Source organism: Neolamprologus brichardi, chromosome 17 (assembly GCF_056152115.1).
Source record: "Neolamprologus brichardi isolate AB-2024 chromosome 17, ASM5615211v1, whole genome shotgun sequence".
NCBI classification, from domain to species: Eukaryota; Metazoa; Chordata; class Actinopteri; order Cichliformes; family Cichlidae; genus Neolamprologus; species Neolamprologus brichardi.
In genome coordinates, this window is record NC_142120.1 from 31,336,940 (window position 1) to 31,452,945 (window position 116,006).

Consider the following 116,006-nt stretch of genomic DNA (forward strand, 5'->3'; position numbering starts at 1 on the left):
TTTGGACACGGAGCGAAACAGCTCGTCGGGTTTGGGTAACGGAGCTCCGCCGGCATCTCGCTTGGTTCCCGGTAGAGAGGACCGAGCGCTCCCCTCGGCTTCGGTCCCCGCTTTCTTCTTTCGGCTTCCCTCCTGGTCGTCCGAATCGCTGTCGTTGCTGCTGTCGCTCAAATCGTCGTAGCTCGAGAAGAACCCCAAAGAGCCCGTCTTCTTTTCTTCTGTCATTTTTCTGAGGCTACAAATATTCTATTAAGGAACGAGATATTGCTGTAAAACCCACGCGAAAATGAAGCTAGATCCGCTGACCCTAACTTCTTCAAGATCTACTCCATTTTGAATGAGCCTCCAAAACAGTTGTAAAGCGAGTAGATGGTGTCGTAAAGCCTGTCGTGAAGCCATTTCCTAGCAGGCTGGTGGTAATTTGCAATTCGACCAAAAGAAAATAATCTTTCCGTCAAAGTCTTTCAGTATTTGGAGTTTATTTTAATGTTAAAATTGTTTCTGTATAATATACTCAGCCACAGTTATTATGTAATTAAATACAATTAATGGGCTGTTGTTTAAGCTCCATTTTCCTCTTTTTGACAGAGAATTTCTGCCATCTGCTGGAGACATTTGACAACTGCAGCCTCCGTACCGCTTAAAAAAGGGAGGTCTCCAGCTGAGGTGTAGTGCCAGAAGGTGAACGTGTTCCAAATAGTGAATGTCGATGTTTCTGTTTGGTTTTATTTATTATTATTTATTCATTTAATATAAAAAGGAACAGGATATTCAAAGGGATATATACACAAAATTACCTGTTTTGCAAGTATCTTTCTGACTCTGCGTTATTATACCTAGTGCATTTTAGGCCACTTAAGATATCTTTATAAAATATGCAATGCTTGTGTCAATGTCTTGCATTTTCTGTCATCTCATCTTGCTTGAAAAAGACACTTGTTTTTACCTGCATATATAAAAGATATGCAAAAGTCAATTTGTCAAAACTGCAGATTCTAACCCCAGTGTTCTTTATTGAAATGTGTTTGACAGATTATAGGCCAACAACTCATTCACAATGGTTTAAATACAACCAATTTTACATACAATATTCAACTATAACTGAGCAAAAGTGATTAAATAGACTGAATTCAAGAACACGTAAGTCCATCTATCTGACCATCTTCATCAGTTCTTACAGTACATATCGTGCACCTGAATGTGTCCTCTTGCTCTCTCTATTATTCTTTCCTATGCGATAGTTGCCCTGTGTCTCTCTATTTCATTTCCACCTTTCTCCTTCACTTATTCTCTGGGGAATATGAAATTCTGCCGCTTTTCACAGAGTAAACGTCCGTGTCATAGATATATCTGACAGCTCAGGTGGAGCACACGGTCCATCCAAAGGAGGGTAGCTTTATTACCAAGCATTCAAAAAAAAACCAAAACCCTGAAATCTGTGTTACAGCTGACCTGCACCGTTTGCAGTAGAACATGAAACATTATTTACCGTCAGGTCCTGACCCATCTGTGCATTGTTAAGTTATGCAGTAAACGTGTCATGTGCTTAAATGTGCACATCCAAGTTTCCCCCCCACTACATGCCTTCTAATGCTAGATATCTATTAAAATAACTATATATCCTGCAAGATTGATCATAGCATTCTGACTTTTACTAGTCAATATATAGCTGTCAGATAGATCAGATTTATGCCTTAAAAAAAAAAAAAAAATATATATATATATATATATATATATATATATATGTGTGTGTGTGTGTGTGTGTGTGTGTGTGTGTGTATGTGTGTAAAAAATAACATATGTAAAAAAAAAAAATAACAAGCTCACAACATCGAACCAAACCTCCTGACCCACACTTCAACCACCTAAAAGGTTAAGACCTTCTTGGCCTTTCTTCTGATGTGTTAAGAGCATTTGCAGGCTCTAAAGTCAGATAGACTTATAGGGGCCAGGCATGACCCCGCTTTGTACAGGTCAAACACCTGCCACACTGCATAAAATAGACAAGGAAACATAAATCTAGCAGATATATTGAGCCAAACCTCCACCAAGGTGGCTCAATCACTGGGAACAGTATTGTATAGAGTAGGTAATGGATAATAGCTATTGATTAGTAAATAACTGGACACTAATAACTTGAGCTTTTTAACCCTTAACCTTATTAATTTCAATTCAATTGAATTTAACATCAAATAAAAACAACAGTCAGCCCAATGAATATCATACTTTAAGGCAAACACCTTAAAATAATACAGAGAAAACTGCTCGGTGACAGTGGGAAGGAAAAAACCCTTTTATCAGGAAGAAACCTCCAGCAGAACCAGGCTCAGCAAGAAGCAAACATCTGCCAGGACCAGCTCAACATGAACATTTTGGGTCAACTTGAAAAAAAGGCAGATGTGAAATGAGGTGAAGACATTTTTGTGTGTGTATATATATTAATATTTCTCATACATTCTTATATATGTTTATATATGTCTATACTGTGTATTTTGTTGTACAGTTATCTTATTTTCAACTTTAATTTATATATTTTATCTTATTCTTTCCCAGTTAAATTACCCTTCATTCTAATTTGTGTTGTACAGTTATCTCATTCTTAACTTAATTTTTTATATTTTATTTTATTTTATTCCTTCCTGGTTAAATTTACCCCTTTTTTATTTTCATATTTATTTATTTATTTCCTATCTTATTCATAGCCTTTTTTTTTTTTAAGGTCACGAGCAGTTGTCCAAGCATTTCACTGCATATCGTACTGTGTATGACTGTGTATGTGACAAATAAAATTTGATTTGATTTGATTTGATTTGATTTTATGAAAGTTTGACCTTATTTGAACTCAGAGAAGGGGTCAGAGGTCAAAAGTAGCATTACAATTCCCATATACTAACCCCTATCCCTAGATTGTAAAAATAAATATTGGCGCAAGGAAACACAGCTTTATATAGCATTACTATCACTTTGACCTTCAGATTAATCCACTGACCTTGAAGTAGAGGTCAGAGGTCAAATGTACATCTTTATATAGTACTTTCAATATGTCGCCAATACACACCGTGCTTGTAAGAGTCATATATTCCTCCAGTTATAAGGCTTTTTGTCCATTTTTGACCAATACATGACATTAATCTTGAAGACATCAGAACTCTTTGTTTTCTGTCACAAAGATGTTTGGGAAATGTGAGAGAGCTTGGCAGCCGAGGACATTGTGTAAAGTTTGAACCTGAGTCCTTTTAGATTGACCTGAAATCTCGGATTTCTCACACAGTCTTCTTTAAAAATCCCAAACAGGTCCGTGAGGCTGTGGATGATATTTGTGGACTCACACTTCCACAAACTGCCTTTTCCTTTCAAGTCTCTCTGCTCTGAGGCGCTGTAAGAAATCAATACATGATCAATACATGATTAAAAAGCGTTTCTCTTTCTTCAAAACAGAGAAAAGAAAAGAGATCATCCAGCTGTTTCCAGATGAATGTATTTTGTTTCCCCGAGTCTAAACAAGACAGGATGTGAGACATTAAGAATTTGACTTTTTTAAAAACAAGTCATTAATTTTTTCATTGTCAGTTTTTTTCCCGAGTGAACGCTTACTGGTTTCCTCTTACATGTTTACAGTTTTTTTCACAGTAACCCCAGTACTGCTCTCCTATGACGTCATTCTTTGGTCTCCCATGAAAACTGAATGCTCTTTGGGTTTTCTTGGCTTTCAAAAAGGATGCAGGTATTCTGAAAGAGAGATGATGAATAATCCAGCAGGATGGATACCCTCCTATGGCTTTTGTAACTTACTCTTCTGCGTCTTCTTTTTGTTTTTGCACAGGGTGCCTGACTGTGCTGTGAGGAATTCCGCATGGAGGCGAGAAGCCACACCTCTCCAAGGCACTGTTTAATCTAGCCATTCATAATATCTCACATGTCTTTACTGCATCCAAAGACTCTTCTATGCCAAGGTGGTTTCCTCAGACAGCACCTGGCAGATGTCCTCTCTTGCTCCTTTTTTCAGCTAGCTAATTTGAGCTAGCTAATACTTTTCCCCTTTCATGAATCCACATTAGCTGACCACACAACAGATAGCTCTTACGCAGAAGGACTCTGAATTGTTGCATCAGCTGCATGTGTTTTGGTCTACTCGAATGCACGCCTAATAATTGCGAGCATACTTTGGATCTTAGTTGTAGAAATCCTGTTCTCATTTTGGATAATTAAGCCACAATCACCTTGTTGATGTTACCAAACAACACCTGGAGGAAGAAAAAAATAAGTAGTTTGGTGATCTGCCCATAAAAGCCAGATGCTTCCTTTTATCTGAAGAGCTTCATTTGTAGTTGGTCGTGGAGCATTATAAAGGAATTCTCTTGAATATTTTCATCGTCATCCTTGAGCTCTGCTTTTGAAATGGTCTTATATGGGGCGATCGTGGCTCAAGAGTTGGGAGTTCGCCATGTAATCGTAAAGTTGCCGGTTCGAGCTCCGGCTCCAACAGTCTCGGTCGTTGTGTCCTTGGGCAAGACACTTCACCCGTTGCCTACTGGTGGTGGTCAGAGGGCCCGGTGGCGCCAGTGTCCGGCAGCCTCGCCTCTGTCAGTGCGCCCCAGGGTGGCTGTGGCTACAATGTAGCTTGCCATCACCAGTGTGTGAATGTGTGGGTGGATGACTGGATATGTAAAGCGCTTTGGGGTCCTTAGGGACTAGTAAAGCGCTATACAAATACAGGCCATTTTTATATCAAACTTGAAGATTTTAATCAGACTGTCAGTGCAGCTAAACACATTGGTGACCTGTGAGCTCTGTTCGTGTACCGGGATGAAGGAGTGACCTTAAAAAGGTCAATGGACAGAGCAGACACGCCAGGATGACTGCCTGTTACAGCACACATGGTACCTGTGTGAGTGTGTGTGTAGAAGTTACCAGAGAGCCAGCGAGTAGTTCTTTTCATGCACTTTTCCATAATCTATGAGACTAAAGTTTGTAATGTCCTGAAGGTGAACGTTAGATGCGATATTACCATTTTCATAAGTTTTCTGGTTTTTCATACTGATGAAGATTCAAGATTCGACGCGTTTATTGTCATGTGTACAAAGAAAAGCATTTCTCTGTACAATGAGATTCTTTCTCTGCTGTCCACACACAGATGCCGGTTAATATGTACAACTAGATAAAATACAAATAGCATGAATAAATAAATGGAGACAAAAGTATTAAACAGATTTATGTGCAAAAGAGCTTAATATGCTGGTTTGATACGAGAGATGACCTGATGTGCAAAAATGATTATTACTGTTAAAATAGGTCAGCTGTTCAAGAGTCTGATGGGGAAGGAGGATTTGTTGAGTCGAGATGAAGACAATTGATACAGCACTAATGTAAGCAATTAATAAACAATTAAGTAACAGAAAGTTCTTGTTTTTTTTTTTTTTTTGATCAACTTTAGAAATGTGTGATTTTTTTTACTGTGGGTTCCCAGGAAAAACAAAAGGTTTCCATGATAATAGGACCGTCTGTGGAAGTGTTTGTGTAATTTTACACACTGATTTCTTCCAATTTCAGCATTTTTAAAATGTGAAAAATGAGACATACTGTTGAAGCTACACTTCTTTTATTAAAACATCTCAGGGATTAAATGTGTAGTTAAACTTCTTTACACTGACAGAAAGGAGAATTTCATTTATGATCAAAGTGCTCTGTCCATGGCTCACAGTGAAAAGTGAGTTTAACATCCCGGATGTTTTATTTTTGTATCACATAAAAGCATCACTTCTCACTCATGTTATGGAAGCAGCTAGATTGCTAGACTCCTGTCATTTTTTTGTACACAACAGTGCTGGGATTATTTTTCATCACAGTCTGAATAGCAAAGCTGAGGTTTGGATCCTGTAATGTGTTTTCTATTGAAAACAGATTCTACAGTAATAATAAAAACTAGTGATTGACATGTTCCAAGAAATGCCACACAGCAGTTGAAATACAAACGAAATAATCACAGCATTTTAATTCAAACTCTGCCTTTCTTCTATAGAGCAAGACAACATAAAGGAAAAGCACAAATCTGACAAAGTGGGACATGTAGAAATGAAATATTCATGCTCACCTTATCTTTGAGCATAACTAGATATATCTATCATCATCTCCTGCTCTTATCTTCTTAATCTGGCTTTCCACTTGAATCCAGCCGTGATACAATTAACTGCAAGGAAGCTGACGTGGAAATAACATGTGGGGTCATGACAGGTCTTTTTTTCCTTTCTCATTTTTTCCTGGGAGAAGAAAAAGAAGTGCATTTGTTTTAGTTGGAAGTCTAGATCAAACATTCTTGTTAAAACATGTTTTTTCTAAATTTATAAACTCTGATTGTGCTCGCGCTGGAAGAGTTTGCATGCACAGACTACCTCTTGAACATCCTGAGTGTATTCTCTGCTCTCCTCACTCTGTGCTTTTATCCCTTTTCTTTATCATACCAAGCAAAAAACAATGACTCACACCTTCCATCATTATGTATTTTTTCTGGTTACATCTTTGCACAGTCGGTGGAGATTTCAAACTTGAGAGGTGGCATTCTCCGACTCATTTCATAAACTCAAAGCTCTGTTATCAGCGGGGTCCGTAGGGGCCCGTAAATGGGGTCCGGAACAGGATCCAACTAAAGGCGAAGAGAGTGGAGGAAAGTGAGGGAATAAAAGAGAAAGGAAGGGAGAAAATCGTAGGGAGAAGGTGTGGGAGATCTGGGTCAAAAGGACAGTTTGCAGGCGAGTGAGGGTGGGCGCTGGGGTCGATCATCCCCATCACATGTTCTACAGTGTCCTGCAGCGTGGATGGCTGTGGGCTAAACACTCACAGCACACTCGACCTCATGCCCTTCCTGATGGTTTGATTTTCACCGCTCTCCCGCCTCTAAAACCCTAAAACCTCCAGAACATGCCCACACACACAGACACACACCTACACACAGAGGGATGCGCGGACCTACAGACTTTCTCTACTGTACTCTGAGGTGTTTTCACAAGCACAAGTTTACGAGGGACAATTAGTGAGTTCTGTTTTTTTCCACTGCTTTACAGCTTAGGTTAGATGTCAGAATGATAAATGTTACCTATGAGGTAACCGCACTGTCAGCTTTTGATTACAGGGCTTCATTGTTTCTGTGTTTAGCTGCTTCAAATCATGAAGCAAAATGTAGATCTCAACATTTCAGCTGCATTCTTGTTATAAGAGAAATGTTCCCCAAACTTGTTTTATTCGTGTGTGTGTGTTTTTAAGCTGTGCCTCTTGTCAGTGCAATTCATTCCAGTTTTACATTTACAGAGGATCAGCATGTAAGCTGCAGTGCATCACATTTGCATACTTTGGCTTTTGGCAATTAGTTGTCCAGTTGTGTGGCCTCAATTTTTTTATTTAATTAATTAATTTTTTTACAGAACACATGACCCTGCAGTGAATCGTTTCCTTTTCCAGATGTTAAGTTAAGATATTTTGCTAAAAAACTAAGCTGAATGATAGCCTGGGATTTTTCACTGACATATATTAGCACGTCAACAATTACTGGTCAAAATCTAGTTTTTCTGCTCGTAACAGCCAGGAAAGGCCTAGGGTGGAACAAAAATAAACACTCAAGAGTTTTTATTTTTGTTTTTGGGGATGATTTTGTGGAGGAGATTCAAAGCTGTCTGCAAAACACATTGACCACTGCATTAAGAGCCCCCACCCCCCCCCACCCCCTCTGCCTAACCCTGTCTGTATGTTCTGCACATGTCACAGAAGAATGCTTTGAGCTGACGCCAGCAACATTTACTCTTCAAATGCTTAATTCGAATGGCTCCGTTCAGCGCCGTCTGCCAGTCTTGTCTGCAACAAAAAAGAGGAGAGGACAGGGTATCAAAAATACTCAGCTAGCGCATAAACACTGCAGCAGTCTCCCCTGCGAGAGGCATTATGTAGAGCTAAATCAAACCATGTGTCATCTCAGGGCACTTTACATACTAAAACGGAGAGAGAGAAAAGCAACAATACTCTCACCTTGAGAGCTTGGTGACACTGAAAAGACTTGACAGGAAAAAGACACAACAAACCTCAGACAGGCTTTGACTTTTGTGTAGGTTTCCCTCAGCTGGGTGGAATTAGGAGGAAAGAGAACAGTCGAGCAGTGAGAAACAGTTAAATAATGAACACTGGACGTGTCGTTGGGACCAATAACATGTCTCAAACACCTCATAGTATCATGCTATCCCAACAAGGCACTTTGCTCTCTGACTGCTGGCCTGCTTGTGGTTCTGAAAGTTTCTATAAGGAGAATTGGAGAGCCGTCAGCTTTCAGGCGGTTAAACTAGTTCCCAGTTCAGGCCTTCTCTCTACTTTTAAGATTTGCCCACAGACTTTCCTTTTTGATAAATCTTATAGTTAGGCCTCTAATAGATGTTCCTGAATGATCCAGACACGGGCTGATGTCAGCTCAGTCTGCTCCCACCATGTGTTGAGCACGTTCCCTTCGTTCAGTTCTTTCTGCATTTATATGCGACAACTGCACATCACTAACTCGTGTCTTCTCTTCCGTATAGTTCGTGTTAGTCTTTGTCTCCCTGTGCTCTCATTTTTCTTCTTTTTCCTCTAATCCCATAAATGGTCTTGGCAGATGGCTGCTCCTCTCTGAGCCTGGTTCTATCTGGAGTGTCTTCCTGTTAAAAGGAAAGTTTTCCCTTCCACCATCAGCTCATTGACCAACGTTATTGATGCACTGATTTGTTTGAGGTTTCTCTGTAATTTTGTAAGTTTTTTTTATCATTTCTTGTGAATTGGTGCTATACACTGGGACTGAATGAAATGGTATCGATCAGAACATGTGGCTCCACTGCCAAAGAAACAGACTATGCAAAGTTGATGACACACAACTGTAATGTGTGCTTAGTGCATCACAGGACAGAAATGAATCACCTGAGGTAGACACAATTACAAGCTTTATCCAAAGTTAAAGTTTTAAACCTGTCCTTAAAAAAAGAAAGCTGGTGTCAGCCCACCAAACCCAAACCAGGAGCTGCTTCCACAGCAGAAGAGCCTGATAGTCAACGACTTGCTGTACACTGAGAAGGATTTTACAGAGAGCTACTGAAGAGAAGCCAAAATGGGAGATGCATAATTTGCTTCAATTTTGTATTATTTTGGAGGCTTTTCAAAAGAGCTTCTCAGAATTATAGCATTAAGAGCTAAAGGTAAAGCAAAGAGTTTAACTCCTAATAAATACCTTCTGGAAGTTGCTGGATAACTTTGGTACATGTGGAAACAAACTGGAATCCATAAACCATCCCAGCTTGGCTCCAATGAGCCAAGTGACACGATCCAGTCTATGTGATTCATGAAAATGTGTTTGTCTTTGACAGCAAACCCATCTAAGAGTAAACACATAACACAAAGAAAAGTTTTATGTTCTGCTGCTGAAAATGTCTACAGTGCTTACAGTCAAAATCCATTTTGATGGTCAATAAAGAACTTTTCAGCTGAAGAAATTAAATATATTTACAGTGTAATAGTAATTATTACATTTGCATGCTTATGCATTTCTTTGCTGTTCTTCAGTAGTTTGGACCATATTATAATGTGCATGCAGTACATATTATAAATTAAATAAAAACATATATAATATGTACATAAAAAAAGTAAATTAATGTAAATGTAAATTAAAATTTAAAATTTTTAAGGGTTAGTGTTAGCATTTCCCAGCTATTCAGTATTAAGTTATATTTAAGTTAAAAGTTTGCTGTTGTCATTGTTAAAGCCTCTCTTCTCAGTACAAGACTTTTTAGCTTCTACATTTTGAAATATGAGGCATCAACTTTAATAAAGACTAGAAAACACGTCAAGTTTAACATAACATACGTCAGGCTAGTTACTTTTTCTTTTTGCTTTGTGTCTTTAGTCACTTTATTTTTTCTTTTTGACACGCAAACTGATTTTCTCAACATTCTTTATGTGTAGATATTTATAAGTCCTTGCTTTAATAAGGTAACGGCACATTTTAAAAATAATGGTAAATGGCTTGTATTTGAAGAGTGCTTTTTCTAGTCCCTAAGGACCCCAAAGCGCTTTATCCACCCATTCACACACAGGTGATGGCAAGCTACATTGTAGCCACAGCTGCCCTGGGGCGCACTGACAGAGGCGAGGCTGCCGGACACTGGCGCCACCGGGCCCTCTGACCACCACCAGTAGGCAACGGGTGAAGTGTCTTGCCCAAGGACACAATGACCGAGACTGTCCAAGCTGGGGCTTGAACCGGCAACCTTCTGATTACAAGGCAAACTCCTAACTCTTGAGCCACGATTGCCTCTCCCCCGCACGATCTTGTCTTGCTGTTACAACAACTTGTAGAATCCTTTTTAAAACTACATTTATGACTCTGCTCGGATTAGCTGGTTGTTGTAATTGTGTTTTAAACACATTTTAGTGAAAGAGAAGCTAAAGATTCTCTAGTGGACAAACTGTGCCACATCAGCACTCATAACATGGTTGAAGGGTGTTTTCCCACCTTTTCTTTCCTTTTGTTGTTTTCATTTATTGTATTTCATAAATATCAACACATATAAATCAGTAAATAGCTAATAATAGCCAATACATCTGATATGAGCTGGGCTCGAGGTTGTACCTTATCTTATGAACTTGGCTGCCGCAAATATTAATCTTACCTAATTTCAAATCATACCATGAGCATCTTACTTGTCAGTAGTTCAAAGAATTCCACAGTTTCAATGATCTGTATGCTGGCACACAATCGCAGGATGGCACCTGCCACAGTTCAGCTTATTTCTGCTAAATGTTCTCAATGAAAGCTAACATATAGCAAAGATATTTATAGCAAAGCTCTTGGAAACCTCACCCAGGGGGAGAGGCTGATGGTGCCCAACCTTATACATGTAGGAAAGAAATGACCTGTTGATGATATTTGCCATCTTTGGACTTGGAAACTCTGAGAACTGCTGGGTCATAGCTGGAAGACCCAGCCCTCATCACCAGCGATGAGCCTGCACATGACAGTCAGGTCAGTTTAAAACAATAGTTTAAGTTCTGCTCTCTCTGCAAGTTTGATGTCTATGAAGAAACTGATAAACCGGGCTGGTTCCCTGAACCGTCAATTGGACAGTATCAATCTTGTTATCTAACAGTCTGCAAGAAAGCAAATCAATATCAAAATATGGTTTTGTTAACCAACAGATCTTGTGCTCTTGTGATGGTCAGGCACTGACCTGGCTTTCTGCACTGTGTTTTGCGTGTGATGTCCTGCTGTAGGTCTCCTGTGTGATGGGGCATGTAAGAAAGGGATCGGAGCAAATTTCACACCTTCAGGGCAGCTTGGTGGGGGGTTGGCTACAGCTTGATGAACAGGGTACACCTGGCTGAGAGCTGAGGAACCCCCGGCCTCTCTGGTACAGACAGAGTTTACAGATCAAAGCGGTAATCCCCACTTCATCCAGTCACACGCTCCTCCTCCTCTTCTTGCACCTTCTCCCCCTTTAAGTCCTCGTAAGCTTTTCAACTCTCCCATGCAGAGTTCGACTGTCTGCAAAGTGAGCTCTATTTAACACTCCTCATCCTCACTCCTAAGCTTGAGCAACCTGTTTGCTGCTGATGCCCAAGTCAAACCCTAAAGCCCTAGCTGTGGGATTTTCTGACTCATTAGCTCTGCTCAGTCAAGTGGAGGAGCATACGGATTCCTTCCAACCAAGTTCATCAACCCAACCTGTTGCTCTGACTGCGAGGCGATAAGAGAAAGGGGCTCTGGCCATCGGACCCTGCCGCGACTTTGTTTAGCGTGAAATGAGATGAGGAGGAGGGGGACAAGGAGGGCCAGGAGGGTAGACGATGCAAGTGCTAATCAAGTCATGTAGATCATCCTTGATGCAGTTGGGTATGGGTTGTAGGGCAGCACCAGACCCTAATTCAGTGCAGCGTATTTAACACAGTTCAGCAGTGTAGTTACCAGAGTGTTAACGCCTGTCAGTTACATGGCTGCTCGTTTTGGCAGCAGGTGTCTGTATGACCCTGGGTCTCCTGTGGAGATGCTGTCCTGTTGACCTGAACTGTTTGAGGGAATATGATAAATATGACCGAAAGATCGTTTTTACCATTAGCTTCATTTTTTAAGATGCATTGTTCCAAAGTGATAAAGACTTTGTTAAAACAAGTTTTAAGTTGTACCCAGTTTTTGTAGTGCACACTCATGTAAATAAGCATGTGAGTTTCTCTCTGACGGTTGCCTGGCAGATTGATAAGATAAGATAAGAAAGTTAAAGTTAAAGTTAAGAGCAGTAAAAATTAAGAAAAACACAATAGAATAGGATAAGATAAAATAGAATAAAATGCTTTGTCATGATAGGAAAAATTGCACTTGGTACTATTGCACATCAGAGAGACAGGGCAAAAGTTACAATTTTGTATGTGTGTGTGTCTGTCTGCACGTGTGTGGTCATCTGCAGAGACCATGTTGTGGAGTCTGACAGCAGATGGGAGGAAAGCCCTGCGAAATCTCTCCGTCCCACATCATGGGTGCTGCAGCCTGTCACTGAAGGAGCTGCCAGGTGCTGTCAGAGTCTCCTGCATGAGGAGGAAGATGTTGTCCAACAGGGAGGACAGCTTAGTCCCCTCACTGGGTCCAGAGGGCATCCTAGAACAGAGCTGGCCCTGCAGGATCAGCTTGCTCTGTTTCTTCCTGTCCCCAATTCAATTGAATTGAATTGAATTTTATTTATATAGCGACAAATCACAACAACTGTCGCCTCAAGGCGCTTTATATTGTAAGGTAGATCCTACAATAATACATACAGAGAAACAACAACAACAATCATATGCCCCCTATGAGCAAGCACTTTGGTGACAGTGGGAAGGAAAAACTCCCTTTTAACAGGAAGAAACCTCTGGCAGAACCAGGCTCAGGGAGGGACGGCCATCTGCTGCAACCGGTTGGGCTGAGAGAAAGAAGACAGAATGAAGGACATGTAGTGGAAGAGAGCCAGAGATTAATAACAAGTGTCTTGTTATTATTATTGTCTCCCGAATCCAAACTGGAAGCTGGTTCCACAGAAGAGGGGCCTGATAACTGAAGGCTCTGCCTCCCATTCTACTTTTAAATACTCTACTCCCCAGCAGAGATGCTACCACCCCAGCAGACCACACCATACAGGATTGGTTAAGGCCACCACAGAGCCATAGAAGGTCTTCAGGAGTGGGCCCTTCACTCCAAAAGATCTGAGTCTCCACAAAAGGTACAGCCTGCCCTTTTCTGTAGAGGGCTTCTGAGTCCAGTCCAGGTTATTGTTCTGATGACCTCCAAGGCACCAGCCTCAATATCCATGCCTTGGATGTTTAGTGGTTGCAGTGGAGGATGTTTGTGCCTGCAGAAGTCTACCACCTTGGTTTTAGTGTTGATCTGGAGGTAGTTCAGCTGGCACCAGTCCACAAAGTCTTGGGTCAGTTCTCTGTACTCCTTGTCGTCCCCATCAGTGATGAGGCCGACTATTGCAGAGTCATCAGAGAACTTCTGCAGGAAGCACTGGGTGGAGTTTTGGGAGAAGTCTGCAGTGTAGATGGTGAACAGGAACGGATCCAGAACCATTGACTGTGGGGCCCCCATACTACAGACGACCCTGTCCGACACACAGCCCTGAGTTCTCACATACTGCGGTTGGTCAGTAAGGTAGTCCAGTATCCATGGGGTGAGATGATGGTCCACTCCTGAGTTCTCCAGTTTGTCCTTCAGGAATGTGGGCAGAATGGTGTTGAAGGCACTGGAGAAATCAAAGAACATCATTCTCACACACAGTGCTCCCAGCGGTCTCCAGGTGAGAGAGGGAACGATGTAGGAGGTGAATGACAGTATCATCCACTCCAGTGCCACACTGGTAGGCAAACTGAAGTGGGTCCAGTGATGAGCTCATCAGGGGCTGAAGCTGAGCCAGGACGAGCTGCTCCAGGGTCTTTGGACCTCAGCCTCAGGTTGAAGATGTGCTCTCTCACGCTATACAATTGATCTGCACAGAACTTGACAACCCTTGAGCTGATGCCTTCCTGGCCCTGATGCTCCTCAGTTCCCTCCTAACCTGGATGGTTGAGAGAGACAGGCTGGAGCAGTGTGTTGGTTGTGCAGGATGCAGTGGTTGGGGGTGGGGAGTAGCGAGCAGGGTGTGTGGAGGAGGTGTGAAATGACTGAGGTGTCAGAGGTGGAACAGCAGCAGTGGGGATGGGTTAGTCTATGCTGAAGACTGCCTCCTGGATGAATCAAACCTGTTAAAGAAATGATTCACTTCATTTGCCCCCATAAATACAGGGGAATGGGTAAAAGGGTGAATACAGCACATAGTAGAACGTGTTTTGAGCACACAAACTGATTAAAAAGTGCTTTATAAGTACAGTCCATTTACAGTTCAGGTTCATGGTGAGTCTGGACCCTGTCCCAGCTGTCATATGGTGTGTGAATGACCACGCAGACCTGATGGCATTTTCGGGCTTTGCATCCTTTATTAAGACTTTCACGGTTGCTGTTCACGACACACAGAGCTGCAGCTCTCCCGCTGCCAGCCCAACATACGAACAACAACAATCACAGGACCCAGTGCAATACTTAAGTTGGCAGGACATGATTGCAGATGCTGTGCAGGTGCATCACCACCACAGGGTGAGAGACCTGGACCTTCTTCCTGTGAGACAACAATGCTAAGTCCTTAAAATGTTTCCCCTTTAGAACGATAAAAACAGCATCAGCATAGTGTTCAACTTTTAACAAATTTATTTTTAAAAACTTCTTCATACAGTGGACTACACTTTACATATTTTAGTTTTTGTGGAATCCATTGCAACTGCTGACTCTTTCCTCGACAAGGAATGAAGCTGGAAACTGTTCAGTCCCACCTCTCAAGTCTAAAGGTAGTAAATATTTGAAACTCATGAGATAGCTTTTTAGTGAAACATTGACGGAGTGCTAAATCTTTGATGCTCTGCTTCTCTATTAAAAATGTTCTAACTTTGAACGAGTAAAGTCAGAATTTTGACTTTTTTTATGCCCCTAATCCCCTTCTGTACATTATGGTCCATGGCATATAAGTGCAAACCAACTCAGCAGTGAGTGTTTAGTTTTAAATTCCAGGCAGCCAGACCCATATTAGTTCACTGTGTCTCTCTAAACAAAGGCAACAAAATACCAAAGCAAATCTTTTTAACAATGCATTTTAAACCCAAAACAGTCCCAAATTAGTCTTTCAGAAATATACAGAGTCCCTCTGTTGGACATTTGCAGGAAGAACACGAGCAGCCTGTCAGAGACTCTGCTCTCATGAAGAACAGACATTGATCAGCACTCACGTTACTGCACAAAACAAATCCTTAAAGCTTCCGTACAGCGGGGTGCTGTTATTCAAAAACGAAGCTTGAGCAGCTGAGCGCTCCTTCTTACTCTACAAAATAGTCCTGAAAAGTGCTCCGAGGTGCTGAAAAGATCAGTTACTTTTCCCCTAGTGGGCACACTTAACAGTTTCCTGCCTTTTTTTAACCACTCCTTGGCCTTGGCTGTAATGCCGTTCACAAATCTTTGCCTTATATGTCCGGGCACTCATGCCATTTTAGGATGAGGAAACAACAAAACAACAGGCATGCACAGATATAGCAAAGCGAAAGGGGCAGATCAAGTGTCCATGGCTTATTTTAGAGCAAGCAGAGTACCTGAAAATAATAACAGGGTTATTTAATCTTTAACACCTTCAGCAGCATTCAACACGGAGAGGAAATTGATGCAAAACAAAAAATATTGCAACTTTTAGTTGCATTTGCATCAGAACTATTTTTAAAGACAGTGTTGTTTTGTATAAGTGCGTTCTGCCTTCATTTCCTGTGTTCTCCAGATAAGAGGGCAGCAGGCCCTCAATAAAACAGAGAGGGCACAGATGATAGTGAGGCAGCCACAGGCTGTTCAATTAGGGGAAATGGTTCACAGATCTTAACGTATCTCGCTGTCTTGGTCAACAAAAGAGCTTTTTAAAATCTTCCCTTTTTTAAAAAAGTTTCTCACTGACTTCATGTTATTGTATCCTCAAAACCAGTGTACAATCTAATTTTTCCAAATACCAAAGGTTTGTCTGTAAAAACGTATTTACTGACTCCCTGATTGTGTTTGTGTGCATACTCGTCACATCTAAACGTTTCAGATCATCAGTATTAGTAATATGAGACAAAGATAACCCGAGTAAATCCTAAATGCAGTTTTTAAAATCATGATTTCATTCATTCAGGGAAAAAAGCGATCCAAACCTACCTGGATAAAAGCGGTTTTGGGAAAACCTTCATAGTGTCTCTTAATAGATCAGATTACATAATGTGCCCATATTTGACACAACCACTGGCTTGGCTGGTTAGTGTTTGGGTTTCCATGCTGTCCAGTGTCCAACAGAGCTAGTCAGTTCAAAACAGTCTGGAAGTTATGACGCGGTTGACCTCGGGTCTTCTTCTGTCTAGACTGCTTGGATAAAACAATCATTTGTTGTTAGGTTTGCAGCAGGATGTGTTCCCAGAAAAATGTTGTTTTAATCATAAATCCTTCTGGAAGACAAAGAAGTAGAACAGATGTACCAAAATAGATGTAGAGGTGTCCTACTGAGCCAAAAGAACAGAGCAGGGATCAACTACAGGAATATCCCAACCATGTGTCGGGATGCCAGTCAAGTGGAATGAGTCATATATTCACATTTTTTGTCAGAGCTTTTAAATTGTATTAAATCATCTGGGTATGATGGTTATTTACAAGCTCTAATTAAGCCTCAAAGGCTTTCCAGAAAAGTCTCAGAAACAAGCATTTGGGAACATTTCAGAACATCATTCCAGTCAATTCAGATAGCTGCAAACAATTTTTTAGCATTATGTGATTTGCTTTCCCTGCCTGCGGCATGCGGCCCCACATCCACATTATCCTCCCAATCATATAAAGGCTGAAAAAAAGAGTCCTGAATATATGTTGCATGCTTATTTCAAGACTCATTGATTTGCTGTAACAGTGGAAAACATTTTAGCTGTGTGCTATTGTGTTATTGAGCATGTGGTGTGCCAGTGAAATGTCATGCATGGGAGCAGGCCAGCGGATGTGAGACTGACTTAAACAATAGTGCTGGTGTTTATAATGACGTCATTTCACAATTTAACAATGGAGCTTAATGACGCTTTTGTAATAGCTTTTGGAAACAAACTGAGGTGATTTTCAACAAAGCAGACAATGTGTTGGCACGATCAGTTTATTGATTGGTTGGTCCTTTCAGGGGATTTATTGCTCTTCATATGTTTGGTCACGTTTGTCTTTCACAAATGGATTAATATCAAGGGTTCTCTAAAGTTCTTAAAAATCTTCACATCAATCCAGAGCTATTTATCTGAGAAGATGAATTTGAACCATTTATCTCGTTCGTCCATCAGCAAAAGCACAGACCTCATTCTAGATCAGGTAAACCCCTGGTGTCTCTGATTAATGGCCACTCAAAAAGTATTTGATTTGAGTCTTTGTAGCCAGTTAACACTGTAGGAAATTCTTATTCTCACATCCTGTTAAATCCAAGAAGTGACCTAAGACTTTGATGTCTTTGTAATGCTGTGTCTGGCAGCCTGGACAGCATGCACATATGAGGTAATGATCACGAAGTCGTATGCTGCGAGGCAGCCACACCAAACCTGGCTGTAACCCTGATAGAAAACACATGAGGTAGCGCTGATTGTCCGTCTGTGTCTGGAGCCTGGCTTTTTAACCTGCACACTGGCTGACAGGTGGCATAGCTTTGCCTCAGTGGACACTGAGCCCACAGGGTAGGAAGTACGAGCTATTTTTTGCACTGGTGACAGACACCGTTGACACCGGGCAGCTGATGGATGGAGAAATGTCTGAGCTATAGGACTGGACATATAAGGAACCTTGTCATCCAACCTGCGCTGTTGGGATGTAGTGGAAATTTACTGAGAGATATTTGTGTTTTATCACATTTTAGGAGTTGTGTGTTAGCGTATGCTTACTATTTTTGCCTCAGCTTTACTGCTCTAATGACGTCCTTTTAGCTACATTGCACACTTTTGATGCTTCACATAAAAACTGGTGTTTCTTCACTTTGGTGAAAAGGCAAAACCCCTCAATGACCAAACAATGTAAGCTAGCAAGCTTTATAGCAAAATAATTTAGCAAACACCAAGTGCTTGGAACTGTAACTCCTTAAATGACTACTTGAGGCAGGCACCGAAATTTAATCGGTTCTTAAAGATGTTAAAATGCTGACTATTACTGAAGAAAGGGCTTGGGGTGTGACTACTTTCTGGAAAAATTGGATGGTGCCTAGGCTTCCCTGAGCCAGTCCAAGTCTCTGAGCTAGCCCTCTCTTCCCTATTAGTGTCTTTGCAAATGACTGAAGCCATAATGCACTCATCTTGATGAACGACATGGCTTGTTTTCTGGCTATTTGTACTGTCCTGCATTAACTATGTAGAGCACCTACATAGTTAATACGCCTCATGCTGACATTCCATCTTTTATATACAGTCTATGGTTATGGTTTCCCTTCTTTTATTTCATCCAGTTATGGCAGAATATACACTATTGTGAAAAGTATTTGCTCGTCTGCTTCACACATATGAACCTGAGTTCCCATTCTTAATTCATAGGGTTTAATATGTCCATCCGCCCTTTGCAGCTATAATAGTTTCATCTTGGACTGCTTTCCACAAGGTTTAGGAGTGTGTTTATGGGAACATTTGACCATTCTTCCAGCAGCACATTTGTGAGGCCAGACACTAATGTTGTACTAGAAGGCGTGGTTCTAAGTCTCTAATCTAATTCATTCCAAAGGTGTTCTTTTTTTTTTTTTTTTTTTTTTTTTTGCCTGTCCCATTTGGTTCTTTAGCCGTCAGAATTGTTGTCTGAAGACCAACAAGGATACCCAATGGATTTATTTTGCCAAATGGATCATCATGGCATTGCCGTATTGGTCCATTTGATCGACCTTTGTTTTTATTATTTATTTTATTTTATTTTCAGTTGTTACAGACGGGACAGACATGAGTGAGGGATAGGAAAGGGAGAAAGAAAGAGGAAGGAAAAGAAAAACAGAAGGGGAGAGGGACAGTGAGAAAGGGGGGAAAAAAAATATCTCCGGGATCACCTGTTGAGAGAAAAAGAATAGAAAACAAGCAAAAAAAACAAAAAAAACAAAACAAAGCAACATACTAAACACAACACCATCGCATTAATCTAGCTAAGTGTAAACAGCAGTAAATACTAAATATTGAATGTTGTTGTGCAGCACGCAGGACAGACAGCGCACAATGTGCTTTGAAGTAGCAGCCAAGAAAGGTGTGATTTAAGTCTACAAACAGTGAACACCTGTGTGCACACCTGTGTGGGTCGGCGCGCTTGTATTCAAATGGTTTCCCCATGTAATGGTCTGCAAGAGGATGTAGAGAGCCATAGCCCTGTCCCTCAGGGCATGAAGCAGGCATGGAGGAGATCCAGGCCCCAGACATCCAGAGGTCCCAGAGTGCAAGAGCCCAAGGAGGACCACCGGAGGGGCATCCGTGCCACCTTCATGGGAAGGGCTGAGGATACCCAGACGAGGGGTCACCCAGTAGCCACCGGGCAGAAACTAGAGGGGGCTGCACCGGCGTGCCCGCCGGCTCCGCCGGCAGCCAGCTGTGCCAGAGTGAACCGAGCCGCAGGCACAGAGGCCAGAGGCCCGAGGGCCCTCCGCGCCCCAGAAGAGGCCTGACTGAGCAGCAGGCGCCAGGCCCCGCCAAGTAGCCACCGGGAGTGAGCTGGCACATGACCTGAGCGCCCAGCCCCGGACTCCAAAGGTGTTCTAACGGTCTGAGGTCAGGACTCTGTGAAGCCAGTGTTGATAACAGTCAAGTTCTTTCACACCAAGCTTGCTCATCCACGTCTTTATGGCTTTGTGCACTGGTGCACAGTCATGTTAAAACAGGAAGGAACCCCAAACTCTTTCCACAAAGTTAGGAGCGTGAAATTGTCCAAAATGCTGAAACATACCAAGACTGGACAAGTGAAAAGGAACTCTTACGAGTTCCTTTTCACTGGAGCTAAGATGACAAGCCCAACTCCTGAAAAAAAACAACCTCACCTCTACCAAATTTTACTCTTGGCACAATGCAGGCAGACATGTACCATTCTCCTGGCAACCACCAATCCCAGACTTGTCCATCAGATTGCCAGACAGAGAAGTGTGATTCATCACTTCAGAAAACACGTCTCCACTGAGCACTGTTGTGGCACGTTTTACACTACTGCATATGACGCTTGTAATGGTGGTGATGCAGCTTGACTTGGATGCAGCTGCTCAGCCACAGAAACCCATTCCACGAAGCTCTCCGCACACTGTTCTTGAGCTAATCTGAAGGCCACATGAAGTTTGCAGGTCTGTAGCGACTGCTGAGAAAGTTGGTGACCTCTGTGCACTATGCACCTCTGTGAATTCACATGGCTTACTACTTTATGGTTGCTTTGCTGTCATTCCCAGTCACTTCCACCTTGTTTTAATATCAGTAACAGCTCACTGTGGGATATTTGGTAGCAAGGAAATTTCATTCATCAAGTTCCTGAGAGCAACCCATTCTTTCACTAATCTTTGTAGTAGCAGTCTGCATGTCTAGGTGCTTGATTTTATACACCTGTGGCCATGGACGTGATTGCAACACCTGAATTCAATAATTTGGATGACTGAGTGCCATTATAGTGTCTATCTGTTCTAAAAACAAAATAACAGATTGAATGTGAACATTTTCATATTCACAACAGCACTTCCACAGTATGATATTTAATCTACCTTGCCCTACTTTTGGCTCCAGTGTTGATTCCGGTCTGCTCCTTGTTCATGTCTACTTCTTCTTCTTCTCCTCCCTGGGGATGTTATTGTGGAAACCAGGGACCACAGTGGGTCTTCTTCTCCTGCAGCAGTAAATGTATGTTGTAACCCCCCCCCCCCCCCCCCCCCCCCACACACACACACACACACATCCCGTCACTGTAACTGGGAACAATTTTCTGTGCAGTTGTTTCTAATCTTTAGCAGAACACATTGTTTTTGTGTGCTTACTCTCCCACGAAATAAACAGTGTGTCTGTTTTTAATTGTTTTTCACTTGAATATTTGAGTGAGTGCGCTTGGGCCTCACAGAGGATCTGCATATCTGCAGTTTCCGGCACAGGTGAGGAGCAAAAACTGAGGATATGAGCTAAAGTTCTCCTCGGGCTGGTCCTCAGTTACAGAAACAGATACATTAATCACCAAGACACTCGTGTAAAAGCAATAAAGCCTGTCACTGCTTAGTTTTGTTTTGTATCTACTTTCTCTGAGTGATCTGTCATTGAAACCTGAGCCAGATAGTATTTATTTAAATCCATTTAGGGGACCAGATGTTGACTGTATTTCCACAGAAAAATGTTTTTGCTTAAAAACTTGTACACACATTGTGAATGGATAATTTAAAGTCAAAGAAAATTTACGAAGTCATAGAGGAAGCACTCAAAAAGCCAGGGAGGCCTCAGTTTTCTAAAGCCTGTTCATTTTTATACAACCACTCTGGCCAAATCTAGTTTTGTGGCAAGTGTTATGACTCACAAAACACCTTCTGCTAATAACCATAGGGCTGCAATAACATGAAAGGTAAAACAGGCCCGTGGTCGTAGCATCCATCCATTCGCTTCCGAATGGGTCGTGGGAGCCTATCCCAGCTGTCATAGGGCGAGAGGCGGGGTACACCCTGGACAGGTCGCCAGTCTGTCGCAGGGCCAACACACAGAGACAGACAACCATTCACACTCACATTCACACCTAGTGGCAATTTGGATTATCCAATTAACCTATCCCCACAAGCTGCATGTCTTTGGACGGTGGGAGGAAGCCGGAGTACCGGAGGGAACCCACGCAAACACGGGGAGAACATGCAAACTCCACACAGAAAGACCCCGGCCTGATGGTGGAATTGAACTCAGGACCTTCTTGCTGTGCGGCAACAGTGCTAACCACCATGCCACCGTGCTGCTTTTATTTCATACAACCACTCTGGCCAAATCTAGTTTTGTGGCAAGTGTTATGACTCACAAAGCACCTTCTGCTAAAAACCATAGGGCTGGGTTAACATGAAAGGTAAAACATGCCCGTGGTCGTAGCAGACATGTGAAATATTTCAGTACCTCTTAAAGTGCAGGAGAGGCAGCATCGAACTGGTGTGAAGTCTCTTCTGGGTTGGACACTTCCGCCTGTGAGACAGGAGGATGTACTGCTTGACCTGGCTGGTAATACCACCAAGGTCACCTGCTGTCCCCTGTTTTCACTCTAACACAGTTGTGTCAAACCTAAGGCCCCGGGGCCAGAACCAGCCCGTCAAAGACTTGAATCCGGCTAGATGTAAAAAGATGTTTTTCTGTAAGTTTACATATTTATCATGTGATTTCACTGGCCCGTCCACTTGAGTGTAAAATGAGTTTAACATCCCTGCTACAGTACATGCGGCATCTCCGCTGGTAGGTATTCTGTCTGTCTCTTCAAGTATCTCAGTAAAATTTATTTCCATGTCTGTAAAGTGGACTTCAAATACTTCACAATACTCTAAAGCTGCTGAGCTGAGTGAGCTTTCCCAGAATCATTAAACATGTTTTATTTTTTCTCTCTCTTAGCCAAAGCAGTACATGTGGTGTGTTTTAAAAAAAAGAAAACAAAAATGAACTTTTAACAGTGAGATGAGAAGATGCACGCTGCACTCTTATCTGTTCAGTAAATTGGAAGCTCCAGCAGCAAAAAGCCAGCAGACTTTGTTTAGACTGGAAAAACCCATATAGCGCTTCGCAAAAGCGCCATCCTAACGAGCTAGAAAGTTAATATTTGGTATGACCACCTTTATTCTTCAACACAGCCTGGTCTCTCTTAGGCATGCGTTCTTATAATTAGTTTGAGGAGTCTTCAGGAATAGTTCTCCAGGCTTCTTGAAGGACATTCAAAGCTCTTCTTTTGATGCTGGCTGCCTCTTTTGTTCCTATCTTTGTCAAGATGATCCCACATAGCTTATAATATTTTTATGTTTTTGATTTTTCTATCCAGGTATGCTTTTACTGCACTGGCAGTGTGTTTGATCATCATCATGCTGAAAAATGAAGCTGTTGAAATGAAGCTCGGATGCTTTCCAGAGGGTATTGCATGGTGGACCAAAATCACAGTGCTATGTTCATAATTCAGTCAGTTTAAACAGGATCCCCAACACCATTGGCAAAAATGCAAAGCCAAAATCCCAGTTTTAACCAAAGATCTCAAATGTGGATTAATCTGGTTGTTAAGACCAATTGCCAGTGATTTTCAGTCCAGTTCATCCTTCATTGAGAAGAGCATTTTAACAGCCAGCTGTTATGATGAGGTTTTAGTGGATCCGCCTGAGGGCCAGATGCATCACTCAGGTCCTGTGTCAGGCCTGTGGATTTTTTTCCTCTCTCTTAAAGACATTGCTTTCAAAAATTGTTCATCTGCTGTAGTTTTATGCTATAGTTTTGTTTAGGCCTGCCACTTCTACTTTTACTTTCCACGTATTCAGTTTCCCCAAGTTTTTTAAGGAGACATTGCACACATGCAGAGATATGACAGGTTTTCGGCTTCAAATATACTTTGGTAATCACCATGCTGGTGTAAAAATACTATTTTATGCCTGTCAAACTGTGCTTTCTTTGGGATTTTTAATGGACTCAACAAATTAAATGGAAACAAATCATGTGCTTTTAGTAAAAAAAGTGCCAAAAGAAAGAAAAAAGTGTGTTAACATGTGTTCTTTGCTTAGTTGTCTGTCATGTGTAGATACAACACAGTCCATCTCCTGATTTAAATGCTTTTTATGCTTCAGTGATTCATAGGTCAGTGTTAATTAGCTCAAAAATTGAACAGAAAAAAAACACAATTTCTCTGAAAATAGTCTGGTACAGTGTCCAAAAAACTGGAAATGAGACATTGTCCAAAGAAAAATCCTGGAGAACTATCACTCACTTTAAAAATGAAAGAAATTCTGGCTCATTGGATGCAAAATATAAAGTAATGAAGCGTGACTCAAGACGCAAGACTGAATCTCTTAGTGCGTAATCCTGCTGGGCTGCTTCTTTATGCGTAGTTTGGATGCTCACAGCAACTTCATACTTTACTTAATCTTTTCATCTAAATCTTGGCGTTAAAGCAAATAGAGGTATTTCCCTAAACGTCAAACACATGAATTATGATGATAGATGAAATGCCAAACAGGATTTGGACACATAACACATGACAGTACTGATGAACCATTAGGCTGAGCAAGATTTCTCTGACTTTCTGAGCCACGATTGTTCAATACATCATCCTTGCATAAAGATTATTATCAACACTGGCTTCACTTCACACAGAAAATCTATATGATCAGGACTAAATTACTGGCAGCCTAATAGTATCACTGGAGATAAGCGTGAACATGCCTCTCAAAGCCGTCCTTTCAGCCCTCTTGAGAATTTAAATGGGATTTTACATGAGGAACTTTGCAGTAAGCAAGTATAAAGCCACTCTCTGTTCCACAGCCAGCTCCTTGGAGAATTCACGCCAGACAGAGGATCAGCTCCAGAGATGAAAGTGAGGTCAAGGTGTCTTTTTTTTCTTGCCCCCCCTCTAAATCAGACTTTGTCTCAGGCGGCTCCTCTCCTCTTCCCAAACTGAGAGCACACAGAGCTCTGGAAACTGAGCAATAAAGGTGATGAAATTCAATTTTAAAAATTCAATTTTATTTATGTAGCGCCAAATCACAACAATAGCCGTCAAAAGGGAGAAAAACTGTGACTCTGGACAGAGTCAGATCAGGTTGTCTAAGACATTTAAGTACACACAGTATATTATATTTGTTGAGATTGATCTTCAAGTGGAGTAACATTGTCATCAACATATCTGTCTTTATTTTGCACTGCTCTGTGTTTGTGTGGATATGAAATGGTGTTTACACATGGGGCAGCTCATTGACTGGCTAAGGCCGTCCCTCCAGTAATACATGGAGATGGTAGGATGCAAAGGTGTGGTTCTGCACAGCAGTTAGAAGGAGCCCAGTCAGAATCAAATGGGGAAAGAATGGAACCAAACACAGACAGCTTCTTGAAAACCTGGGCTTCGAGGTTTACCTTTCAAATCTAATATAGTTTGTAGGTCTCTTTTGGTCTGATCATCTTTAAATGGAGCAGGGAAAACCCAGATTTAAACCCCGCAGATCATCAGATGGAAGCACAAAGACACTTTGCATTCAATCTGAAAAAGATTGAGAGGATCTGCCACATATAATAAATAAATAAATGGAATAAACTGCCAAGATCCAGTTGCAGAAAGCCCTTCAAGACTTCCAAGAAGACACGAGCTGTAACGTAGTGTAAATCCAAGCTTAAGGACCCATCCAGTGGGCCCTTTAGATTTTCTCCAGACATCACATTCATTTAATTTGGAGCATATGCATTTCTCCTTTCTCCTCTTCAGCGAGAATGATGGGGAAACCATCACACTTCCTTTGGCTGACACTGGTCAGCAGGTGATTTGAGAGCCGCAGAGGAAAGCGGCTAAACGCTAAAGTGCATCAGGTATTTAGCTTACATGTTTCTTCCTTCCTGTTCTCAGACATTTTTTTTCCTTACCAATAAAAGCATAATTCAAGTATAGACACCGCAGCGGTTTCCTAAGAGCTGTTAATTGACAATGTTAGGAAAACCATAAATTATTTCACATCTGTCTGAAACTCGAGTAATTTATGACGTTGCAATATATGGTTATGGTTGCATGTAAATGCCTGGGGTTTTTAAAAGCTGACAAACACGCTTGTTTTTTGTGGGCTTGGTTGACTTCTGCTCAGCGTCTGCAACACTAATTGCACACAGGCAAACCCATGATGCTGGCACACAATCAGAAATGAGAAACGGCCACTTTCTGGTGTTTTCTTTACATTGAATGCACGAATAAAGTATGTGCACCCTCCATAAGTGATTAAAGGCCTCGTGAGTGTTTTGTAAATTAAAAATGATGCCTTCACATAGAGTTCAGATGAACCATCAAGTCGCCAGGCATTGTTTCAAGAGTTTGCACCTTAAAATCTGCCTGTAGTCCCTACATGAGCTTACCACTAAATTAAAAGCTGCACATGACGCTGCACCTCCCTGCGCAGTATGTGTGTATATGTGTGTGTGTGTGTGTTCCTTCTTTACCCCACTCGACCCCAACCCAACTTTCACTTTCCCTGCACACTCTTACACTTCCTCCCTGCCCAAACACCCCCTTCACCCTGGACTCCCCTGGCCCCTTTCTCACTGCTTTCCCGTGATCTCTTAAGCACTACAAACCACCTCACTGAATACAATCTCTCTCTCTCTCTCTCTCACACACACACACACACACACACACACACACACACACACACACACACACACACACACACACACACACACACACACACACTCTCGTACACGGAACATTGTTTCCACTATCAACTGCTCTGTATTTCACCATCTGTTACGCACTCCCCCAGCTGTTGCCCACACTCTCCTTGCTCGGCAAAATAACAGCTCTACGAGCCGATGACACGCACACAGGACAGAAATTACACAGGGCCGTGTCTGCTAATTAGAGACAGAAGCCAGTTTAGCATCTCGTCAGTCTGCAGGTAGAGTCTGCTGTCAGACTGGTCGCCCTCCTCCCAGTTAAATTCACGGCAAACTGATGAGCCCTTTACCTAATGAGGCACACTTAACCAACCGTGTGTGGATCGTTATGTTAAGAAGAATGTGCTTACAGTGGCCTCTCAAAAGCACATCTTTATTGAGCCTAATGGCTGCTTACGTTTTTGCTCTACGCTCTACCAAACCACCATGGTTGACTCTGGGCTTAGAATCTCGTGAGGCCGAAGGTTTTTCACGCTCCTCACGTTTACAAGCTGGTGTGTTACTATAAAATGTTCAAACCTTAAAGACAATACGCTCTCAGAGCAGCAGAGTATGTGATTTGGATCCTGGCCTTCCAAGGGGAAGTTCTGGAAATGAAATCATTGACGAGACATGAGCACGCAGGTAGGGATAGTCCATGCAGCTTCTGGGAGCGGGGCCAGCAACAGTGCTGCGTCCAAAAGACTCCAAACCCCATGCTGCCAGCATATTCAAAATGTCTTTTTTTAAATAAAACATGGAAAGCTGCACTTTTTTAACAAGTTCATTTGAATTGACACGTGCAATCTGTGCATTAATACTTGATCATCGTCTGTAACCACACACTGCTGTGATGACAATCCAGCCTGGCCTTTTGTGCGCTTTCAAGAAAGTGAAAAGTGTTTGAGAGCACTGGTCTAAACACTAACTGGTCATTTCCTTGGATAAGTTATTAAACTGTAGGAGGGGAACACTTGTTTTGAGGGTGGGGGCAGGGGGACTCCATGTACACTCGTCTACATCTGCCCGTTCCTCAGGAGAAAGACAAGCGAGTGTGAATCTGACTCATTCGGGCCTAACACTTTGGTGCTCAGCACACAGTGGATTGATTACTGCACATCTGCACATGTAAAGGGGGAAAAAATAGATGAAAATCATCTTTAAAAGTGTGCTGCAAAGCGCTCTGCATGCAAGTGAAGATATTTTATGGTAAATAATTCTGGTATTATAATAAAAGATCTTAAAGGACCGCTGACACTCACAGCAAGGCGGGCTCTAAATCTGTGATTTTATCAAGGTTTTATTAACAACCCGTGACAGAGTTTGAACCTTTTCCTGTCAGTCAACAAGCTCAAGCAGCTCTGTGCTACAACATTATCATGAAGTTTATTTCTTCAACCCGTTGATTCATAACCTTCTCGGAAAAGCAGCACCTCTGAACCTTTCTCTGGAAGTTGAGAGGAAGTGAAACATCTGGATAGAGCATCGCTACCCGAAGATGCTGAGTAATAGCAATGCCAGAGAGAGACTCCATCCCGTGTGGGCTTCCTCCTCCTCACACTGTCTTTGATGAAGAAGGGGGACAGCGAGTAGACTCACTGCTGCAGGCACACATCCGCAGCACAAAGGGCCTCAGACACCTTGTTTACAGAAATCACAAAATCCTTATGAAAGTCGTCGTTTGGAGTTTTCATGCCACTTTGACCTCTCTTACCTTGCTCTGTGTTTGGGCATTCTAACTGCTCACTGTCACTGCTGTTTTACTGTCTTCAGGTTAAAAAACCCTGTGTTCTCCACCTGGAATTAGAGGCAGGAAAAGCTCAGTGTCTCCCAGGCCCCTAAACTGCAAACCATATGGACTCAATCCCGGTCCAGGCTGATCTGAGGATGCAGACATCTAGAGGAGGATGCCATGGCATGTGGCGGGGAGGGGGTCGTGACAGAGCTCTTCTTGTTCAAGGCTATTGGGTTAGTCTGAGTGGGAAATGGTGGAAGTGAGTTGGAACTCGTTGGTTTGGAAAAATCGATGGTTGAGATGAGGAAACGGTGTCATTTTCAAGGAGAACTCTGCGCAGCGTTAGGACAGGGAAACCGCAAAACAAAGGAGCATTTTTGGTGCCGGAGCAAATGTGTCATTATAAACACTGCTGGAGTTTATACACCTAATAAATCTGTGCTTGTGTAAATCTCGGGAGAAGGAGCAGACGCAAAATCAAAAGCCCTCAGACTATATGGCATGCTCCCTAAGCTCATAAACCACATTCACATCTAACAGTCTAACTCTCTCGCTGAATCATAGCGTTTTGTTTTGTTTTATGAGAGTTTATTATTCACTACATCAAAATTCTTTTTTTTCATCATTTGTTTAATCCTGTGCTGCAGTCACGAGGCAGTCAAGTCTTTATATATACAGCACACTGAGCACGCTACAGCATATTTTCACTTTTCCAGCCAATGCCCAATTTCAGTTTAATGGTCAATGTATAAAAGATAAAGGTTACTTACTTAAATTAAACTAGTGGATTTAACATACTGCATGCTATTTGTTTTAGTAGTATTGTGATCATTATTTCATTGATACTGGCTTTCTACTTTGATTGTTGGATGTGTGATGTATGTTCAGAAACAGGCGACCATAATAATCCCATTTTCTGCGATGATTTCCTTATGAATGTGCATCAAGTGCACTTACAACTAACTCAAGCTCACTTATTCTGCCATGTAAAGTGTTAGTGATACTATTAGAGCCGCTTCAAAATTAAGCTCTTTTTAAAACTCATGTCATATATGCCAAGTAAAGTAATTGCATAACATTTTGAACTGATGCCATCTGATGTTTTCTGTTTTACGTCATTATTTTTTGTGTTGGTTTGCGTATGTCTAGGATTTACAATTTTTACGTGCATTTTATAACGTTTTATAACTAAACATATTGAAAACGTGCAGGGTAGTGCAGCACTCAAACTCCACTCAAAGAGTGACCGAAGGGCTCAAGCCAAAACTCCGTCCGTGATGTCACGAGTCAGTAACCGGTGAAATCCAACACCACCAGCTGGTAGGATGGGGTTGTGATGGGCTGAGTACGGGTTCCCCTCGCATCAGTGCAAGTCAAGGCACATAGCAGAAGCCACCGCCTGGAGGCAAAGACGCATGGAACTGAATCTGCTGTGTTGGAGACCAAGAAGAAGTCGAGTGCTAATTCTGTGAATCCCTGAGAGCAGTCAAGTTTACACTGGTGCATACCGACTCGCTGCACTGCAAGTCCTTCTCTCCCCCCTATCCAACTGTTGCGCGTCTCCACTTTGGATAGAAATAGCTTGATCACTGCGCGCCGCAGAGCGCAAAGGATCTGAGGCTTTGGTTTTGAAAGAGTTTGGAGAGACTTCTCCTCAGGACTGCAGCAGCTACGATGAGGAAACTCTGAGGTGGCAGTTATCTCCGTCCGCTTTATGCTTCCTTTGGCTCTTACCAAAGGTTAGCCCATGTGCAGGTATCCCCTTGAGTGTGATTCTGTTTTCACCCAGATCTCTGCTGCCTGGACAAATGCATACAAATGCATTTAGGAGCTCAACGGACAAGGAGTGGACACGTTTCCGCGGCAGCAACGTAAGTGGTCATTTGGTTAAGTACTCTGCAGATGTCAGACTATCTATGCGCTGAAGCTGTTTCCGGAACAGGTTTTCGCTTGATATGGCAACTGGGAGACTTATTTCTGTTCAGGTTCTTTGGCGTGTTTCCCTGACAGGGCGCCAGTTGACCAAACAAGTTTCAGCAGCTGAGCTGCACGATTGTGACACCAAAACGTGGCACAAACTATTCAGAATTTTAGAAAGTTTAAGCACGAGACGACTGAGCCCTGCTGTAGTTTTTCTCTTTTTAGGATGTCTTCAGCTCGATCCGTTCGACCTGTTTGTTCTGCATATTAGCTTCACTCTAGCTGTGCACGGACTGCTGCTGTTAAGCTTTACCATCCCCATCTGATACCTGTACTTTTCCACACACACATGCATTTTAGCTTTGGAAGTTGGCTTTGATCCCACCATGTGAACATGCAGTCTAGGATCTGCTACAATATCATCTTTTTATTTGGCACCCACTCACACAGCTCCAGTAAGCTGAAGAATAAAGGTAAACCATGGAGAAAGGGGATGAATGAGGCTGTCTTGTAAGTAATAATGCTTATTCTGCAAGTGATAAATTAGAAGAAGCACCGAAGCAAATGTCAAGGACCCAAGAGCAGCAAATGTGTCCATCTCTGTAAACATGTTCAGGCTTTAGATGAACACCCTTAAACCCTAAACATTCCTCATGGGAGTGTGCATTATTGACATCTAGCATGCAGGTCTTGTTGTCCTGCTACATTCAGCTGGGGTCTGTGGAACATCAGAAATGTGCACTCCTTGAAAGAAAGAGTACTTCACAGGAAAAGCATTATCTTCTATCAGAAGTGAGTCCAAGTTGCCTGTACTCTATTATGAATGTCTTCCAGATATGATCTAAAAACAAAATCTGAGACCACAAGACATTCTGTTATTCTCTGCTGATAGCGGTTGCTTGATGTAAAACAAAGTAGAGTTGAAACCCCATAAGAGATCCTTTTTTTGTCCTTGATAGTGAATATGAGAGCCTTATGGGGAAAACTGAGGTGACTGGGGATAAATGTGGCCTCCCTTGAATTCACAGACAGAGTTAGTGTGTATGCATCAGTGGTTAACTGGCTCCTGAGCTCCAGACAATCACCCACTGTTGCAGGCATTGCTGCTCTATTGCTGCCAGTGCTAGAGCTATAACACTGCAGAAACACAACCACTCACATACACTCTGGCTGAGAGTGCATGCTGACTCCTCAGCACAGGTTGGTACCTCCAGATGGTTGATAATGTGAGCACATGTTTGCTATTGTCAGGTCAATGAGGCAGAAGGACAAAAAAGCAGAGAATATAAAGGGTTTTTCTGCCAGCACATTATTTGTCTTTTTACGGACGTTTATGGACATTTTTGCAAATGGTACAAATGTCAGTCCATTGTTAAGAAATACAGAAAAACATCAGCAAGAATTCATACAGGAAGTGAAGTGCTTTCATTTGAAAACGTTAATTGTTCTGTAGTTTTACCCAGTTATTATGTTTTTCAGTGTACCACATGTCTACTGTGCATCTGAGTGCATGAGGGATACTTCCCTTGTCATTTGCATTCAAAGTTTTACTGTCACTACATAAAGTACAAACTGTGTAGCTCCCTATGACGCTACCCTAACATTTCATTATTATAATCGCTTTAATATGGCCAACAGCTTTTCTTTGCCATGTATTCTGGGTAAAATCGCACAAACACTTTGTGATGTGTTACATTATAGGGCAATGCTTCTACAGAAAAGCCTTCCTGTATAAGTTGTAGTGGACTGCATGACAGGATAAGTATTTATGCAAGAAGATGTCAAACTTTGCTTTCAATATAACTGGATAACAACAATACCAAAGTTCCCACCATCTAATGGTATTTAGCAGCTACTTGTGTTTATCTGCAATGGAGCTAAGCAGACTCTAATCTGTGGTGCTCAAATCTGAGATAATTTATGAACCCTTATAGACACTGTAACAATTTAACAGCCTGTGATGGACGGGCAACCTGTGCAGGGTGTATGCTGTCTCTCATCCAGTGTCAGCTTAGATGTGCTCCGGTCCCAAACCAAGCACAAGAAGTTAGGAAAATGGACAGATTGACAGGAAAGTCTTTACAAAAACAATGTCCTGGCTCATCTGGGTAATCGGCAGAGCTCACTATAAATGCCTTTAATAAGGCTTCCACGTCCCACAGCTCAGGTTACCCTTTTTGAATTATTCTGTGCTACAATCACAGCCTCTCCACCTTCGTGCTGCAGTGTACTCACCTTCCCTGAATCACCGGCTGCAGGGATTTTGGCCTGTCGGTGTGAGTGAGTGTATTTAACCCTCCTAACATCTGAAGGTTTCTCTGCAACAGGGAGAGGGCAAATAAATAAAAGCCAGTGGAAGTTTACTCACGGGCCTTTGTCTGCTCACTGTTTTGTGAACTCAGTCAATCTTTACACTGGTCTGCCGTGACCTCTTGACTCCGAGTACCATTGGAGTGAGCTGACGAATGTTAGCCATGCTCATTAGAGGAGAGACATGGCACGCTCCTTATAGAAGAGTCAACTTAGATTCATGATGGCTTGGAATCATTGGTGGCTTGGAACAGTTAGGAAATCATTATCATTTCTAGCCTTTGCAAACGCTCCACTATTAGACAGTTCAATCCTGGAAACCTGCTGATTTGTTAATCATTTTTGCTGATGGCTATTTGGAGAGAGGACAACAGGCCTGCTTAGTTATACCATAGTGAAGTTATTACGATAAGGGTACAGGTACTGAAGCTGTAACCCAGCCAGCGGGAACACTCTTTGGCAGTAGATCAGTGACTTCATGGTGTCCAGGAATGTTTTTGTTGAGATTGAGAAGCAAAACATGCAGGAACAGAACACCTGATTTGCAAGAAAGTGATGCACTCATTTGGAAACATTTTGACTGGTTTATACTGTAACATGCTGGGTGATGCTGGGTCTTAACAGCTCCTCGGGGCACTGCGTCATTTTATGTGTTATATCTGCTATGACATCCATGGCATTTTTAGACTGGCCTCAGCTAAGTCACACAACAGTAGAGGTTAGGTAAACGCTCCAAGGTCATGCTCTATAAACCTCAATCTTCTGAATAATGACTCCTCCAAGGAGTGCCAAAAGAGCTTCAGCAAACTTCAGGGGTTATGAAAAGTGGGATGGGTGGGTCAGGGTTAGTCTCATCAGGTTTGTTTAGATTGTCCTATTCAGAGCACCTTTTAAGTCAAACACAGCAGCTTTTGGATTTTTCACACCAACGCGGCTCAACAGCAGTTTTAGTGCTTCCAGTTTCTTGGAGAACCTCTAGAAGTTTCATTTCAGAGCTGTGTGTGTAGATTAACAGCTTTGCATGCTTCGCTGTTACTTACTGATTTGGTAAATTAGACATGTAAACAATGAACCGTGAAAGCCGCTGCTCACCTCCTGACCGACATTAATGATGAATGTTTAAAAAAAAAAGGAAAAAAAAAAGATTCCAGTTCCTTATGAGACTATAAACAGAAGTGTAATAGGTTTGCTTCTATTTGCCAAGCGTAATTGAGCTTTTTGCCTCTCCATTTGACTCTCAGCCTTCTCCCCAGTTGAATGAACCATTGTTAGGGATCCAAGCTAATTTTGAAGGGGAGAAAGGAAAGATCTGGTACTGCTGGAATGATTCATTGCAGAGTGGAGCTTTAAGTTGTGATTATTTATAGTCTTGACATGACACCCACTCCCCACATAGTGGTATTTCCCTTCGTCAACAGAGCACTGTTTGGGGAGCTTTGTCTTGCTTTCAGGGGTCTTTTCCATTAACTGCTAGGACGGGGAAACGTGCCGTAGCGGTATTGTCACATATAAGGGAATTCACCTCTGATGAAAGATTGGATGTAGTCTGTTTTTCTTATTAGTCTGATCTATCCCTTCCATTCTGTTTGCATGTCACAATAAAGGTTAAAGCACCAAACCAAGGTTCAGCAAGTGGGGAAATGGTCACCGGTTGTTTCTAAAAATGTGATGAAGCGATAGCCTGAACGTGCTCAGTGACAGAGCCTTAGAGATGCTTTAAATAGCCATGAACAAGAGACTGTGGGACAGACAGCAGGACAAAAGAAATGTCTGAATCAGCGTCACATGGATCCACACACTCTAAAAAGGAACGTTAAGTGATTTATTAGGTTTTTTCCCCTCTATCTTTGGTCTACTTTTAAAAGCTGCCAATGTCTAAACAGAACCAGCTACTCGTTGCCCTTATAAATGTCACTGTAATCCTCTCACAGTAGATGAATGACTGTATTCATATGTTTCCCCCCCCAACTTGTTTTTTGTAACTTTTTCCGACTTTGGGAATACTTCTGCGTTACCAGCTGTGGAATGTCGCACCACATTCTCGATGAGGAACAGGTGACACACTCATTCACGGTGTCTCTACTTAAAGGCAGCCCTTTCCTTTTCCGTTCTTCCCTTGTTGTCTTTTTAATCTTCCCCCTCTTTTCTGCTTTCGATTATATTTTATTACTCAGTTCTGCAGGGCAGATATGGCTTCCCGTCTGGCGGTTGGTGTGGGGGGGCTCTCTGTCAGAAAGTGACTCACACTGGGTTAATCTCATGCTCACAGGCCACCAAAAACACTTGTTTGTAAGGCGCCTGTCATGCTGTTTGAGGCTGTCAGTCCCTGCAGGATTAAGGTGTGACAGCAACCTTTGACTGATGGCGCCCTGCATATTAAAATAGCAGGACTACTGTCTCTTGTACTTTGTACAGCCACCACACTGTGTCAGTGTCAGAGAAAAATATGACACCAGTTGCCAGAACAAGTTGTATAAGCAGCTGTTACTGTTTTCGGGGCTGCTGATGTGATTTGGTTTGAATGTCCAGCTTTACTGTAGATCAGTGAAACTGTGAGGAGCAGGGCCAATGCAGGCGGGACGACCAGGTGAAAGATGTTGAATGAATATGACTTCATGAGGGGATAAATAAGCAAACGGTGATATTGTGCTGGAGCTTTATTAAAGTTGGATTCTTGTTTTTATCAATGACCGAAGGAGGGTCTTCCAGAAAACCTTGATGATGTCCTGTGAAGTATTTTGTTTGCGTTGCCTTTAAATCAAACCTTCACTAAAACTGGAGTTACTGCTTCTTCTTTTCTCTGTCTTCTTTTTGAGCTGCTTCTTCTTATACTTTTTATACTTTTTGTTCAGCTTTACTGGTGACAGTGTTAGCAAATGTTACCTTACCTTAGATTGTTAGACTTTATAACACTTGTTCGACTGCCTGATCTGTAGTTCTGGACATTTCTAGACACATCAATGTATATGCACCCTATCTGCATTTTAGTGGACAATATTACTGGACAGTCTATAGTTAACGTGAACAAATTTACCTAATTTGCACGACATTTTTGCACAATTTTGGGTAGGAAGGTTTTACAGTGATGCTGAGGACCGGCTGTTCTGTGTGGCTTGTTGTGTCCTTCCTCTGTAGCTGTCTGGTGGGGAGTGCCACCTAGAGGTGGGGGTCAGTGAGGGTCAAGAGTGGAGTTATGTGACTTGTGCAGCAGAGGGACAACATGCAGTATGATTAATATATAACTTACTGTTTCATAAGCCTGTTATAGAATGGAACATATTTTAGTATTGATAGCTTTTCAGGATATTTAAGGTTTTTGGTAAAGGAGATCCAACTTGAAACCCAACTTGAAAAAGATGAAAAGGGAGGAGCAACTCCTGTGTGAATGTTGGCTGGGGGATTTGCCTCTTTATGGTCCTTGCTTTGCCATAAAAAGCATTAAATTGTTATTAACCATGTGCCTTGGAGATCAAATCCATCATTGTCTGGAAACGATAAAACACGATACTCAAATATTCTTTTCATTGCTTTTCACTACGTCTTCAGGCATAAAAATGTCAAAGTGGAACGGCTTTTGAAACTGAGCAGTCACATTGTCTTTTAAAGGGCTCCAGCTTTTGTTTTTACTTGTTTCGACTAATGATATCTACTCAGTATCAGCTACCGCAGGAGAGGATGAATATTTTTTTCTTGTGAATGAATCATTTATCTGATGAATCTCTTGATTGTTTAGTGTAAACGAAAGGATTCATGTAAAAGCAGACCTTATCAGCTAATTACTTGACAAGGACTCATTTTATTCTCCTTATCTGGCTGTCTGTTACCTCTCCAGTAGCGCTTTTGCTGTCTCGTTGCTCTCTCCTTCTTCTCTTCTTTCTCAAAAACTAACACTATTTTCAGAACCAAAATGATTATAATGTAACTTTAGCTCTCATTTTTTGATGTGATGATTAGATCATAAGCATGTTATTTATTATTTACATAGCATTAATTATTATTTAAACTCACCAAGCAGTATCAGATTATGTAAAGTGTTTCTTAAACTGTGGCAGCTCACATACTGGGGTGGTTTGGAAGCTGAGCATTGACTATATTGCTTCAGTAAAGTCCTGCTTTGGGTACTTTTATCATAAATTTAAAGACTATTGCAACATAATAGTATTCAGTTTAATTCGCTTTTAGTTATATAGTACCATACAACAACAACACTCACCTTAAGGTGCTTCATTTTGTAAGGTAATAATACAGAGAAAACCCCAGAAATTAGGTGACCCGCTATGAGCAAACACTTGGTGACAGCGGGAAGGAAAAAATCCCTTTTAACAGGAAGAACCCTCTGACAGAACCAGGCTCATGGAGGGGTGTCGATCTGCAGTGACCGGTTGGGGGTGAATGGATGAAGACGAGGCAGAAGACTCATTGTGGAAGAGAGTCAGAGATTAATAATAACTAGCGATTAAATGCAAAGTGCTGTTTAACACAGAGAGGTGAATTAAGAAGAAACACTCTGTATGATGGTAAGTCCCCAGTAGCCTCGGCCTATTGCAGCATATCTAAGGGAGAGTTCAGGGTCACCTGATCACCTTAACTATAAGCTTTCACAGCCATGCTAATTACAAATGGCCATGCTCCGCTGTTAGCATCAGTTAGTGTATCTTTATTAAATAAAGATGTGACTGTATGTTTAAAAAGTGTCAGAGAGACAAACCCAACAACTAGTCATGAAACTGATCTTTGTTTTGTCCGTCTAGGTGGAACTTTCTCCTGCTCCTGTCAGTATGCTCAGCAGCACTCTCTGGAGAAGATTACGTAGCTCAAGGTAAGCAACAGAACACTTCTGCATAACTAAAAGTCAGCATTTTTTTTTTATATGAAAGCATTTTATTAGATGCCCCCCCCCCACCCCCTTTTTGTCACTAGGACATGTGACTCACTGACATTTGTCATATAGACAGTATAAAAGCTCCTGTCTGTATCCCACTCAAATCAATAACAGAAAAGTGATGCTATATAACTCTTGCAGGGGCCCTATTGAAGCCGATCAGGTGTGAGCCAGGTTATTCACATTAAGTGAGTGGGGTGTCTGCTATTTATTGCATTCATGGCTTGTCAGTGACTCTGTTTTAACATTAGCCTCATGTTACCTGACATAAAAACCTCCTGACTGACATTTCAAATAAATTCCATGTTATATGGTGTGGAGATTTTAATTCTTGGGAGAAACACTGACATCATATTGGTACTTGGTGATGGCAGGTAGCCGGGTATATTTGGTCCTAAAACTAAAACGTCTGACTGATACATATCAAGACAGCATGTTACATATTGCATTGTGAGTTTAAAGTCATTAAGTACAAAACAAAACAAAACAAAACACAACAACTCGAATGTAAACTTTTATTTCAATGTAGGCCAGACACAGAATCGGCAGTGATTAGCACTCGCTAAGCAATTGACATTGCTGGATTCCCCCATTCAGTGCAGCAGCCCCAGTTCCTGATCAACTAGCTGGATAAAGAGTTGTTGAATCTTTTTATGGCTTGCACAGTAATAGTCAAAGAAGAAGTCCAGCAGCAGCTGCAGAAATGGGACCAAAATGCTAAAGAACAGAGGCAAGACAGAATGACAGAAACAGGAAACAAATGCAGAATATATAAACTGACACACAGCTGTTAAGAAAAAAGATTTTTCTTCCTATAGCCTTGAGGCGACAGTTGTGATGAATTAGTGCTATATAAATAAAATCAATTTGAATTGAACTGTTACTCAGAAAAATTATCGTCAATAAATGAGCCATATACAAACCGATATATACATATGCAAACTTTGGCGTCATTCTTCTCCTGTTAACATATTTTTAAATGAAAAGAAACACGGTTACTATCAGAACACATAGACTAGGATTACATGCTTTTTTAAGTAGCGTATCTTTACATTTACACTGTAAGCATATCTTTCCTGGAAACGTCAGGAGCTAAGATGAAATAAAACCACTGGAAGTGGCTTAAATGCAGATCAAACTACTCATTCTTGTAATGCTTCCAGTAATTACATCAGCTGATGCCACAAACTCTTTAGGGATCCTAAAGAACTCGTTAACTGGGATCCTTCAGAACGGTTCCTACAGAACTCCTCTAATGTTTACGATGCCTTGTTCATAATACAGCTCAACCACATCACACCCTATTTCTGCTTTTATGTTGGAGCACATACAGTACATATAGGAACAGCGAGTGCACACAGGAATTCCTCTTTAGCTGCTCTTCTGATCACTTTTAACCTTCTTCCTTAACATGCCCGCTCTTGCTCTCAGGGCCACGGCATGCATTTAAAAGCAGCATAAATAACTGCTGTACCTTTTGTTTCCTCCCTCTCTGTTTTTTCCCCTCCTGCTACATTTCTGACTATCAGTGCTCGCATCTCTGTGGTCCATCAATCAAAATACTAAATACACCCATAATGTAAAGTACATGGCAGAAATGCACATACAATGGGAGGAGGAAATCTTAGCTTGGCATGTTTTGGCAGCTGTGCCTCACCTGGTCAGCTGTTGGGGGTGAAGTGATATCCATCTTTATTTTTAAACAGAGCAACAATGATGAGAAGAATTGAAGGTGAGAAGAGCTGAAGTTAAAAGGTGATCATAGATAGAGTTGTTATTTTTGCTGGGCTCTGCTCTATCAGTGGATCTACATTGATTTGGGATCTTTTAACTATAATCTCATCTCTCACCCTGAGTCTGACTTTCTTGAAAGAGTAAAGTCTTGTTTAATTAGGCACCGAAGCAATAATATAAAAATATATCATATCCTGCGGTCTGTTCCACTATCTCAGTATTGTCTTATCTAAGGCTGACCTCATGATAAGTCCTCACATAGACTATTTATGTGCCTTGTCTACTGCCTCTTGCAGTGTCCCTCCCCTTATTCCATCATGCAACGCCATGTCCCCACGTATCACCCGTGATACGTGATGGCCCGCTCCAAGTAGAATCAATCCATCATAATGAGGGGAGGAGGAATGAACAGACAGTGCAAGAGCACCTTGTCTTAACGTATGAGACAGATTAATTGGGATCTCGTCTGACGTTACCTCAGGCAGTGAATGTGGAGGACATCACAATGAGCGCTCGGATCGTCTGCAGACAGATACTCCTCCTATCAGAGCTGCATGACTAAAAATGCTGTGAAAGCACATTGTCTTTATCTCTACAGTCTTCTTTTCTTTACCTCTGCTCTGGCACCCAAACAGTATGACAGGAATGGGTTTCATCTGCTTCTTAACAGGTCTTAGAATGAGGTAAATACAAGCTGAGATAAACGACAGCACATGTCATATGAAACAAAATTAAAAATTAAGTGCACCCTGTGATTCAGGAGCTCAGTCTCTCATATCAGTGTGAAAGAACCTTGTTTACAATGTTGCTTCAGTTCCTTATTTATTCTCTTTTATGGTCCCATCATAACATTGATTTTTTTTCTTTTTCAGCCATTCTGTAGTAGATTTGTTGCTCTGCCTTGCATCATTATTCTGTTGCACGACATAGTGTGAGGCAATATTGGGTTGTTAGGCAGTTGGCCTGCATTCGGATCTAGAGTTCATGGTTGACTAAAAGAATAAGACAAGAACTTCATGGAAATCGAGGTTCCTGAACGTTCTTGTTTAGTTTTGGTAAATTAACTGTGTGTTAAGGCCAAACGATTGGTCCAGAAGTCTTGCGTTTTGTTCAGATGAAACTTTGGTTTTTAACCGGAAGACATTTTCTCCTTGAAACCATTCCAAGCGAGCCATATTTCTTCAGTCTTTTTCTAATTGTATTGTCATCAACTTTAAAATTTAACACACTAACCGAGGTCTATATAGTTTCTCTGTGCATTACACAGACTGACCTCTAGGAGTATTTATCCACTCCTGGGAAGATGGATTCCACACATTTGTTTGAAAATTACCTCAAGACCCTTCCCAGAATGATGTGCAGCAACAATTACTGATATATATATTTTAAACGTTTGGCTTTTTGCCTCTATTGGATAATAAACACAGATGAACTCAGGAAGAGAGAGAGGGGAAGACATGCGGCAAAGGGCCAAGGTCCGACTCAAACCTGCTGCTTTCTGGCCATGCAGCATGTGGATGCTCACGCACTTAGCTAAACTGGTGCACTGACTGTTGCTCATTTAAGATCTTTTCTGATGTCGTTCCTCTTTGGCAATGTGTTAACACACCTGAATGCTAAAGACCTACAAAGTGCCAAAACATCTGCTTTTCACAGAGGTGCTCACACTTGTTGCTGTTCAGATCATCAACTGCATCTGATTAGCGGCGCCTGGCTGCTATTAACCCTCTCAGTTCCTATGGAAACAGTGTACTTACTTCAGCATGCTGGCTTAGTTTTTGTTACATGAATAATAACGTGGTGTAATATATCATGTTTTATTGCTTTTCCAATACCTGCTAAGAACTGTCAAATTTTTATTATATCTTAAACCTTAGTGTTGAAAGAGGGTGCACTTTTTTTAAAACCTGACTACAACATTATGTTCAAACATTAAAAAAATATTATTTCCCTGCATCTACATATTCACACCTCTAGAGGTCAAATGCTCAGTTCAGGATTTTTGTATTTTTCTAACTCTTCACCAAAGTCTTTTTGATAGCAAGAATATAGAGCATGGAGTTATTAAGGGTATACACAATGTTCTGAAGGATGCACTTTATGTCTGTGTCTCCAGGCGTGTACTGATCCCACTTTTTCTCTCAGGAAATTGATTCTGATGCCTTTTCTATATGCCGAGTAGCAGCAAGCACAGACCCCACTCTTCAGTTCTCTTTTTCAGACTAAAAAAAAGCTTATAACACCTTAAGAAGACAATCCTATAATATGTGGACACTGGTTTAGTTTGTTTTTTGTTTCCACTCACAGTAATACTACATTAACTGGCCCGTCTATCAAGCTGGTATTCCCAAATACAGTGGAGTCGTTTCTTCAGTGGAACGTAGTTTGTCAAACTGCTGCTGAGATCTAAACACTGAACAAACGCTTCTGTGTGACTGCTGTCTTTGTCTGCCAGTGCACTAACAGATACCTCCATGCTTTCTCTTGCATGTACACAAATAAGTGAGGCCATCATTTGTAATTCAGTTGATATCTAAAGTTGAAATCTGTGTGCAGCATCCTTTAATCACAATCATGTACTGACATGTATGATCGCCAGTTTGCTGTTTTCTTGAATGCAAAGCTCGACAGAATGTGCTCTGTATGCAAGTTCAAAAAGGAGGAGGAGTTTCCTGTATTCTTTTAAATGTTTTTTTTAAAGTTTCCTGTATTCTGCTTACATGCTTATCTTGCCCCTGCTTCTCATCTGGGCTACAGCTGCATTTCTGTTGCTTGAAAAACATGGATTGGATCATTGGCATCATGCTGACATTGTTACATGGCCTTAATAGCTCACTAACTTTTCTTAGTCATTTAACTTCAAAAAGAAAATAACTCTTTTCCGGTCCCAGTTTGGGTTCAGTACAGGCAGTATCTCTAGTTAGGGCTGGATCAAATGACCCCAAAAGCATCTGTTAGTTCCGCTGCTGCAGGCTCTGGATGCTGGGACACTTCCAATGATGTGATAAGCACTTCTTCTCCAGTCCCTTCTTTTCACTCCTGATGCGTTTGTATGCCACTGCTGCAGTCATTAACTTGTCTCTCTTGTGTTTTAGCCTGATTATTTGGTCAAAAAAAATAACAGTTTTGTAATTATTTCATATTTAATGCCATCGAATTAAAATCTCTTGTCCATGAGCAACATGTTTAGGCATCTATAGAAGATTTTCATCATTTCATTTTTATTTGTGAATCTGTAAATGCGAATGCAAATATTTTTCTCAGTATTATTAAAAGAGAGAATTATCAAGGTTTGCATTCTTAAATAGTTTTGAAAGGAATAATATAAAAAAAAAGGCTGGCTGATATAGGACTTTTGGTATAGGACGATTTTTCGATATACTGGCCAATAGCATTTTTTTCCCTTTTTGTACTGACACACAAAGCATAAAAACGTTTTATTAACATTTGTTAAGTTAATTTTTATTCGTGCACACTCTGCCCAACTCTGCTCAGATCAGCTACCAACAGGGACGTTGCAGAGTGCCCCCTGGTGGTCAGATTACACAAAATCAGCACTGATAACGCGGTTAAAGACTCATCATCCCGTTTTTTCTTTACTTTTAGCCCGGCATCCAATTTAAGGGTTATGCCACAGCTGCCCTATATTAAAAGTTTTGGTAATTCCTTTATGTTTTTATGTAATGGTTTGTCTACTGCAAGCTTGAAAATATGTTTTTAATACTAAAATATAATTGTTGTTATCTATGAACTTCCAAATTTACAGTTTTACAAAAAAACAGAAAAAAGTACTAAAGCAAAGTGTTACTTTTTGAAACATTTTTGTGATTTGTACATTTTCATAAAATTGCAATTCATTCTCAGCATATTAATCTTATAAGTATTTCTGTCTCTGTCCTTTAGGAGTGGATATCCTTTATCGATTGGGGCTTACAACTCAAAGCCACACAGACGATACCTACGAAAGGACAAGCTCACAGCCTCCCACTTATGCAAATGTTCCCGCACCTTTCGATGGCCCCTTTTCTGGATATGGGGTGTTGCTCGACTCAAACTCCCTCTATGAGGCGCCAGTGCCCACTCTATTCCCTTCAGAATTTGGCGAAGAGTTCTCCGTTATAGTTAGCCTAAGCTCCTGGCGAGCAAACAATGCATTTCTTTTTAGTATCAAGGACGGGAGGGACCGGTTGCGTTTTGGCATTCAGTTGCTGCCACGCAGAGTGGTGGTTTATACTGCAGAGAAAGCCTCCATCTACTTCAACTACAACTGGCAGGATGGGCGCCTGCACCCTTTTGCTGTTGGGGTTCGTGCACGTTCAGTGTCCTTCTATGCGAATTGTGGAGGGGTGCAGCAGTGGGAGCAAACCCTGGGGAGATCTCAAACACTGGGGGAATCTGGGGGTGTCTTCACTCTGGGAAGGATGAACTCCAAGGCGGCACCATTTAGTGGTCAAGTCTGCCAACTGGATATCTATCCCTCAGCCCAAGCTGCCGCGCACTACTGCAAATATCTTAAAAAACAGTGCCGGCTGGCCGACACTTACCGATTACATTTCCCACATTCTGATTTGGATATTGTGGTGAATGACCCCCCTTCTAGCCATTTGACAAAGTCTCTTCTTGGAGTAGCAGCTACTCAAAATACACCCGTCGGATCTACAGCAGCCATTAAACTATCCCCAGATCGTTTGGTCATGCAGCATTCAACTCTGAGCCCACCAATACGACCTCATCTGGGGGACCAAGAAAACATTTCCACATTGAAACCATTATCCCACTCTGCCACATCATCACTCCAGCTTTATAGCCCCACCGTAACTACGCCAAGTAGTCAAGCAGCTCTGGGTTTTGCCTATAGCACAACAACCACCACTACCAAAAATGTGTTGGCTAAAGACACCACGCCCCAGGAGGACTCTGAAAACAGCACAGAAGAAGAGAGAAATTCCAGAAAACAGCCAAGTCCGGATGCCACTACAGGTGTTGTTTCCCTGGTCAGACAGAGCCAACTAAAGGAAGAACTCAGGAACAACTCCATCACAAGCTCTAGGGACTCTGGCTCCACAAGCCAAAATTTCCCAGAGACTCATCTGAGAGCCAACAGCACTACTTTGTACAGGGAGAATCAGGTGGACACCTCAGAGCAGCATGATTTGGATGGCAGCTATGATGACGTAGACATGGGAGAGTATGATTATGGATACGAGGAGCCAGAGTTCTTCTATGACTACCAAGATGGTTTACATGGCCCCAAAGGAGAGCCTGGTCCTCCGGTAAGTGACTGAATTTATGAATCACAAACAGAGAATTAGTGCTTATAGAGAGCACTGATGTGCAAACCAGTGCGTTGCTATGTATATTTTAGAGTAAAATTCCGAGTGAGCCACAATGTGGCTTGATTACACTCAGGAGACATGCAAAATGTTTTGGCTGTGAAATGTAGTGATTTAAAGGTGATGGCATGTCCAAGCAGTGTGCTTTTCCCCCCCTGTATCTACAAGTTGTTAAGTACTGCTAGGTATTTTTGCTCTTATGTCAGAGGATAAATCTTTGGAGGACTGGAGCTATACCCCGGGATTTAAAAAAAAGAAAAGAAAAAAAAAAGCACTTGATCCAGGCCATGATGTAAGCTAGTGGCTCTGGACACACTTGTAGTTCATGAGTGTGGCTTATCTTTCCATGTGTGAGATGTGTTAGGCATTCTTGGTGCTCGGTATAAACATGTGAGTGTATAATGATACAGAATGCCTGGATTCATCTTTCCGTACTTGCAGCGCCTGCAGACCTGTAGGGAGAGACACATCTTATCCAGCGTTGTTGTTTCAATTTATCTACATGTCCCAGAGCCTAATTGAGCTATACTGCGATATTTTGTCAAAATCACACTCCCATGCTGCTATACTTCATTCTCAATGATGTTTTGAGGGAAACATATTTTGTCCATATCATCTTCTCGCTCTCCTACCCTTGTTTCCTTTCAGGAGACCAAACATTAACCAAATGTTATGACTCTCGTACCCAAGAGAATGGATGAGAATCTTCTAACATGGTTAACATTGTCCCATGACTTGAGATGTGCTTCCAGTGTCCTGTCATGGAGAGAAACTAAAATTGCCTTAAAACAGAATTAAAGATGAACTTTAGTTCTATGGGAAAATCATTTTTGGAGGCATAATCGAGCATTGTGAACATGACACAGTTTAAGCCACAGGGCTTTTTCCAGCGGATCGTATTTTGGCAAAAATGTTTAATTAGCCACAATGTTTGTCCTTCGGTGCTGTTATCTTTGACAGTTTGTGTGTCTTGGCTACTCTGACCGCTTAGATGCAGGCATGTTTTGAATGCTGGGTCAGCTGAAGGTCAGTGGCTAGCTCTTTGTTTGAACTTGAAGACAAGCTGGCCTGTTTCCTCAAGGGAAGTGTTTCACAGTTTTTCAGCCACATAACTGGACGAGTACAGGTGGCCTCCTGCACTCTATTTAATTTGTGCTTTAGCATTTTTGCACTTTTTTTCATTAAGAAAATTCATAACAAGCAAAGAAGCAGCAGAAGAAAGCGTGTCTTACTTTCCCCTTTGTCTATAATATGATGTATATGATTTCTTTTACTCACAGTGACAAAAAAACCCAATTTAAAATGACTCACTGCTTCAATATTGGCCCAATTTAATGACACAACATTATGAGTAGGTTGACCCCACTGCAAAAGTCATGCCCAAGCTCTGACGACTGATGGGAGCTTATCATTTTTAGCGTTCTCTGAAGTTTCAGAAGGAAACCAAGTTTTTCACTGACAATAAAAGCACTTTGAGAATATTAGGAGTTTCCAGTTATTTCAGTTTGAGTTGTGCAAGTTTGGACTTCTCTGCTGTAGGGCTGCCACAAACGATTATTTTGATAGTCGACTAGTCACCGATTATTTTTGCGATTAGTCGACTAATCAGATCATGCGTCCATTGGACGTAAAACGTACGGCTTATTGCACCAGCAGCATCTGCTCTTATATAACTATCATTAGCTTACAGCTTTAAGTGTTTAAGGTATGTGCTAACTAAAAATAAAGACAAGATGATAGTTTATTAAATTTTAATGAAATTTGCAGATTGTTTCGGTGAAGTTTAATAAACTCCTTGCTATCTAAAATATAACGGGACACTGGAGTATATTCTCGAGCATCTCACACTTCTGATAATCAGTTGTCTGCTTGAGGTTTATTCAGCTGTGTAAAAACTACAACTTTAATCTCAGCCAAACCGATTTACTCAGGAACAAATGAAATACTAAAAAAGCCAAACAATAACATTTTTAAGTTATCTAAGTGACTTATATATATTTAACCTCAGTAGCGAAAGACGGCGGTGGGTTTGAAGCCGGGAGTCCAGTGTTCTCCCCGGCTCTAGTGAGCCTTGCCCCCGGCTAGCTATCGAGCTAGTGGGTAACAGACGTCTCCGAAAACGTCAGAGCACTTTTGAAAATATGTGGTGTCTTGATAAACTGAGCAGATATTTGAGGTTTATACAGTTACATTCTCGCCTGAAAATATGTTAAATGTTTATTTTGTGACACAGAAAGAATAATAAGAGTAATATTAAAACTAAGCAGCTGCTGCCATTGTTAGAAACTGAGCTGGGCCGTGCTATGAATTCTGGGACAGAGCTACTTCGTCTTCTTCGGGGTTTAACGGCAGCTGGCATCCTTGTACATGCAGTGCTGCCATCCTCTGTTTCAGTCTGTTATTACACTCTTAAATCCTACTACTCATTCCTGCATCTTTTGTGATCTTACAAAGCTTCAAATGACGCGTCGACTATTAAATCGGTCGTTGACGTAATCGTGACTAGTCGACTAATCGTGGCAGCCCAACTCTGCTGTTACTAGTGATGGGTCGTTCGCAAACGAAATGGCTCTTAGAGCCGACTCTTTGAAGTGAACGACGCGAGCCGGCTCCTTATTGGGAGCCGTGAGCTTTTTTTTTTTCTTTCTCTCACCCTCTCTCTCGCCCTTTTTTCCGCTAAACTCAGCATGCACGGCCTGTACTTTGCGCTGGGCAGAGGGGGGAGGGGCGTTAGTTACACTCGCAGTAGCACAGGAACAGAGCCAGAGAGAAAGAGAGAGAGGGACAACAACATCACGTTAGAAAGGTATAGTAATCATCCACTATTTTCAGTTGTGGATGATAAAGGATTCAGAAATCATGCAGGCCCATATGACAGAGAATGTGCATCTTCTTTTTGTTTTAATATTTTAATTTATATTTAATTGTGTTGTGGTTTGCAGGGTTTTATGTTGTTTTACGTTAAATTTGTTTAAAAGGAAAAAGCTGAAAATTTAAATAGTTAAAAGTTTAAAATGTAAATAGTTGTTTTTTGTATTATAGGATTCATTTATTACATTTTATGTGGAGTGAATAAATAAAGTATATTTATGGTGGCCCTTAGAGACAAAGCATGTACAAACTCCAAAACACGTAAAAACTCAGAAGCACGTACAAAAGACAACAGAAGTGCTCCAGGATGCTAGGGCGCAGTGTTGAGCTTTTGTTACCTAGTGGCTACACAAGCCAGGAAGTACCAACGACCGGATTTGGTGTGTGGTAGTAACAGGTAAATGATTATTTGAATAAATATGAGTGTTTGTGTATAAATACACAAACAATACACACATGCTTTCAATTGTGTAATTTAAGTCATCTGGGTAGCTCTGTTTTGGAAGTTCAGTAAACGCTAGAAATGTGTTTTGGAGTTTGTATATGCTTTAGAGTTTGTACATGCTTTGTCTCTAGGGGCCATATATAAACATATATAAATAAAACCACTTTTTTTTATATTAGTAATTCCTTTTCTGCATAATTTTATATTATTGTTAATGATTAAATAATTAAAGCAACCAACCTGAAGAGCCGGTTCGGAGCCGAAAGAGCCGGCTCTTTTTAGTGAGCTGAGCCGAAAGAGCCGGATCTCTAAAAAGAGCCGGAAATCCCATCACTAGCTGTTACAGGTCATTTGAAAATGAGACTGTGATTGCCAGTCCTCTGTGAAACAATGAGCTAATATAGTAACATGGAACTCCACAGCACGTGTCGGAAGTTAATGCTGTCTTGACTACTATACTCGGACTTTCATCAGCTTTACACTTCACTTCTCTGTAGAGCTTGGGTGTCATGAGCACGTAACAAAGGCCCTTGCTTTCTGCAACACGTATGGATGTGGGTTGTTGTGCATGGAGTAGGCTATGGATTGCATTGTTTTTGTAGCTCGTTCTGAATTAGGATGTAGCTTTGTTTAGTTAAGTGGGCCACGGACTGGCTGGACTTTGGCTGAGCTAAATCACTGTCAGTTTTGCTACTCCTTTGCCTATGACCTTAAGATGATGTTGCATGAGATAAACCCTTTTATTCTAGTATTCCCAGAATATTTTACTTCTATACGAACGTCCTTGGTCCGGGCTTTGCTAAAAAACATCAACAAAAAACCTTTACTGTATTTTTCGGACTATAAGGCGCACTTAAAATCCTTTAATTTTCTCAAAAATCGACAGTGTGCCTTATAATCCGGTACGCCTTATGTATGAATTCTGGTTATGCTTACTGACCCCAAACCAGTCTTATGTGGTACATGGTGCTCAAAAATCTGCCGAAAAATGTTTTAGTATGACTTTGGTAAGCGATGAAGCTTGATGGATTGTTGGAGCATTACGGCTACCACAGTCAGGAGCCTCGTGGAGTAACCCGGGTCAAACTCAGGTCCCAAAGTCAAATGAACACTGCTGCATCACTGAGAGTTAAAAACTGTCTAAATTCTTTCATGAAATGAAAACAGAATTTATTAAACTTAACAGAGTTAGAAGTTAGCAGGAAGTTATCTCGCTAGTTTCCACCTAAACATGACATTGCATGTTCTGACTGAGAGATTTGTGAAAAAATTTTAACATACAGCTCTGCTATCACTTGGGACATAAATGAAGACAGAAAACTAAACAACAGTGACGTTTGTAGGGTTACTGAAGTTGGACTAGCTGGTATATAATGATGAGCTCCGTGATCCCTAGCGACACAGCTATGTTAGCATAACATAAACACAGTGAAGCTGGAGGATGAACGCTAACTTTTTTCCACTCGATTAAAAATTAACATGAAGGTTCCCAATGGTTAGAGACAAATGCAATCGCATGGCAGGATGCTGTAAACGGACCAAACTTCAGTCAGGAGAACAACTAAGATAATCCATCCACAATACGAGGTTAATCATTAATATACTGCAACAACATGGGAACAGAGCAGTTGCGAGAGAATTCAACATTAATGAATCAATGGTACGGATGTGGAGGAAGCAAGAAGAATGAGTTGAGTAAAGTTTGACTTATCTGACTGTTTTGTTTTGCTTAATGCGCCTTATAATCCAGTGCGCCTACAGTATATGTTTAAATGACAACGTGCTTTTATAATTTCTTTCTGCCCACATCTCTGGTTTGCTAACTTGGCCCCACATGCTAATCGTCACCGGCTGACCTTTCTAGAAAAACAGCACTCAACAGCACCATCTGGTGGTCTGATAAAATGTACACTTTACATTTGTTGCGTGTGTAAGATATTGATATTTGGTGTCTTTATGCTTATACGGTATTGCAATGTAAAACACTGAAATGCTGTTATACTCTTCTGCTTTCATGTGTTTGATTGGCCTGAACAGGTCACTGGTTGTGTCCAATGTCTCTTTATACATTTTTTTTTTGCCTTAGCTATTCCATGTGTTAATATTGAAATATATGAAAGTTGAAATCAAAGCTGATGCTTGGTTTTTGTGTTTATCAGGTCCAGCTTATCCCAAATAGCTCTTAGAAATTAAAAAACAATCCCAAAACAAGAACTCGAGTCTCAGGACATTAAAGGAATCTCACCAAATCTTCATTTATTTTATTTATTCATTTATTATAACTTTATTTATTTAGGAAAAATGACTCTTTGAGATTCAGATTTTCTTTTCTAAGAGTGTCCTGGCCAAGAAAGACAGCAGTATAAACAAAAGACTTGCATAAACTATAACAAAAACATACACAAATGCACATAAAAAATTGTTTTCACTGAAATACAGCCAATAAAAAAATAAAATACAGGACTGGAGTGAAATTCACTCATTTATTTCCTCCTTCCCCTTTGAAAGTAAGTTGCTGTGTGTAAACAACGTACATTGGTTTGTGTAAATCAACTCAACTTTATCGCACGCAGTTAAAAAGAGTTCTTCAAAAGAAGATTCATTTTGCCCTTCAACTTTCAAGAAAATTGACCTTTTCACTGGACACTGTTGAATATTTGACCCCTATCTTGGCAGCACAGATGAAGCCTTTGAATACGGTCATTTTAGTCGATCAGTGCCTCCGTTTCTTTAGGCCCTGTTGTTGTGGTGAAGGCGGTGGTGTGCTCACACTTTCCATGTCTCTGTATGTGGGAGTCTGGAGGAACAAACAGCTGTTTCTTTATTTATGTATCCCTCTCTGCCCATCTACTTCTCTGACAAGAGATGCTCCAGAGTGCCCTAAAAACACTGAACAGTAAACAGTCTTATCATCTAGTTTTGGGAATATTAACATTGTTTTGGGGGAGAGAAGGAAATGATGTACAAGTATTTCTTACATGTGACTCTGACCTTTTCCCAAAACATTTAAATCTTTCTACACAGCTAAACAGAGTGAATTTAGTGCATATGTCTGGCACACAGCCCTGTTAAAAACTAAGTACACCCTTATTGCTTCCATAGATGGAAGGTAGCAGCTAGGTGCTGCTAATCAAATGTGCTCGATTGATCAATTATCAGCAAGTGTGCATCTTTAGCAGAAAAGCAGAGGTTTTGGCAGTCTGCTGGTCTAGAGCTTTCAAGACTGCACAAGACCGTAATTTTCCCCATGTTCTAGCAAATTCACCTCATGGCCAGACCTTGCAATGCTCAGAGAAACTGCAAAAAACCCAAGAGCTACATCTCAGACACCAGAGGTGCCAGTTAGCATGTTAAATTTCACGGTTATAGTATATATCAAAAAGGGCTGAACAAGTACAGCTTGTTTAAGACAAAGTCTCTTATTTCTAAGACAAACATGGCAGCACAGCTGGGGTTTGCAAAGGTGTGTTTGAATAAACCAGAAGAATCCTGGAACAAAGTCCTTTGGACAGAAGAGGCCAAAGTGGAGATGCTTGGCCAAGATTAACAGCGCCACATTTGGTGTGAATCAAACACAGCAAATCAGCACAAACATGTTATACAGACTGTCAGCACGGTGGAGGGGGCGGTGAATGCTGGGGACCTTGCAGTCAAGGATTTGACCTTGAAGGCCTCTGTATGCCAAAGTATTCTAGTCAACTGTCAACTCTGTTTGACAGCTAAAGCCTGAGCCAAACTGGGTCATAACAGCACAATGATGCCAAGCACAGCAGCAAGTCTACAACATAAAGTGCAAAAATGAATGAAGGTACTTCAATGATCCAGTCAAAGCCCAGATTCAGCCTAAGTTGGCAGGTGATATCATGTGGTCATTTGTCAGGTATAGATTTTCTGGTTTCTACTTAAATTTTCTAAAACTCCTTTCCACACATTTGGCTTATAATGTGAAGCATTTGATAAACAGGATGTAAGAGAATTTTGAAAGGGCACGTTTTTTAAAAAATAAATGAACGAACAAATAAATAAATAAAAGAAAAAGCTGGCTCTACATTTGGACTGTATGAGCTCACTAAGTTTCTAACAGAACAAAACCTTGAATGATAAAATATCTGCCCATCATATCCTTAATTACATTTGTTACTTAAGCATGTGCATTCAGTTCTAGTTTATGTTTCCTATTAACTTCTTTAACTTCTTGATTTCTAAGCACAGGCAGGATTTGTTGTTCTGCTTCCATTTTAGCTAATTCAATGCTGTTTAGCCCTGTATATATTGATACGCATATATATGACATATATTGGATGGTGATTAGGAATAGTCTAATCGGAGAACACCGGTGTCTGTCTAATAATGAGAATGTAACTTGCTTTACTTGATCAGGACTTTCTTGATTGGGCTTTTAGATGCAAACATTTGACTCTTTTCTTTAAACTGTGCAGCTCCTACATAAATATGCCTAAACAGTGAACTACATGTTATTGCTTGCCATTAATGCACTGTCTTTCCCCCCCCTCTTCCCTGTCTCTATCTATGTCTCCTTCCTTTCCACCTTTCTGGTTTCTTTCTGGTTTAGGGTCCTCCTGGTCCCCCTGGTTTACCTGGTCCTCCAGGAAAAAGAGGCTCTCGGGTGAGTAATCTCTGCAAAATCACTCCTCATGTGCTTTTCCGCTAGTCACCACCACATCTGCGACCATTGGGAAAGCAGTGCTGACAGACAGTGTTGTGGTTAGTGTGATTAAATCCACTCTGATCTCAAGACTACTTTGTATACATCTGCTAAGGCTGATGATGCAACGCCGCAATCACGCCACAGGCTCTGGAGGCATCTTTTAAACAGAACAAGGCGTGTTTTATTTTTAGTGTCGGACGGAAGGTATAAATAAGTCATAAATAAGAATAACTTCTTCTTCCCATCTTTGCTCGACCATGTGGGGACGCGTTATCATGGCTAATTTAACTGATGGAATGGAAATACCAGCTGCACTTAAAGAAAACATTTAGCATAATTAAGTTGATTACTTGTAGATTTCAGCACCTGCTTCTTAACCACATCAAGCAATGACTCCCGAGTGTCAGCGCCAATGCATTGATTATTAATGGGGTAAAACCATGTTAGTTTATTTAGGCGAGTGGCCCCCTGTGGATATACTTATGTGCCTATGTGTACATGATTTCCTCTCTGAGTTTAGCCACAGTTTTTCAGATGTGACAAAAAGGCAACATGCAACACTCACATACAGGAGTTTATAGTTCCCCAAGATGTTGAAGCATTAGGTCAGATGGCATGATGTTAGTTGCAGCAAAAGATGAGCAAGATTCACAACTATGTCATAGGACTTGGTGCTGTTTTGCCTGAGCCTCAGTTTTGGCATTGCTGTTACGCCAGATGACTGATTCCACTTGAAGGGAAGGTTTTAACTTAAGTCTGCATTTTAACAGCATGAAAAGCATCCTTAAAGAAAGACAGACAGGCTTGTAGACCCTAAGAGGTGGCATTCAGTTAAACATGTCTCTTATTACAGGATTGTAAAACACATGGCTGGTACAGAGCATACTTATCACGCTGTAGGCTAAGTCCGAAAGTCCAAACAGGACGAGGCTTTGGACCATTATGTGTTGGAAAGCTGAGGGCAGCGCACTCTAACTGTGTCTCTGCTGTTTCTGCACAGGATAATGGACTTTGCGGTCCAGAACCGTCCCCCGTCACATGAACTCCTTGACATGACAACATGGGATAACGAATTACAGACATTGCTGATGTTGTTGTCAGTGCTGTTAACTAGTGTGAACTATCATGCCTGCAAGTGCGAGAGGCAGCTCTGGTGTATATGAGTGCTAATGTCATATTAGCACTCAGATGTGTTTGTGCAGAAAGATGATATTGTATCCTATAACAAAGCTGTGCTGGGGGGGGGAAGAGGCGATGATTATCATAGCAGCTTTTGTCTTGATGAGTTGCAATAAGAGAATCTAATGTTTGTGCCATCAGAGAAATTAATTCCATTTGTTCTTTAAGGTGGACCTTAGTTGACAGTATGCACTTTCATTCAGAAGACATTAGGCACAGCACTGAAAAGCTGGAGCTTCTTTTTTTTTAGCTCTTGTTGTAGTGCAGAAAAGCCTGGTAAGCAGCAGGGGTACAGATGTGGAGGAATGCAGTGCATTTATGGTGGATGTGCAAGTGTGCATTTGACTGTGCACATGTAGTGTCATAAAATAAATATATTGTTAGTGCTTATTTAGTGCTTATTGTTACTGTTATTATTGTTACTATTGTTGTTTTTAATATAGTCTAAAAGGGCCGTCTCTGAGTAGAGTCTGAGCCAAGAGTACTGACAGGAAACTGCATGCGTTTGCAGAGCACAGGAGCTGCAGGCAGAAAGTGAAACTAAGTAGAGTGTTTGATTGAAACTTACATTGCTGTGGAACATGTAACTATTCTGAACTCATCTCAAATTGAGCTGTTGACAGCAATGCACAGCAATTTCACATTTCTCTCCTGTGTCTGTTCCAGGGTCCCCCTGGTCCACATGGAAAACCAGGACAGCCTGGACCACCTGGACCCAAGGTGAGCGGTATTCTCCAATAGGAGAAGGAGTGGGGTGTATAAACAGCACTCTGTGAGAGTACAGCACACAGAGTTCTGGCTAGTACACTCTCTATGGGTGTGGAGAACGTCTCCTCACAGCCACAAGGGGCACCACTGAACCCAACACACAGGCTAGGGACGTTGTTCGGTTATACTCTGCTTTCATTAAAAAGATCTAGCCATATGCTTTTAGTCACCTTGTTTTGTAAAGAAGTGGAAAACCCATGGCTAAGTGCTGGTTTGTTTGAAAAGGACTTGTCACATTAGTGGGTTTTGATAACCATGTCATCACTGCTCTAGTAGTTGGGGTGTTCAATCCATTGGCTGTGGCTATGGATAAGGAAATAGTGTGTGATGTAAATTAATCGGAAGCTCAGTGATCGGATTTTGCTGTTTTAGCCGACTTTTCAAAATGTACTTTAGGAAACTACTGAAACGAGGAATTGGCTTTAATGTACCATCAGTGCATGTGGGTTATTGTATAAAATGCGTTGAGAAGACAGTTGTACCAAAAAACTGTATAAATACACTCAACCCGCCATGTTTTTTTTAAAAATTCTTATTGGCAGTAGATCTAATCATGCTATTCATCAGTGCGGCGTCCTGATTTCATGCTGTCTTCTCCTGACAAGGCCACACACAGCGTTTCATGACATAATGGCTAGTTCAGTTGGAGGCATGTCAAGAGTTTGTTTTTAAAGGATAGTTGTACACAGTTGTTAGAGTCTGCACTTTGCGTCCTTGAACATTAAATCAATCAAGCACATCAGCAGTGATGTCACTAAGTGGCTTAGTTATCTGAGAAATCCCGCAAACTTATGGAAATTTACTCTTCTGTCGTTAAAGTTTTTACTATATAGCAAATGGCATCAATTATAGCGACTGACGTGCTGTTCCCTGAAGAGAAGAGAGTGTGTGCAAGAGGAATTAAGCACAGCCAGATGTAGGCAAGCATGATAATAGCAGGCCTGTATATTGACACCGTGCACCAGGAGGAGACAAAGGTGGTTGTTTGTTTAAATGATACCCTTAGCTTAGATCCTTATTACCTTGGCTTTAACCACAGGGCATAATTGTGCCAGTCCTGGCTCATTAACCATAGCACTGATTTCATATAAAAAGGGGGAAAAAAATCCAACAGAAAGCGTCACTGCTAAGCTTTTTCCCCAGCCAAGGACCAGAAACATCGGTAAGGCTGAGCGAGAATGTGGGCAGCGCCATGCAGATGTTTGTGGTGGCTGTATTCCTTACTGTCTACCCACAGAGTGGCTGCCAAGACCAAGCAATCAATCAACAAACACTCCCGCTACAGGAGTCAAGCGAAGCATGAGTGGTTGTCCTACTCTTCCCTCTTCATTGCTGATTGCTAAACTTTCCGACAAGCGAATGCCTCTTCACTTTCTTAGTACACGGAGAGAAGAATTATATTTATGAGACTACCAAATGTTGTTTTTCTTCCTTGATTGTTGAAACAGCACAGAGAGGTGGATTTATTCTGAATCACCTCTGACCTTGCTGAGACGCTGAGATTTGGCTAAATTCCACTGATCAGCTATTATGCAACAGCAGGCCACCTGCCGGCTTTCTGTTCTATCAGCGTTTACTCCCACACTCATGTGGAAAAATAAAAGAGTATCTAATACCACAGTGACCGGTCAGTGAGTCATTCTCAGCCCTGAAACCCTTTGCGGAGGCAGGGAAGCGACTGAGAACCTCTTTGTCTCAGTTTTGGAAAACATCTCTTGTTGAAATGTGTTTTGTTTCTAGGACACTGGGAATATGGTTACTGACGCTGAGCCAATCTTACATTTTTGAAGCCTAATCTGAAATGTTATAAAGATAAGCCCTTAACCTGAAAGAGCCTGTCAGGCTGTCGACTTCATGCTCAGCCGACTGTTTTTTAAACAGGAAGGAACTGGTTTTATGATATGGCGGGATTTCTGTTCTCTCACTCGCTTAGCCTTTGTATGCCTCATTGGGTGTCAGTCAAAACTATGGAAATATGATGCTTAAAAACACAGGCAGGTAATCGTTATTTGCAGTGAGTGTAGACGGATAAGAAAAATGTGAAAAATGGGATTTACCAAAACCTTTAAATCAGGGGTAGGCAACTCCAGGCCTCGAGGGCCGGTGTCCTGCAGGTTTTAGATTGCACCCTGGGTTAACACACCTGAATCAAATGATTAGTTCATTACCAGGCCTCTGGAGAACTTCAGAAATGCTGAGGAGTCATTTAGCCCTTTAAATCAGCTGTGATGGATCATGGACACATCTAAAACCTGCAGGACACCGGCACTCGAGGCCTGGAGTTGCCTACCCCTGGTTTAAATGATCTTCTTTTCCTTCTGAACCAAGTTGTGATGAGTGGCACAACCATCCTTTATGTGGCACTCATCAGTCTATTATTAGCAAACAACGAATACCAGTCACATTTAAACAGGTTACTTATGCAAAGAGAAGACTAAAATAAAGATATCATGCGTACAGAAGGGAATTCACAAACTGATTTAGAAAAGGCAAATGGACAGGTACTTATGCAGTTGTGGTAAAAAGTTTACATAAAACGATCGTGGGAATGAATGTTGTGGTGATTTGGGGCTTTTAGTGTTTGTTTGGGTTTTTTTAACCGTTCTTTGTCCAGGGTGGAATGACTGCAAAATCTTGAAAGTCTGGAAAAAGAAATTGCTGCTAAAGTTTGAATTTATTTTGGATTTCCTGTAAAAAGTATTTAGAGGCACCCCCACTATTATTGGATTAAATGTGCCTTAGCAAGTTGCAGATCAACTAGATGCTTTTTGTAGCCATTAAGAAGCTCGTGGCATAATCCTGGCTGGATATTTGACCATGTCTCTTGGCTCGGTAGAGTTTGTTTACAATAGTTGGTTTTGTGGCACAGACTTGCTTTTAAGCACAGTCTACAAATGTTCAATAAGGCTGAGACCAGGGCTGTAGAAAGGCCGTTCGACTGTGGACAAATCGCTCAAAGTTTGTGTCATTTGACCCTAAAACATTTCTCTGGTTAATATCTAGCTTCTCCATGTGGGCAGCAGCAAGTTTCAGTCACGCTTGAAGACATCAGTCGCCTTTCAGTCTATTGTGATGTAAAACTCACTTCACTGTGGACAGTGACACTGGTGTTCCAGGAGTTTCCATTCATGGCAGGGCTCAGGATACCCTGGGAAGTTTTACTTGTGTACAATTGTTTGATCTTGGAATCTGCAGTTTTTTAGAGATACCGCCAATAAGTTTCTGGATTGGCCTTCCTGACACCCATTTCTGGTTGTTTATGTTTGTAGGTTTCCAGTCATTGGAATAATCACACAATGTAATCAAACAGGTTCAATTCAGAGTCAGTTTTTTTTACATTTAGTTCCTCCTCTTACTCTCCGGTATAGTTCAGTTGTAGAAACATTCCTCAATGTGATCTATGACATAAAAATAAATAATGCAAAGAATGGAAAATTGTGACGTTAGAATGAAGCAACATTCCCTTTGTGTAGTTGGAAGCATTTTTTGTGCCTGTCTGTTCACCTCCACATTTCAGTACATTTGTCTCTTCCCATGTGTAGAAGATACAAGAGTGAAAGTGAAAGTTAAAAAATAGGGTCTGTCACGTGTGTTCAGCTCATCATGCATGTAAAACACATTTATTAAACTGTCACAAAATATATTTGACTCACTCGTTTTCTTAGTATCCAAACCCAAATATTTTTTACAGTGTGTTCCCCCTGCTTTGCAGGAATGGCTAACTGTTCCTCATCAGGACACTTTAGTGTTGACAACAGCAAGTTGGAATGTCAGATTAAGTATTGGCACTAAAATTATGTGACAGTCTACTGGCATTGCATCTTTAAGGCTGTCTGCTGTCTGGAGAATATTATTTTTAGTTGAATCACAACAGAAAAGATGTTCTGACGTCAATCTATTTCATACTGGGGAGGAAAGGCGTGAGACCTCTGGCTGTTAAAGAGCAATATTGCTGTTCTCTGGAAATCCCTGCTTTGCTCCAGCTGCGTGTTTGGAGTCAACTGTTTCTTTCACTTTAATAACCAACTAAGTAAAACAGACTAAGAGCTACAGTATGTTTCGTCTTCATTAAACCCATAAAAGGTGATGCTTGTCTATTACACAGATATGTCTGTAAGTTTTTGAAAGTTGCCTCTTTACACTGCTGCAGCAGATTATAAATAAAACAATCAAGATGTCAAATTACTTATGGACCCGGCTGAAGGTTAAAGCCTCTGACTGTCATCCTACACCAGATGGCTTTGAATTTGGTATGCTTTGCTTTTTCATACCATACAAAATGCTGCATGCAGACCAATAAAAAAAGGTGGTAATCAGCTCCTTCCTTCCTTCCTGCCTTCAGCTGATTTTCAGTTTTTAGGATCTAAAATTACTTCTAAATTTCCCAGAATGTATCTAATGAGTCATTTTTTGTTATAAGCCTTTGCAGATGTCTTTTATGTGAGATGAGCATCAACTTCAGCATCAGACTCACTCCTTTACCCCCATTATTGTTTTTCTGGTTGCCACCACCTAGCCTTTTGCTGACAGCTATTTTAAGGGTTCACGTACATTTTTATACACATACAGTGTAAATCAGGTAATCAAGCACTGAAGCCTGCATGTTATGCATGCTTTATTCTGCATACTTATTTTTGGACCTCTCAAAATCAGAATCTTTATGTATACTATTTTTGAGGTGTGGTTATATCTGGATGTGCGTGTCAGCAATAGATTATAAATGCACTGAGTGCCTGACATTCTGACCTTGTGACCCTGTTTCTGTTCTAGGGTTCAAAGGGAGACCCTGGGCTGTCTCCAGGTCAGGCTCCACCAGGAGAGAAGGTGAGGAATCTGCCACTGGTCTCTGTGTCCGGCTCTCTGTCCCTCTGCTCTGTGCTATGTTTGTCTCATGACCTCATGAGTCGTCACCCCCACCATTTCACTTACTGGCAGCTTTTGGTTTATGATGTGGGATTCTTTTTTTTTTTTTTTTTTTCTCAATGTTGTGAAATGATCCCAAAACGTTGACACAGTTCATACAGTAGAGTGAGTACTAAAGATTATTCAGCAAGCCCGTGACAAGTCACAAAATACTAAACAGTTTTCATTCATGATGATGAAAAACAGATTTTTCATTTAATTTTACGAGGCGTTTTCAGCATAAATTCGTTTTCAAGTACTGCAACAATGACTATGGTTTTCTTTATCCCAATGAATTCATTCTACATTGACTTTAAAGCTTTTTTTTTTATGCATTTCTGAGTCATTTTATTGTCACGGATTTGTCTGACATCATCACGGCTGGCATTTGCTTAGTCTATCATCACTTCTGTCTCATTTTCTTCTTCAAACATGATTACAGTAATGATATTCCTGAGAAGCACTGCTACATTTTTTGAAGTGATTAAGATCCAAACATATCCGTCTTCCCTCAAGTTTAAGGAGCTTTGCATAGCAAAGCATCATAGCTCTCTTTAAATCCTCGCTGGGGTAAACAGATTAATGTGAAGTTTCAGTTAAGACCAAAACTGTAGGGTTCGTCCAGTATTACTTTCAAGTTCATTCTTTGTGCAGTGCTGTTATCACTCTTGTACCTCCATGAGCCTTAAAAGATGTGTGCAGCTGCGAGTGTTGTTTCACACTGTTCAAAATTGAGTCAACAAAAGAAAGGAATGCTGGGAGTATTTAAAACACTGAGGAAACATTTTGGAAATAGCAAGGAAGTGTTTTTGTTGCCCAGATGCAAATTTAGGGTTAGCAGCACTGGGGTAGAGTCCATCTATGGGCATCTTGACAGTTTGGTGAACATGAAAGTGAAGAAATGTTGCAACAGGCTAGTCCATTTCGCAGAAACCTCATTGAATCAATTCATAATGATACTCATTAGTCTGTATGGCCTTGGATGTTGGTATTCATTCTCCTAATGACATGATGGATGGTTTCCTGGGGATCTCCTCCCTGATCTGCATCAGGGCATCACTGAGCTCCTGACAGTCTGAGGTGGAACATGGCGGCTTTGGATGGACTAAAACATAATGTCCCAGAGATGTTCTGTTGGATGTAGGTTAGGTGAGGCCAGGAACTGTCTGCATACTCTCACTAGATGAGGCTGAGCGTTGTTGTGTACCAGGAGGAAACCATGGGACGTCTCCACGCTAGCACAAGGCTAACACAGAGACACAGACAATCATTCACACCTACAGTCAGTGTAGGATTGCCTGTTAACATAACCCATGCATGTCTTTGGACCATGAGAAACTGAAGCACCTGAAGAGAAGAAAACATTCAAATTGCGCACAGAAAGGTCACTGCACTACCATGCACTGTGATTATAAAAAAATCGGGGTGTTATAATGAGAAAAAATGCTGGTTAAAATCTGTTAGCCAAGTTAATTTCTCATATGCACGCTCAACTTACCTTTATTTTGTTTTTTTGGGGTTTTAAAATCAAAATAAGAATATTTTGATCTCCTCTATATCATTAAATCTGAATTTTCACTGTGTGGGCTTTTCATGTAAAAGTGATGGCGAATTAATAAACAGATGCTTCAGTCCTTTACTAATAATGTTTAGCAAGAAACAACTCAGCTGTCCAAATGATGAATCACAGTGTAATTTCCTCGTTTACTTTGCGCTTCTACCTCTTTTTGTGCATGTGTAAGTCAAGTGTGCAGTATCGTAACTGAACTCAAGCAAGTGTAAGCTGAGTCTTCTCTGAGTGAGCACAGGATTAAACCAAAAATGCTGCTCCCCTCTAAGATGGCCAAGCTCTTGTCAACAAGACACAGTCAGATCCATGACAGCGACAGAAATAACAGATTTAACAAGTGGCAGCTGAGGTAGCACACAGCGGGATTAGCCGGCCACAGCCACAACAGGATGGACGCGAACAGGCAATATAAGATCCTTTTTATGAGCCAGAACTCTATTCTGAGATGTGAGGAGAGCGATCATGTTTACGTTGGTGTTAACTGATGCCTAATTTTATATCTAACTGGTCAAGCACTGCCTATTTTGCTTGCTCTGGACGCCCACATTTCTCATTTTAACCAGAAAAGCTATTTCCTTTTTCAAATATTGCATCACATTCATGAAATATTCACTGGTGTAATGCTTTTATGAAGCTTTAGTATTGAGTTAAACAATATTTCATTTATGGCATTTAATAATGACTGTGCATGTGTTGTACTGCTTTCTTTTTCCTTTGTTTTATTAGGGTGACAGAGGACCTCCAGGTCGTCCTGGACCCAATGGATTTCCAGGCTTACTGGTAACATTTATTCTATAAAACTGCTTGTGAGATGAGAGCATAAAAGACTTTCAATCTGTGAAAAAGTACATGTTTATGTACTGTACAATGTCATTTTCTTGTTTTATAATTCTTTAAAAAAAATCACTGGGAGCACAACTTTTATCTTACTTTTACCATTTACTGTTTCCTTTTAATCCTTTGTATTGAGGTGAATCAGTGTGGCATCGCTGCTGCCACAGTTCTCTGTCTACAGTCTGTGTGTCTTTGTATTTTCATTATAATCTAACAGAAAGAAATATATGAGTCCATCTTTTCTTGCTCATTTTCCCCTCCTATATCTTTACCTTACCATGTGAGGTCGATCCTGTTTCTTCCTCTCTGTCTCAGTCAGAGCTTGAAGCTGACTGTTAGGACGTAGTGCTGCTTTGCTCAAAGCTAAACCTGGCTTTTACGGTTTAAGAGGAAAATCTGAAAATCTGGAAGAGGAAAACCACCTTTCCCTGGACCGTGGGATCAATAGCATGGTCAATATTCCATTCCATTTCAATTCAATTCAATTCAGTTGTATTTATACGGTGCCAAATCACAACAACAGTCGCCTCAAGGCGCTTTATATTGTAAGGTAGACCCTACAATAATACATTCAGAGAAAAAAACCCAACAATCATATGACCCCCTATGAGCAAGCACTTTGGCGACAGTGGGAAGGAAAAACTCCCTTTTAACAGGAAGAAACCTCCAGCAGAACCAGGCTCAGGGAGGGGCGGGGCCATCTGCTGCGACCGGTTGGGGTGAGAGAAGGAAGACAGGATAAAGACATGCTGTGGAAGAGAGACAGAGGTTAATAACAAGTATGATTCAATACAGAGAGGTCTATTAACACATGTTGAGTAAGAAAGATGACAGAAAAGGAAATGCTCAGTGCATCATGGGAATCCCCCAGCAGTCTACACCTATTGCAGCATAACTAAGGGAGGATTCAAGGTCACCTGATCCAGCTCTAACTATATACTTTACCAAAAAGGAAAGTTTGAAGCCTAATCTTAAAAGTAGAGATAGTGTCTGTCTGCCGAATCCAAACTGGAAGCTGGATTCTAGGAACAACAAGTAAGCCTGCAGTGCGAGAGCGAAGTGTTCTAATGGGGTGATATGGTGCTGCCTTGGGTACCAGACATCCACTGTCATGCCATGCTTTAAAACAGAGAATTTCATAGATGCAGTGACGGGTAAAATGAAAAGCATTATTGATACATAATTATCAACTGACAGACTTAAATTCTTTTTAGGCTTTATAGTTTTACTCAAAGCCACACATCGCTGCTGTTGTGTTTGAGTTTTTCTTGGCATGACCCCATGAACTCAATAGATTTATTCTGTTATAGTGGGTGGTCCTGCTCCTCACATGGCTGTATCTACAGGTAGCTTCTTGATGAAATTCTGAATCTGGTTTCCACATAGTTGGCCTTAACCTTGAATCCCAAGAGGCCACATCAGTGTTTGCAGTAGCTAAACTTAATACATCCAGCACACCTCCTGCGGCCCATCAGGTATTTTCAGAGGAAATTACTGGCCTACGCTCTTTAGCCCTGCGTGGAACTTTTATTGGGCATGAAGGTCATATGTCACAACCTGGGAAGTACATGACAGAGACATTGATACTGTTCAAGAAGCCCTCTTTCTTCCCCGAAAAAGACACTGTCCTGGCCCTGACCTTGTGTTTTGTCGCTGTAAACATCTGTTGTTGATAATCACGTCAAAAGCAAAAATAAAGCGCTTAAGAGGAGAATAGCTCTGATTTACTCAACGATAAATCCTGTTTAGCTTACAAAGAAAACAAGCTTACTTAACTAAATGTGGGATTTTGCTGTAGCCCAGGGCTGGCTTTGGACCAGAGTCACTAAACTGTTTCCACTTTAATCACTTTCTGCAGAATGAACATTTTTTTTGTGTTTAAATTGTAAATTGTTTTTATAAACTGTCCTAATGTAAAATGGGACACAGACTCGTTAAAACTAGATGGCACAAACTGAAAGAAAACTGTTTAGAGCAAATTTCTCAAACAGAGATGTCACATCTAATAGATTTGTTATATATTGTTTTATCACACGTCCTTTGGTGTGTCCCTGCCCACAGACTTTCCCACAGAAACATGAAGCTCAAACCATTATTTTCACTGATACAAAACTGCATAATTTCTCATGTTTACACAGGACATGCAGGACATGCATAAGGTTACTGACCCGAGTTTAAAGCATTATCTATGACTTTGGAAATTTTAAAGTAATAACACAAAAACTGCCCACAGGAAATCCATCCCACTGCTTTTTTTCTTTACTTCATCAAAGTGATTAACTACCCTTCTTTTTTCTAGTTTTACTGTTGGCTCTTCTTGTTTAGTGCACTGCTTGGGGTTTGTCCAGTGGAGTGGTTGGTTAAACTCTTTGAACCTGACACATAGATTCATGGTTTCCAAGTAGTTGAATCCTACTGAAGCTGGTAATCCCCTGACTTCATCCTCATGTTTTGTTTCAACACTCAACATGATATTTTGATTAGACTGACTGCTCTCTAATAGTTCACATTTGGCGTACATATTCTTAATTTAGCATTTAGTTTTTATGCCTTTTAATGCTGCTAGCGGGGCAGCTTAGTTACTCTTAGTTACCAATTTTTCAGTTGAAATTTACTAAAAGTATTTGTTTCATTCTACTTTTTAAGGGTCCTAAAGGTTATCTGGGTCCACCTGGACCACCAGGAGAACAAGTAAGTAATTATTTGTGTTCATGGTTTGTGTTACAGCATGCATTACTGCCCAACAAAACTAAAAGTGTTAAATTCAAGGTAGCTGGTCTCCGGCTAGTACTTTGTCACAATAATACAAATAGGAACTGGGTTGGTACACACATGCAAATGAACGAATGCAAAGATGAGTGTGTGACAAGCCAGTTATGGTCCTTCAGTTGTCCCCTATAGTAGCTGGTTCTTTTTATGGCTCTTTTTATCCCTCTTAAAACTCTTCACTTTCTCAAACAACGACAATAACAAGAATGAGTCACATAACAGTGAACAATGAGCTGAAGTAAAAGCCAGAGTGAGATAGTGAGGGATGGGGTGTATTGGAGGGGTGCTGAAAGATGCAGTTAGTAGACGGAGCTGTTGGGAATGAACAGTGCTTGTTTTATTCCTTAGCTGGCACTGCTACTAGAAGTCTGCGTTTCTCCCCTTTCACTTTATCCGTCCACCTAATCTCCCTATTCACCGTTCATTCTCTCTCTCTCCCTTTTCCTCTCTCGTCACTTTAGGGCATACCAGGACTTCCTGGGGAAGCTGGAGCTGCAGGTTACCCTGGCAGGCAGGTGCAGTGAAAAACACACAAAAATTGTTTCTCCATCAATCCTTGCAGATTCCTTTATTGCTCTATCGAGAACTTTACTTAGTGAACAGAGCCACAATAATGTACACGAATTTCTGCTGACCTATGCACATCGGATGCTTTGTAGTCAACAAAGTCTCCCTGTTTTTCTTTGTAGGGCTCGGCCGGGCCACAAGGTAGCCCTGGCCCTAAAGGTGTTCGTGTAAGTATAAGGTGTTTTCTGCTATTTTTTTTTCCCTTCAGTATTACTACATTACTACAACTCTTTCATTTCCTGAAAGGATTAGGACCAGAGTTTCAGGCTGGCTCCACAGTGACTTAAATGCCCCAAAATAGGAGAACAGAAGAAAGACAGTGGGTAGAAGAGGAACAGATGAAATCAGAAGGGGCCAAATGAGCTAGCTAGAGAATGGACTTAAGAGGAGCGTTGCGGTCCCAGGAAACAGGATAGCTAGGATCACAGTGTCGGACCGAAGCTGGCAGGGTGAGAAGGAGCCACAGAGGCAGACAATGTGCTGAAAAGAAAGATGTTTGAGCAATGAGAGAGGGTGGAAAGGGATGCAAAAAAAAAAAAAAATGACTCGGAAATGCTGATTACGTTGTATGCTAACTGACATACAAACCTGAATGCAGCCAGTCTGAATTGTAGTACAAATACTGAGCAGCTTTGGGGTTTTTTGCTCGTATTTTGACAGTTTGGTTGCAAACATGAGGCTAAAACCAACTTTAATTTCTTATGGCTCCAACAGATTTGTTTTTGGTGTATATTAACTTGTAATGCAGGACCAATTATGATATGAGAACACTGTTCATGATTTAAAATCAGATTAAAGATCCTATTTGTTATTGGTACAAAAATTAAATCGATCATTGGTCTCAGATACTGATCCTGTTTGCATTTTTACTCACTGGAAAACTCCTTGAATTCAAACTGTAACACCGATGAGGAATCTTTGTTCAGACTGTTCCTGAACTACATTTACCTTGAACCTTGGCCAGTGAATCCAGCTATTTCGCCCATGTTTCCCACAGGATGCATCAGGGCCACAGATGTTTTTTAAAATCCAGAATTACATTTTAAAAGGATAAAAAAAAAAAAATCCTCTGACTGTGTCATCTATTTTTACCCAATTAGGCACTTTCATGTGGTGGCTCTGTACTCCAGACAAAGATGTTCAAGCTGCGACCGTCCTGATTGTTATGAACTGATTTCAGTGGCAAATCTTTTTTTCCTGTGCTGCCATCAGCACAAAATAAGTTATTGATGTAAGCCAAGATGAGCGGACATGACCCACATCTGATACAGAGTGCAAAAAGTCAGATGCAGGAAAAGGAAATCTAGTCAGTTTCCAAAATAAAAGACTATGTGCAGCTCTGTTGCTGAAATATTATTAGTGCATTTGAAGGCATTTAAGAACAGTGCACCAGACAGGCTACTATTCTTCTGCTGTCGTTATTTTATAATGACAAGTTAATGTAAGCATTGTGCTGTGTTAATGCAGCACAGAATTTTTACTTTGTTGTGATGTTTTTTCTCATTTTCAGGGTTTCATTGGGCCTCCGGGCGATGCTGGGCCACCCGGGCTGGAAGGGGAGAAAGTGGGTGATGTTTGTTCATTTCCATTGTGCAATTTGTCAAAGTCTTTATAAACATGACACATTTCCCATCACAAATGTTTTATTTACCTCTAATAAATCCGTGAATATCTTATCTTTCACCTCCATTTATTTACTGTTTATTCAAACTTTTTCCCCCCATCATTAGGCTACAGAAAAAAATATTTTCCATTTAGGTAGTCAGTAATTACTGAACACATTGCTTCATTCTTGAGAGGTCAAAATCTAAGAAATCCCGGTGTTTGTAGTTTTGTTGTGGCTTTTTCACATCAGCTTGTTTTATGCCAAGAGAACTTTATTCAACGTTATGAAATGCATTGTTAAATCCTCACCTAAAGTGGGCTGTGTTGAGAACCTGTGCGACTTTAATGGATAATTTAAGCATCTTATTTTATGGGCTTATTTTGTTTTATGCATTGCGGGGAAATTAGAAGAGCTGTGGTTGTTTAGGCTCGTATCCTCTCTAATTCTGTTTCCAGTCATTTCAATTTCAATCCTAAACTTGCGTGAGAAATTTAACTGCTTGTTTTTCTTTTCTAGGGCATACCTGGACCTGCTGGAAGACCTGGCCCCAAAGGAAGACATGTAATAATGAATCCATTTTGGTTTTTGCCATACTTAACAGTTCCCTAAATCTATACTTTTTGCCCATCACGTTGACGGTAAAAACTGCTGCTACCCAGCTCATCAGGTATACAGTATGCCAGTATATAGCAGTACTGCATATCCACACAGACCCCAGAAGCATCCAAAAGAGGCACATTTGTATCCTGCTGCTGTGAATGTGCTAAAGCAGCAGGAGGCGGGTTTGATAGGACATCGAGAGAAAAGAACAAAGAGGACTATTACACATGTACACATACCTACAATACAGTATTCAAGATATAGCAAATGACATGCATCTTGGCATATTGTCTGCAAGTTTGTTCCAGGGTGGCCTTGAATACAGTTACACTCAGAGACAGATGGAATGTCTAGGTTGGGCCCGCACACTGTGAAAAGTTAATGTTTTAAAAACAAGCCTTCGCTTCTCTGTATTGAAGTTGCCAAGCGGGCAAAAAGCCCAGTGCCTGTTTTATTAATTTTTTTTTCTTGGAACAGTGATGTCTGGCTAATACGCCGGCTAATCTTGCCTCATTAAAAAGTGTGCTTTTGCACATTATGTCCATGTGAAGTTAATCTTGAATAATTACTTTGGGAAATTGCACGTTAAATGCTACATGTAAAGTCAGTTTTTAAAAAAAGTTTGCTATGCCACGCATGACAGAAAGCACAGAGTCGTTATGGAGAAAGCAGGAGAAAAAACACTACTCTTTTATCTCTGTGGAGGTGCTACTCTTTGCAGATTGAGGGTAAAGTTAGAAATGGTAGTCCTGACTTTCTTAAATTAATTGCGGATGTATTTGCCCCGTAGGGTGTCATGGGGGATGCTGGGGAGAGGGGGCCTCCTGGTCCAGATGGAAATGAGGTGAGAACTCGTGCCTGCTTTTTGTTCAGTATGTCCAATACTTACTTCAGTCTTCTGTCTTCGAACTCTGGCTTCTTCTGTTTGTGCTGTCTCATTAGAGGCAGCACGGGTGGACAGTGTCTCATAATACTCAGCTGTAAAATGTACAGTTATATGTGTATGAATAATCCTAGCTTTACTGAGAGGTTTTTAGGCTTCTTTGTGATCAGATGACATAAATATGCTTTGTTACTCCTGTATTGTTTTGAGAGTGAGACAAATGTACTTACGATGTTCCTCTGATGTTCCTCCACAGGGCCCTGTTGGTGGGACTGGCATAAGTGGCTTTCCTGGTCTAAGGGTGAGTCTGTATTTTTTAACAGCAACATGTTTTGTTTGATTTAGATTTGTGAGTCCGTTCTTAGACCTGTGACTCAAAAGGCTCAGTTTTATCTCAGTCCTATTGTGTCTTATTCCACTTGCCTGTCTTAGTGCTTAGATTGGGATCGGCTCATGAGCCTCACGACTTACAGTAGTTAGGAATTTTCACGTCGCAAGCTAATTCTTGGTTAGATTCACTGTATCGTTTAATACGGGTTTTGTTTTCCTGATGGCAGTAGTGTCTTTTCTGTTGTTCTCTTCCATTGTATGTCAAGATATGTGGAGCTGAGGTGAACTGCACAAAAACAATGTAATGAAATAAGATAACATGCCTTTATTTAGGCAGGTATAAAAAGTCCCAAAGTTTAAAAAGTAAATAAAAAAGGACCTACATAGAAATCAGAGATGCACATCAAGGAAAATGAACGGACATCTTGAGGCAAGTTTACAAATACTCTCAGAAGTGCCGGGGAAGACAGATGGGTGTGGACACAGGTGATGATATCTACCAATAGGTGGCAACTAGACAAGGCAAGACAGGAAATAAAAGCAGCACAAGGGAATAAAGGCTGACTTTCAAAGTAAAATAGGAAAAACATGTAAGCAAGAAGACTTCACCCTAACTAAATCAGAGGCAGAAGAGACTGAGGGAGGAATGAGCAGAAAACCACTGAGGGGAATAAAGGCACTCTGATAAACTCAAAACAGAGGCCGAAACCCAAGAAAACACAATTAAAAACTACAACAATACAGGCCCACTGTAATACAATGAAATCAGGAATAGGAACTCTACTAGGATTATTCACAGAACCAGGACTGATGCTTTAAACCTAGAGAACCCAGAGACACTGTAAATCTACCTCAACTATGGAGGTCATTCGATTGGTTCATTTGATTTATTTGTTTGTCTGCTACCTCAAAGAGGTATTGACATATTTGCTATTACAAAGTGCACCAGAGGTGGGGCTTGGCCCAATTCAGAAGTGATTAACTTCTGGAGATGATAAGGATCTGGATCCAGGAATCTTTGGAAGGATGTTTTACTTTTCTGAGCTCTTCTACATCCAGAAAGTTAATTCATGCCTGATGTGGAGGAAATTTTCAGCTTTGGTGTCTCGTCCTGCTCTTGTTGTGTTTAGTAGAGGCCAGGTGACTGTCAGTGGGTTTCTTTTTGTTTATGTATGTTCATGCTTTAGCCACTGGTAAGGCCATAAGTAAGGGACTCGTATAAATAGGAAAACATGGGCTTACATGTTAAAAAGAGCCAGACATCGGAAACCTTAGTGAAAGCAAAACTTACCACATGCAGACAGGGTGTAGAGAATAAAGAGAATATATATCTGCCTGCTTTGTTTGTTTTTTGTTTAGTCTAATGTCAGGTTGAGTTTAGAGTACTGGAGCTGAGCTTGTTGTTTGCTGTTAAAGGCTAAAGTGAGTTACAATAAAGAGGTTAAAATACATTTAAATTAAGGAAAGACCATCAGAGGCCTAAAAGAGAACAAGCTTTTTTCCATTACTGCAGAATGAAGTATCGTGTGTCTGTAGTTACTTCCAGATGTTCACGTCAGCCACCCTGATACAACTGTATACAGCACCTGTCCGGTGCTTTCAAGTGTCGTTTACATTCCTCGTATCTTTGAATTTATTGGGGATTTTTGAGGGGTCACTGAGTGGCGCTAGACACAGCTGGAGGAATGATTTCTCAGCATTCGCCTCAGCTACTGGCTGTAAGTCACTGATCCTACTGAAACAGCCAGACAGGAAGTATGCACACACTGTCTTCAAATGTTTTGGTTCAAACCCCCCCCCCCCCCCCAACCTAATATCATGCAGAATTTTACATGTGCTATGCAAAAATACATAGAGTTGCTTTTGATTATATCAGTTCTGCTAGCCATGCCACTTGCTGTGTTTAACTGATGACAGGTCTCATTCAGAAACCGCAGACCACTTGGTGTAAAAAGAAAAGGATGTGACACGGATTTACACACTTGTATGTGTGTGAATGGGCTTTCCTTTCCTTTCCTTTCCTTGCCTTGCCTATTTAAAATTAGCACAAAAGGTAAGGAAATTTGTGTTTTGTTGATTATTCCTTTGTTGCCAACAATGCTTCTTGGCAAGATATAAGGGAAATAAACAGGCTTTTCAACAGTATTTATTAACAAAGAAATAGCTTTTGAAGTTTGCACGAATTCCTACCAAAGAAAAACAGTAAATTACATTTCTGACCAAATGAAATCAAGGTGCCACCACGTTTTGTTCCTTCACAGTTGCATCTGACGAACTGCGCTTCACTGTGTTCAGTGATGTTGATCATAAGCTCCGATGTAAACGCTTTAACACTTTCGGGTTGTGTTGTCCGGAGCAACGTCAAATGCTACTACTCAAATGAAGTCAGTGATAAGATAGTTTTTTGCAATTTATATACTTTTACTTTTACTCAAATGCAAAAAAGGAGGAGGTAACTGACTTATTAATAATTAAAGCTGATGCAGTTCTCAGACAAGTTATGGCCAGTAAGTACTTTTGAGTAATCATACTAGAGAGCCCAAATCCCCGCACCTTTTTAATCCAGCCTTTGATGTAATAAATCATATTTACTCAACTTTCCAGCTGGGTGATTTTGACGCTGGACGAATCTCGCAAAGAACTTTAATTTGACATCTAAAACTCATTTTCACGTCTCACTGTCAGTCACACCGTTGAGGCTCTCGTTGTGCTCACTCATTTATTTAAAAGCCTGTTGCACGTGGTTAGAACCTTTACTCGAGTAATCGCAGAGAGAACATAAACAGCAAGTGTTCGTTCTGGTATGCACTTGATGTCTCTGCCAGTGTGTGACTCAGCAAAATGTGATGCAGCCCGACACTTTTTCATAGCCTGAAAGAAAAACAGTAGGAAGAGATGGAGACCAGAGTAGTTGTACTAAAACCCTTGTTTTTTTCTTTACAATTCTTCCACCATGTTTTTTGTTGTTGTTTTTATATACTACCTGCATTTTTTTAGGAATGGCTCTATTTACACTCAAAGTACTTGTGAATGTGGCAATCATGATATTGAAGACAGACAGGAAATGATGGGCATTGCAGTTCAGTAGTTTGCACCAAAGTCATTTAGCTACACTTGACTGTGACTGTGTCAGGAACTAGATTAACCTTTTAGATTTCTCATCTATTCTTCGGAAGTTACTTTGAAGTTACAGTGAAATTGGCTATTGGTATATGTCTCAATAGCAAGGAATAACAGCTGTCTACACATAAACTACGTGGTGAAAAAAGGGACCTACACGTTACACCTACAGGAGCTACTTGATCACAGAGACTCAAATATCTTTCACATAATTAATCGCTTTAACGGCATAAGCACATAAGCTACCAGAGGAGGCCCAACCCTTTTTTTGGTATGTAGCCAATCAGATTTGGTGTGTGGCTAACAGAGGTACATGCTGTTTGTGGCCAAGTCTAAATTAAAATGCACTAAATCTTGTCTGGGTCTGAATCGGAGGCATTTGAAGTGGCGCGCTTAAATGGGATTATGATGTCCTGGGTGTAGAAACATTTCTATGTCTAATTGGATTTTCTGAGGCTACAACGGTTGTGTTGAAACATGATGTACAGGAATGCAGCAATCTGGATTTGATCGAGCCTCGAACCAATTGTCTTCCCCGCATGGCGAGCAGATAGCGGTTTGGATGATGTTTAACCACCTGGCAGACAGGCTTCATCTTGACAGCAGTTTGAGGAAAGGCTCTGTGTGGGATGTTGATGTACCCTGTCGTTTCAGCTGGGCCAGTGGACTCTGGAGTTTTTGGGTGGGGGCAATGGGGGAGCATTTTCTATCTGTGCTTTTCCCCTTCTTTCAGTGCATCATTTTTCATGTGTTCACTGTTGAAAGCCTCTTTTGATGGAAAGCATGTGATTTGTGTGTGATTTGTGTGTGTCCTCCTCTGGTACCACAGCGGAGCATCAAACACTGACCTTAAGGGGTCCAGATGGACTTATAGTTTAAGCCACATGTCTTTGATGATGCAACATAGACAGTATTCTGTAATACTTATTACTGATTTTGTGCATATATATGCATATGACACATTGATTGTTTTTAGTGGTTGTTTCTTTAATTCTTTTAGGTTTGTTTTTCAGTAACATTATTACTCTCAGGCCTTTTCTGCAGACGAGTGGTGCAAAATTCTGGATTTTATTTTGGTCTTGTATCCATCTGTATTCACTATGCTTTTGTTGGTTGCATTAGACATTGCTGCTACAGAGCAAATATGGTATTGCTTCCACTATCTTTAGGCATAGAGGGGAAATAAAACCCAGAGTAACTTGTATCTGCTGTGTCTGTGGGAATAGTATAGCATGTATGCTCTCACACATATACAAATTGTTGTCATCACATCAGTGCTTCTGACTATTACTGCAGACAGGGTGAAAGCTACCTGAGCAGCCTGTCTGCTGTTTGGTCCAGCCACACTTTCTGGCCAGTCTCCCCTCACCTCTGTCAATTAGAGTGGATTGACTGTTGGGGTCTGGCAACCCAAACCGCTGCAAAACAACTGGATACTCTGCCAACACTGCTTATGTTTCTCATAGGGTTGTGGCAAACAGGAATGTGCTGCATGTCAAAACAATGTCAACAATGGATCAGAAATATTTTGTGCAAAAATGCCATTCACTATCAGACAACAACAATGGACTCGTATTACAAGTACTACGTGTGTGTATTTGTGATACATATTTGTGATACATAAATTCCACTGTGTCCTTCTCTTCGCAGGGAGACCCAGGGCCTGAGGGACCACGAGGACTGCCTGGTATGGTGGGACCTCAGGTGGGCCTGATATTTGCTTCTACCATTTTTTTTTTACATCTTAGGAGAATCCTAAGTGATTGAACGTTAAACTTTTCCTTCCCTTTGTTCCGCTCCCTCTGCGACAGGGCCCAACAGGACGAGCCGGCCTGCCTGGATTGAAAGGTGATAAGGTGATCTAAATATTTATATTATTGCAGTGCATCTGTGTGTAATGTGTGACTTGGACGTACTATATGAGATCCTTGTGACATTTTGCTAACACATCCAGCAAACTCAGTCCTATGTGTTAATGTTTAATCATTTTTTCATATTAAACGCTGATATTGCTCCAGTGGTTCTTTACAGACTCTTCATTTGCTTTCACGCATTGAACTCAACCTATCAAACTGAATTTTGATAGTGCTGGTGCATTAAACAGCCTCTGTATAGTGTGTGCCGATTTTTTGTTTGTGGTTTCTTCAGATTATTGCGGCAGTGCAGTGTTGTGTTATATCTCTGTTTGATACTATGAAATCTAGGGTGAAACCGGACAAAGGGGCGAGCCAGGAGAGATGGGGTACCAGGGGGATAAGGTAAGCGTCCTTACAAAAGCATAGCACGCCATGTGACCATGCAATGTGTGTATCTGCTATTACCAATAGGTTCTACCTGTGTTTGCTCCATTACGGTACATAGAGATTGATTAAAAACAAGAAAAGTCAACCACAGACTTTGTGAAATCAACTCAAAAATGGTGTGTGTTGGTCTTTCAGGGTGCTGCTGGTGCACCTGGTCTTCCTGGGCCCAGAGGGAAACCAGGGCCACCGGTATGTCTGTGTGAGTGTGTCTGAGTGGGCAAAGTTACTCATGCTTGGAACATGTATTTGCATGTTCGTGGATGTTTTGCCATGCTTTTTGGATTCAGTTTATTTAGTCATACTCAGAAAACATTACCTTTATCTTAGATTTTCTGGGAGGGGAGATTCAGTGATAGGAGATAAATGTGAAATTAATGTCTTTAAACAGCTCTGGGTTTGCTTATCAGCACAAGCAACCATTAGAGCAAATCAATCTCTTTTAAGTTAAAACATTACAAATTCCCTGCAGGATGATATCTAAACAAGTCACGTAATGAGAATAATGACATTGTTAGCCCAGTGTAAAGAGGAAAGAAAAGACAAAAAGCTAACATGTAGTTAGCAGTCTACATGATTAAAGGGTTTTTGTTATTTCCTGTCATATGTATACTGTTACAGTGCTGGATAATTATATTAAACACAGCCAGTGCTAAATAAAGAGGTTAGCATGTGTAAACGTAATCCCTGTGGCTCAATCTTTGGTTTCAGGTGGGTTTTTTCTGCTCTTGTCTCTTGCCAGCCAATCAGAGATAAGTTGTGGTTTCAGCAAACTGCTGCATCTTTGACTTACTAAGAACTGTTACTGAAGCGCTTAGAGTGATTATTCCACACCAAACCCAGACTGGTGCCCAGCTGTCTGTAATATTAGCGTGTTAACATAATGGCAGGAACGTTGCACAAGTTAAACGAAATCTGTAGTGAATCAAAGCAAAGAAACAAACATTTAAGATGGAGTGACAGAAACTGCTTGGAAAATCTTTTGTCAACCACAGATTAGCAAATATGAAGTAACATTATTAGTCTTTATTGGCTAATTTTTTTTTTACTTATTTCTGATCTTTCTTTTTTTATACCCTGTCCTGTCTGACAGTTATAGCAAGCAGAATCATGATCTGAGGGCTTTAGACTCTCTGTAGGATCCCCTTGGTGATCTAACATTTGAATACATCATCAAAGTGGTGTCAGCAACTTATTTCGGGATTATATCCGCACAACACAAGAGGAGCAAATTGTTCATGTCTTTCTTCTCTTTTCGTCAGGGTAAAATTGGAGAAATGGGTGTGACTGGACCACCTGGGCCTCCAGGACCAGAGGTAAGGCATACATGGTTGTGCATTTTTTCATCACAATTTTCTGACGGATACTTACGAATGCATATTAACAAATATATTTCCTCTTATGTGGAGTCCCCCAGCACTTAATCTTGGACCAATTTTGTTTTCTTTATACATGTTACTTAATAGTTTCAAAGGAATCTCTTACCATTGCTATACAGATGGCACACAGTTGTACATTTCTGTTAAGCCCTAAAACCTTAACAGCATCTCCCGTCTCAGTGAATGCTTCTCTGCCATTTTTAAGTGGATGTATTCAAATTTCGTTCATCTCAATCCTGGTAAAACAGGTTCTTGTGTTCGGCCTTGACAGTTTCTCTAAGGAGATCAGTCAGCAACGTCAGAAATCTGCAGAGAACCTTGGCATCATCTTTGAACGATGTCTGAGTTTTGTATCTTGCATCTCAAAACTCATCCAGTCATGTTTCTTTCATTTAAGAAATGTTGCAAAAATCAAACTTACTGCAATTTATTCTTTTATCTGGAGCCTTTAAAATACATTTTAATTTTCTCCCACCTATTACTGTCAGTCACTTGCATCTCTCAGTCCTCCATAGCTCCTCTCCAGATGGTGCAGAACATAGCAGCAAGGCTGCTAACAAAAGCTAGCTGACGCTCACCAATCACAGCTATTATTGCTTCCGTTTGTTGGGTCCAAGTGAAATTCAGAATCCACCTTAACATCAAATCATTAACATATAAAGCTCTACATTGACTGGCTCTTGCTTATATCAGAGCGACTGACTTCTTATTTTTACAGCTTAGCTTTCCATTCATATTTTCCCATTTATGTATCTGTATGTTGGAACATGTATACTTTTATTCAAACTGTCGACACACTTAGTAACTCTGTGTTTTGAAAATTATTGTACAAATAAATTATTATTATTAATATTTGTTCCGCTTGCATGAAATAAAGGAGAGTCAGAGGCAGCTACTGTTAAAAACATGATCTTCACTGAGGCCAGTATTCAGCAGTCGAGTATAAAGTATGAGAAGGTCAGAGTAAAATGTTTCAGCTTTTGTCTTCCTAAAATATTGACTGTAGTATCTGACAGCATTTCTTTTTTGCTGTATTTTGGCTCAGTGGAGTATGCTGACTAAAGTAAAGACAGATTGAGGCACAGCTACTTTCCTAATAGAGTGTGTAATGCAATGGACACGTTGCCAAGAGAGTGCTTCTTTTATGGCTGCTCCAAGTCAAACTTATGATAATGCAAAGATAAAGACAGCGTAGGGGGATAAAGTAGCAGGTAGCAGGATTTAAGCTGAACCCATGTGGCTGTAAAATAAGTATTTTCATTCACGGTGCATGTACTGCAAATGCTGGCTCACCTTAGATTTGATTGTTATGGTTGTTATTCCGTTTGCGTTCACACCAAATTATCTACCAATTTAGAAGATAATGAACAGCTTAATATAAATCTTAAAACAGAAACTGATGACTTCACAGAGTCTTATACTGCTGAGTGTGTCTGCGTGGGCAAAGTCGCTCATATTAGGTACATGTATTTGCATGTTCGTGGATGTTTTGCCATCCTTTTGTTCCTTTTTTGGGCTCAGTTTATTTATTCATACTCAGAAAACATTACCTTTGTCATTCATAATCCCTGTAATTGCTAAAAAATTTTAATTTGATGTTGATTTGAATTATTAAAATTAGCTATAGATGCTCTGACAAATAGAGACTGAATTGTTTTTTTTGTCATGGAAGAGACAAGTAATTATTTTACGTTCTTTAATTTTTTAAGTCAGTAATCGACTTGCTTTGCTTAAAACGTTGTTTTTGGGGTTTTTCTTGATAAATGTATTAGTAGTAGTTCCATTAAAAGCCTAAAAACGAGCGTTTTACTAGAGAGAAAGAGCAACAGCGTGGGATTGTTGTTGGAGCTTTTCGCAGGCATCAACTCATCTGACTACAGTTTGTGGTTAAATTAAAAACTCCTGAATACATACTTGGAAAATCTTCTCTATGCTATGCTAGCTCTCCCACTAGCAACAACATAGCACTGAACTGAATGTAGCACATTATCTTGCTAGCCACAAGCGTTTCTAAGTCAAAACTATTACATATCCACAATGTTAATATGTCCTTGAATTTTTCCTGCTCCGTCATGGTCTGCCAGCACTCTGTGTTTAGGTGTTATGCAGAATATCTCACCAAGTGTTTGTTAATACTGCACAGTATGTGAAACACATCGACAATGTCAAAGTCAAGCTGCCTAGGAGTGCTACGTCATCAAAGGTCACAAAGGCCGCAGCTCGCAAGCACATTTTTTGAGATGAGTGATTGTGTCATGGCAGGCTTGCCTGAGGGAGAACATTAGCTCAGCAGCAATCCATCATTATTTTTATACAGTTCTGTCTTATACAGGTTAATGCAGAGGAATCAAAACATTTGGCTTAATAATAATGTTCTATAACAATATTCTTTCTCTCCTGAATTTGCAAGGGGTTTCCTGGGGACATTGGAGCGCCGGGTCCAAACGGACCACCTGGTCCAAAGGTACAATGGCATCTCTTTTTCCACTCTCTCAATCCATCCACTCATTCATTAATTTCATCCAGTCATACATTCACCTGTGTTTCAGGGTTTGCAGGGTGAGAGAGGACCCCAGGGTCCACCGGGGCCTAAAGGAATACAGGTGAGACAATTTGACACCTAACTTATCTTTCCAGGTTCTCGATTCACTCAGAGAAGAGAAGTGGAAACTATAGCTCACTGAGGAATTTCCATTTGATCAGGCAAGATGAATTAACACACTCCCTCTCATTCAACATCTATTCATATTTCACAGGTATAGCTCAGATCTCAGATTTTTTTTTTCCACTGCCGTATCTCTCAGGGCATGTTCCACCAGGTGAAGTCATGATTCACCAACAGGTGCTTATGAAAACAAGGCTGAAATTTTTTCCAGCCCTGTAAAAAGAAACAGAATCCACTGGAAAGTGTAGAGCAACACACAGTTTTCTATTGTGCTTAATGTTGGAATATTGATCTGGCCTCCATGCACAACGGTGTAGAGTTGGCTAATGTATTCTTCCGTCACACACGGCAGAGTACGCAGACAAAGGTTGTTACCCAAAACAATGATGTTGAGAAATAACAAGATATATTAATTTTGTCTCTTTATTTAAGTAAAATTTAAACATTTTCATATCCAGTTTGCAAGACCTTGTAAGAAACTAAGATGGACACTTTATTAGGTACACCTGTTCAGCCTCTCATTGAAGTAAATATCTAATTAGCATGCCACACAATGCTTTTAGAAATGTAGGCACAGTAAAAACAAAAAAACACTGAAGCTCAAACTGAGCATCAGAATGAGGGAGAAGAGAGGTTTAAGGCCAGATGAGCTGGTCTAAGTATTTCGGAAACTGCTGTGATTTAATAATCAGATTTTCTGTAGGTGATATGACCGGGAGTTTTGCTGAAAGTCTGAGGTGTACAGAGTAAACAGGAATTGAGTAAGCACAGCCCCCTGTGGAGTTCCTGTACTGCAGACAAGGGAATGTGCCAACATCACCAATTCAGACAGAATTGCCTTCATCTGTTAGCGATAGTGGATGCTCAGAGGGGAAATGTTGCATGCAACAAAAAAAACATTGGTAGGAGTAACACGGTGCTACAAGATGACCCCAGAGTTGCTGGCACAATGCTACAGTGGAAATCACTGCACAGGGACGTTTGATTAATATGGGTTTTCCACTTTTTAAAGGTTTGATGGCTCACTTAATGACTGTTAGTCATTAATCATGATAATAATAATGTTAATAATTAATAAAAAGAAGCCCTGAACCATCATGGAGCTGAAATTATTTACCACTAAGAATGGAAAAAAACTCCCCAATTGTTATCCTTGCATATGCTTTCTAAATTTTGTTAAAAGAAGAAGTGATACATCAGTGTGCTAAACTTCCTGGTATTATGTAATATAATAAAAATATAAGTTCTAACATCTGTTTTTGAAGAGAAATAAATACTTTATACAATTTTCAAATCAGTGTAACATGTTTTTATTTACAGCTTTTCAGAAACATGCCTTTGGAAACTTTTGATTGAACAAACTTTGTTTCTGCAGGGCGACGAAGGACCACTCGGCCCACCCGGCGGCCCAGGCCCTACTGTAAGAACTCCCAAATTCATACACTGAATTTGCACTCAGCCACACACGTTACTCATGCTAAGCGTTTTGTAGGTGGTTCATAAAGATGAATCACCTCCGACTGGATGGAATAAAATAAGCTTTGCCATCATTCGATCAGCATTTATACTTACGTTCACGTGTATGTGTCTGTCGACCTTTAGGGGAGACCTGGAAGGAAAGGCCACATCGGTGAACCTGGCTCCGAGGGTTTACAGGTGAGGTCCCATCACTTAATCACCGTATACGTAAGTGCATATGTTTGTGGCAATTTCAAATTTAGATTTGTATATGCCTTACAAGTTATGCGAAGTCATGACATCATCATCTCACTGAAAAATCGTAACAGTGTTGTAAAAATGGCGTTACATTGTAATATAGTCAACTGTAGACTTTTTCCCTACTCTTTTATTTTTTATTGGCTGTAATGTGGTATAATAAATTTAGTATTATGTACATTAAGATTTTATTGGTCTCATGCTTTCCTCCCCTTGCGAGGTGCTTCTTGCCTAGACTTATAATGCTGTAAACATGCCCTTAATTATGAGAGAGCTGCAGTTTATTCTGGAGTTTGTTTTTCTCCAAAAAAAACATCATCATACATGATGGCAAACCAGAGTAAGATGTAGTCCCATGGTCTATGTGTGTGATCTTTTTTGTACTTGTAATATCCTTTGAGAAGCAAATCAGTGATCTGTTTAACTACAGGAAGCTAACCAGCACATTCTCTGATGTTTACTGCTTGCAGGGAGAGAAAGGGGACATGGGAAATATTGGAAAAGTTGGACCACAAGTAAGTTCCTTTCACACCTCTAAGGACATTAGCTAGCAGACGGTGTACTGTGGATTAGTAGTTTTCCATTGGATCCCTTTATAGAGAGTGCAGGGCTGTGGTATAGCTTTTATTAGATTTATACTGATGAAGTGCTTCCAGTAAATTAACTGTTCTCTGTGGCAACTGTGGAAGTGGTTACAGGAACACATTCTCATGTATCACTATTTTACTGACCTACTTTTGAGGCTAAGAAATTTTGGATCTCTCTTCTTGCGATCCAAATACCGTACTGTCTTTAAACCAGAATTGGTGGAACTTCTCAGTAGAACAGATATCCTCTATGGAAGTGATCTCATTTGTGTTGTCCATTTTTTTTATGGCTCAAAGCCTGTAAAAGCCTTTTTGACATGCTGTTGTGCATGAATCATACTTACAGAGAAATTGTTAACACAAAAATGTTGGACTGTTTAACATCGATTACCCAAAAACATCTGTGTCAGGACTGGTTGTAAAGAAATCAACTAACTGCAAAAATCGCACTTTCGTGCATCTGTCTTTGGGTTTTATACTTGACACAGATACAGTAGAGAAATGCCGGGACATAATTGTAAGATTCTCGTACGCACGCAACTGTTCTGACCATTCAAAGTATGCTGGTCTTTCCTGGAGGCCCCTTAATGCTAATATTTGCATTCTGTGCATAGTGGAGGCAACCAAGTGGGACTGCTGGACTTTGTTGCAGCACTGCACATATGAGAGCAGTTACTGAGTAGAAGAGCCTTTGAAGCCAAACAGGAACCATGGGGCTATGCAGAGTGGAAAAAAACCCTCTAAAACATATGGAGGGTCTAATGAATGCCATTACATCACTTTCCAGATAAATTAGATATCTAAGATGCTTAAAAAAAAGAAAACTTCCAAGCCCTGAGTCGATCCAAAGGGGTTTCAGTCAAGCTGTCTTCACTGAGTGCATCTATATCACCCTAAGACAGTGGTGTCAAACATAAGGTCCGGGAGCCAGAATTGTCCTGGCAAACACTCCAATCTGGCCCACTGGATGGATGTCTTTGGAAAATGGGAAGGAAGGCTTTTAAATGTATTTTTGTAAATTTTACAGCCTGTCCTACTGATAAAGATAGGACAGTCATTCATAGTGCAGTAATGAAGTAACAGACAAAATGACAGTTCCTTTTTTTAGTATCTACTGCAGAAATGCGGGGTATATTTATTTTTTTTAAATTTTATTACTTTCTATCCAAAGTAAAATAAATCAATAAAATAGAACATTTTCTATAAATTAAATAAAAAAGCTGCCAGAACTTTTTCTGTAACTTTGCACATGAATTTCTTACAATTTAAGCCCAAATATTGAGCTAGCTCAAGGATTACATGTGCAGTTAGACTATTTTACACTGTCAAAAAGGAGTCTTAATTTTGAGTTTTTAAGATCATAGTTTGGCTGATTTGAGGTTATCTACTGATTGTTCTGTTTTCATCTCAGTCTCCACTTCACAACTAACTTCACCTATGTTTTGAACGTGTGTGTGTGTCACTGACTCGCATTCATTTAAAGATCCTTATCAAAAATAATTTCTTATTAAAATCTAACTTTGGCTGTATTTCCTCCTTGACTGTGAGGTCTTATTAATGCTGTGGCTCAGAGACCAAATGGCCTTAAAAACATTACCGTTAAAGCTCTCCTGTCAAGGCCTCACATGGAAAAACTTTTAAAGCCACATCTTTCTGTTAAATGATACAGGGCACCACAATATCCTGCTCATGTCCCAATTAAGAGATTTGAGGTCAATTTAAAGCCCCCCCAGCCCCCACCCCAAGGTCATAATACGAACTTTCAGGCTGTCACCCCTTTAGGCCCAGACAAATAGAAAAAAAAAACATTTACAAAAAAGTGTCTGTCATTGTGGTCTGCTTCTTGTCTGCCACTTTGGTCTCAGCCTCGGACTCTCTCTTCCTCTACATATAGAGGCACATATATGTGTCTGTACGGTGAAAGTAAGAACAGCACTCCCAAAGAGTCTGTGTCAGTGTGTTAACTGTGTCAGTCATGGGAACCACACAACAGCCACAGCAGCAGACTGACCACAATGGCTTTAGTGGTTGGCCGGCGTGTTCTGCTGTCGGGCAATCGTTTGAATTATTACACAGAAATCTGGTGTTGCAATGCATGCACTCTTAATCCTGAGGCTTCAGTCTGACTTGTAATAATTGCACATCTCACATCGTTCCTTCCTGTTTATTCTCACTTTCCATACTTGCATATTTAGAAACACGAGGACAAACTTTTTTTTTTTAAACTGCGCTTTTCTGCCAGAATGTCAAATCAGCCACTGAGACATTTACTCCAGATTATCCAGTGAAGCAGCTGGCACCGCTTCAAACTATAGCACCCCCACCCCCCACTCTCCCGTCCCAGCATGACTAAACTGGAAATGGTTTAGCTCTTCTGATAACTTCCATACTTACATTTTCTGGTGGTTCCCCCACAAGGAGTCGTTCGCAAAATAGCTTTTCTTGACGCTGAGTGCAGTGTGAACGTAGTACGTGAGCCACTGCAATTGTGCGACTAAAAAATGTGTTATTTGTTACTTTTTTTTCTTTCTTTTTTTTTTTGCCAGACAACAGCTTAGTTTCAGCAGTCACAACAAGGTTGCAGCCATTTGTTCTGGCTTTGTTGAATAACAGCCCAGTATCAATACCACATGGGTTGTGCAGTGGATTTGGAATTAATATTGTTATAGCGTGGTTACTGGCACATATTGATGTGTTTACTTTTCCTTTGTTTCTCTCAGTGTTTTTAGTTAAGTACTATTTCTAGGAAAAACTCGTGAAAGTCGAGATAGTAAAAAATGATCTTCACCCCTTCAGGTTTCTCTTCATCTTTGCAGCGCCTACGTTTTTGCTTATGTAAGCATTTGATTGTAATCTATGACCTCTCACATTCCAGGTGTCATGACTAGTCGGGAAGTAACCCTTAGATGAATGAAGATTGGGTTTTTGCGCAGATATAACCTCTTGTGATGTGTTTCTGTTTAACGCTATCCCTCTCCTCTCCAGGGTCCAGCAGGCCTGATTGGGATAGCTGGGGTGATAGGGGTTCCTGGTGAAAAGGTAAGGTGTGTGTTTCTCTGTCATTAGGCTGTCAGACAGCATGAGCTGCCTGCCTGTCAGTGGCAGACCTATATAATTAGGCCTATGTTAAGCAGCCGTGGCTTGAGGCCCACGAGCCCCAGAACACGTGCTTGTATAAACACTCAACACTCTCACATCCTCATCCATAACAATATTGTCAAATCCACATCACCACTATTGCCTTTAAACCCTCCTGCACTCTGCTGAACGTCAAGCTATAATGAAAGGGAACATTTGATTACGATACTCTTTAGACAAATTTGCTTGTCTACGGATGTTAGAAACTCTCAAAATGTAATTGTTTCTGACACAGTGCTTTTTTTAAAAGTTCTTTTTCCACCTCAGCTTATGCCGAGTAAACGTGCACAGCATTACACACCTTTTTAATCTCTGTACAGTCATTGTTCCCTCCCTCTATCTCAACCTGCAGCCCCTTTTCCTTCCTATCCAGAAGGCCCGTTTGTCAGAACATGTTCTTGTGGTGGGAAGCCATCTGCTTGTCAGATTCTTGCTTGTCCTCCTACTCCTCTTACACAAAAATCCTCCTCCCGCTTCAATCTGTCAGCACCAGCCATACCCTGACAGCCTAAAAATTCTATTCACATTATAGATATATGGATAATATTTGTTTAATACTGCCCTAAGTATTTCCAAAACAGTTCCATACGAATAGTCTGATCCCTGTGTGAGACAATGTGGAATAACAAGTTATTGTTAAAAAAAAAAGCCCTTGGAAGCTTTACTGATCAGCTGGGCTTACCTTTGGCTTTTATTATACTGTGCAGAGGACCAAAGACAGTATATATATTAGTATCTGCTATTTGTACATCACATCGCATTTACCTTCTACACTTAAAGAAGCTCCTCTCCACTTTCATGGCTTTTATTAAGTAGAATTGTATGCGAATGTGTGTTGAGGTTTTAGGTCATGGTTTAATGATCAACTCTTCCTTTTCCTCCAGGGTGACCGGGGACCACCAGGTCCAACAGGTCCAGCCGGAGAGAAGGGGCCCAGGGTAAGTGCAGTCACTCAGGATATTCTGCAGCTCTCCGTTTCTTGTCTGACAGCTCACAAACCTAGGGTAAAAGGGTTAATAGACTAAAACGGTAAACTAATGGCTAAAGATGATGAGTTAAATTCGAACCACTAAGCGATGCTGACTGTAAGCTTTGGCAGATGTTACATGTTTTAGTTCCTGGAAATGAAGGCAGACCCTCTAGAGACCCGAGTTCCAGATTACTCAGTGTTGCAACTTCTGAAGCTACAAATGTTTACAAAATAGATCTTTCCACTGTGTTGTTGTTGAAGGTGTTTGCATAGTGAAACCTTTCACTGTAAATTTGCAGTAATATACTGACAGCAGCACAATATAGAGTATTGCTGCAAATAAACGTGCAGGTACTATATTCTTGGAGATTACGAGAATCTTTTAGATCTTGTAGACACCTATCTAATCTCTAGATAATTTTATCGAATGTACTGAAGGATTAGTTAGAGCTACCACAGGCAGTGTGACCAGTGTAGCAGACCACTAACAGTCATTCACAGTTTGTACCTCATTGTAACACTAAAGAGAGCCAAAGCCTAACCTAGCTGTGTATAAGCTGAGTGAACATAGTGCCCATTGATTGTGGGTTACTGAGACTGAGTAAAAACAGTGTCCAGTGCAGCAGTGTTTCTTATATGTGCTGTAATGCTGCATGAATCTTCAAGAGAAGCTGGCCTACATCCCTTCCTGTCCAGGGGCCTTGGACTGACTCCATGTCTGTGGCTTTGGGCCTGACCTAACTAATCTGGTGGCAGTCAAAAGGCTAGCGTGCATGTTTGGCTAAGAAGGATGTTTGTGAGCTACGAGAGGGATTGCAGTGATTTGTGTGAACCAGTTGGTGGTGTAATGTAGCCACATTAACGAGGAGTAGAGGTTGAGTTTAGAGGCTTGTGCTGTGTAATCATCACAGATTACAATGATCATATCCAGAAATTCTGTTTCTGTTCAAAGACAATTTGCAGGATTAGCATTTTCTGGAAAGTGTTCTAGTCTTTAGTGAATGTCTTTGACTTTTGGGTGTTATTCCCTCATAGATAATTATAGGAAAATACTGTAAAATGTGAGTGAGAACCACAACACCGAACAGCCTGGAGCCCATTCTAAGACAACATAATATGAAACACAGTTCTGTTCACCACTGCCCCAGATTAGCCGCTGATCCCAAAGCATAGTGCAGATAAGCCTGGATATTTTATGTCGTGTTAACCGCTTTTACTTTTTAAAAATGATTTTGTAGGCGATATCAATAAAGAGTGACATGTTTTCCCCTTTCTTTTTGGTGTCAGGGTTATCCAGGGTTGCCAGGGAGCCCAGGGGACATCGGCATGCAAGGTGCACCTGTAAGTGGAGCAACAACAACATGCAGGATTTTAACCTCATGCATACCTCCCTATATGTGTATTTTTTGTCATCAATTTCCTCTGCTGAGTACTTTTTGCTCCCTGTGTATTAATGAATCTCATCTAAATACCTAAATTGCAAGATTTTCTGGGGCCCTTAAACTGTGCTGAAGGATCACGCTCGTCTTTGTAAACACCCAAAGTTTATGAGGGCTATTTGATACGTCAGTTTCCCCCATTCTCACAATTTAGCGTGGAGCAGTAAACAATGCGTCTAACTGGCTGATGATCATTTCCACCGAGGGCTTTGTGCAGCATGCCGTAGGTTCACAGCATTAGTGATGATGTGGTTAGAAGATGCATAGTTATGTTATCTAAATATTATAACCATAACTCCACCAAATATTATGAAAACCTTCAAACTTTATTCTTATTTTTTCCCTTCTTCTCATAATTTCCTGGTCTACGTTCTCACTAATTTCACTTCTATATCCACACTGTTTTTTTTTTTTTCTGACAGGGTCTACCAGGACAGAGGGGTAGTCCAGGCATTGCTGGGCCAAAGGGTAGAAGGGTAAGAGGAGACTAACATTTGGGCACAAGCTGCATCAGTCCCTTAAAAAAAACTTCCCTCATCAGACTTTTGGTTTGTCTGTTTCACATCACATCTTCTTTCCTATAAACCAGAGCTTGAAGCAATTAAAAGACATGTGGATGTCGTTCCACATGGCCCAAGCTTCTTTATAGGTGCAATTACAACTGTTTCACGAGCCCCATGGATCTAGTGTTAGACGAAATCATTGTAAGGTCAAACCAGTGAGGTGATTTAATGCTGGTGGGACATCGTGTGGCAGAGAGAAGAACAACACCTACAGGTGGCACAAGAACAGTTTCTGGTTTCTGTGCTTGTGATTTTCTAAGAATTTAAATTCTGCTGCAGCAGAAATTAAGGAGGAAGCAAATTTCAACTCCTGAACCAACTTGGCAGATATACATGCCACGGCACGTCCTGTTATCTTTTAATAAGGTTACTGCAGTCCTGTGGTATTAACAGAAATCTGTTTGCCCTAAAAAAAAGATTGGATTTTTTTATTTGATTGGAAACAAACTCTTTTGTTTTGTATCTTGACATTTAGAAAAGTCCCCGAAGAATCGTTTAATTGTTAACACATAAGCAGCTTTTCCAAATTTCTTTTACTAGCAAGGTAGTTAAAAGTTTGGTGCTTTCTTGTAAAATGCTGGGCTAACGTAAGCAAGCAGAAGCTCATTTTGGACTTTTCAAACTTTTATTTTGCAAAAACTGCCCGTTTAAGTTGATAGTTTGCATCCATTTCTGCACCAAACAGCAGCTTTCTAGTTGAATGTGTCCTATCAGGAGAAAAAATAATTGTAATAAGTTACTACCACATTACTTTAGTTCTCATCTGAGATCGTCTTCTTTAATTCTCAGAATGTTTTCTTCCTTCTGCATATTTTGCCCAGAAAGACATACGACACTTGCAACTTGAGTTGTTTAACATAATCCACACATGTGTCAGTTCTGTCTTTGTTGAGGTCAAATACATCAGTCATTGTAAATGCATGTGATTTATTGTAGGCCAAAGAAAAGTGACTAAAGTGAATTATTAAAAAACAGCTGTTATTGAAACAACTAAATACCTGCTCTGCCTATTTTCCCACCAAAAAAACATGAATAAATATGAATCTCAGTCAACATCTGGTTAGTTGTGAGACAGACAGCCAAGCTGACCAAACTGACCTTTAAAATGACAGCAAACCTTATGGCAACTCAGTGTTGTCATCATTTTACTGCTCCAACACTTCAGTGCCACACTGCAGGGGTGAATGTACATCACCTGCCTTCAGTCAGTGTCCGTGCCACTAAGAAAAGTTGTTTTCCAGCCTATTAACAGATTAAACAGATAAATGAACATAGCATCCATTATAACATGAAAGGCAAAAGTAAATGACTCAATGGTGTTTAAATCAAGACGGAGGTTGGAGAGGTGAACTAAAGGAAAAAGAATATAACGATAAATCCTACAAGGGAGATAAAAGAGCAGAGTGACACGAGAGGCTCAAGCAAAATAGCAGCAGATTTGTCCTCAAAGAAAGAGATATAAAAGGAAGACTCAATGGAGAGATAAGCTGAAAGATCTAAAAGCATGGACAGGAGCAAAAAAGAGGGGGGCTGAGGGTGTCGGTGTTATAGATCGTTGTCTCTGTATGGTGGCGCTACAATGCTGTGAAACCCCTGAATGTCTGTGGGGGTGGGAGGCTGCTACATCAGGTTGGAACACCTCCCCAAACAGACAAACAGTACAGACTAATTACTTTGCTGGTGGTGCTGTTTCATTACCCATAGTTGGCATGTGAGAGCTTAGATGCTCGACGTACTGTTCTTTCTTTGTTGAGTGATGTTCAGTGGTGTGGCTCGTCTTGTTTTTGCACAGGGACCCCGAGGTCCAGATGGCCCACCGGGAGAACTGGGTCCTGAGGGCATCAAGGTAACATCATGGTATAAATATAGTCGGAAATTGACACTAATTCCTCTGTGTTAGCTGAGGCTTTATCCTAAATCTCGTTCCAAACGGTGGTATGTTTTTCAGGGCGAAAAGGGGGAGATCGGACCTACAGGAGAGCCAAGCTTCATAGTAAGTAGTCTTTAGGTCAACGTGTTTTCACATCCGTATAAGAGAGAAACAGGGAATGCTGTGTGTTTTACATATACTTGAAGGCTTTTGAGTACATTTACATGTAGCTTCATCTGTCTGACGCCAAGAATAATAAAAAAAAAGTCATAAAATATGCGTCATCCAGCTTCATCGGACAAGCCAACAAGCACGCCCCCCTTTTTGAAGATGCACATTCACTTCATGGAAAGGTCACGAGTGCATCTGATTTCAAACAGCATCAAGAACAACAAGCTCCATCAGACTTTAAGCAGTTTTTATCTTCAGAGGGAGGCTTTGGTCTAGTTGCCCCTGTGGCGGATTAGACGCAAATGTAATTCGCCTGTGCTGCTGGCGGTCTGTAGTAAAAGAAACCTGATCTCAATAAGCTGAGGAGTAGCAGGATGAAAGTAAACATTTGGGCTGTTTTGCGCCGAAACCATCAAGCAGTTGAAGATAAATGAACAACACATTTATTTATTCCTCCTGTGAAACACTCACATTTTTGTCTTCATCTGAGAGAAATTCCCTAAAACTCGATGTTTGAGACATCAGTGTCAAACATGCCTGCTCCCTCTTTCTGCTGTGCAGCAGTAGCTGGAACTGTATCACCATCAGACATGGTAATGGGTTTGATTTGAGTTAACCTAACGCATTTCAATACACGTTAATCATTCATTTGTATATTTCTTGTCTTGAAGGGCAAGGCTGGAAATCCAGGAGAGAGAGGCCCTCCTGGGAAGCCCGTGAGTAATATTTCTTTCCTTTTGTCTCTTAAAGCTTTAGATTTTCTTTGAGAAGCAACAGTGTAGAATACTACTTTAAAGCTATCATGAAGAATCATTTTATTTGCACTAACAATACAAACATGTGATGATGTGCTCCTTGCTGCTCGTCTGGCATGGGTGCAAGGTTTCGCACGTTGCACGGTACTAAAATGATTATGTCTCAGTTGCTAACACAATGTCCTTCTTTTATATTTAAGAAATAAGGAGTAAATCTTCACTACTTTAAGCCCGTTGTGATTCATTTCATTTGATCACAGCCATCCATTTTCTTAACTGTTTATCCAGTTCGTGGTTGCAGATTAGATAAGGGTTTATTAAGAGAAATGGAATGCACCTTTCTACTCTGTTTCATCACTCAAAGTGTTTTGTATAACTTAAAGAAGTCCAGACGCTTTTCTTTGCAAGCTCCTTTGACTACGATGACCTGGATGACTGAGAACCTTCACAGATGCTTTGTATAACATTGCTCAATCACCCATTCATTCCAGCACTTTTTTCTATGTCTGAGTGCTTGCTATATCTAACATTCACACGTTCACACTCCAGTGAAATCATGAAGGCCAACTCAGGCTTCAGTATCTCACCAAGGATACTTAAGCATGCAGGGTGGAGCAACCACGGCTCAAACCCTCCGACTCTTGATGTTGTGCCGTTTAAATACTTTTACATGACAGCGTCACAGATACTGGTTTTTAGTGTATCGGGAGAGTTTAAAAAACATGAGAAAATTAACAAGTTCAGTACTTCAGTCTTTTTGATCAAAGAGCTGTGACCACAGTAAATACTCAGTGAGATATTTGAACAAATAGATGCAGCAGGTCACGCCACAGTCAGACTTTTGGCAGATTTTAGGTGCCTCCTGCCAGCAAATCCTAGGTTGTTTTTTTTTCCTTCCCTTTTTTGGTCTTTACAATTAATTATTGATCAAATGATGAATTGCAGTTTTGATGCATTGCGAAAGGCTGCAATAACTGATCAACAGATGGCAAAAGCATGTAAACAGCAGAGATCAGAGGGACAGTCAAAAACGGCTCCATGTGGGCTGGTTAATTATGGAGTGATGATCTTCACAGCAGTCATATCTATCTGTCTAGCTCGCTACTCTCTCTCTCTCTAATATGTATGTATGTGTGTATATGTAGATAGATATAGATATATATATGCTGTTTATCACCTTCATTTCTTTCCGTGCTGTTGTTTGGCTCGTCTTCATTTTGTCATCACTGACAAATGAGGTTCTTTACTTGCCCACAAATCATGTCTTGGCTGAACATTTGACGCTTTGGGATTGTTGGTAATCATTCTTATGAGACAAACACCTACAAAGATGCGTCTGGGCCTGCGTTCTCTCTCAGTCAGCCATCGGTACAGTGAAACACCCGTTCAGTACATTCGTGCCATCCTTTGGACGGGACATCAAGCACAAACTTGGGACTTGTTTCAACCTGTGTGTTTTCCAAACACAGCTTACATCCTCACCTCACAGCGAGGAGTTCCTGCTGACAGTAGCTTTTGTCCCACTGTTGCTGCTACGGCACTCTTTTAAAGGAACTTTCTCTACCTTTCCTTGCAGCTGCCAAAGATGCAGCATTGTTTCCATTTTTCCAACTCTGACGCCTTAGCGCCATCTTGTGTCCAATAAAATATCTCTCAAAACTTGGAACTCTTTCTAATTCCTATTTTCTCTGTGCAAAAAAAAAGAGAAAAAAGAACCAATTGAGTCATAGTGAGAAAACAATGCTATCTGTGATGTCATGTCCCATGAAGCTCACAGTCGAAGGCAGTTCTGTTAAGTTAAAGCAGCTGACAGTGGTTGTGACTGCTGTTCATAAATCTTTTTGTGGTCCACACTCTTTCTTTTTTTTTTAGCCCATTACTCTAACTGGCGCTTGTTTTTAAACAGTAAGTGAACTTTAAAAATTGTCATTGGCTTTTGTGTTTTTTGTACTTCTCCCCTTAGTTCATTTCACTCACCTCGTGTACAGTTTGAAAACATATTTTCCCCTTGTGTTTAACCTTTTCAGTAGACAGAAGCAAAACTTGAATAATAATTGCTACCACACTCAGTGTAAGAGGTATGCTACAGACGCCCTAAATTAACAGCACTGGGAATTAACAAAATCATTTTTTATGTTTCTGTAATGGTTAAACCACCATTGTTCACAAGCTCTTTAATCAAAATGATAGTAAATGGTAAATGATGTTATTATTTCTGGATTAAGATGCCAAATTACAGTTATGTTTCCATTCAGGAATGCCAGTAAATGATTTTTAGCGGTTGAATGTTCTTTTGACTGGGACTATTGGACTTTAACCAGCTATGCTGCTCTAAATTAATATCCAAAGGACCTTATTTAATTAAATAGTAAATTGACTTGTTTGTATAAAGCACTTTATACCTCATGTCTCATCACATACGCACTTTTTTTGTGTCTAAATACTTTCTTCGATAAGCGCACGAGAAGTAACTCAGGGTTCAGTGTCTTGCCCAAGAATACTTTGCCAGGGATTAAACCACCAACCTTTAAATTAGCAGATGACCTGCTCTGCTTCATGAGCCACAAAACTTCTAATGTTGCAAATTTAGCTCACAGGCATAAAAACAAATGCCATTGGTCACATAATTGGAGTGTCTTGGCTATACAATGTTTGGACTACGACAAACAGAATCTCATCCTGGAGTTTCTGTGTTGTGTCTGTAGCTGTCAGGCAACCTTGAAATATTAAACTCAGTCATCGCGTGCGTGTGGCCACACTGGAAATTGTGGTGATAATGATGGTGGTGTTGGTAATGACGAGAAGCCGTGCATGACTTCTGTTAACTACACAGGATGCTTGAGTGAATCACCGCTGAGCTCATGATTATGTTTCCAGGGAAAACCAGGTATTCCAGGCAGCACCGGGGAGAGGGGAGCCCAAGGTGAACCAGTAAGTATGTGCTTTTTTTCTGCTGCATTGATGTGGTTGTTACAGGAAACTGTAAACAAACCGCATGCTGTGAAAAACACCTTCAGCAGAACATGTAATGAGAACAGCAGGGAGAACATGCGGGTTTCATTTCGGGGGAGAGAGTATATATTTGATATTCTTTGTTTTCTTCCCTCTTCTGCTTTCCCCACACCTGAATGCTCCCCACCTTGTGCCTCCCTTTTTGGCTTAGTCTTCAAATTCTTAATTTCCCTGGAACTCCTTCAGTCCCCACAGGGGCAGGAGGAATGTCAAACAATCAGATACAGATATTTATAAGGGTGAGAGCTTTCTGTAATGCTAGAGGCTCGGTTTATGTTATAGGTCTCATCTTGTGTGTTTGGCTGGTCTTCAGTCTTTTTATTCCACACAATCTCATCTCTCAGTTCTTTTTCTAGACTAGACATATAATTAAAAGTTGGGGCATTACATGCTAGAGTTTTGTATTATATCTATTTTGTTCTATTTTATTTTAAGTTCCTGAAGTAGAAGTTAATGAGATTCCTGAATCATTGTGTTTGTGTGCTTTAGCCATGGTGGTTCTTTTTCTTACAGGGACCCAGAGGACCTCCTGGAGAGGCTGGACCTGATGGAGAACAAGGACCTGAAGTACTTTACATTAAATGCTCATGATGCTTTATTGATTATGAGTATTATTTGACAATCTTATCCAAATGTATACAAATGAAATATTGCCTATGGTTCTCTTTCCCATCATTGTAGGGTTTACCAGGCTTAGAGGGAGAACCAGGTGCCATTGGAGAGCCCGGGGCAAAGGTTTGTACTGTCTTGTTATAATTCTTGAACCTTGGCCTTCTTCCTGCTCCACCAATGTGCAAATCAATGGGCACGCTCGTTGAAAGTGACCAGCAGGTGATGCAAATATGTGTGTTCTGACCTCCAGCCAGCTTCTTGTTGTGTTTTGTCTCCCTGTAGGGTGATGTTGGGCCTCCAGGAGCTGAAGGGGAGCAGGGGCAGGAGGGAATGAGAGTGAGTGACTGCAGTTTGCTAATCCCTTCCTTCCCTGTGTTCGGGTAACCCTAACCCAGTTGTATATTTACTCACCCCCCTCATTCTGACAGAGATGTTTTATCCGCTTGCCATTTTTAACATGACAGGGCTTAACTGTGCAAGATCCATTCAAAAACATTGTGTGTTAGATAAGTGTTTCATTAAGTCGAGGCTTATTGCAAAGAAAGGCATATAAGCACTGAATATAAGCTGTCAGCAGCAGAGGGGCCAAGCGGCTTCTGTCAAACATGCACGCACTTTATGCCCCAGTCTCTACCGTCCTTTCATCATTTCGTGTATTTTAAGTTCCTCATATGTACATAAAACTATTTTCATTATGTAAAATGTCTGAGAGGAAGCGAGCTAAATCTGCAATCCTTTTGGAAACCCCTTTGATGTGAAAAATCTAGGTAATTTAGAATAGACTATTAGGGAAAAGAAGCCCCCCAAAAAACAAAAATCAACACCACTCCTTACATAACTTAATGACTTCAGCAAACCATTGAGTTTATGGTCACAGTCACTAGTTTTATATCTTATTTTATTCCACACTATGTTCATTTTTCTAAATTATTGTCCCATTTACAGTAAAATAGACTATAAAGCCGGATGTGTTTTAGTGGTTACATTGTAATTGACTTGCTTCCATTCAAAGTGCAACATCCCTCAGTTGATGGCTTCATCCAGCTTTCAAATACATTCTTTGCTTTAAAACATATGTACATATGTGTGACCTAAAAACTCACTGGTATTGGTACTGGTGTGATCCCATTGTTTAATTGCATTATGTGAATGGATGGAATTTTCAAAAATCAATGAAAGTTATCTGATTATCAAATACTTGGATGGAAAACAAAAACCTGGATCGTATGTGACATGTGGCAGTATGGTTGTTTCTGTGGAGATCTTACCAGTGCAGATGTTCTATGAGGTCTAGGTTTTATAGTTTAAATGATTATATTGAGGATTTCAACATAATTTGAATTTTTCATGAATCTATTTTGATTTAAGAGAGTGCTGCATGATTTTTGCCTTTTGCTTACGCAAAAATAATTATCTCTTAATGTATTTTTGTTTTAAACAAACACATTATAAATACAAGAGTAAGTAAATACCCACTCTAGTTCTCATCACATTGAAGTGATGTGCAAGTATATTTGAGGATGCATGCATGCAGTAGGTTGGATTAGGTTGAGCTGGGAGCGTTTTTATCACATGTAACCACAGGTTACACAAATTATTAAACAATCTTGTGTTACCAAGTGATATGAAGTTGTGCAGAGTATTATTTAAACTTGCCGAGGATTTCCAGAAGCAGCATGCCTGTTACTAAAAATCACTGTCTATTTCATAAACGGCTCCAATTAAAACTAAAGTAAAAATTCATAGATGCATTGTAGTTTTCTTTGCACTTGAGTTGAGATGTAATAGGAACTGCTGATTTCTAACTTTTTACAGCAGATGTATTTAAAACTGTTTTTATGTTTTAAGGGTCCTCCCGGTCCCCCTGGTGAAGACGGACCTCAGGGAAAAGATGGAGCCAAGGTTTGTTGACTTGTGTGTTCTTGATTATTTCTGATCAAATGAACCAGGGAGCCAAAAGATTTATTTTAGCAGGACTGACCCTATGACAGTAAATCAAAATGTTAGAACATCCGCAGATTAGCTCAGGATTCCAAAATAAGGTCATCCCAGTGGTACATTGAATCTCATTGCATTACTTAGTATATCCACTTAATTTCATGCTGGATTTGAGTATGATATTAAAATCTACAGAAGCGGGTGAAAGTCATGTTAGTTTGCCCCAAATCTTCCATCTTTCTAGTGGTAATATAATAAAAGCTTATTCTATTGTTGCTGAATTGTCTTTACTTTTACTCTTTTCTTGTGTGCCTGTTTTCCTCTTTCTATGTTAAATTGCCAGGGTGAACCTGGAGAGCGTGGGCCTTTTGGGGAGCCAGGGGAGAAAGGGACAGAAGGGGATCCTGGACCCCCGGGGCCACCCGGAGAGCCTGGGAAACAGGGCTTCCGTGTAAGTTAATATTGGTCCCAAAGTTTAACTTTCAGATAATACAGCAAACTTCATGTAAATGAGGGAAATCCAGAGACACATTTCTGTAAATAATGCCTTTGATTCCCAGTAGGGGTCACTCTGCTCTTCAATAAAAACGTTTTGCTACTGGGTTAATAAATTTACCTTGTCAGAGATTTTGGATGTGTAGCATGGTCTGATAGCTGCAGATCTTAGGTTCTTGGTGTTTGGAGATACAGATCCAAGTCTAGCCATGGGTGACAAGGAGCAAGAAGCTCATTGTTATCTGGAGGGAAGGACACAGATTCAGAGTGTATCTAGTGTATCAGTATCTGCTGGTTAGTGTTTAATCTGAACATCGGGCAATAAAGTGAGACAGACTCCAGAATATGACTGTTCTGGGATACACCATTAAGTTTTTAAAACGTATTTTAAGCAATATAATTTACTGGCAATCACATTGCAGGGTCCAGAAGGAAAAGCGGGTCCCCCAGGAAACAGAGGACGGCACGGAAAGAAAGTAAATATCCTGTTCAACACCATGTTTCCCAGCCAAGTTCCATTTAACACAAAGGGCACATTTAACACAGAGAGCCACTGAGGCATCTAGTCTTATAGTTTATTTTTAAAGTAACCTGCTTACAATAAAACGAAAACAGCAAGATTTATTAATAATAATATTTTTTATGTCTTTTAATTATATTTACAATCTTTTACAGGGAGAGAGGGGTCCTCCTGGTCTTGCTGGGGAGATTGGCGCTCGGGGAGACATTGGCCAGCCGGGCGAGCCAGGACTGAAAGGTGCCAGGGGAACTCGAGGCACACTTGTAAGTTCCCACTTCTTCTTCTACTACTGTGGGTGTTGAAGACGGCAAGCCACAGTTTATATTGAAGGTGTGGCCTGCAGTCTATGATGTTTGTTAATTGAATCTGTGGAATTGTATCAGCTAAACCTTTAGCTATAATGGGCTAGAGAGGCGAAAAAAGACACATCTTGTGTATAATTAATTCTTTATACTGCTGAAGTCAATCAAACTCAGAATTTTAAAACCAAAGCAAACTGTTAAAACCAAAACAAGAAGATGCGAGAGATGGCAAGCTAGGAGGATGCCAGACATTTTTTTCAGCTCCCCTTTCAGTAGAACCACTGAGACTACTTTGATATAGCTGTGGATCAACGATTTATAAGCCTGCCAAATATATATTTATCTGGAGAAGACCTAAAAAGCAAAGCAGAAGCACCATGACTGATTCAAGGCCTTATTTCGCATTTTCTGCATTGTTTCCAGGGTCAGCCTGGAGTCATGGGGATAGACGGGCAACCGGGACTTCCAGGATACCCAGTAAGTTTTTCTTTTCTAAACTTGGTTTCATGAAAACAGTCTTTTTGTCTTCACTTGTGTATACATGAATGTGTATTGTATAAACCATGTGGGATAAATACACACACACACACGAAAACTTAACAACCATATGTGCACATGCTCAGAAACGCACAAAACCCCATGAGTACAGTGCCCTGAGATTTTCATGCCAGAACACTTTACTCACAGTTATTGAACAAGGAAGGATGACTGACACATCAGTCATCCTTCTTTGCTTTTCTCGGTAGCCTGAGATATCCTCAAAAACACTAGATATCAGAAAATACCTTTACAAATTCTACACAAATAGAGCCTAATGCTTGTTGCTAATGTTTTTTATGAATCTGTGTGTGCATGTGTGCTTTTAGAGTCCTTCAGACTTGATTGAATCTGACATAATATATGGAATTTTGTTTATCCCTAAAAAACAGTTCTGATTAAAAGCTAGCGTAAGTGTGGCAGCTCCATTACGTACAATAATCAGGTTTTCTTTTTTTCTTTTAGGGGCACCTTGGAAAGCCTGGGCCCGTTGGCCCGCCAGGACCCAAAGGTGAAAAGGTAATTTGATACCTGAATTTGTGACTTATGTCCTTAACTGGATTTCTTAAGTTATTCAGAGTTCTTTAAAGTACTAAATTATCTGCCTGCAATCTACATCCATTCATCTATGATTGTGTGTTTGCGTTTGCTACGTCCCAGGGTTACCCAGGCGAGGACAACAGGACCCCAGGACTGCCAGGGCCCTTAGGTGAACCAGTAGGTCTTGCTTTCCTTTAAACTCTCCTTTCTGAACTCTCCTTGCTCTGCTTATCCAAAGCAATTTAAATACCAGATTGAGACTGGATGTAAAAGTTAATCCTGATCAGCTCCTGATTTTAACACCAAATGCACTCATTGATAAAAAAGTTTCTTATCCTAAATCTGTCATGTGCATGAAGCGATTATCAACCTTCTGTGTCTTAATTACTGACTGAGAAGTTAGAGACAAAACAGCTACCTCACACACAGGGCACAGCTAAAGTTTTCTTCCTAATACCTAAGTCACCACAAGAATTCAGCATATTTCACAGTGACTCATTCTTAGACTAATATCAAAGGAGGATCAGCATAAAGCGGCTTTGGAAACCCCGGAGTCATGCAGTCATACAACAGTTGTGTTCTCTAAGATGCATTTCCCCTGCAATAGACGTGACTACTGACAGAGGCTACACTGCATGAACAGTTGGAGGTATTGGTTGTCTGCACGTCAGTAGTATTGAATTTTCAAGTTGGCACAGAATTGCAGTGTATAGTATAAGCAATACAATGCCAGCCTCTGCTTTATTGTACCCTGTAATCACGTTCAGAGAGATTCATGTGTTTGATATGTGGGGAGTGAGTCTGAGTAGGTGCCCAGCTCACCTGAAGCTGTGCAGGTAAAAGACAGGCCTGTACGTATATGCAGTATGCACATTCATGTGTGTGCATTCATTGTCTACGCAGGGGCCTCCAGGGGAACGAGGAGAGCGTGGAGAGTCGGGGGATGAAGGCTATCAGGTAGAAACGAACCATTAAACGTCAGACACACGGCACTCCGCTCAGTCTGCTTGATTGTTGTTTATACTCCACGCTGCCCCTTTCGCATGAAGAGCAGACCACACATGTTGGAGAGGATTACCAAAATCCGAGCAATAAGGCCGAGAAAATCTGCTGCTCTTTCCCAAGAAGTACACACACTTGAGCACAAGTTCACGGTGATGGCAACGTATTAACTGGGGGGGGGGGGTCTGTGCTAGTCTGTGAACTCGTCTCCAAATTCAAAAATCTTCATTGTCGTTAACATATAAAACATTTTGGTTTTTAGATACATTTGTCTTTGTTGTATTATTCTGTAGTTTCCTTAGACAGGACAAAAGATACAGACTGGTTAGTTAAGTAAATGGATGAAATAGTTTAATTCGGTGCAATTATAGATAATATAAAAAAATCCTAGTTTTGATACTATGGAGCCTCTGAGTTTTTACTGCAGGTGGAAAAGAGGCCTTTGGGTATAGACATTAATTATGCTTTTGGGCTCCCTCTTTAGTAAAGAACATGAGAATGACGTGTATGTATTATTCACAAATAAAAAGTCTGAAAATTATGTTTCAGGGCTATATCGGTACCCCTGGACCTCGTGGGGCTTCTGGACCACAAGGCCCACCGGTAAGTCAGTAAACAGCTGCCTAAAAATTTACAAAGAACTAAACCGAAGTTTTACACTGAAGAAGGCTCGTGGATGAGAGCTAAAGAAGACTTAAAGAAGTCTGGTTGCCTTTCAAGCTTAAGACTACCATGACCTAATGGCAGAGAAGCCACACAGCCGTAGCAACACTATTTAATCTGTTGTTTTTTTACATTTACCCACAGTTAAATATCTCTACTGTGTGCTGGCCTTATTGTGGTGATGATAAATATATGAAACATCTAAATGTGTTCTTTCAAAGGGTGACAGATAAGTACGTCTTTAAATCAAAACTTTTTATTCAGTTTGAGCGTGTGATTGTTCTCCTAACAGGAAAATGCCTATTAGATTAGGATCTATACTGTGGGATATACTGTACATGCTGTGGAGTGTTAAAAGTGACTCGATTAAGAAGTAGGGTAAACAAGGATATTCCTTAAAATCATAATCTTGCATATCATTTTTATATAGATCTACACAGCTTGATAATATTTTGCATGTTTATATTCTACTTACTTTATAGTGTATTCTTCCTTCGCACAGGGATCTCCAGGCTCCCCCGGAGAACCAGGCCCACAAGGAGAAAAAGGAGCTCCGGTGAGACTTGACACCATTCACATACAGCATAATACAGCTTTTCAATAATGTGAATAGTTTAGGAAATCACTAAATTTGGTCTCTTCTCTGCGTGGAATGATGGATTTACACCTGACAGTAGAAAATGTACAAAACCAGATGCAAACAGATTTAACCAAACTCCCCAATTTGTCATTTTTTAGCTGTCACCACAGGAGCATGCTGGTACAGATGTTTAAGCTGCTTGTCACGCTAGATAATTTTAGCTCAGCTTCTGCTTCTGTTCTGCTTACTTCATCGAGATAGAAAGCAGGCGGTTGAAGAAAAAAAAAAAGGCTTGGAGCAATGAAATTTGGACAGCAACCAGGGAACTGCAGCTTTTCCTTACACCCTGAATGCACCATTAAACTTCTCTAATATTTTATCTGATGTTTATTAATGGCTCATTGCTTTTTGTTCTTTGATACTTAAATTGCAGATACATTTTACTAACATGTGCTACCTTGAACTAACAGGTTTGCTTGCTTAGTCTCATGTTCTTTAGAGCCCTCGGTCTTCACAGGCTTTCTAATTGCATAACTATGCATAGCTATGATTTCCCTGTGCAACAGCGTTGACGCTCCTTGATCTGGTTCCATACGGCCTTTTGTAATCTTGAAGTGTCACAGGTGTACAGACATGACTGACTCACCACTACATGTGAAACAGCTTGTATAGAAGAGTGATTATATAAGCAGTTCACATACTGTCCAAGCATTTCAGTGGATTTCGCCAAACTTGAGTTCAAATGAAGTTTGTGCAATACCTTAACATGCAACTTGTATTTCCATATGCTTAGAAGCACTGAGAACTTAGCAGCCTGCCAGGAAACACTGGAAACTTTGAGGATCTTCTGTATGCCTGTTTTAGATTAACAGCTTTGATAAAGCGTTTCTTAAACAATATCTCTCTGGGACTATGAATAAATCACTATCACTGGGTTTATGTTTTTAGCTGTTATGGTTTTAAAGTATCCATAAAGGTTTTGAACTGGACATTTCTTGCAACAGTATTCAGTGATTTTTTCACTCAAATCTGAAACATTTCTCTGTGAAGTATAGTAAAAATCAAATTTTTACTGTGTAGAGAGTGATATACTAAAACATTTGTGTTTTCTTTTTAATGCACATGTTATTTTTCATGTTTATGTTTTTCTAGGGTTTGGCTAGAAAGAAAGGAGCAAGAGGTCTGGTTGGAGTTCCCGGCATTGAAGTAAGCATCATATTAGCTCAATTAAGTGAATGGCCTAAAGAGAAGCAGCCGCCTTTTTACATTAGCTGAGAACCTTCTGCATCATCAAATTATTGCATATGTCTACACGGTTCTCATTCCTGTAAAAGAAAAAAAATCACAAGATCAACAGTAATCATTGAGAAAATAAACAGATGTGAGCTTTAATTTAAAAAAACTTGATAAGCCAAAACCCAACATGATTGCAATAAAAATGCAAAAACTAAACTAAATCAAACTATGAGGAAGGCACTAAAGACAAAGGTAGGACATCTGGGAGCAGATGATTACACAAAGAGAAAGACAAGACTAGACATACAGTCTTAGGGATGACTGACAATGAGACACAGTTGGAAATAAACAGGCAGGAAAGGAACAAAGACAGGAGACAAAACCCAGAGCAAAACACACAAGAAAACCAACCTTCAAAATAAAACGAAGTAACTGAAAGACAAAGTAACTGAGAAATATGAAGACAGAGAAGACCAGGATAAATATTTTATTGTAATTTCTAACGATCCAGATGGTGGACTTCAGTGCTTCAGGCTAAGCATCAGAGGAAGAATCACAGGTGTAAATATAGTCACGAGATTATTGACGGAAAGTGATGTTTTACGAAAAGATTGATGGCATTTTTAAATGCCCCTCAGGCTGAAACTGACACTGTCATTTAACAGGGGCCGACTGGTTTACCTGGGCTCACAGGAATGAAGGGTTATCCAGGCCCTGATGGCCCCCCGGGACCAACTGGCTTAGCAGGACTTCCAGGAAAGCAAGGTCGACAGGTAATCGGTGACATATAGACAGCAGCGTTTCCTTGGTGTTGGGATTAACATTATAGCAAAAGCTAACTACGGTAGCCTTAAGTAAGTAATTGATTAGCTTTCTATTTTAGGCAATTCAATAGACTCACATTAATAGTAGAGTTCAGTTGAATGTTTTTCACCATGAGCACTGTTAATGTTGGTCGCAGAAGGAGTCGAAAGACGTAGTTGCACAGCTAAACTGTCAACAGGGGAGTTCCTTTACTGGAGACTTGTGGCGTGCTTTGGAAAGATACCACTGCAGCACCACAAAAATCAACAAATGGGACTCGTGGAATTGCAAGTGACCAAAGGTTTACTCCAGCTCCTTCCATCTGTTATTGCATGAGTGGGACTGGAGACTTGGACTGACCATTCAATGTCTTGTTTGATTTGATTGGCCTCTTCATTTTGGGCCTCTCCAAATATGTATGCAGCCAAAGTGGACTGGGATTACATGCGTGCAAAAGTCCTTTTAGCCAAGTTGGAAAGCCAAGTCCTACTGGTCTGGCTTTCATTTAGATAATGTTGTATGAAAGTCTAGTGAGGCTAATTTTAGCCATTGATGCTTTTCAGATGAACTAAAACTATACAGTTTCTTATTGGTAACACCCCCAACTGCACTTGTGTTTTTTTTAAATTAGCATTTTATTCAGAGAGACCTGTTCTTATAAACTGGTGTTGAAAGAACGTGAATAATCCCTTAAAATTATATCTGTCTATGTCTGTGAAGGTTCTCAGTCATCCAGGTCATCGTAGTCTTCTTTGCAAGCTCCTTTGACTATATCTGTCTAATTTAAATATAGTAACATGTCTTACATTGCTGTGTAAAAAGTGATGCAATGATTTGACATTGCATCACTTTTTACTTTCAGCTCCACAAGAAGGCAAATTTTCAGGTCTGCTGCAGTAGAGGGCCGTTGTTTTTTTTACTTGATAAAGGACGTTCTTCGCTCCTTGACTTCAAGTCTTTAAATCAAATTGCTGCTTAAAAGCGGCTGATTCTGAGTCTTGGAGAAACCCTTTCAAATAATTTTCAGCTTTTCTGTGAATCAGTGAACCAGTTTCAGTTTTTCACTCAAGCTGCCAAGAAAAAACTGTCAGGTTTCATAAATCCTTTTGTCGTTATCGTCTTTGCCCTTTGTGCCTAAGTTGGCACAAAATTCACTGTGACATCATAAATGACATTTTTGGAAATAACTTAACAATTCATGCTCATATTAAAAAGAATCACGACATTAATTTCTAATATGATAAAATGATGAACCGATTATGCATCACATGCAGAGTACCAGATGTCTATGGATGTTGTTATCTAGGTTTAATCTGGTCTGCCATTTGGGACATTTACAGACCCTCTCGTGTGCAAATTAGTTGAAAAGTTAAAATCTGTCTCTTTCGGACTCAAATTCAACAAATTTATGTTTACCCTCCAAGTCATTTTCTTTTGATTAGAAGTTAAAATGATTTCTAAATGGCACATAGCCCCTTTTACCCACATTCCTGTATGTGGGGAAAGGTGAAGGGTAAATTGTTCAGACCTTGGTTTATCTAAGGGTCTGCCAACACCTGCATACTGTGGGTTTCATCCAGTAAACCACTGGTGGTGTAATTCCACCGAAATTCCTAAAGTATCCTGTCTCTTCACTGTCAGCCACATGTGAGGCAACAACTCACTGAGTGTGTTATTCTAAAATCTCAGGCTCCCTGCTGCCTCACCTACACTGCTGATGGAGCAGGAAACCACTGTGGTCTACAAAGTAAAAAACAACTCACTAACAGGTTTTCTGGACAGCCTTTAGACATATGCTGTCGAGAACCCGTGTTCTAAAATTGCTTCAACACAACAATTTTAGAATTTTGTTTATATATTTAAAAATGAAACACTGGAAATAGTGGTCATTGTACTCTATAGCAACTAATTGTAGTAGATGTCAATATTTACCATCAGTAAATAACCCTCTCCACTAACACTCAAGTTCCAAATGATTTTTCCAACATGCATTTATACACTTGTGTTTAGTTTTTGCAGAGGACTGTGCTTTTGGTTTTGTCTGCTTTGTCAGAAGTTTGAGTGTCATTTGTTTAATAGCAACATTTAAACAGAAGAGGCACCGATAAGATAGACCTCAAATTTGTCACTATATATGTCATTTACTATTGTAGAGTAGTGTTTTAAACAGTGGCATAATGTTTTGGGGATTTTGTGTTGTGCCTTTTGAGGAAGCACACTAACTTTAGTACCTTTTTAACCTTGGCAAAGATTTGTTCAATCACCTCTTGTGTGTATGTAGGGTCAGAGGGGCTCAGTGGGACTGGAAGGGCCTGCTGGACGGCCAGGTCCAATGGGAGAACTTGGACTTCCTGGACATTCTGGAGAAAGGGGACTGCCAGGTCACAAGGTGGAAATGTTAATCATTATAAAGACCCATTTTATTTGCAGAGTTTTGATAGATGAAAGTCATCTCCGGTGAGATAAAATGCTACTGTGACATGCACCTAAACTGTTTAATTGACCTTTTATTGGATCAGGGAGAACCTGGCCTACCAGGAGACAGGGGGGGCCCTGGACTCAAGGGCATGAAGGGAGCTGCAGGTGACCAGGGAAAGAAAGGAGACCCAGGACCCAAAGGGCTGTCTGTGAGTACATGCAAGCAAAGTCCTAAAATAGAAGTCAATCTTTAATAGTACTTGAGAACGTTTGTTGTAAACTGTGTGGTAGTTCTGTGATTTATTATCAAAGTTTTGACATACAATTAGGCCTATATATAAAAACAGCTGTAATTCCTTAACAGTTAATTTAAAAACTTTAGTTAAACTCTTTTTAAGATCATTTAAAGCTAAAATTTGCATTTCAATCACATCTTGTTTGTTTGATTTAAAATCCACTGTGGTGGTGCACAGAAACAGTCTCAGTGTGCAAAACATTTGGCTCTAACTGTATGTTTGAAATGTGTGTTTAGAAGACAGGATTATGACTCTGATGCAGGACAGGACTTAAACTTAAAACAGTGTTTATTGCTGGTGTTTCATGGGTAAAACAAAACAATAACAGAGGCATTAGGGAGGCTCAGAGAATATATAGACACGCAGCAGGCAATTAGGGAGACTGGAAACACTGGGGAACACAGCTGAAACTCCTTTGGGAAAGCAAGACAAGAGAAACAAAACACAGTGACCAAGAGACGAGGGACTATCAAAGTAGGACACGAAGTAATCAAAAGACGAGAATATCAAATTCTAAGACTTCACAACGAGGCACAGGGGAGGCAAGAAGTGTGATAATGGATGGGAAGCACAGACACATAAATTAACTAAATGCAGAATACTACAGGGGTGGCTGTAGCTCAGGAGGTAGAGCAGGTCACCTACTGATCGGAAGGTTGGAGGTTCGATCCCTGGCTCCTCCAGTCTGCATGCCAAGTATCCTTGGGCAAGATACTAACCCCAAGTTGCTCTCCGATGCGTCCATCGGAGTATGAATGTGTGTGAATGTAGTTAGAAAAAGCACTAAGTACAGATAAAGTGCTTGTGAGAATGGGTGTGACTGGGTGAATGTGGCATGTTGTATAGAGCGCTTTGAGTACTCCGGGAGAGTAGAAAAGCGCTATATAAGAATCAGTCCATTTAGACACAAGAGGACAAACACAGAGGGAGGAATAAACAGCCAGGAACAAGGAATACAACAAAATACGCTAAATAAATGAACTGCAACCCCTAAACCAACCAAAAACCAAAACTTCAAGCTCCATCAAACCCAGGACCAGGATGCTGTTTGCTGAATTCACATTTAGAGACAGTGCTACAAAATCAAATTAACTAGTTCCATCACATAATATTAAATCAAGAAACAATATAGATTTTTTTTTAAATTCTATGCCTGACACATTTTTGTAACTCTTTAATCTTCACATTTGTACAGTTTTTATTTCAGGCTGTGTGTTTTTCACAGATACTTGTCATGTCTTTTTTTTTCATGTACCCGGTAGAGTACATACATTACTTTCCACTGAAATGCACTTGTTGAAATATGGCTTCATAAGCTTATATACATTCTTTAATACCTCTCTAAATATAGCTTCAGGGACATATGAAGCCAATCTTTGGTGAGGTTTCAATGTGTGCCTGACACTTTTCCAACCTGAGTAGAGTAACAAATTATCTGGGCGAGACTAGGAATGGAAACATTCCGCCGGGTGAGGCCAAGTTATGTAAGATCCTCACACTCCAGGGACCTGGAAAAAGAGGTGCTCCGCTTTACTTATGTAACTCCCCGAAGAAACAGCATTTAATCCCTTGCTCTCCCCTCCTATAGTTATCTCCACTGATGCTCCTGAAACTGAGAGGAGACTCAGACCCTTGGGTCAGATCCCTTTACACATTTTAGTCAATAGAGTCTCTGGGCCAGAGTCACCGGTTTCAAAGTGGAGCTGTCTAAAGAATGTGGAAGACTGGCTGTACAAACACTGTCTGCCACCCTGGAAGGCATGTGCTTAGACACAGGATAGGACGCAGACATCCATCCCCTCACAGTGTGTCTAGATCATGTGAGTGTGTGCACTGAGACTGCCGCAGATTGACAGAAAGTCTTGTGTGTGTTCTTTTGAAAAAGAAAAGAAGGGTCTTTATAAGGTTTGCCTAGTGTCCCTGTTGTGTCTGGTATTAAAACTGGGTGAAAAATCAAGTAAAACAACCCCACCTCCACACACACACACACACACACACACACACACACACACTTGCCTTTTATATCTTAGTAAGGACATCTAATTGACATAATGCTTTCCCTAGCCACTTACCGTTACCCTAACCATCAAAAATGCCTAACCCTTACCCTAAACCTAACCATAACCTAACTGAAGCCCTGACACTAAAACCACATTTTGTGCCTCAAAAATGCCTTCAGACTTATGGGGCCCAGAATTTGGGCCCCATAAGGGCTTCAGTTAGGTTATGGTTTTTTATGGTTTTCTATTAACTGTTGGTCCCCACAAGTATTTTTGGTCATCAAAAGATGTATAAGTGTGAACACACGCACAAACATGGTATGTCTTTACCTATTGTATGTTCAGTATATTAAATAACAAATATCAAGTTCCTTTCTCCTCCATTGGAGAAGAAAGAAATAAGCAACTTATTTTCTATTGTCCATTATCTCCAATAATAAGTGTTGGCTTTATGTTTTGCATGTGTCTTAAGACCTATTTGTCTTAGGCACCCACTTTTATGAGTAAATCTCCGTAATTCTACTCCGGATATTGTTGAGAGATTTTTTTAAAAGAGCCATCTTTTGCATATTGTGTTTTTTGTTTTTTGTTTTTTATAGGGGGAAACTGGAGATTTGGGCATGATTGGTTTACAGGGCTTACCAGGACCTAAGGTAAACAACTGAGTGGCCAACATGTATTAAGAGTGTATAGAAAAACGATAAAAAATAACAGGAGAGTAGGTTAGAATAAGAAATAACAAACATCTTTTTCCTTGAAACAGGGGCCAACTGGTGATTTAGGACTGAGAGGTTTCCCTGGTCCTAAAGGTCCTATGGGTACTTTGGTGAGTTTAATAGAAACTGAAATAGGACCAGGTAGGCACACAATGGTGCTTTCTTCAGAAGTACTGCTTTAAATCAAATCCCACCCAGGAAATAACTTTCAGAAATATAAATAGATTTTTGTTTTGTTCCCTGTTGTCAAAGTGTTTGTGAAGAGAACATGAATGTAGACACATGTGCAGTACACCTTGAAGTCTTTATAGATGTTTTTACTGCCTTTTCAGCAATGTCACTGTTTGTTCCAGGGCTTCACTGGACCTCTAGGCCCTGAAGGAAAAATAGGTCCAATGGGAAAACCTGTAGGTTTTTTTTCTCATTTTGTGTATGTGTGTGTGTGTAAGACTTGTACAAAGAAAAAGGAATTATTACACTCTGACATTCAGACTTTCACTGTATGTATTCTTTAATTTCCAATAAAGACAGTTAATTTCTGGCCATGTTGATTGATAATACAGATTGGAATACAGTGCTGTATGCGTCTTTATGCTATGTTATCCTTTTTTGCAGGGGCCAAGGGGTCCAAAAGGAAACAGTGGTGAAATGGTGAGATGCAATCAAACCCTTTAATCAAAACCTGGAAAGTCTTCTGTATTATTATGTCATGATTGCACTCTGCCAAAGTGTCAAACATTCCTGACTGAGAAACACTCGGTTGTCTTAGCGGCCACCTCAAAGCAGTTTGTGCGTGTAAAAACAGAGCTGTAGATGATGAAAGTTACATGAATGTGAGCTAGGGTGTAGTGGTAGTTTTGTTTATACGGCTTTCTTAAAGTGTCGGTGCTGTATGACACTTTAGGCTAAGGCTATGGCTGAGTCATAATGAGCACGCTCTCCCGGAGCGCAGTGTGGGGCCCTCTTGTGTAAACAATGCTGAGGAAGTGCCTTGACAAAATGTTAGCAGGGAAAGCCGCAGTGTAATCCACACAGTCACTTCTCGGTCGTGGTAGTTGGATTGTCAGTCCTTTGCAAATCCCTCTGCATTTCACCCTACCACACGCAAACACACTGTACTCGATGGGCCTCTAATCCTAGGCTTTACTCTGATGCTGTTAAAATGTGCTCACAATATGGTATGGATATAAAGTGCTTGAGATTCCACTTACAGACATCATGAAGTTCAGCTGCACCAATGTTTTGTCCCTAGTCCACCAGAGGGGGCAGTATGTGTGTGATACTACTGTCGCTCTACAGAGCATCTCAGAGAAGGATTCAATTCAATTCAGTCCAATTCAATTTTATTTATACAGCGCTAAATCGCAACAACAGTCGCTTCAAGGCGCTCGAAGGAAGATGAATCACGAATCTGTTCCATTCTGTTCACTGTGAGGCTGCACTTATTTAATCTATTTTATTTTTCATCGTGTGTGTTATTTATGTAGAAGTTCTATGTGTATCGTAATCGTTTTAGCCATTTTAACGCTTGTTTTCTATGTGCCTGACTCTTTCAGGGGCCTCAGGGACCACAGGGAAGCCCTGGACCCAGAGTAAGTGCTAACTACACTATCACTTTACAGAAGGATTCCTACTGTATACACAGAACTACTGTATATACTTCACTGTTATTTTGGATTATGAACAATTATGAATGAGAGTTTTCACAGGTCAAATATACAGAAGTGCAAATGTTTTGACTCACCTCTCATTCCTTTATATTTTATTAGAAAATAAGAAATGGATGCGAGGATTTATGGAAATGTGCAAACATGCATGGAAATATAGTATGAAAGGCAAAAACTCAGTTTGTGTGCTTTTAATGTGTTTGAAAGTCAATATTTGGTATGACCACCTTTATTCTTCAGCACACTCTGAACTTCATAAAGCTTCTTGAAGAACATCCAAAGCTCTTCTTTGGATGTTGGCTGCCTTTCTTTCTGTTCTCTGTTGAGATGATCCAACACTGCCTCAATAATGTTGAGGTCTCTGGGGAGACCAATCCATGTGTGATTGACATCATTGTGTGTATCCAGGTATGATTACACCGCATTGGCAGCATGTTTGGGATCATTTCCATGCTGAATAAGGTCAAAAGCTTTAGATAATCAGATGCTTTCCAAATGGTACTACATGGTAGATCAAAATATCTGCCTCCACCATGTTTTACAGTTTGCTGTAGACGCTCCCTGTGGTACCTCTCTCCTGACTTTCTCCCCCTACATATTGATAATGATTTAGATTCAAATTTGGTGTTGCCATTGATTTACTGTCACAGATCTTTGTTGGATTTTGTCCGGTTTCTTAAGGGCATAAGTTTCAGATACTATGTTAAATTAATTTCTTCTTCTGCTTGTTCTTCTTCTGCTTGTTCTTCTTCTGCTTGTTCTTCTTCTGCTTGTTCTTCTTCTGCTTGTTCTTCTTCTGCTTGTTCTTCTTCTGCTTGTTGTTGTTCTTCTTCTGCTTGTTCTTCTTCTGCTTGTTCTTCTTCTTCTTCTTGTTCTTCTTCTTCTTGTTCTTCTTCTTCATAAAAAATTGTGTTTTGGGGATGGCAACAATTTAAAATTGGTCTATACACAACACTAGATGCTTCTTTGATGCTTTAATGATTCAACAAACAGACAAAACAAACAACGTCAACAAAGCGTTCCTCCAAAAATGTTTAAGTGCAAGAACTAGACTAAAAATAAGTGAACAAGCAGCCAGTGTCGAAAGAAAACTTCTGAAAGATTTACAGAAAGCCTGGAGTCCAAATCTGTCTCCTTGGAAGCAAAATGTAAAGAAGTGAGAAGTGACTTCAGAGAATCACATGGCGAGCTGGGGTTAGGGCAGTTCTGTGGTTGTACACTCTACCATTTTCCTGCAGTGTACATTTTCTTCACAGAGTCCATTGGCACATACATGACAAACCAAAAAGTGAAATGATGGCAACCACAATGAGATCATTTCTGTGTGTGTGTTACTCATTTTGTCCTTTTCTTTCTACCACCCCAGGGACCCCCTGGAGCTCCTGGTCCAACAGTAAGTATTTTGTGTAATGCAGACAAGATTGCCTAGACAGCAGGAGTCTTGCTTTAATGTAAAATTCAGATGTTGTAATGATGTACAGTTCTTGAATATATATTACCTAGCCTGTAGGTATTTATATCTCATTGTGGTTGGGGGGGTAAATGAGTTACATCTCTCTCTTTCTTCTCTTCTTTCCTGAAACCTAAGATGTGTGCTTTTTCAAGCTTAAATAAACGTTTTAGTAAAAAAGAAGTAATACACGCCATTTTTTTCTAAGTGGCAGGGTATGAACGAACCAGGACAAGCACCTGTTTCCTGTCTTACTCTAGATGAGCCAACAAATGGTGTATGTCAATAATAACTAAGATCCCTGTGATTGTTTTTTCAGTAGCACTGACAAAGCCTTTTCTGGCATGGCTACTCTTGTTTGTCCCAGATATCATGCAGCTTTCTGCTCTCTACATGACCTTTTCCTGTTCAAACAGTTCCAAGAACCCCCTAAACAAACAACTCAGCTGCCTTTTTTGTGTACACACATTCAGTGATCGCTGTGGTGTTTATACTAAGGGGAATTTGTTAATTTTCCCGCAGCCAAAATCAAGAATGTGTCTGTTTATTGATCCAAGACTTATTTTTCTGCCCTTGTGTGGTGTTAAAGTGTACACTGACGCCGTTAAAGTTTTCTCACTAAACTGGACATGTCTTTCTGCTGCCATATTTACTTTAATCAATGAGCGAGCTGACAGATTAAAATCTTTCAGTTTAATAATGAAGGCACTGAATTGTTTTCATTGAACTGAATATGGTGATTCTTAATCCACAGAGGGTGTTATATGACGACTTAGCAGTCTACAGTCCATCCGCTTCCAATGATGCCCTGAGGACTGAGGTGAAGCACTTTATAAGGATGGATAGAGAAGTTATGGATTAGTAGATTTGTAAAGTCAGGTTAAAACTTGAGAGTTCACAGTGTTATCATCCTCGTACTTAACTAGAGTTTCCAGAATATGGAGATGAACATGCCAGACCAGAATACGGAAGTACTTAAGACTCTACAGTATTTGAGCAGTGTGATCGAGAGCATCAAACAGCCTCTCGGGACAAAGGAGAACCCAGCTCGTGTCTGTAAAGACCTGCTGGACTGCCAGCACAAGTTAAAAGACGGTGAGTGTCTTCACCCATACATGGAAGACACCATTTTGCACAGGTAGCAGGTCTTAATATTAATATTCTTCTCTTTTCAGGTTGGTTCTGGGTTGATCCAAACCTGGGCTGTACGTCTGATGCCTTCCAGGTGTTCTGCAACTTTACAGCAGGGGGACAGACTTGTTTACATCCAGTGTCAACTGATAAGGTAACACTGAACGAGTGGGAAAAAAAGGACACTTTTACTCTTACTTTAGACCAGGGGTGGGCGACTCCAGGACTTGAGTGCTGGTATCCTGCAGGTTTTAGATATCATCCTGGGTCAACACACCTCGATCAAATGATTAGTACATTACCAGGCTTCTGGAGAACTTCAGGACATGTTGATTAGGTAATTTAGACATTTGAATCAGCTGTGTTGGATCAAGGACACATCTAAAACCTGCAGGACACCGGCACTCAAGGCCTGGAGTTGCCAACCCCTGATTTAGACTATAGTATTTAACATTCAGTTAATTTTGATTCATTTAGAGTTAGTTTTATTTTGCTTTACTGCATTACGCTTATATTATTTTACTTTGCACACTGAAACAAAATTATTCACAAAATTATAAAACTATGACAGAGGGTTGTAATTCCTTGTACTCTCTTTAGCCAAGGAGTTCTAGTTTTGTCTCAGCTAAGCAAAGAACACCTTTCTAGGCTGCTTAGTCTTTCTCCAGGTTGTCTTTCACATACTTCATTCTAGCTTGAAGGTGTCTCTTCTGAAGAAGTGCAGTGTTTCTTGGTCTCCAACCTCTTAGTCCATTCCTGTGCAGGGTTCTAGTTACTGTCTCCTTAAATACTACTTCTTGACTTGGCTAAGTAACTCACTGCTATCTTGGCAGTTGCTCTGGGATCTTTAGACACATTTCTCACTGGTTTTCTTTCCAGATTCTTTGAAAATGTTCACTTCCTTCCTTTGACAGGGTTGTTCTGTACTGTGTGGCTGTCTCCAAGTTTCTTGATGATACTTCTCACTCCAGTTCTTTGCATATCCATCTCTTGCTTTCTGAGCATCAACAGTTCTTTTTCCAAGTCTAAACTGGTTTGTTTTCCCTTTGACATGATGCTATGGTGTTCACAATCTACCTCGTCTGTGCACTTTCTCTCTCCGACAGATGGTATTTGACATAGGAAATGTCCAGATGAAGTTTCTCCATTTACTGAGCAGTGAGGCTAGCCAAAGCATCACGTTTCACTGCCTGAGTTATCAACCCTCCAGCACCGCAGACAGCTTCAGCTCCAGTGGACACAAAGAGAACACCAGGCTTCGGTTTCGTGGCTGGAACAAACAGATGTTTGAGAAAGACACACTACTTGAACCACATGTGCTACAAGATGAGTGCAAGGTAATGTGGTGTTTAAAAAAACATGCCTTTGTTTTCGTCGTTAGGGCAGTTTGATTTAGTCGTGAGCATTTTCTGTGGTTATTCTTACAGAAACCCGCACATAATTCTGCATATCAATAGGACTGTCTCGTGAAATTATGACTTGCTGGGACTGATTTGAAAATGTAAACTGATATCCTGATGATATGCTCTGATATATTCTTTATGCTGGTGATAAATTGTTGGTTGTAATTAAATAGGTGACAGCAGAATTTTAAAGAACTTCCTAAAGATATATATATTTTTGTATTTACTAAAAGTCATTACCACAAATAAATAGAATCGCAATCCTTTCCACTCCCCTCCCCCATTTGTCCTGTTCCAGATCCAAGATGGCAGCTGGCACCAATCACGATTCCTCTTCCATACTCAGGACAGTGGTCAGCTACCACTTGTAGACATAGAGGAATTTCCCACTTCACAAATCAGCAGTCAGCGAAACGTAGAAATCGGTCCAGTCTGCTTCCTCTGATACCAACATCCCTATCATCGAAGCCACTTTTATAAACCACTTAAATCCGCAGACTTTTAAAATTTCCTACCAAAGAGATGCTGGCACAGCAAGGCAGACTGTATCCCTGAGAGCTTATTGCATTTGCTTCAACAGGACTTACTGTGAGACTAACAAAAACCCAACATCGAACGGCAGGCAGCTCTACCTGGGAGAAATCAGTCTCTGTGGAACACCCGTGCCAAAGAGGACAGTGTATACTGATATTTATCTAATCAATGTGTAAAGTATTTGTTTAGTTTTCATTCAAAAGGTGCATAGGGCCACTGCATATGGACCCATTTTACTTCCTGATCACGGGGGTAGGGCCTCACACTGCAGCAGCCTGTCCAAAACCCAAAACTCAAACCTGCCATTCACTCATGTTCCACCCCTTCAACTCCCAAACACACCATCCTTGGAAGGGGTCGAATCCAAAGGATCATGCCAGGCCTCTGCAGAGGGCACTGTCTAACTAAAGGTGCAATAGCATATGGAAAATGTGTGTGCTTTAAATATTTCATTGTCCAATCAGAGGCTATATTTGATATTGTTTTTCATTATGTTTTTGTCTTCGGTCCCATCCAGTCGGACCTGTACATCTTGACAGATGGTACTCTACCTCTACCTGCTTTCAAAAATAGTCAAATTAGTCATTTTTACCTTTTGTTTTGTATGTACCGGTTACATCAGAATTTGTTATGTTGTTTGAATGCTTATGTTGATTTGGTCACTTCTAATTTATGAACCATTTTTTGATACACAACATATTTTCATAGCTTTTCCTACTATGTGGTAGTTTCCTCAGGGGAAACCTATCATTGGTGCTGCAACGTTTCCTGTGTATATATTGACAGCATACTTCAATGTTTATTTATAACCTGTTTTTTTCTTTTTTTGGTTTGTTTTTAGATTTGTTATTATTTTTGGTCACATTACTGTACCACAGTAAGTTATACTCTGAGAACTTGCTTACTTGGTCAACCACAGCTCGGTCTAGAGGAGTATTTATGTTTGAAAAGTGTGTGTGTGTGTGCATGCACACCTGTGACTGTGTGTTCATCATACTGCTTTATAAATTCATTCAGAAGTCAAATGCAGCTACGGGAGGACAAAATCAAAAAACCCAGAAAACAGTCATCATACTCTTAAGTTATGTTACCATTAATTAAGTGTAATTATATAAAGTTTGTGGAGGACAAAGTTGGATACAAATGTGTAAATAAAAAATAATTTTAGAAACAAATAAATGGGACATTTTATCCACATGTGGTTTTGTTACCTTTTTTTTGAATGAAGGACATACTTGTTGTAAAGAGTGGTGGAGTAATACCTCATTACCAGTGTCAGATGTGCACAATAATAGGTTGAGATCTGCACCCAGAGTGTTACTTAAGTAAAAGATTTCCCCCTAATGTTGCAACCATAAAAATACACTGCTAAAAATATTAAAGGAACACTTTTTAATCAGCATCAAATCTGGGATATTAATCTGGTCAGGTAAGTAGCAGAGGGGGTTTCAGCTGCTTTGGTGTTAATGAAATTAACAACAGGCACACTAGTGGGGCAACAATAAGACGAGCTGCACAAGAGGAATGGTTTTTATAAGTGGAGGCCACAGGTGTTTTCTTTTCCTCGTCGTCTCTTATTTTTTCACAAGTTTTGCATTTGGCAAGGTCGGTGTCACTGCTGGTTACATGAGGTGATACCTGGACCCTACAGAGGTTGCACAGGTAGTTCAACTCCAGGATGGCACATCGATATGTCTAATGCCAGAAGGTTTTCTGTGTCTCCCAGCAGTCATAAGAGATAAGGAGGAGATTCCACGAGACAGACCGTTTCACTAAGAAAGATGAAATGGTTGTAGAGGCCCTTAACCCAATAGCAGGACCTGTATCTGCTCCTTTGTGCAAGAAGGAATAGGATGAGCACTGCCAGAGCTACAAAATGACCTCCAGCAGGCCACTGCTGTGAATGTCTCCGGCCAAATTAACAGAAACAGATTTCATGAGGGTGGCGTGTGGCCTGACATCTTGCCGTGGGCTCTGTGCTCACTGCCCAACACTGTAGAGCCCTAATTGCATTTGCCATAGAAAACCAGAATTGGCACCTCATGTTTTTTACAGTTGAGAGTAGGTTTACCCTGGGCACGTCTGCCAGACGTAAAAGGGTCTGGAGAAACTGTAAAGAGTGTGCCTGTAACATCGTCTGGCATCTCGACGCATCTGCCATTAGATATTAGGATGAAATCCTTGGAGCTATTGTCAGATCCTATACTGGTGCAGTGAGTCCTGGCTTCCTGCTGGTGCACAACAATGTGGTGAGAGGAAGCAGGCAGTTCCTGGAAGATGAATGAATCAATATCATTGCCTGCCCCCCACGCTTGCCTGACCTAAATCCAATAGAACAGCTCTGGAAGTTTTGTCAGTTTGCTTCTCACACTGTTCAGCAGCACAGTCATGTACAGATCTGAGCAAAGCTCCTCCAGGGTACCATCTGTCATGCCATTAGGAGCATGCTCTGATGTTTTCAGCACGCCCCAAAATGGACTAGTCTGCTGCGTCATTTTTTCACCTTTCGGCGTATCCGTTGATATAGCATCCTTTCGTTCATTTACCCAGTCCACATCAGTATAAATATCCAGCACGATTTTTTTCCAGTTAAGATCTGATGAGTTTTCAAAGTCTTTATTTAACTTTAAAAAGTGACACTGTCATTTTATAAAACTAATTCAATTAATTCACAATGATGCAGAGGTTAATCACAGTAATAGTGTCCGAATGCAGTGGCCTACTGAGGCCCTTCTGTGTGGAGTTTGCATTTTCCTCTTGTGCCTTCTGGTTTCCTCCCACAGTCCAAAGACATGCATGTTAGGTTAAGTGGTTATTCTAAATCAAGGAGCAAATGCGAGCATGAATGGCTGTTTTTATGTTTTGGTCATACAATAGAAGGATGACCAGTTCAGGGAGTGCAGGTAGTATAGACTCCAGCTTCTCTGCGATCCTGAATTAGAGAAGTGATTAAGAAGATTGATGGATGGATGAATTCACTTTTCTTTCTAAACCGCTGATCAGTTTTTTGAGGGATGTTGAATATGGTGCATGGGCATGTACCCTCTTGTTCACACACACACGCACACAGCTTAAATAAATCTTCTTTAATTCATATCACTCACTCCTTTAATAAACACAGC

At 40.6% G+C, this 116,006-nt stretch overlaps 2 protein-coding genes across 2 annotated transcripts in view; one reads left to right on the forward strand and one right to left on the reverse strand.

Moving 5' to 3' along the window:
• Window positions 1-346, reverse strand: part of c17h1orf52 (chromosome 17 C1orf52 homolog) — a 4,451-nt gene extending 4,105 nt beyond the window's left edge. Inside the window, exon 1 of the mRNA XM_006803995.3 lies at window positions 1-346. This exon is cut by the window's left edge and continues 72 nt beyond it. Coding sequence (XP_006804058.1) covers window positions 1-225 — 225 coding nt within the window. The 5' untranslated portion in view covers window positions 226-346.
• A 29,169-nt stretch (window positions 347-29,515) lies between these two features.
• On the forward strand, window positions 29,516-114,074 carry col24a1 (collagen type XXIV alpha 1). The gene is made up of 60 exons (XM_087830953.1): window positions 29,516-30,054; window positions 37,165-37,232; window positions 42,933-44,302; window positions 52,252-52,305; window positions 54,193-54,246; window positions 59,065-59,118; window positions 61,493-61,546; window positions 64,247-64,291; window positions 64,831-64,884; window positions 65,059-65,103; window positions 66,447-66,500; window positions 67,059-67,103; window positions 67,933-67,986; window positions 68,282-68,326; window positions 73,126-73,179; window positions 73,287-73,331; window positions 73,680-73,733; window positions 73,914-73,967; window positions 75,038-75,091; window positions 77,565-77,618; window positions 77,704-77,757; window positions 79,195-79,239; window positions 79,422-79,475; window positions 80,006-80,050; window positions 83,108-83,161; window positions 84,145-84,198; window positions 85,518-85,571; window positions 86,092-86,145; window positions 88,025-88,078; window positions 88,181-88,225; window positions 88,945-88,989; window positions 91,906-91,959; window positions 92,554-92,607; window positions 92,722-92,775; window positions 92,935-92,988; window positions 94,501-94,554; window positions 94,934-95,041; window positions 95,508-95,561; window positions 95,761-95,868; window positions 96,331-96,384; window positions 96,910-96,963; window positions 97,105-97,161; window positions 97,888-97,941; window positions 98,536-98,589; window positions 99,152-99,205; window positions 100,382-100,435; window positions 101,131-101,238; window positions 103,551-103,658; window positions 103,789-103,896; window positions 106,583-106,636; window positions 106,747-106,809; window positions 107,053-107,106; window positions 107,315-107,350; window positions 108,256-108,291; window positions 109,733-109,759; window positions 110,571-110,636; window positions 110,743-110,911; window positions 110,992-111,101; window positions 112,054-112,284; window positions 112,649-114,074. The coding sequence occupies exons 1-60, from the start codon at window positions 30,002-30,004 to the stop codon at window positions 112,793-112,795; spliced, it is 5,160 nt and encodes a 1,719-aa protein (XP_087687079.1). The 5' UTR covers window positions 29,516-30,001; the 3' UTR covers window positions 112,796-114,074.
• Window positions 114,075-116,006: the final 1,932 nt, after the last annotated feature.

Coding starts and splice junctions, on each gene's coding strand:
- col24a1 (XM_087830953.1), top strand. CDS start 30,002: ATGCATTTAGGAGCTCAACGGACAAGGAGTGGACACGTTTCCGCGGCA. Junction 92,776..92,934: donor TTGGAGAGCCCGGGGCAAAG/GTTTGTACTGTC, acceptor GTCTCCCTGTAG/GGTGATGTTGGGCCTCCAGG. Junction 94,555..94,933: donor AGGGAAAAGATGGAGCCAAG/GTTTGTTGACTT, acceptor TTAAATTGCCAG/GGTGAACCTGGAGAGCGTGG.